This window comes from Paramisgurnus dabryanus, chromosome 11 (assembly GCF_030506205.2).
Source record: "Paramisgurnus dabryanus chromosome 11, PD_genome_1.1, whole genome shotgun sequence".
NCBI classification, from domain to species: domain Eukaryota; kingdom Metazoa; phylum Chordata; class Actinopteri; order Cypriniformes; family Cobitidae; genus Paramisgurnus; species Paramisgurnus dabryanus.
The window spans coordinates 24184046-24328224 of NC_133347.1; the positions used below are offsets into that span (position 1 = coordinate 24184046).

General features: G+C 35.7%; 8 protein-coding genes across 10 annotated transcripts; 3 read left to right on the forward strand and 5 right to left on the reverse strand.

The window, feature by feature from the left end:
* Positions 1 to 2336: 2336 nt before the first annotated feature.
* Positions 2337 to 14445, forward strand: LOC135729714 (uncharacterized). Of its 3 annotated transcripts, none has more exons than XM_073816258.1 (3): positions 2337 to 2466; positions 11865 to 11933; positions 12362 to 14445. In XM_073816258.1, exons 2-3 carry the CDS (start codon positions 11879 to 11881, stop codon positions 14035 to 14037), a joined length of 1731 nt encoding a protein of 576 aa, XP_073672359.1. In that variant the 5' UTR covers positions 2337 to 2466; positions 11865 to 11878; the 3' UTR covers positions 14038 to 14445. The 3 variants fall into 3 exon arrangements, with proteins under 3 accessions (XP_073672359.1, XP_073672361.1, XP_073672360.1); XM_073816259.1 differs by lacking the exon at positions 2337 to 2466 and adding an exon at positions 11536 to 11665; XM_073816260.1 differs by lacking the exon at positions 11865 to 11933 and having other exon boundaries at positions 2401 to 2466.
* On the reverse strand, positions 2425 to 7634 carry LOC135730175 (uncharacterized). The gene is made up of 2 exons (XM_073816263.1): positions 7396 to 7634; positions 2425 to 7092 (listed from the first exon to the last, which is right to left on the reverse strand). Exons 1-2 carry the CDS (start codon positions 7448 to 7450, stop codon positions 5756 to 5758), a joined length of 1392 nt encoding a protein of 463 aa, XP_073672364.1. The 5' UTR covers positions 7451 to 7634; the 3' UTR covers positions 2425 to 5755.
* A 14650-nt stretch (positions 14446 to 29095) lies between the features above and the next one.
* LOC135729728 (E3 ubiquitin-protein ligase NEURL3-like) lies at positions 29096 to 33188 on the reverse strand. Its single transcript, XM_065247562.1, has 4 exons — positions 33057 to 33188; positions 31487 to 31993; positions 30882 to 31043; positions 29096 to 30111 (listed from the first exon to the last, which is right to left on the reverse strand). Exons 1-4 carry the CDS (start codon positions 33100 to 33102, stop codon positions 29939 to 29941), a joined length of 888 nt encoding a protein of 295 aa, XP_065103634.1. The 5' UTR covers positions 33103 to 33188; the 3' UTR covers positions 29096 to 29938.
* Positions 33189 to 38416: 5228 nt separating this feature from the next.
* Positions 38417 to 45261, reverse strand: LOC135729710 (uncharacterized). The gene is made up of 11 exons (XM_065247541.1): positions 45123 to 45261; positions 44190 to 44687; positions 43959 to 44105; positions 43755 to 43877; positions 43420 to 43661; positions 43119 to 43259; positions 41026 to 41240; positions 40094 to 40361; positions 39854 to 40014; positions 39424 to 39662; positions 38417 to 39043 (listed from the first exon to the last, which is right to left on the reverse strand). The coding sequence occupies exons 1-11, from the start codon at positions 45124 to 45126 to the stop codon at positions 38793 to 38795; spliced, it is 2289 nt and encodes a 762-aa protein (XP_065103613.1). The 5' UTR covers positions 45127 to 45261; the 3' UTR covers positions 38417 to 38792.
* A 6882-nt stretch (positions 45262 to 52143) lies between these two features.
* On the forward strand, positions 52144 to 56203 carry nkx6.3 (NK6 homeobox 3). The gene is made up of 3 exons (XM_065247563.1): positions 52144 to 52853; positions 53172 to 53338; positions 54692 to 56203. The coding sequence occupies exons 1-3, from the start codon at positions 52433 to 52435 to the stop codon at positions 54923 to 54925; spliced, it is 822 nt and encodes a 273-aa protein (XP_065103635.1). The 5' UTR covers positions 52144 to 52432; the 3' UTR covers positions 54926 to 56203.
* A 3926-nt stretch (positions 56204 to 60129) lies between these two features.
* Positions 60130 to 100629, reverse strand: inpp5l (inositol polyphosphate-5-phosphatase L). Its single transcript, XM_065247553.2, has 16 exons — positions 100210 to 100629; positions 87090 to 87131; positions 86655 to 86755; positions 86316 to 86403; positions 80849 to 80912; positions 75794 to 75897; positions 74209 to 74261; positions 72903 to 73022; positions 72734 to 72818; positions 72548 to 72643; positions 71829 to 71903; positions 71380 to 71453; positions 69504 to 69615; positions 67665 to 67733; positions 67491 to 67557; positions 60130 to 63369 (listed from the first exon to the last, which is right to left on the reverse strand). The coding sequence occupies exons 1-15, from the start codon at positions 100267 to 100269 to the stop codon at positions 67516 to 67518; spliced, it is 1185 nt and encodes a 394-aa protein (XP_065103625.1). The 5' UTR covers positions 100270 to 100629; the 3' UTR covers positions 60130 to 63369; positions 67491 to 67515.
* Positions 100630 to 105782: 5153 nt separating this feature from the next.
* On the reverse strand, positions 105783 to 134714 carry LOC135729716 (glycerol-3-phosphate acyltransferase 4-like). The gene is made up of 13 exons (XM_065247548.2): positions 134510 to 134714; positions 133559 to 134085; positions 128401 to 128470; positions 122742 to 123075; positions 114676 to 114750; positions 114235 to 114324; positions 113354 to 113447; positions 113130 to 113245; positions 112992 to 113047; positions 111049 to 111134; positions 110736 to 110864; positions 108609 to 108688; positions 105783 to 107062 (listed from the first exon to the last, which is right to left on the reverse strand). The coding sequence occupies exons 2-13, from the start codon at positions 133724 to 133726 to the stop codon at positions 106954 to 106956; spliced, it is 1407 nt and encodes a 468-aa protein (XP_065103620.1). The 5' UTR covers positions 133727 to 134085; positions 134510 to 134714; the 3' UTR covers positions 105783 to 106953.
* A 4515-nt stretch (positions 134715 to 139229) lies between these two features.
* Positions 139230 to 142425, forward strand: LOC135729721 (C2 calcium-dependent domain-containing protein 4C). Its single transcript, XM_065247554.2, has 2 exons — positions 139230 to 139564; positions 141255 to 142425. Exon 2 carries the CDS (start codon positions 141289 to 141291, stop codon positions 142423 to 142425), a length of 1137 nt encoding a protein of 378 aa, XP_065103626.1. The 5' UTR covers positions 139230 to 139564; positions 141255 to 141288.
* The last annotated feature ends 1754 nt before the right edge of the window (positions 142426 to 144179 follow it).

Below are 144179 nucleotides of genomic sequence, written 5' to 3' on the forward strand. Positions count from 1 at the left end.
AAAGGCATATGACATGATTTGGAAAGAGGGACTTTTTAATTAAATGAGAAGATCTTTATATGCAGATGATGGTGCGCTGTGGAAAAGAGGGCGTAATGTTAAATATGTGGAAAGATGTTTGCAGAATGCTGTTAAACTAGTAGAAGATTGGGCAAATGAATGGGGTTTTCGGTTTTCAGTAGACAAAACTCAGGTAATTTGTTTCGCAAAAAAGAAAAGTAACCCTACCATTAGCATTAAATTGTATGGACAAGAAGTGAAGCAAACAGCAGTTGTGCGTTTTATAGGTGTATGGATAGATGTTAAACTGAATTGTATAATACATATCCAGAAGCTTGTGGACAAATGCAAAAAAGCTTTAAATGTCATGAGGTGCTTAGCAGGAGTTGATTGGGGAGCATGTCGTCAGTCCCTTAAGACAGTTTATTGTGCCACAATAAGATCAGCAATAGATTACGGCAGGATGGTATATTGCACTGCATCTAAAGCCCAACTTGTAAAGCTAGAGGCAATTCAGTTGCAAGCTTTGCGAATTTGTTGTGGAGCTTTTAGATCCTCTCCAATACTGGCAGTGCAAGTAGAGATGGGGATATCCCTCAAAAATTTGTAGACTTAAGTTAAAAATTAGATATTGGAAAAGTATTAAGGGACATTTGGATCGTCATCCAATTAAAACGGTGTTGCAGGAATGTTGGGAACATGGACTTAAAAAGATATCAAGTTTTGGATGGACGACCAGTGAGGAGGCTCGGAAAATGGGGTTAAGTGAATTAAATGTTGCACCCACTGTAAATAGTTCAGCAATCCCTCCTTGGCTTTTCCCAATGCCTTTAACAGACACTCAATTCATTAAAGAAATGCAGAATGATGGCTTAAATAGTCTAGATATACAGAAATACATAGATCAAACGTATTATAGTGCAGTACAAATTCTGATGGTTCAAAAGATCCAGAATTCGGGAAAACGGCAGTATATCTATATGATATCAAAGTATCAAAAAGAACCTCAGATCATATTTCTGTATTCACAGCAAGGCAAGACATGATTTATGAAGTAATGCAGAGTCTTTACAGATCAAGACAGTATGGATTATTGGTCAATTTTGTATGGATTCCATCGCATATGGGGGTGGAAGGAAATGAAGAAGCTGGCAATTTTGCCAAGCAGGCATTAAATCATCCACAAAATGATATTGAAGTAGCATTAAGTAAGACAGAAATTAAAGTGATAATAGAGAAAACAAATACAGGAAATTTGGCAGAAGGAATGAAGAAATAAAAGGTAGACATTTTTACTGCATTCAATTAGAAGTTGGTTCAGTGAGAAGAAGATTCGGAAATAGGAAAGAGGACGTTTTAGTCACAAGAATGCATCTAGGACACTGTTTATTAAATAAATGTCTTCAAAGAATTGTTAAACATGACAATGGAAATTGTGAAAAATGTGGGTTAGCTGAAACTGTAGGACTATTCTATGTGCTTATAGAATGTGAACCTTATGAAAGAGAGCGATCCAAGCTAAGACAAGCTTTAAGAAATATTGAGATAAATGAGATGACACTTCAGGTTCTCCTAGGGAAAAGTACTAAGCAATCAAAAATATACCACAAGTTAATTATATTTTTAAAGGAAAGAGGATTAATTTATAGGATGTAAAATTAACTTCTGTGTAAACTCTTAAATATAATGTTTTTTTTTTTTTTTTTTGACAGAGTAGGTTAAGTTTAAATCTTCATTTCAAATATGCGCTTCACGCTCCTTTTCAGTAGGTGGCGGGAATGCACATAGATATGTATATAAAGGCTAGATGGCTCGTCCGCGCTGATGGCCAATTGAGTGGAACGTCCGCATTTTGGCGGCCATCTTAGGACAGGGCGCTCGCTCACTCGTAGCATTGAGTTTTAATGATGCAGGTACTTTTAAATGACCATAATTTTCAAACGGATTGGTTTGTTATAAACGTCAAAGATGTACCTATGACACTTGCTTAATTTTTTACCGATTTTCAAACGGATTGGTTTGTTATAAACGTCAAAGATGTACCTATGACACTGAATACGTATACTAAAAATAAATAAAAATTCATGAAACATGTTAAAGCATCCAGAATTATAGCCACGTTAATAACGTTTGTAAAAAACCAAACCGTTTGTAAATCCGTCAAGAATTCAGCAAGTTACGAGCATTTTAGTTGGCGTATGTCACTCACCTTCCATCCACAGCAGCAGGGAGCAGCACTATGGCAGCACTGACCTAAGATGGCCGCCAAGTGACGACACAGCTGACTCCGCCTTGAGCCATCTAGCCTTTATATACATATCTATGGGAATGCATCTTTTAAGTTGGTTTGCCAACCGCCATTAAACCCTAGAAGAAGAAGACGATGACGTAGTTTGTGTGCGCCCAAGTTCACGTGCGGAGGGAAAACAAGCATGGCGGAAGGCGGACGTGAGGCTGTCTAAGGAGGTACTTGTTGTTTTATTACCATGAATTTACCAGTAAAACAAAATGTGCTGTTCCATCTTTTTACCAGTAAGACATCATTCACACATTAGTATCAAAATACCAGTAAACTCGGAGAAAAAGCGGAAGTTACCTGTGGCGCGCGGCCACTGAGCTCAGTGTCGTATTTGTAAACAATGGCGGGTTATGACTTAATATCCACGGTCCGTATTTTGTTGTTTTCACATCTGTTGCAAACGCTGACGGTCGCGAAGTTGTACACGGGTTGTTTGGAGAAATTCAGCATTACATCACTTACAATTGGATCCTCTGCAGCAAATGGGTGCCGTGAGAATGAGAGTCCAAACTTTCCACCTCTTGTGAAGTGAGAAGATGCATGTTTGGACGGTAGCCCATGTTATGCATATCAGACTGACTGACTGTTTCCTTTGACAGATTAAAGGTCCCGTTTTTCCTGTTTTTTTTAAACTATGATTGTGTTTATGACGTGCAATATAGCGTGTGTTCAAGTTTTGTGTGTAAAAAACACAGTATTTTTCACATAATTACTTATCTCTATAGAGCTGTTTTCACTGTCCTAACAGTGCTGATGTCTTCCTTGTTCTATGAAGTCCCTACTTCAGAAATACGTACCAGTTCTGATTGTGTAGTTTGTTTAGTGTGCTGTGATTCAACAGCCATTTGAGCTTAGCTGGCGACTGACTTATTCCTCTGGCCGGAGGTTAGTAAAAAAACATCTTCTTTGGATTTCATTCAACTGGGAAGTAGAGGGCTGTAGTCCAAACCGTCCATTCACTGTAGTAGGTATGATGACAAAATTTTCAAAAACCCCAAAACTCTAAATTTATCACATGACTAGACAGAGCAGACATTCCCATTTGCAAAGAAACAAGGATTGTAAAAATCTGTTGAGTATTGAGAAAGTTATGATATTTTTAATATTAGAAATCAGGGGAAAAAGTTATATATGGATGTCTATGGAATGTGTGTGACCGAAATGCTGCTTATTCACAAGATTTTGCTTGTAACTTTCTCATTTTATCAGATATTTGCATGAAATTTTAACAGAAGGTAGAATTTTGTTAGTACTTTCAAAATAAATTATAAACATTTACTGTTTTAGTTGGAATGGGCATCAAACTTTAGTTGGAATGTGCATCAGACCCATGGTAACCATTGTTTTTAGAACGATTCCTGCAGTGGACGTTCTGACAGAGCGTTCACTGTAGTCTATTAATAGATACGTGACTACCAAATTTCCGCGGTTTATTTAAATACCTTCTCCACCATAGACTCAGACTACAATGTTTCAGGACCAAGATAAAAGATATTTATTTGGGTCCATCTACCTTTCATTAGAGACCAGAGCTTAGTGGAAGCACACCGTCCGGTTGAAACTGACACAAATGTTTAAACAGTTGCTGTGAATCAAAAACACCTCCGAGTTGAAAGTTAAAAATATCAAACGCTTCCGGTGGTCGGACTTGACCTATTTATTGTCGTATTTAGTAAAAACATACTACAACCTTGAGGCGAAAAGTGGATATTGCATGACACACATTTAAAAGTACTGCGTGGGCTGAAACAGATTCTTCGACCCAGAAATTCGACGCGCGTGCCCGCTATGTCAGCATTGCTAACTGTAGGCTTTGAAAGGGGAATTCTGTTAAAGAAAATATATCGCTTGGCATTGAATTTTGAGCTTTATCATTTTACAGGTATTATTTATGCTCTAACAGAAACATTACACACTAACTAAAGTTAAAAAAATGGGATCAGGAAAAACGGGACCTTTAAACCTTACAGCTAAATCTGCGGAAAGAAGCCCCTGCCTCATATGGCAGAGAAACAAGAAAAACTGATCCAAGACACAAATGTTGCGAGCATGATGTTGTGCTCTTCCATAATAGGAGATGTTTCCAGGTAATCATGGGTCAGTGACAACCATGGGTAACGTGCAGTATCGGAATTTGATCGGTCCTGTAAGTCCGATATCCGATCCAGCAAAAAAGGCCGGATCGGCCCCGATACGATCCAGAATATCGGATCGGTGCATCCCTAGTATTTTTGGTAAATTTCAGTCAAGATATTTGAGAATACTGCATTTATATTTTTTAAGTTTTTAAAACTATAACTATTACTCATTTCAAATTAATATTCTTTGTATTTAACATCAACTTTAAAAAGAAAGAGTAAGTTTACACACAAAACTACTATGTATGAATATAACTAAGGTTAAGTTCTAAGGAATATAACCTAGATTAATCCAAACCCTGTCTGGGAAACTACCCAATAAGTTAAACTCACTAATTGTTACAGGCAATGTTTTTTTTCCCTTTTTTGTATTTATTGAAGAGTTTTCTTTTTGTGTCTTAGCAGAAGGGTTGTGAGTAAATGTTGTTGATTGTACAGACACTGGATCAGGATAGCATATGTGACGACTGTCTTATTGATTATAACAAATGTAATTATGGCTCAATGGTATAAAAGGGGTTTAGGTGTTAGTAAGTTTAAGCTTCTACCTACTCATTTTGAGCATCATTTCTATTTTTTTTTCTTTCTTCCTTTTTTTCTCCTTACTTGTATTGTATTGAAATTTGTTATTATGTTGATTTTTATGTAACTTAGATGCTCAAATAAATAAAAATGATGCTGATGATGATAACTTGTTACAAACCAGTTTGCCTTTATTTCATATGTGTGATGCTTAGATTTTTTATTGAAACAGCTAGTTTAGATTTTAAGCATTATGGCAATTGGTGTTTCCTTTAGCTGATCACTTGTTTTCCTCTGACCTTTAAAACATCACCTTGTTCATACTGTTTAAAAGTAAATAAACGTGGACAACAATACATTTTACAGTGTAATGGTAAATATTTAATGTCTCACAGTACATTACTAGAGGAAAGACCATAAAATTGCTGTTCATATTACAGTTTGAAATGTACAGTAAATGCATTTACAACAAGGTAACAACTAGTGCAGTGTTTCTCAACTCCGGTCCTTGCCTCTGGCCCCCCTCCCAGAATATTTGAAATGTCTCCCTAATTAATATCAGGTGTTTTATATAAGAAGACATCTAAAACATTCTGGGAGGGGGCCCGAGGACTGGAGTAGAGAAACACTGCACTAGATATATTAATACAGTGTTTTACTGTTTATTTGCAGTATTTGATGTTACTATAATTTCAACAAGCATTTTTTACAGTATCACTCGTTCATTAGTGAATTTTCATGTGGTGCTTAAGATTTCCTTTCTGTTTAAAAATCCTTTTCATACTAAGGACAATGTTTATGGATGCTCTCCAGTGTGAATTCTCATGTGAATCCTAAGACTAGGACTCCATCTGAAACTCTCGCCACACTGAAGACATGAGTATGGACGCTCTCCAGTGTGACATCTCATGTGGCTGTCAAGACTTTCTTTGCGTTTGAAACTCTTTCCACACTGAAGACATGCGTATGGACGCTCTCCAGTGTGACATCTCATGTGGCTGTCAAGACTTTCTTTGCGTTTGAAACTCTTTCCACACTGAAGACATGAGTATGGACGCTCTCCAGAGTGAATTCTCTTATGACTTTCAAGTGCCGATTTCTGTTTGAAACTCTTTTCACACTGAAGACATGAGTATGGACGCTCTTCAGAGTGAATTCTCTTATGACCATCAAGTGCCGATTTCTGTTTGAAAGACTTTTCACACTGAAGACATGCGTATGGACGCTCTCCAGAGTGAACTCTCATGTGCACAATAAGCTGTGATTTCTGTATGAAACTCCTCACACACTGTAGACATTGGAATGGACGCTCTCCAGTGTGAATTCTCATGTGTATATCAAAAGTTGTTTTGTTTGTAAAACTCCCCCCACACTGAAGACATATGTATGGATGCTCTCCAGTATGAACGCTCACATGTTTTTTAAGTGCCGATTTCTGCTTGAAACCCTTTTTACAATGAGGACATGCAAATGGATGCTCTCCAGTGTGAACTCTCATGTGCAGATTAAGCCCTGATTTCTGGATGAAACTCTTTCCACACTCAAGACATGAATATGGACGCTCTCCAGTGTGAATTCTCATGTGCATTTTAAGACTTTTTTTCTCTGTGAAACTCTTTCCACACTGAAGACATGTATATGGACGCTCTCCAGTGTGAGTTCTCATGTGGCTGTCAAGATATGATTTCTGTGCGAAACTCCTGTCACACTGAAGACATGTATATGGACGCTCTCCAGTGTGAGTTCTCACATGTTTTTCAAGTGTTGATTTCTGTTTGAAATCCTTTTTACAATAAGGACATGCATATGGATGCTCTCCAGTGTGAACTGTCATGTGCATATCAAGATGTGATTTCTGGATAAAACTCCACCCACACTGCAGACATGTGTATGGGCGCTCTCCAATGTGAATTTTCACGTTTTCCACAGAATGTCTTTTAAGTGTAAAACTGTTCTCACAGTGAGATGAGGATTTGCCCCCTTCTGTACTTTGCTTTCTTTTTAGAGAGAAAGTATTTTCCATCTGCAAGTTTCTCAATGTTTCTCTCAGTATGAAATGATGAGGTGTCTGATAGTAGTGTTTCTCCTCAACTTCATCCAGTTCATCACTTTCAACTTTCAGGTCCATTAAGTCTAAAATGAAACAAAAGAATTTGGTGTTGATTTTTTTTTGTCATTCTCATGTTAATGTATCTGTATTGTTTTAATTGTTTTTGTACAGCGCTTTGAGATGTACACTTTAAAGGCGCTATAGAAAATAAAGTTTATTATTATTATTATTGTTGTTATTATTAATATCATAAACCCTCAGGAAAATGATATACCTCTATAAGTTAGATATGCTTTTTACTATGATTCAAATCTGATACACCGGCTGAAATTTTACCTTGATGTTCCTCGCCAATTATAAATGCATAAACATAAATAGACACTGACCTTTATATTCCTCTGTGTCGATTTGTTTAATTCGGCATAGGTCTGGATCACTCATGTCTTCAGTCTTCTCTTTAATCAAAACATAAATTAATAAATTTTACCTTAACAACTTTAATAATTTGTTAAAATACTAACTGCTCCAATATACAGAACAAATAATTATGATGTCAACAATAGTGTGTAGATCCAATATTATTTACATTGAATAAAGGAAAATGTAATTAAATTGTATATAATATTATTAAAGATAATTCAATTTGAGAGAAATGCAATTTCCATTGAGAGGAAGAATATAGAAAAATAAAAATTCAGCTTTATCAAGTCTATTACCTCGACTCTTCCAACAATCAATGTCAGTGTTGGAAACTGTTTCCAGTGAAGACCAGGAGTCTTGTATTGTCTTCAGCAGTAGTCTTACTTATTGTAGATAGCGAAGTCTTTAAATCCGAGCGTACTCCTACTGGTGCTGCAGTCATCAAGTCTAACTGATGCTGGAACTACATTGCATTTGTACACATTTTAATGGGCGGTCCTATAACATGGAAACAAAGCACTTAACTTTAAACAAAACATTGAAAGGGAGTAGCACAGCCACTCCTAATCCTGGAATTTCACCAATCCATAATCTCATTAACATAAGTGTCCCATCCAGACCACTTCATTATCATAGAAATGGACTCTTGGCTGATTCATAAGCAAATGGACACAAACTCACAGCATTGGATGGGCCATCAAGAGCCATTACATTCTGCTTTCTATATCCTTAATGACCCAATCCAAATGTATATCTTTTAACATTTAATATAAAGATAGGAGATAGGAGAGCGGTTTTTTAAGCAAAGAGTTTTAAACGGATGCATTTGTTTAAAGCAAAGCATTTAGTTACTTACCAGGCTACATATGAAGCAGCTCTTTACGCCTTCTAACGTCTCATAATTGGTCCTCATTTATGTCCAAGAGACTCAATAATAATCTTTTACATTCAATCCTTTAATCTTTCATATTTAAAAGCATTTTTGTGCTGCTGCGCATTCATGTACGTGATAAGCAAACCCGCGTTGTCCTCCTGCTTATAGGCGTATAATACTAATGCGCTCTTTAAATAACAAAAATCATATTGCGCCATTGACTTTAGACTTTAGAGCAGGTTTTTGTTGGTCAACAACGTAGTCTATTTTAGTTGCCTCAAAATAGAAACGCGCCAACAATAAACCTCGCTTTTTTAAATCTTACTTTGACAGCCAACATATAGTTCGATTACATAACAACTTAGTTAAGGTTAAATAATTAATCTGACCATACAATAACCAGAGGTTAATGGCAAAAGCAATTTAAAAATACCGCTCCATGCTTATGTGCTCTTGTTAAAAAGTACTCATGTAGCCCCCTGCAATCACTTATATACAACTTAATACAAAACTTAAACTATAACCAGGGGTTCAAACTAGCTCCATAGCCAAATATAATTAAATCATAAAACTATATAACAACTCAATTATAGCAGAGATAATTATGACTTCCATCCTGATAGCCCACATATAAATGCAACTGCATAACAACTTTAGAGTTAGAACTTCTGAATGAACCCTGATCAAAGATTTGTGGTAATAACATATCATAGTACTTTATAGTAAATTAGAATAGTCAATAATACATGGCAAATTAGAATGAATACAAACGTAACTGTTATTGACCGGGTAGAAAAATCATAATCCAGATGCCAATTCACAATCTAATTTAAAATATGAAGCATAAATTGAGTCTAAGACTCAAGCTTTAGTATTTGAACTTTATTTTATTTTGCAAATGAAATGAGTTATTTTTAAATGAGTTATTTTATAGTTTTATTCTGTAAAGACAAAGACTTGTTTAATGTTTAATGTTCATTTTTGAATTTTTTTTGCCAGTAAATAACATTAAATCTACAGTAAGTTACTGGCAAACAGCTGCATAACTTCAGCAAATGTTACAGTTTAGGCTTTAGGAATAACTTTAAATGGTAAAGCTCATTGAAATGTTTTTGACACAAAGTCAAAGAAGGTGAAGTGAGACATTTGACCACAGAAAATGGGGATTAAAACATTGAATAGAAACTCATTTCAGTATTTGTTTTTTAATAAAGACAAAAGAATAATAATTAGAGGGCCATAACCTGGCTTTAGAGGTCAATGTGTGCCAGGATGCTGAAACTTGAATGGCGCAGAGCCACAAAAAACAGAGACAATACACTGAATGGCTTAGAAGAGGTGAATAAACAAATGCTAGCATTTTGTTGTTTTCTCTAAATAAATTATCATGTCATGTTTAAGAAAAAACATTTAAATAAAAAATAACACACACTTTTTGTCATCAGGAATCAATACATTTTGACTTTACAAAATATATTTCCAAGTGCTTCAAATGCAACCAAACTTATACTTTTAGTGCAAAGCATTCATAAACTATTTTTGAGTTTGGCTATGACATTTCTTTTTTTTCAAAAGCAGGGTAACAGGTTAAAATGTATTAACAACTTCTTACTGATTTGGTAGTGCTTATTTGTTTTAGATTTATAACATCATATCACACACAATAAGTATCAACTTTTTCTGTTCTGGGAGTCTCTCTTTAAGAAAGATGTGTTCATTTTTTACACATTAGTGTTATACTATTTATGGGGCGGTTCCCCGGACAGGGATTGGACTACTCCTAGACTAAAATAAATGTAAGAGCTGTCCAAAATAAAAACAACTTGCACTGACATATCTTAAAATACATCAGTGCCCTTTGTTTTAGTCAGCCATGTTTGTTAAAACTAGTTATACCACGGGCCTGTTGAATGCTGTATTCTGATTGGCTGAGAAATGTTCCGTGGGTATGCATTCATTTCTGATAACCGCACACCTAACTTGTTAAATGTCTTTAAAATAGGCACCAGAGCAATGTTTGTGGTAACCGTGGTATAAGAGGAATAATTGACTCCGGTCCTTTGAATTATTTGAAAATAATGCAAACCCTCGGTGTAACGGAACAACGCGAATTGCACCTTGGGTGTGCATTATTTTCTTATAATTCAATGGCCCGTCGTCAATTATTCCTTACTTATAACACAGAAAGAAATCTTAAACCACATTAAATGTGTTGTCTGTAACTATACAACATTAACATATTTTTTTTAAGACAAATACACATTTTTCCACTTTTTTCACTGTGAGCACTAGACCTATGCTTTGCCTGTTTCTCGTGTTCCACTTCTAAAATCATTTTGTCTGCCTAAAAGGCTCATTTTTTTACCACATGAAATTTTCCTTATGTAGAATTAGTTGGGTTAAATGACACCCAATTTTCTTGGTCACCATTTTAGAATGATGTTGTGAATTTACTCATAAAACACAATATTTTCATAAACTCTGTATATTAAACACTGTGTAATATGGTGAGCATCAAAATCTAAGGTTACCTAAGCAGTTTTAAACAGTGCTCTCTTTATCTGGAGATATGACAGACTTGTAATTTTTTGCTTATAAATTTGGAAAACGCTTAAAATCATAAAACTGATTTATTTGGATTTTGTGTGTGATTCTGGATTCAGATGATACCCAGTGTTCTTACATTGACCATTTTTTGAATTCGCCTAAAATACTGTAGTTTACAAAAAGTGACAGAAGCCAATTAATAAAAGCAAACAATTAATAAAAGACTACTGTTAATCTCATGAAGTCAATTATGTTGAATGCACAGAGCTTGAAAATACACTTACATGCTTTTAGCAGTGACTGTTGTAGGAAAGGATAAAATAAGAGTCAATTTAACATCATCTGATTTTCTTTTCTCCCCTATCTTTATAATAAATGCTAAGAGAGACACATTTGGATTGGGCCATTAAGGATAAACAAAGCAGAATGTAATGGCTCTTGATGGCCCATGCAATGCTGGGAGTTTGTGGCCATTTGCTTATGATTCAGCCAAGAGTCCATTTCTATGATAATGAAGTGGTCTGGATGGGACATTTATGTTAATGAGATTATGGATTAGTGGAATTCCAGGATTAGGAGTGGCTGTGCTACTTCCTTTCAATGTTTTGTTTAAAGTTAAGTGCTTTGTTTCCATGTTATAGGACCGCCCCTTAAAATGTGTACAAATGCAATGTAGTTCCAGCATCAGTTAGAGTACGCTCTGATTTAAAGACTTCGCTATCTACAATAAAGACTACTGCTGAAAACAATATAAGACTCCTGGTCTTCACTGAAAACAGTTTCCAACACTGACATTGATTGTTGGAAGAGTCGAGGTAATAGGCATGATAAAGCTGAATTATTTATTTTTCTATATTCTCTCTCTCATCGTAAATTATTATTATTTTTAAATGATATTGTTGACCTCATAATTATTTGTTCTGTATATTCACAAACTAAAATCATTTTTTTTTTTTTATACATTTGCTTAAAGTTGTTAATGTGAAAATGTATTAATTTATGTTTTGTTTATAGAGAAGACTGAAGACATGAGTGATCCAGACCTATGCCGAATTAAACAAATCGACACAGAGGAATATAAAGGTTAGTGTCTATTTGTGTTTATGCATTTATAATTGGTGGGGAACATCAAGGTTAAATTTTAGCCGCTTCATGAGATTTGAATCATAGGAGAAAAGCATATCTAACTTATAGGAGCAGTTTCACAAACAGGGCTTACCATAGCCCCGGACTAAAATACATGTTCGGGCTGCCTTAATTTAAAAACACCTTTTACTGACATATCTTAACATAAATCAGTGCTATTGTTTTGTCTCAAGATGCACACCAGTATTGTTTTTAGTAAGGTTTGTTTGCAAAAACTACTTAAATATTCTAACAAAGGCTTTGTCCTGGGTTAATCTAAACCCTGTCTGGTAAACCGCCCCATATAGGTATAGCATTTTCCTGAAGGTTTATGATTTTTTTTTTACATGAAAATGACAGAAAAATTCTCTTTTGTTTAATTTTAGACTTATTGGACCTGAAAGTTGAAACTGATGAACTGGATGAAGTTGAGGAGAAACACTACTATCAGACACCTCATCATTTCATACTGAGAGAAACATTGAGAAACTTGCAGATGGAAAATACTTTCTCTCTAAAAAGAAAGCAAAGTACAGAAGGGGGCAAATCCTCATCTCACTGTGAGAACAGTTTTACACTTAAAAGACATTCTGAGGAACATGTGAAAATTCGAACTGGAGAGCGCCCATACAAATGTCTTCAATGCGGAAAGTGTTTCACACAGAAACCAAATCTTGATATGCACATGAGAATTCACACTGGAGAACGTCCATACACATGTGATCAGTGTGGAAAGAGTTTCAAACAGAAATCACAGCTTAAGGTTCACATGAGAGTTCACTCTGGAGAGCGTCCATATTCATGTCTTAAGTGTGACCGGAGTTTCACACACAAATCACATCTTGATGTGCACATGAAGCTTCACAATGGAGGGCATCCATACTCATGTCCTCAATGTGGAAAGGGTTTCACACAGAAACCAAATCTTGATATACACATGAAAGTTCACAAAGGAGAGCATCCATACTCATGTCTTGAGTGTGAAAAGAGTTACAAACGCAAAAAAGGTCTTGAGAATCACATGTTAATTCACAGTGAAGAGCATTCATACACATGTCCTCATTGTGAAAAGACTTTTAAACAGAAATCGACACTTGACAGCCACATGAGCGTTCACACTGAAGAGCGTCCATACTCATGTCTTCAATGTGGAAAGAGGTTCGTACTGAAATCAAGTCTTGACAGCCACATGAGAATTCACACTGGAGAGCGTCCATACTCATGTCTTCAATGTGGAAGAGGTTTCACACAGAAACCAAATCTTGATAAGCACATGAGAATTCACACTGGAGAGCGTCCATACACATGTCTTAAATGTGGAAGAGGTTTCACACAGAAATCAACTCTTTATGTGCACATGCGAATTCACACTAAAGACCGTTTGTTCGCATGTCTTCAGTGTGACATGAGTTTCACAAAGAAATCAGAGCTTAAGGTGCACGAGAGAATTCACACCAGAGAGCGTCCATGCCATACCTGTCTTCACTGTAAAAAAAGTTTTAAACACAAATCAACATTGGAAAGTCATATGAGAATTCACACTGGGGAGCATCCATACGCCTGTGATCAGTGTGGAAAGAGTTTCAAACAGAAATCAAGTCTTCACACCCACATGAGAATTCACACTGGAGAGTGTCCACACACATGTCTTCAGTGTGGAAAGAGTTTTAGACAGAAATCGGTGCTTCAGACACACATGAGAATTCACACTGGAGAGCGTCCATACACATGTCTTGAGTGTGGAAAGAGTTTCACACAGCATTCAATACTGAAGGACCACATGATAATTCACACTGTAGAGCGTCCATACTCATGTTCTCAGTGTGGAAAGAGTTTCAAACGCAAAGCAGGGCTTGAGATTCACATGAGAGTTCACACTGGAGAGCGTCCATACGCATGTCTTCAGTGTGAAAAGAGTTTCAAACGCAACAAAGATCTTGACCGTCACATGAGGATTCACTCTGGAGAGCGTCTACATATTTGTCCACAGTGTGGAAAGAGTTTTACACAGAAAGAAAATCTTGAAGTTCATATGAAAATTCACTATGGAGAAATGCTGTAAAAAATGTTGTCCAAAAAGTCTAGTGACTTACAGTGGTCTTGCAAGTCAAATACTGTACACTTAAATAACAGTAAAATGTTGTATATGAATTTGCTGTGTATAATTTAGCTTGCTGTAAATGTATTTAAAGAACATTTCATATTATAAAATTTACAGTTGTTTTGGTCTATCCTACACTCATGTACTCTTAAACACTAAATCTATACCATAAAATTGTAAGATTTACTGTAATTGGTTGTCCACCTTCTCCATTTGTTTACTGTAAAACAGTACGTACACGTTGCATAATTACTGCCTTTGATAAACAAACAGTTGGAAAGGCCAAAAACTGACATTGCAATAGCTTTTTGTTATGCAATATACTTTGTGAAATTTAGAAGATTTCTTCAATAAAACAATTGTAAAAGTGTTTAAGCCCTTTTCCACTATATGAGCACTAGACCTACACTCTAAAAATGGTTGGGTTAAAAACAACCCAATTGGCAACTCAACATGTAGTCATTTTAATCATTAATGGGATTCATATTCTGGGTTATTCTTACTGGGTTATCTTTAAATCAAGACCTGTGTAAACACCAAATAAAGGTTCATTTGACTGCAAAATAACTACAAACTCTAATATTACATTTTTACAGTTGGCAGTTGACGGTCAACAAATAGGATGTGACAAAAATGATGATCTGACTACAAAGAATAAAGTGCAGCAGTACTAAAATGTAGCAGATATTTAAGACATTCCCAATGCATTTTAAATAGGAATTATAAATGTTATACTTACTGGGTGAAGTTGTATGAAGGCCTTGCTAGCCTTATCAATGGATGGACGGAAGACCTTTCGACCAACTTTGCAGACTCTAGGAGGAAGATTGGAAAGGACCAAAAAAATCACATCTAATCTCTGCAAAAAACAAAAGATCTCTGATACGTTAGTTGGTCAATATACATTTGAAATCACAGGAGACAACCCAAAAATATTATGAAATTAATATAAAATAGTATCTAAATACCACCCAATAACACATATAAATTCCATGTTTGTTTACTTGTTAACCATCACTTCCATGCAGCCTCTGTTTTAGAGACAAACATACAATTATGTTTTCAAGTTCATGTCCAAACACTTCAATGATTGTTTCATTTTAAGGCAACACTATATAGTTTTTATACCTTTAAATAATGTCTCTAAAATTATTTCAGTTATAGAAAAACTTTTAACTGGATAAATTGTACTGTTGCTGCAACCTGAGCAGCCTCCTAGCTGCTACAAGCACACTCTGAAAGTGGCGGTGGAGGGTAGAGCACACAGCTCCGCCCCTCCCCCTGCCTGCAGAAAAGTGTCTGATAACAGGCACTGTTGCGCTTTTCAACCACATGGGGGAGCTGTAAGTCATTTTTACATGGAAACTACATAGTGTTGCTTTAAAAGAGAAGACCAAGCAACAATCGCATAAGACACTGGTTCTTGGAAATTTTTACTCACTTATCGTCGAGTTACCTGCCGTACCAACTGTGAATTTAATGTGCTGCTTGTCCCTGCTGCTCACTGACAGAGTAAAGTAGACGCGGGAAAGTTAGCTTGTGCTCGCCGTCTGTATTTCCATATCGAATGCCAAGAAAGCCACTTGTTTGTCACTAAATTTGGGAAAAAATGGGAACACTGCGTGTGTGTGACAAAAGCCGAAGTGGGGTGGCAGAGGTCTGACTCAGTACCGGTTTTGACTCACTTTGTTAAAGGCTCACAGAAATGGTCATGGGTTAACGTAATCAACCCTGTGATGGGGATTTTGAAACATCAAAAAAATATTATTAATATCTCACACATCTTAGGATGACTATTCAAGTCAATTTGTGTAAATGGTGATCTGAGTTCGAAATTTTTCTAAATAACACCCGTCGTCTTAGTCTGTATAAGTTAACACATTGCTGTCTTGCAAAATGTTATACGTGGCATTGTCACGTATTTCGAGATAGGACCAACTGCAGAAGCGCAGAACCATACGTCATGACAGTCTGAGACTGACAGCACCAGCTTGACAGTCTGAGGCCAGAAGTGGCAGAGTTCAAATCAAATGCTCAAGCTTTATTTTTTAAGATTTGTTTTAAATGTATTTTTTATGACACATAAAAAAATGGATAATAAACTATACATTTAACTATACAATAAAACTATTAACAATTGTCTATAGAAAAATAACTTTTTTTTTCTTTTTTTCACAATTTTGCAAGTTCTCCCACTTAGAAATCATGAAGGGGTCTGAAATTGTCATCGTTGGTGCATGTCCACTGTGAGAGACATCATCTAAAAAAATCCAGAAATCACAATATATGATTTTTTAACTTCTTCCTGAAATGAATGTAGTAGAGATGGATTTCATTATTATTGCCCTTTCATCATTAAATGTTCTGCAATACTGTATGTGTGACAATGCCACGCAAAACTGAGCAAAATAATGCATGACTATTTCACGGAAATTTGTGAGATCAGGTTGTTCCAGTGGCTCTGTCCTTTGTTGAGGACCGTTGCTGAGCACATTCAAACATCTAAGGGCGCAAAACACATGAGCCTCTTCAAACAACCCAGCATAACCCATCAGGTTTAACCCAACAGCTAGAAAACTGAAACTACCCAAAAGTGTTTAAAATGTGAAAGAATAACCCAACAAAACAATCCAGCAGACTCAACCCAGCATTTTGGATTAAAAAATAACAATTTTTAGAGTGTTTCATCTGAATGATCTGCCGGTCATGAACACGATCTCCTGACTCTATAAGAATCTTCAAGACTCTTTAACATGCCCCAGTGTAAATCTTTTGTGTCCCGGTGTAAATCTCAAGTTAACATTTTTAGCAGTTAACTAGGGTATTCCTTCACAAAGATAATCACGGCAAAAACGGATCTATATGCAGTTACCCAATTTACGCTTGTAAAAGCGACGAAGCAGTCGCATTGACTCATGCACACACGTATACATGTCCGCGCATGTCTTTGCGTTCATCCGCGCACAACCGCATTCAAAAGGTGACGCCACGCGAGTGAGTTAGCTTATGAAAACTTGACCAGACTAAAGTAAGTTTCTAAATGATAATTTTATTTTGACTCTTTTTTGCTTCTTTAGATAAACATGTTTTGTTCAAAGCAGGGAAAGGGAAAGCAGACAAGTGAGATGATGAGTTTGCATCGTCACCCTGTCAGGTCTGAAACATTAGAGGAAAAATCTCAGGAAAACCTCGTCAAGTCTGTAGAATTGCATTGTTGCTGAGAAAATCAACAGATGTATGTGTTATACGGTTCTGTATTTTCAGATATAAAATGAATATTTAGTTTACTAATATTTAACTCTAGGACACTAACTTTCATAAACAGTTAGCAGTAACGATGACTGAGATTATTTATAGCAGTCATAAAATGACGGGTTTCTTAAAATATTATTGTACAAATATTCTTATTAAAGTAAGTTATTAATCATTGCTATCATTGTATAATGTAGAAAATATTTCTCTGCTGTCATTATTTCCAAACTTGTTATTCCAAACATGTTGCAGTTTTTCTTGATTGCTAAAACACTATAACCAGGCTTTTGAGCTATTTTCAAAATTTCAAAGCCATAACGGCATTTTTCAAGAAGCACAATCATTTTGCTGAACTATTAACACTACTCCCCTGCTTTAACACATGAGTCAGATTTGGTGAACTGTTTCTTCAAAACTCTACACACAAATCCCTACATTTCTCAGTGCTTACACCATGTGGTCATATGGAAAGCACTAGCATTCAATACTGTTCACTCAAGTCAGCACAGCTTAGACTCAATTAGCAAACAATTACCTAGGAGGAAACACTATGGGCTCTATTTTAACGATCTGAAACGCAAGTGCGAAGCGCAACGCGCAAGTGAGTTTGTGGGCGGATCTTGGGCGCTGTTGCTATTTTCCCGGCGTGAGAAATAACTCTTGCGCCGGGCGCAAATCAATAAGGGGTTGGTCTGAAGTAGGTTCATTATTCATAGGTGTGGTTTGGGCGTAACGTCAAATAAACCAATCAGAACGCTAGCCAACATTCCCTTTAAACGCAAGGGCGCAAGTTCCATGGCGGGTTGCTATTATTATGACGGATTTACCAGGCGCAAGCCAGGAGCGGTTCACAGCCGAGTAGACCGACGTCCTTGTACGGGGGAATCCCACGCTTGCCAGCATAAATCGGGCACGCCGTGTAACGGGAGGTGGATCTGCCTCAGGACTTGACGCCAGCAGAGGACATCGCTGCGTCCACCCTCACCGCTGAAAGGGTTTGGGGGCTTTGAAATCGGACCCAAGAAACGCAAGCAAGGTCCAACCCCAAAGTACTCTTACAAATCAAGTTCATATACATTAAGGTTTCTTATGAAAACATTTTAACTATTATTTACATAACATAAACGTAATACAGCCACACAACAAAGTTATGAAAATATTTTAATCGTTATTTGCATGAGAATAAATAAAAACGCTACACGCTATACATTATGGTCAAGCATGCGCCCTTAAAATAGCATAATGAACCACGCGCAACGCGCCACTGAGTTTAGACTAGTTTTTTTTGGTTAGTAGCGCAATTGTTTTTTGAAACTGCAAAATAGCATAAGAGATGGTTTGCGCCGCAACACGCCTCCTTTTTGCGCTGAACCGCCCAGGGAGCGCAAGTTAATTCCCTAGTTTGCTGACGTGCATCTGTGGAGGGAAAAACCCCGCTGTGCGCCGGCGCAAAATACGAATGATACATGCGTCACTGACAAAGTCAATTGCGCTGGGTGCAAGATAGGGCCCTAAGAGTCAAAATTAAACACACATCAATCAGATCCTTCAATAGATAGATTAAAGGGCCTATGTATGTATGTATGTATGTGATTTAACAATTTATACTTTCCAAATAAACAACCATAGCATATGCATGAATGTCACGTTTGTCAGTACTCTACTCAGCACCGACTGCTTCAACCAGAATGGAGCATAATGCTTGAGTAGTAAGCTGAGATTCAGGCGCGAGGAGAGGACAGGACACGTAAGAGACACTAGCAACCAGGAGGCTGATAGGTCCTGACCTATGGTCCTCCTAACCCACACTCCTAATCGGTAGATGGCGGTAATGCACCTGAAAGTTGTTTGCTAACCACCAGTAAAACTCGAGAAGGAGACTGATCGTCGGCATGCTTTCAACGCAGGGAAACTTCAAGCTTTAGTACATAGTTTTCAGAGATGGTGCTTTCCAGTTTTGATTGGCCTGTTCTTTTGGCCATTTATTTCTTTGCTTTTCCACGTTCCCAAAGCTCCTTGAAAGTTTGTTTATTATTTATTTATTTATTATTATCTGTGCATTTTGTTAATACATATATTGGTTTTTTTTAACTGTATAACGGCACTGCTGAAAGTTTGAAATAAATAGACATTGGTAATTTAAATTGCTTTACTTAATATTTTGTATATTTTGTTATATGTCACTTGTGCAAAACCTCTTGTGGTTGTAATAGGCTTGTTTTTTTATTTGTATTAATAAAATAATTTTACATAAGATCAAGGCAGACAAACAAAAAAACACAACAGTACAATGAACAGTAAACATACATAAAGCCAGGGGGAGGTAAATGAGGAATTACACAAAAATATTAAAAGATTCACATATTGCATACGTTTTAATTGCTTTCTTATTACTTGAAAAAAATTGTCTTTATATACATTTTAATTTATTTTTCAAGAACCAAAAATAAAGGTTTATCTTTACGGTATTTACATTTATGAATATAAAACTTTGCATAAATTAAAATAAAATTAATTATAAAATGCTCTTTCCTTTTATTGGAGGGAATCTTCATAATACCAAATAAAACATTTTCTAAGTATGGAGAAAAGGTGGGGTCGATATGTTCAATTATAAATCTAGATAAATCTTTCCATAAGTTTCTTACATAAGAGCAGTGCCAAAAGAAATGAAATAAAGTTTCTTCTACTGTATTACAAAAAGAACAGTTTAGATCAATATCTTTTTTGAATTTAATTTTGGATAGTATCTGTGTAATATTTTGAATGTAATTTCCTTTACTTTATTCACTAATAGAAATTTGTTTGGTAAATTCCAAATGGCCTTCCATTCTAGACCTTCCACCAATCTATTCCAGTAAAATACACAATTTGGAATGGTGACAATATCTTGCTGCAGCAAAGAACGAGTAGTTCTATTGACATTAACAATATCAGGCTTAAAGAAAAGTTGTCCTATTGAAGTGTCAAAAACATCAAAAAAGGGAGGGGGCACATTGCTTTTTTGAGAATTAGCTTTAAATAACTTTAGTACTCCTGTAGGAATTGCGTCCATTACAATAGAATATTCCTTCAGTGTCACTGGAGATCTATGAGTAGCAAGAAATTCAGAGTAAGTTAACAACATACCCTCTTGATTGAATAACTGATTTACTTGCAGTATACCTGCTGAGAACCATTTCTCATAGAACAAAGTTTTATTTTTGAATAAAATATTGTAATTGTTCCAGATTTAATACCTATGGGGTGAAAAATTATGTTTGTATAAGAGGGACCAGGCCAGTAACATTTGTTTATGGAAGCAAGATAATTTCAGAGTTATCTTTTAAATCTTATAATTGCAAGCTAAGAGAAATCTAAGGCCACCTACTTCTGAGAAAACAAAGTTTGGTATAAAATTCCATAAAGAATCAGGGTTTAAGAAGAAATGTCTAATCCAATTTATTTTAAAAACATTATGTACGGTAGAAAAATCAAAAAAGAAAAATCAACCTGATTCATAAGCGTTCATTATTATAGATTTCCCAATATAACGTTTCTTGTTTCTCCAAAGAAAATTAAACAAAGCAGTATCAATTGCTTTACATATCTCCTTTGAAACATTAAGTGAAGTGGCAGCATAAACTAATCTAGACAGTCCTTCAGCTTTACTTAAGAGGACTCTACCTTTTAGGGATAAATCTCTCAATAGCCAGTGACTTAACTTTGCTTTAGTCTTCTTGAGAATGGGGTCAAAATTTACATTACATCTGGAATTTTGATCTTTTGAAATAACAATCCCCAAATATGGCACAAATAGTTTCACTGGAATATTAGCCACCAATTGTAAATTACAGTCTTTTATGGGTAATAATTCACATTTACTGTAATAGGCCTGTTTAGCTCTCTACCTCAAATTGGTTTTAGGATTTGTGCCTGATTAAAAGAAAATAAAGGTGGCTTTTGATATATTATCCATTAGTCTGTGTTAATATGTTATATTTAAAATATATTCTACCATATAGTAAACATACATGTGACACTATATCTGTACATATATTGTTAACACATTTTTTGCATATCAATCAGAATACAATATGGTGGATAAATCTAAATATAATATTGAATATATTTTGAGATATATAAACACATATGTTATATTCATGTGCAGTATATTAAAAGCAGCAATTATTTATATTTTTCAATATACTGCATTAAATTACATACATAAAGAATATATGTATCAACATATTACTCCATATATTGCCAATATATACTGCAATATATTACATACATATAGAATATATGTATCAACATATTACTCCATATATTGCCAATATATACTGCAATATATTACATACATATAGAATATATGTATCAACATTTTACTCCATATATTGCCAATATATTACGGGATATATAACATACATTTAGAATATATGTATCAACATATTACTCCATATATTGCCAATATATTACATACATAAAGAATATACGCATCAACATATTACTCCATATATTGCCAATATATACTGCAATATATTACCTACATATAGAATATATGTATTAACATATTACTCCATATATTGCCAAAATATATTGCAATATATTACATACATATAGAATATATGTATCAACATATTACTCCATATATTGCCAATATATACTGCAAAATATTACATACATATAGAATATATGTATCAACATATTACTCCATATATTGCCAATATATTATGGGATATATAACATACATTTAGAATATATGTATCAACATATTACTCCATATATTGCCAATATATTACATACATAAAGAATATACGCATCAACATATTACTCCATATATTGCCAATATATTATGGGATATATAACATACATATAGAATATATGTATCAACATATTACTCCATATATTGCCAAAATATATTGCAATATATTACATACATATAGAATATATGTATCAACATATTCCTCCATATATATTGCCAATATATTACAGACATATAGAATATATGTATCAACATTATACTCCATATATTGCCAATATATTATGGGATATATTACATACATATAGAATATATGTATCAACATATTACTCCATATATTGCCAATATATTACATACATAAAGAATATATGCATCAACATATTACTCCATATATTGCCAATACATTACTGCAGCCGGGTATTTTCATGCGTCCTCTGTTCTTGTGTTCTTGAGAATTGGAATTGAACTTCGACTGTTAATAATGACGTAGAGCCAGGACACAAGGACGCAAGATCGCTGAAGAAACAGCCCATGTGTTGCTCTGGATAGTGTAAAAAATGGATAGAGGTGAAAAATTATATAAATACTGCTTGGTTTTTCACACAAACCGATCGTTTCGAGTCTTAGGACATCGATGTGTCGTCCCGAGTCGCAGGGTTTAATTTGGATTTGTCTGTGCATGTTTTTTTGTCTATCAGAGTTTGTTACCATTCACTTGTATGACTGACCAGCTGACAGACTGAAACGGTTGGACTTAAAAATGTACATTTGTGTTATGTATTAGCACGGTTGCCAGATCAACACAGATAACTGTGAGGTATCTGAAAGTGTTGTCTAATTTTGATTAGTGTTCTTTTTGTATTATTTTTATATTATTTCATTTTATATTATTATTTTTAAATGTTTTAATGTTATGTTTAAATGTAGTGTGTTATGGAAATGTGTTTTTGGCAATGTTTTTGTAAACCAGTGTTTAATAAATAGCTTTTATAAACTCTAGTGAAGGTCTTTAATTATTAATTAAACATTAGCTAATGGTTTGCAAATATATCATTATGTTGTGACTTTACTTGTTGAGGCACATCATTATTAACTCATTATTTAGTAATAGTATTAATTAACACACTACTAATGCTGTAATTAATAATGTATTAATGCATATTAGTTTACCTGTATTATCTGGAAGTTGAAATATAAGGCTTTGGCTCATTGGGGTAATTAACAAATTAATTAACACTATTAGTTAATAAAAGAAGTGATGATGGAATTAATCCACAATTACATATTTAATTAATAACAATTCATATAAGAACTAATATATTAATCAGACAGACTCTTCATTAGTTGCTAATGAGGCAATCATTAATGAATAGCTAATGAATAGCTTAGATAATCATTAGTAATACATTAATTCAGTATTATCTGTGCATTAGTTAAGCATGAATTCATGATTATTAGTGCACCCTTATTGTAAAGTGTTACCGTTTTGTCTCACATGAACTCCATTGGCAGTGCTGCTTATAACATAACAGACAAAAATAAATATTCATTTAAAGAATGTGCAGACAATGGAGAGTTGTTCAGTACATCCGATGCTAATCAGCTACTAGCAGAATAAACAAGAAGTTGGGGCAAGGGCGTAGGTTTGATTCTGGCATTGGTGGGGACATAAAATGGTTGCATTGCAAAAACTGTTTATCACCGTTTACTTGACATAAACAACAGACAACTCAGTATGCACTTTACTCAGTGACATCTGACTCGCCACCCCATGTGCCATCCCAAATGTAATGTACTATAATAAACAATTTGTTATGTCCTAGAGCCTAATAAACAGTAACTGTTTAAGTCTTTGTCAAAAAAAAAGAAAATCACATTGTAACATATATGAATCCATATTTACTTTATAACATTGAAGAATATGCAATTAATATTTAATTCTTAATTTAATTTTGCCAAAAAAATCCCAGTGTTGAAGTAGGTATGTATATCATGCTGTTGTCACGGCTAGTCCTTGTCATGTTTTGTGTTTGTCTCCGATTACGTCACCTGGACAATTCACGGACTGATTCCACATCACACCTGCTCCTTGTTAGTCTCTGTGTATTTATACTGCTGTCTGTGTCACACTAGTCGCCGGATGATTGTCATTGCTACCCTGTCTGTTCCCAGTGTCATGTTTTGGATGTTCCTGTGTTTGCTTACCTGTTCGTCGTTTTACTCCTTGTGTTTTGGTTTCCTATTTTATCATTAAATGTTATTTATTTTCGAACTCTGCATTTGCGTCCTTACTCCACTCCCGTGTCATGACAGAATCATCCGGCCAGCTTGGACGCAGCGAGTTCGGGGAGGGCTGCTTCCCCAAGTATTTCATCGTGGGAGAGTAGTGACATCGGGTCCTGCACGCTGCCAGTCCAGATGTCTCTTGGAGATCACCGCAAGAGATCGCTCGCTCCTGCGGTATGGGGATCAGCCCAGGCGGTCCTCTCCACTGTAGAGTCGTCAACTCTGGTTCCTCAGAGGTCCACCGCTGTGCTCGACCTGGGGCCCGGAACGGACACCACGGCCGATCATTTCCCAGGGGTGGTCGCCACCGTGAGGGAACCCGTTTCCCGAGATGGCGGGACGCGACTTCCGGGGACATCGGATCCCCGGTGATTCCCGGAAGGGGGTAATTCGTCTGCCTCGGTCCTCAAGAGGGTCGCTCCGGTTCTCCCGGCTCACCGCCCTGTTGGCTTTGTCCCGGTGGCTGCCGGCTTCGTCAGGGTCTTCAAGCCCTCCATCCCTCCCCTGGATCCACCCTACCAGACTTTGTTTATTTTTGTCTATCTAAGTGAGTGTCTGGTAGCCACTCCTCGAGGGAGGGGTAATGTCACGGCTAGTCTGTGTCATTGTTTTGTGTTTGTCTCTGATTACGTCACCTGGACAATTCACGGACTAATCCCGCATCACACCTGTTCCTTGTTAGTCTCTGGTTATTTATACTGCTGTCTGTGTCACACTAGTCGCCGGATGATTGTCATTACTATCCTGTCTGTTTCCAGTGTCATGTTTTGGATGTTCCTGTGTTTGCTTACCTGTTTGTTGTTTTACTCCTCGTGTTTTGGTTTCCTATTTTATCATTAAATGTTATTTATTTTCGAACTCTGCGTTTGCGTCCTTACTCCACTCCCGTGTCATGACAGCTGTTTCCTGAACAACGTTTATTAACGTTTCTGTAGTTCACATTATATCTTCTTTTCATTAACAGACAGTTAATCAGTGTGAAAAAAATAGTTTAAGTTTAAAATGCAACCTTACATTATGTCTACATCTGTGCAAGTAATGACCACAGTGCAGTAATGTAAAGTATTCAGCAATCATGACATGAATTCATGTTTTACCATGTTGGGGTTATTTTCTTTCATGGATTAGGGGCCCCCTAAATAACCTTGCCACCCCATTTATAAAAGGTTGACACAAGTTTGCAACTCCTCAGGTTAACATTGGATTGTCGTGTATTGGTGAAAACACTGTCCTTGAATCATTATGTGACACAACTCTTTTTGTGCACGAAACAGTTACAGTGGGTATAATAATATTTTCTTCCTCACTTACCTATAGCCCAGAATAATCACGCGCGTCTTGTTAAGTGACCTTTGGCGTGTTGTACAAAGTGAAACCATCCTATCACACATAGCGAGTAAAGACCATAGACAGTAAAAAAATGGACACAGCGACCCCATTGAATTCAACGGAGACATGTGAAGTCAATTAGAAGCACCCACTTCCTGGGTGTCGCGCGCACTGCGCAGACTCAAACTGGGCTTGATGACGTAGATATCACGTGAGCAACCTGTCTGACAATTGTAAGTCTTCTAATAGCCGTGCCAAGAGAAATCTGAATCACCCGCCGAATCTTGCAGAGACGGCGAGCGTGAACAGGAACACATTTGGGTAAGTATTCTGATTAATAATCTCCCTTGACTTTATGCCTCCACTCCCACCCGATTGCCTCATAGACAGTAAAAGATTGCCTACGAGCTTCTCCTCCTGTCCATACGGTAATTTCTCTACTGTGCGACAGAGAGTCGCAGGTTATGACGCAATCGTTAGCATATTTTTACAAAAACTGCTTCTACTGGGACATAACGTTAGATTAAGGTAATGGAGCCTTTTACACATTTTCGTGTTTCATTAGAAATAATTAAAGGACAATTGGAGTCTTTAAATGCATCAGATGTAAAGTTATTCGCTGTCAAAGTGAAGCCAAAATGAATGGGAGTCAATGGGATGCTAACAGCAGGTGGGTGTTCGCTAAGCAATGGTGGCGCCCGGGGAAGCTTCAGTAAAATATGAAACCCTGCCTCCCTGGTAAGGACAAGCCCATCATAAAGTGATGTAAGTTAGAGAGGCGGGACTCAAGAAATGTTAATCCAATCATATTAGCGATGTGAGTTAGAGAGGCGGGACTCAAGAAATGCTAATCCAATCATATTAGCAATGTGAGTTAGAGAGGCGGGACTAAAGAAATGCAAAGCCAATCACATTAGCGATGTGAGTTACGGAGGCGGGCATTGCAGAGAACGAAAGCTGTTAACCGTTTGTGTACCACATAGAGCGTTATTTTTACAGAACGGGATTGCAAAAGATTTCTAATCTCATTTAAATGATTCCTGAAAAAAATATAACAAGTAAAAAATAGAAAACACAAGAATAAGACGGACATCAGTGGTTATATATAAATACAGATTAATTGTTTGGTCGAAATTATTGCTAGGGACAATTCAGTCTACCCTGAATATTGGTAGGGACCCTAGCGTCCCACCCTAAATCTACGCCCATGATTTTGGGATCAAGTAAGAGTGAAACCATTTTTAAAAACCTAAGTATTTCTTTAAATAAGCAAATCAAGACAAGATGAAGGGAAAAGCTCAGGAGACATTCTGATGAATCAAGAGAACTCAGTCCATCTGAATAACACGACATACCGAATACAAGGAGAAGGTATTACATAAAAAATCTACCGTATAAACACACTTATTACGATAACTGGGCAGAGGTTTGAAACAATAAAGTACAGTCGACAAGGGAGAAAATTAAAGCACACAATAAAGAGCAGAACATAACATAACATTATACTCACTATCACCATCACTTGACTTCATGCTGGATGAACCTGCCTGAGGATCATCTTGATCTTTTTGAGCACTCTGATCCTGGTCGAATGGACCACGTTGAGTATCAGGTGCTTCTTGGCATGCAAATGCATTAAGGGTGTCACGATTTCGATTTAAAAACAAGGGATGTATTGCTACAACTCCTTGAAATGCATATCATAAACAGGATTACTTCCTAATGATCTGACTTCGGACAGAGCGCAGCTCTCTGCACGTGCACAAGATTGAGAGAGGCAATAGTTTGCCTCAGCTTGCATGAAACACATAAAACTGAACAAATACATAAGGATTACTACTTCAGTTTATGTTTAGACTTCAGACAGATGCGAGAGCACGTGCACGTGAGATAAAGAGAAGCGCAGCTGCTTATGATGCCCTGGATTATTTCAGATGCTAGGAGTCCAAGAATAAAGATCAGAACACAATAACACATAAATCAAATGCTTTGGTAAAGTCACACAAATTAAACACTGAAGTCCATGTTGCATAAAAATAAACACCGAAGGTTATAATTACTATGTTGTTGTTTTTTTACAGTGGGTCATAATATATAATTTCTTTTAGTTTGTCAGTGCGTTTTGTGGTGAATTGTTTGCACATTTCCGCACTAACTCAAAACGTGCGTACACCACCTCCTGAGTTGGCATAGGATTTGAGCGTGCCGGACGCCAACGTCCATATAGATAAATCTCAAAGTCACCGTGGTTTTGGGTGTACGTCAGGTGTACGCTGGAAATTTGGTGTACGCACTTTTGATAAATGAGGGCCACTGTGCTGTGCTGGCAATTAAACACTATGCATGCATGGGTCAATGTTGTGTACGAGAGACTTCAAAAGGGTAATATGGGTACCTATACGGATAATATGGTGTCACAGGATGTGATGCTTTTAAAACTTGTCGGTCTAATTCGTTTAAGTTTTCTAATACAATACTTCAATCTAGTGGACATGTTCAGTAGTACTACAAGTACAGACCTTTTGCATTGAGAGGTGGCACACCAGCAGGGCCGTTTCTAGGCATAGGCGAAGATGCGCTCTTTGGCCCACCAGCTGCAGGGGGCGCCAAAGAGCGCATACACATTTTGACTGGGACACTGCAATAAAATAAAAGATAAACTCTGAATGTCGCGTGTTTAACACAAAATGGACATCACAATATTTCACCAACATTAGACAGAAGGTGGTATGTGTGATTTGCTCAAAAGTATTCCAGTTTTTTTTAAGACCACAACCCTCTTTCCCCCACACAATTTTTCATGATAATTTATATGTAATAATTATTTATCAAGCAAGCACTTGTGTGGATTTGCCCTTAAGAAAATGAACCATGATTAAATTATATTATGGTAAACATAGTTTTATTTGTAGTAAGTAACATTAACCACAAATTCACCGTTCTCACCATAATACTTTAATTGTGATGTTTACTTTAGAACTATAAATATGATATGGGCAAGGTAGTGGTAGAGTTTGTTCCTAAAAGCAGCTAGGGTAAAGATAAATGTCCATGTACAGCGAGCGTTGATTTGGAATAGAGCTAAATTTGTCGTTCCTATAGTATGCAGCTCTTCAAATGTATTTTTACAATCTGATGTGACCTTTGAGTCAAAAATATTTGCCTTCCCCAGTACCCTTGGTCTAACGGGCCCAACCTGGGGCTGGGCACAGCCATCTGCCCCCACAGTTCGCCTAGCACCATTAGGGAGTACTGTCAATATGTGGCACTGAGAGGGCTATCAGTTATTGCCTGATTATTAATTACAGGTAAAGTTTGCATTTTCAGCGCTCAACACCACCATTAGATCAAAGGGTTTAAAGTCAATTAAACTAAATTTTCAGTAAAAAGTACACAATTTTTTTTGTTTCTTATAAAACTTTAATAGACAATGAAAAAATGGTACAAAAACTGCATTGTTGAATTGAGTTTTGAGTGTAACATGATCACATGATTTTTACATGATTTGTGTTTTTTGTATGTACAAAAAATGTATTTAATACAAAAGTGTAAAACCAGTGTTGCAAACATATTTACACTGTTATGCTACAATATATATTAATTAACTTTCAATAAACACATTTTTGTAATCCAAACATAGACATCAACATTTTTACATACAATATTTACATTTAGTCTTTATATGTTCATTATGGTATACATAGTATATAGTATTCATATAAACATGTAAACTGTGAAATAATTTGTGCAGATCCCTTTATGCAAAGTGACTTACAAACCAGAGGTAATAATACAGAGGTACAGCATGTGGAGGGTACAATGACAAACCTCTACATAACATAACCACAGCACTGAAACGTGCATGAACCAATCTGCTTGTTAAGTTTGACATCAACTTCTGGGTCCAAATGCTCCATCAGATGCCTTACGCAAATTAAGCAACTGTATAAACACTCACAGTGCACACATAAAAAAAACTTTATCTCATACTGAAATCCTAGATGGACAAAAAGCAATGAATCTTTTATGAATAATTATAGTTTTGTTCTCTGGGACATTCTGAGCTTGGAGAATGTACTGTAGTGTAAACCACACGTTTATATAAAAATATAGCTTAAATGTGTGATATGAATAAATATGGCTCATAAACGGCTGTTGAGATTGTAGTCCCTAATGAAGCGAGTGGAGGCTTGGACCAGGAGATGGTATTTTTACGTCATAACTTAACAAGCGGATAACAAACTGGTGTGGCCACTAGCTAAAATGGATGGAACGTATGCACTGACGACACAAAGGACACGTCTTATACATCTCATAGATCTTCATTGCACATGGAGTACAAACACATTTATGACCGCAGCTCAGAAGAGTGTTTGGCTTTTCACTCCAACACACTACACAGTCTTCAGAGTCAAAGGCTTCAGTACCTGAAAAACAAAATACATGTTGTTTATCTACATATATACATCAGTAAGAAATTAAATTCATAATCATGTGACAATAAGGCATATGCAAAAATTCTGTCTTAGATGTGTTGGGTGGGTTCATCCCTTTTAAATCCAATGCTGGGTTGAAAATAACTTATACTTAAATACATAATTCTGTAAAAGGTGTTTGTTTCTTTAAGTCTTAAACCAATTAAATAGGCATGTATTATATTTGCAGTATATTTCAGCGATAATTTCCCCACTGGTAGGCCCATTTTCATACTGTAAGGTCCAGCAAACTAATGGGCCAGCTTTGCAACTAATATATATATTTACAACCCAGACCTCCTATAAACATTGAGGGAACCCCTATAAAGCACAAAAATATAAATTAGGGGGGTCCCCTGGTTTTTATTTTAACTAAAATATTTTTTTATTCTCATGCTGCCATTATTTGTCCTAATTTGGCAAATAAACGAATCCAAAAGATTTCTGTCTGAAATAAATGTAAACTCTCAAGTGCGCCTCACACTGTTTTCTGGAGGAATTGACAGATTGTTAGATTTAGGATTTGGTTTGGTGCTTTAATTATTATTTTTTTTAAACAGGATCACATCTTACTTTGTAAAATCTTGGCGAATCTATAATGACATGGGAGTGGGCTTAGCTAGGGGACTCCCATAATCTTTGACATAATTTTGCAACACTTTTCCACTCCAAATTGAATCTTTTTAGAGCATTCATTTACACCTGCTATGAGATAATCTTACCTGTGTTATCAGACTCATGGATCTGCATGCTCATTGGTTTCTTCAGTCTTTCCAGTGTTTCTTTATTGATGTTTCCATAGACAGAGTTTTCATCATCAGTGTGTTTGTGTTTCAGAGCGGGGCAAGATCTATAGGTGCCTAGCAGACCTTTCTTTTCGGAACCTAAAACACAAATTAAACCACAATGTTAAGCAATTAAGACGTACAGTATTTATCAAACAATGCTTGAATTTGCTTAAGCTATGCACCTACACACAACCCAAATCCATTGGGTTACATTAACCTAGAACATGTCCATAATTGACCCAACAATGAGGTGAAATGACTCAGCATTTAAAAAAATACCGCCACAGTACTCTCAGAAAAAGATGCAAAAGCTGTCACTGTGGCGGTATATACTTTTTTAAAAGTGCATCCATAGAGTACATAATAATAAAAATACACCTCAAGGGTACATTATTGGTCCCAAAAGTATACATATTTATACCTATGGGACAGCACCTTGAGTATAGGCTTAAATGTTCAAGATAATTACCAATTTCTTTTTAAATATTTTTGTTGGTGCTCTCATTACACACTGCGTTTTAATAACATAAAGCCCTCACCAAGCAGCACCACTGCGGTTGTCTGTCCATAGATGTCAATCATCGCCCAGATGGGCCAGTGGATATTCAGAGCAGTCGGCTGACAGTAGGTGATACCATCAGAACTTCGTATGCAAATTCTGGCATAGCTGTCGATCCAGAACTCCATCTCTGAGCCTGGGTAACACGTGTCCTCGTGAAGTATCGCTGCTGCGTATAGTGAGGAGGAGTTGGTTAAGTCTGGAACAGCCATTGAGGGTAACGTTGTCTCCTCGGGTAAAACATTGGCAAAACCGATCCGAAGCGAGCCGTGCCAATTCCCCGTAGAGCCCTCGACCCGCAGGCGCATCTTCTCTCGGATCCGTACCGGTCGCGCGCTGAACACCAGACCGTGGCGAAATGACGACTCATCTCTGGTCGCCCGTCGCCCACCGTCACTCAGCGTAATCAGAGGACCGTTCACATTTGAGTGGAACGACAGGGGTCCCAAACTGGTGCGCTTGTGACACACGCACCGATGCACTGAATCTGGAGGAAAAAAAGTGTTATTAGAGAATAAAGCAAACTGGATGAAAATCATCTATTTTGCAACGTCTATACAACGTTATAGACGGAAGAGGGCGCAATTGTTTGCTTTCAAAGTCACTTGGAGTTTTCTATAGACCCTTTTACTGTTTGTACACAATGATGACGTGGCAGCGTATGCGCGCGCATTTAGGCAACGGAAGTATCGTAAGAATCAACAGTGAAGCAACACAAACAGTAAGTTATTTTAAAAAATTGACTTTATCAACATTTTCAACACAGCTACCAGATCCGTGTACTATAGTGGAGTGGATAAAAGACGTTAGCAGATGGCCAAAAATAGAGTTGCCAGATACATATATACGTATATTAGTATATTATATTAGTGCAACCAAACGCAACAACTGGACATTTTGATGTTGAGAAACCGTTTTAATAAACTTTCTGAGTTGCTACCACGTTAGAACCAATGGGGAATAACACCACTTCTGTTGCCCAAATGCGCGCGCAGGCTATTTGATCACGTGAGCTGTAAAAGGGTCTATACTATTCTATTTCGGATTCCCAAATATTAACACACGTTACCTATCTCATCGTTAATATTGAATAGTAAATGGTACAATTTATTTACTGTAAATAATTAGCTTATTACTTAATTAGCATAAAATGTATAACAAAAAATAAATATATTTCATCTACACAAAAATTGAGCACACGTGTTAAAGATAATACTACAAACATACAGCATGCATGGCACATAAATTTACATTTATTTTTTGTTTAAATTAACATATTTTGCTTTACCAGACTGTCTGCGTGGAAACTTTCCTTAACTGAATTAAGTTTATTTAACTATTTATTATTATTATTATTAATAATATTTTTTAAGTGCAACAAGCTTGCAAAGAATTATAGCAAAAATATAGCATTTGAAAGTATGAAAGTATAGCATTTGCCCCACAATTTATCATTCAGTATAAAAACATAATTCAATCTCTTTAAATCTATCTATCTCTCAGATAGTTACATATTTCCTTTATACAGAAATATATGAAGAAAAAGTTACCATTTGTCATCATTTGCCTTTGATTCTCCTTCTTTTTCGCTGTCATGCTCTTCACTTGAATGTTTTAGCTTCTTTATTTAAATGAAAGTAAACTTGTGGCTTTTAATGCTGTGTACACGCCATAAGTGTTGTGTTTTCCTTATAGGACGAGGATAGGAAGGGGGCGCGGTTCTGGAAAGTACAACCAAATTACCCCAATCTGTTCAACATGACTGACAACAGTTACTGTTGGGAATTTCTGGATGCGGTAATGCACACATTTTGTCCATACAAGAAAAAGTCGTTGCTATGATTAAAATTTTTATATAAAGAATGCAAAAAACAACAACAAAAAAACGCATTTCATACGGATTGCCACAAATAAGTGAATAAATATGTTACGTGATTTAGGCTAGTTATATTACAGAAAGAAATAGATTTGACTCTGGTTGTGGTAATTACTTAAATTTTAACCTTTCAATTATTCAAAAGTCATAGTTTATAAAGTAACTCTGACTGAGTGGTTATTCTGTATTTATGTTTGTGTTTATGTTCGGTGCGGCGCATGGTTTTACTTTCGGTTTGAGTCAAGGTTTACGCAGTGAGTATAATAGGCTATAGTAAGCCCAAAGGCATAAGGAAAAAATAAACATTTAGTTATGTGAATCATGTGATGAAATTACGAACAATCATGACATCAAGTCATCAAAGCACACAATTAAACAAGCTACCGCAACTACACGCGGGACAAAATGATAAAGGTGGCAACGAGTTAAACAGCCAGCAGCAGTATAATAATACATTTACTAGGACTCATTTTGCACAATTCTTATTTTAAGTCTGTAAACAACTCGTGTGAACAAGAGATTTGAGTTTATTGTTTTGTGATAAATGGCGAAAGCATATAACAGACGTACAGCAACACTAATGCTGTCTAAAAAAGGATAGTTGGTTTCTTACTGTAAATATTATATAATAAATGTGACTTTGATGTTTTAAAAAAATCTAATTGTATATGTTGTAGTTTTATTATACTGTTGTATAAACATAGGCTATTTCATTCAAATACTTCTAAGTAATTTATTCTTAGTAAATGTGTTTTGCTTTCACGCGACACTGACTGGCACGATTTGCTTGAGTCACATGCATAGTGAGTTAATAATCACATCCTTCTTCTGTCACCAGTTTGCAGTGTAGGAGACCAGTCATTTTCCTATAGGAGTCAATGACAAAACAAGCTTCACAAACATATTTCAAAAAAATATATATTTTTAAAATAGATGTCATGCATTTTTGAGTCAGGTATCATGTGTTTTGAAAAGTTATTATCCCAACAGCTATTCGTGATATTTGTGAACTGTGATTATAGAAAAAGGTTTTCAACATAAAACAATACAAAGTATTTTAATTTGACATTTTTATTCATTTAAACACCATTTTTTATTAATAGCCTTAAACTGCTGACAGTTTTTGATACCAAGGAAACTTTATATTTAAATATTGAAAATGTATTTAAACCAACCAAATTGGTTTTATAGAATAAAGTGACATATTTCATACATGTATAAAGTATTTTTTAAAGTAAATAATGGCCCTGGACACAAAAATATAAATTTTATTGTCATTGAACAAGTGCACGTGATGTCACAGCGAGTCAAGGACAATGAGACTGTGCTCTCCTCCTGTATCTGAACGATTGTACAAATAGATGGTTTCCACCAGCTGTGTGCTTATCATCATTTATTAACATTTCTAGGTCTACAGTTCTAAAACAACATGAGGGTGTGTAAATGATGCCAGAATTCTCTTTATTTTTTGGTGGACTATCCAAAAGCAGATAAGATAAAAGTGTTTTGGTTTTTGTACAGCAATTAATGGTGTAAGCATATAGATAAGAACACAAATAAAGACATAACACGTGACATTAAAGAAGCCAAATTTTTAGTTTTGTTTAGTTTACCTCTGAAGTTTATTTACGACATGTTTGACTTTTGTAAGAAAATAAAAATATAATATAAAAAAAGAAATTCTGCAGGTCTAAAACAACATGAGGGTGGGTAAATGATGCCAGAATTTTTTTATTTTTTTGGGTGAACTATTCAAAAGCAGATAAGATAAAAGTGTTTTGGTTTATATTTTACCGCAAATAATGATGTAAGCACATAGATAAGAACACAAATAAAGACAACACGTGACATCAAAGAAGTCAAAATGATAGTTTCATTAGTTTCTTTTGAAGTTTATTTACGACATGTTTGACATTTGTAAGAAAATAAAAATATGCATTTTTTGAAATACAAGTATAGATTTAATATACCAAAATGATGGCATAATGTATGTTTAAATTATAGCATAAACAAGTCACTTTACAGTAATGAATAATAGCTCATTTTTCTATAAATAGATAACATTGTATTTAACATATTTCATCCCGATTAAATGATGCAACTTAAACATGACTGACAACAATTAATGCTACGAATTTTGGCAGACATGTTGTGCAAAACAAAAGGAAAAATGATGCTGACAGAAATCTAAATGTATGATTTCTGACTGAAGTAAATTTTTGTGCCCTCTTTAATATGAACAAAACCACACAGTCAAAAATGTAAACATGTTTTCACTTGCAGTACAAGGTCATGATATGTATCTTTTATCTATAATAAAAAATAAGAAATAAAAGAAATCATAACCCAAACCATAAAAATGCTTATGGATGTAATTACAGTATATTTTATGACAGATATCCTCCATATACTTTTATGTTCTCCCAAATCACCCCCATTTGAGCTTCTGCGGATGCCCCAAACAAGTGAATGTGAATGTGTAACGTGATTTAAGCTTATTATAATACATGTGGTAATGACTTTAATTAAATATTAACTAATCAATTATATTTCAACTGTTTATAAAGTAACTCTGACTGAGTGTTGGCTACTCTGTGTCTATGATTGGACTCTGTGTTTGTTTATGTTCTGCACAGCATGGTTTCGCTTTTGGTTTGAGTCAAAGGTTAGGCAGTGGAATATAAGTTAATCATTAGACTAAAACAAACAAAATTAAGTTTTAAACGTAGGTTCGGGAGGAGCCTAAAACATTCAGTCCTGTCAATCATCCTGAGAGCCTATTTAAGCGAGTTAATCTCCAAGCCTTACATTGACGATTCATCCCGCATCCCTCCTCCTCCCCAATTCTCCTCCTTTATTTTGCCCATTTCTCTCTCTGCACAGTGTTACAATGGGGGTTCTGAACTTGGGCCTCGAGCCGAGTCTCGGGTTCGAGCTCCCTCTGAGGACAGCAAGCCAAATTTTATTTTACCATCATTCAATAGACTGAATGCGCAGGCGAACTAGTGAAACAGCATTAGGATTAAAACAAAACATTTAATTATGTTATTCGAAATTTTATACAATCATGACATCAAGTCATCAATGCATACAATGAAACAAGCTACAGCAACCAATAGGTATGGGACAAAATTAAATAAAAAGGATAGTGGGTTTCTTGCTGTACTGTAAATATTATATGTCTAAATAAATGTGACTTTCATGTCTGTCTTATAAATGTAACTTTTTTAACTAACAGCAGAAGGGTCTTATAGTAAAAAAAAATTGTTTTGGCAAGAAAATAAAAAATATGCACTTTTAAACGACAACTACTCGTCTTCCACAGGCGGTGTGACGCACCAGCACGACCTCACGTAATGCATCATCACATCAAAAGGTCACGGATGATGTTTGCAAAGTACCATTCCAGTGTTTACAAGTGTGGCGTTCCGACGTTGTTTATGTGAAATTATACAAATGAATGTCCTTGTGTCAGTTTATTGTTTAAAATGGTCCGCAAATGTAGGTTTCATCTGCAACACGTGACCTTTCGACGAGCTTACGCAATTATGTGAGTTTGAGCTGGCGCGTCACATGGCTGGTAGAAGACAATAAGTTGTGGTTTAAAAGTGCATCTTTTATTTATTCTTGCCAAAAATGACAATGGTATATCGCTAGATAAGACCCTTGTGCTTTGTTAGAGCCTTTTGAAACTGCATTAAAACTACCAAGTGCTGGGGTCCAATGTAGTTTATTAAATTGAGAAAAATCCTGAAATGAAAAACTTTTGTGTTCATCAGAAGAAGCAATTCATACAGGTCTAAAACAACATTAGGGTGCATAAATGATGCCAGATTTTTTTGGGAAGGGTGAACTATCCAAAAGCAGATAAGATAAAAGTTTTTTGGTTTATATTTTACAGCAAATAATGATGTAAGCACATAGATAAGAACACAAAGACAAAACACGTGACATCAAAGAAGTCAAAAGTTTAGTTTCATTTAGTTTCTTGTAAAGTTTATTTACATGTTGGCAAGTATAGATTTAATATACCAAAATTATGGCATAATGTATGTATATAAAATATAGCATATACAAGTCACTTTACAGAAATGAAATAATAGCTTATTCTATAAATATAACATTGTATTTGATGGATTAACGTATTTCATCCCTTTAGACCTATCAAATAATGCATCTTCAACATGACTGAAACAATTACGGCTACGAATTTTGGCAGACATGCTGTTCAAAATTAAAGGAAAGTGCTCTCTTTAATATGAACAAAACATTCAATCCACCATTGCTATGTAAACCTTTTTTCACTTACACTTGCAATACAAGGTCATGATATGTATCTTGACTTTTATCTATAATAAAAAAGCATATAAAAGTCACTGTACAGTAATAAGAAATCAAACAATAAAAAATCTTATGGATGTAATTACAGTATATTTTATTACAGATATCCTCCATATACTTTTATGTTCTCCCAAACCCCCCATTTAAGCTTCTGCGGATGCCCCAAATAAGTGAATAAATGTGTAACGTGATTTAAGCTTATTATAATACAGAAAGAAATAGATTTGACAGTGGCTGTGGTAATGACTTTACTTAAATTATTCGAACTGTTTATTAAGTTACTCTTTTGCAATCATCAGAAAAAAATAAATGCATACGATGACCTATGGTAACCTTTACAAAAGTGATGTCATGTGGGTTCTTCATATTTAAAGCCTGAACATAAACCTATATTAAGCATGGAGTGAGGGGAAACCAAAACCTATATATACCAGCCATGGCACAGAGAGAGTCAGGCTGATCTTGCAGGATCTTCTCAGGACCTCATTTGGTTCTGGGTTGATTCACTAGGACGAACTCAGCTTTTATTTGTCCGGATAATAAAAGTCTATCTCTTGAAATAAAAACCTAAGACTGAAAACTGTTTCATTCAAGGAAAAGGGAAACCACAACAGCACATAAAGACATAAAACGGGACATCAAAGAAGTCAAAGGGATCATTTTATTAAGTTTCTTTTAAAGTTTATTTGCTTCATGTTTGACATTTTGTAAGAAAATAAAAATATACATTTTTTTAAATACAAGTATAAAATGAATATACCCAAATGATTGCATAATGTATGTATAAAATATAGCATATAAAAGTCACTTTACAGTAATGAAATAATAGCTTATTCAATAAATAGATAACATTGGATGGATAAACATATTTCATCGTTTCAAATGATGAAATGATGCCACTTCAACATGACTGACAACAATTACTGCTACGAATTTTGGCAGACATGTTGTGCAAAACAAAAGGAAAGTTTATCAAAGAAAGGTCACTGTAGAGTAATTAGCTTAAAAACTGAAACCATAAAAAGCTTATAGATGTATTTATGAATGAAAAGATTTCCTCCATAAACTTTTATGTTCTCCCGAAGTCCACTGAGTCTCTGATTGCTCTCGTGAGCATTCGCTGAAGCTCCACCTCATCTTTCACTCCTCTGGGAAGGAACAATTTCATTGTGCACGTGTTAGCATACGGAAAACGACATCCACGCTTCTCTGGCTGGTAGAAGTGAATGCTCGGATTTTGGGGGAACCCCAGTGGCGGGATCTCATCTGCTCCAGTTACGAAAACCAAAAGCTCCTCAAAATGTAACTTTGTTTTTTTGTCTTAAAGAAAAAAGAGAACAAGTCAATCTCCAAATATGATGTCATTTAACTATTGCGCTCTTTTAGAGTATAGGTCAACCCAACATTAGGTCAAAAAGGGATGAAACCAGCCCATTGGGTTAAATTCACTCAGAAAATGTTGATATTTGACCCAACAATGGGATAAAACAACACAGCATGTTTGATTGAAACCTGATTTAGTACAGGTTAGATTACAACCCAACGGGTTGGGTTCGTCCCTTTTTGACCTAATGCTGGGTTGAAAATCACACAGCATTTTTTTGAGTATACATTCACGTTTTATATATGAACATATACACTTATATGAAGTTAGTATGCAGGTTTATGTTTAACAAACTACGTAACAAGAGTAAACTCACCCTCAATCATCTTAAGTACTAATTCCCAGCACTTAATAGTTTCCTCCTCAGCCATCCTCCTGTTGGACGTTAGTTTACTCCATTGGATCTGAAACAGGCTCCTGAAGGTGCTTCTTGATATCGGCTCATGCATGTTGGTAAAGATGGGCAAGAAGTCAGCCCAGTAAGATTTAACCAAATCCCAAAACTGTCCATAAGCATTCAGTCCCTTTGTAAACTGATGAATCATTTTAGAGGTTCTGTGAAAAACAACACAGGAACACATCTTAACACAACTCTGTTATCGTGTTTTTGTTATTAGTCATATCAAGAAAAACTTTATAAGCTTTCCATGTGAAGTGTTACCAAAACAACAAATGGCAGACTGTACAACCTAGGTGAATAATAATTTAAGGATTTTTTGATACATGAAAAACATCTTTTGGCCTACCTAAGATATATGTAGTGCTGAACAGCATAGGAGTAAATTTTTGGTAGATCTCGAATGGAAATATCAGGTCTGTAAATTCCAGGAACGCCACACTCGCAAATCCAGTCTCCCTCCTGTCTCTGCAGCCTATGGAGATCTGCTGTCGTTTTACATGACAAAATCTAAAAAAGAAGAAAGAAAAAAGTTGTTAGATTAAACGTAAGAAAGATCATTTAAACAGAACAAATATTAGATAGATACCTTTTGTAATTTCTTCTGAATGTCAGCATCTGGTATCAGGCACCAGTCGAACTTTTCCAGTGGACACTCCTGGATACACATTAGCTGGTAGAGACAGGGATCAAGCGCCTTAAATCCTGGTCCACCGTGAGCCACAGACCATGCAATAAGCTTTCCAGCTAACTCGTATTTGTGCTGCTCCAGGGCCATCTGGTCATAGGTGAAGAACAATTGTCCTGGTTTGCCCTCGAAGATACCCAGAGAGTTTTGCACCTCTATCATGAGGAGTCTGGAGAAGTGAGAAGATGTGTCAAATGAGAAATCACAACAGTCTGTGTTTCATTTGCATCTTTTGGTTGAATGTGAATCTGTCGGTTATTTTAAATGATATTAAGGATTATGGCTGTGTATAAAATAGCACCCTATACCCTTAAATAGTGCACTATTTGAGGGAACATCCATTTTTAGTGGTGTCCAAATCATAGTGGACATTATTGAGTGTACTATCACCCCACAATGCACTGAAGTAATGAGTTTACAAGCAATACATGTCATGCCGAATTAATTATTGGGTCTTCTGCCCAACTGTCATAGTCCCAGTCTGTATATCCTCTGTTTTCCCTATTTCTCACCCTTATGGACTCAATCTCCCATCATCCTCCACTCCCCCCCACCTGATCGTCATCCTCAATCATCACCACCTGTCAGCTATCACCCTCACCCCTTTAGCCACATATACCATCCTGTGTACCATTGTCTGTGTCCAGTCTACTGTTTATCTAGTTGTGAAGTTAAACTTCCATGATAGGTACTTTGTTGGTTTGGTGCCATCTCATGGCAATTCGTACGTATTTTATGAGGTGGCTAATATATATTATATATATCCTATTTGGCAACAGAAGCTAAAAAATGTGGCATCATGTAGCATCTTTGTTTTTAAGAGTGTGGCATACCTAAAAAACTCCCTCCGTGGACCTCCGCAGTCGAGAGCCTCCTCGCCAATAAATGTCACCAGAGGGGTTTTGGTCCAGGAGAAATTGCTGTTGGATATGGCATCCTTAGCACTCTGCAGTAACTTTTTTCGATGAACCAATATTGAAACCTGCTCTTTGGGGGTAAGATGGCTTTGTTGAAATTCTCTGAGCAAAGATCCAACATCCACATCCTCCTGTTATAGAGATATAGAAACACTGTCTTACATTGCATGGTCAAGGTTATAAGCAAAGCAATAAGAACTTGCACAGTTACTCTCTTAAAAATAGAGGTACATTTCACAAGACTTTTTAAAGATGTAAAATAAATCATTTGTGTCCCTAGAGTATGTATGTGAAATACTAATAAATAGATATTTTATTATAGTATGTTGAAATTGCCACTTGTGACCTACAATGGCCTATTTTTTTAACATTCCTGCAGAGAAACCGAAACTAAGTTACTGTGTTGATCTTTTACACATTTTCTAGGTTGATAGAAGCACTGGGGACCAAATTAAGCACATAAACATGAAAAAAGACAGACTTTCATGATATGTCCTTTTTAAAAGGTTCCCAGCAATGCCATAGAAGAACCATTTTTGGTTCCCTGAATAACCATTCAGTCAGTTATTCAAAGAACCATTTCTTTCTTACCTTTTCATAATATAAAGAATTTTTTAACTACAAAGAAACTTTAGGTTTCAGAAAGTTTCTTTAGATGTTAAAGTACCTATGAATCAGAAGTTGCGATCGATGTGTTATGACGTTTTTCAGAATGAAACCGACTCTCCAAACAAGGAAAATAGTGGGCGTGACTTGTGTTTTACACTGTGCATTGATTGGGTGTATAAAAGTAGGCATTTCTGAATGAAACGGAACTCGCAGCTGACTGACAGTTGGAGGGGGCGGAGTTAATGGATGCTCCCGCCCAAGCCGTCTAGCTGATGTCATCAGAGAATGATCGCCACAAGAGGGCAGAAGTACATTTTCAGATTTTGATTAAAGTTTATGGGGGCACATGAATTAAAAAAAGTAATACCATGGATAAACTGTTCATAATAAACACTGCAATATTACATAAAAAATGTCCATTTTAATTTAAAGGTTCTTGGCATCGTGAAGCACCTTTTATTTTTTAACGGATTAGTCAATAAAAAAAAATTCAGATAATTTACTCACCACAATGTCATTCAAAATGTTAATGTCTTTCTTTGTTCAGTCTAGAAAAAAGTATGTTTTTGAGGAAAACATTCCAGGTTTTTTTATTTTAATGGACTTTAATGGACACCAACACTTAACAGTTTTAATGCAGTTTAAAATTGCAGTTTTTAACGGAGTTTCAAAGGACTCTAAATGACTAGAATTCTAGCAAATCTAGCAAAACGATTGTCATTTTTGACAAGAAAAATAAAAAATATGCACTTTTAACCCACTACTTCTCGTCTATCTCCGGTCCTGTGACGAGCCAGCGCGACCTCACGTAATTGCGTAGTGACGTAGGGAGGTCACGTGTTACATATATAAAACGCACATTTGCGGACCATTTTAAACAATAAACTGACACAAAGACGTTAATTAATATCATTCCACATACAACAACGTCAGAACGGTCCTCTTTCTCCACACTTGTAAACACTGGGGCGTAGTTTCGCATACGTCATCCGTGACCTCTTGACGTGATGACGTATTGCGTGAGGTCGCGCTGGCGCGTAACAGGACCAGAGATAGACGAGAAGTTGTGGTTTAAAAGTGCATATTTTTTATATTTCTTGCCAAAAATGACAATCGTTTCGCTAGATAAGACCCTTATGCCTTCTTTGAGATTGTTAAGTCCTTTGAAACTGCAATTTTAAACTGTTACGTGTTGGGGTCCATTAAAGTCCATTAAAATGAGAAAAATCCTGGAATGTTTTCCTCAAAAAACATACTTTCTTCTCGACTGAACAAAGAAAGACATCAACATTTTGGATGACATGGTGGTGAGTAAATTATCTGGATTTTTTTTAAGAAAATGGACTAATCCTTTAAGAATAATATGTTGTGATTTGAATAATATGTTGAAAGATCTTTACCATTGAAGAGTTTGGGCTTGCATCAGAAAAACAGCTGTCGATTGAAGTCAGTCGGTGTCTGTGTTGAAAATGAAGATGCGGAGCAGAGTCTGATGATGATGAATTTCTATTGATGATTGATGATAATGTGTGTGTGATCATCTGTGAAACAATAGTCATCAAGTTAAATTCATTGGTCACTTTATTTATTATATTTAATATAAATGTCAACAGGCTGACTTGCAAAGCGTGACTTCGAAAAAAACGAATGCCAAATTGACACAGACGAGTATTAAAAAATTCAAGGGAATTCCAACTCTACCTCATTTAAAACAATGTCATTATCAGGTATTATATAAAGCACGCTCTCCCCCAACTGTTTCTTCAGTTTCTTTAGAGTGTTGGCGTGTATTCGGCAAAGTCTCCCGTATTTGTCAGCCTTGGCGGCACTGAAACCGATGGAATCCAGATCGATGGATGGATAACTGGAGCAAATGAAGTGATTCAGCTCTCTCCAGGTCCGGTTTAGATCAACCCCTGTGTCTGATTCATAAACAGGTACTCCTAGAAAGTGTCACATACAGTATATGAACTGTCAGATCCTAAATACTGAATACCTTAATACAAAGTTTTTGTTTGTTTTAAGATGATATGTACCTAAGCCTATTCTTGTGAGTTCGGTACGTTCTGTAGGGCTTGGGACGGTTTTCTGACCGGCGTACGGTAAGAGGAAGAGATTCGGTTGCCAACAAGAAGATGTCGTCTGTATTGTTGCTGTTTCTGTAAATTAGGGGAATATTACTGTAAAATGGTTTATTTAGTAAAGTATAATCAAATGCCACATTAAACCACCATTCTTACCGTTGTTGTGGTTAATTACTGAGAAACTGAGATTGGTATCATCTTGGTTTTTCTTTGAAACTTGATTCTCGCCAATCCAGTTGATGCCAGATGCATGGTCTAACTTAGGACAATCCGGGCACGATGTCCTACTGCCTCTTCTTGAGCCTACACACAGTACAATACAGCAAAAGTTTTTACAAACTGAAGTAATCCATAAGGCCCAAGCTTAAGTTGCACATGCATACTTACCCAAAAGGCGCACTGTGCTGGTGCTCCCATACAGGTCGATGAAAACCCAAAGCGGTTTATTCAGGTTAAGTTTCTTTGCTTCAACGTAAAATCTCTCTCCAGTCATGCCTTGGACGAGAACCAAGCTTGCGTGGTTGATCCAGAACTGAATCTCTGCGCTGCTCCCACATAAGCCCTCAGGCACTGGCAGCACACAATAGCCGGGCGTATCCCTCAGCTCTGGTATGGAAGAAGGTGGCATACTGTGTGTATTTGGACAGATGTTGGTGAATCCTACGCGGAGAGCACCATCCCAACTGGAGGAGCAACGTTCGATTCGTATACACATCTTTTCGTCAACTTTTACGGGGCGGCTCAGAAAAGCCAAACCGTTCATGAAGGAGGAGGCGTCTCTGGATGCAAGTCTCCTTCCTTTGCTGATGGTCACGCATCGGCCTGTCATTTCCATGTGGAAAGTCATCGGACCCAGACATCGGCTGCCGCACATGCGATGGTGGTCTGTTGCCAAACAATTAAATTAGGTGGAAAACGTTAAAGTAACATTAATGGATGACTGTAGGATTATTACATTCTCCAACCTATGTTTGTAAACAATGAAGGTCTATTTGTGTGCCAACAATTTGTTATTGTATGTTAATCATGTAAAAAAAATTCTTTCAAAAACTAGTGAGGGTTAAGTATGCACACTTCTGTCATAAGCAATATATACATTAAAAATACATTTTATTTTTTACAGTGTGTTTGTTACACGTCACATGTATTTACTATAGTAATAACAGTTAATGATGCATTACTTGCAAATAAGCCTAAACCAAGCCCCAACCCTTGAGTAAGTACAAGTTGTTAGTCATTAATAGTTAGTACTTAAATGAATAATTGCACTGTAACAAGGACACCGTGAAATAAAACAAAGCTTTATACCATTGTACTTACTCATTATTGCGTACTCTTTGCTTCATAAAAATGGTTGTGATGCTATTGAAAAACCTTGTAAGAGAAATAACTACAAACCACTCAGGGACTTCAGATTTTACTGCAATAATTTTAAGTCGTTCTGACTCTTATAATAATCAACAGCCTGTTTAACAAGTTTCACTTGCTGTATGAGATCAAGAAAGGTAAATGGGACGGGCTAATAGACAGGTGGAGCCCAGAAAAAATTTACTGACTTTTTGTGCTTTCCCTGAAGGGAATTACATGCGATAAGACATAAGAGACATAACATGCTCTCTTTCAGGAATGTCATTGTGTTTTTTTAGTTTCTAAGAAATCTATTTGAGTAAAATACCTGAGGGGTAACTCTCATTGAGAAGTATATCCAATTTTACCCCCAAATTAAAAGGAAATATAAAGTTATTTTTTGGATAAAGTTAAGATTATTTTAGCATTGCAACATTATTTTAATGACCATTAAGCAAATGTACTCCATCTATTTACATCACTGTTATAAAAAATCTGTCAAATCCAGACAAAGTCTCATAATCTAATAATGAGCATCAAAGTTTGATTTCAGTCATTTCTCAATGATTGAATCTTTGACATGATTTTCACATTGTTCTTCACATTATGATTTCACTGTAAACTCCAATGCTCAATGTAATTAACTCTTTCCCTGCCATTGACGAGATATCTCGAGTTATCTTGTCAATAGACCCTTTTACAGCTCACGTGATCAAATAGCCTGCGCGCGCATTTGGGCAACGGAAGTGGTGTTATTCCCCAGTGGTTCTAACGTGGTAGCAACTCAGAAAGTTTATTAAAACGGTTTCCCAGCATCAAATTGTCTGGTTGTTGCGTTTGGTTGCACAAATATAATATACTAATATACGTATATATGTATCTGGCAACTTTATTTTTGGCCATCTGCTAACGTCTTCTATCCACTCCCCTATAGTACACGGATCTGGTTGCTGTGTTGAAAATGTTCATAAAGTCAACTTTTTAAAAATAACTTACTGTTTGTGTTGCTTCACTTTTGATTCTTACGATACTTCCGTTGCCTAAATGCGCGCGCATACGCTGCCATGTCATCATTGTGTACAAACAGTAAAAGGGTCTGTTGGGAGAAAACATTTCCCTGCCAACGACGCTTCCCTGATGAGTTTTTATGGTAATCTGTAATTCGCTATTATCCACTAGATGGCACTCTTACCCAATTTATAAAAACTGAAGCAAAAACTAATTTAATTAATTTTAAACTCTGTGTTTGTTTTGAACATCGTTCTGAATCTGATCTCTAACAAAAATCTTTTACAAAATTGCAGTTATTTTAGCTTTTTGCTCAAAATTTGGTATTTTATAAGAAACCTACCCATATTTAAGAGGTTATAAAAGAGAACAAATGAAGATAGGATGAAACTTTTTTTGCGTTTTGATTGGTTGTTTTGAGGGTCTTTTCTTTCATTTTAAATATTTGTATGTTTATATACAGTATTTATAGAAGAAAATTTTCCTGGAAGGATTTTGTGAGACTTTTGTGAAAATCGCGGGCAACTTTAAAAAAAAAAAGGCTGGCGGGGAATGAATTAAATATATTAAGACAATTCTACACACTTAAATATTTGGAGTTCCTGTGACTTTTTCTGTCTTTTGAGTTATTTAAATTTATTATTTTTTAACTTGATACATTTTTCAACCAACTTGATTCATTTAAGTTGAGAATACATAAATGATTCTTGTTGTGTTTATTCTTATTCCTTTATTTCTTAACGCCATTCCAGCATCTACGGCTATATTCATGGCGAGAACCAGGTTATTAAGACAAGTTGATTTATACACAAGTTGGGGGAGGGACAATTTGGTATCTCCAATTTGCCTAACTTGCGTGTTTTTGGCCTGTGGGAGGAAACCAGAGTGCCCAGCGTAAACCTACGCTGACACAGGGAGAACATGCAGAAACTCCACACAGAAAGGCCACCTGCCCTGACGGGGCTCAAACCGGGAACCTTCTTGCTGTGAGGCAACAGTGCTACCCACTGAGCCGCCCTCTTGTTGTGTTTAAGCAGCATTAATAGAGCATTGGCAGAGCATTTCCAGTTCCCTTCATGCTTTGCATGGGACTGCATTATAGTAATTTTAAAAAAGTTAGTTTTATTTTATGTATTTTTCAGTAAAGATAGATTTTTAGGAGTGGTTTCCCGAACAGGGTTTATCTTAGTCCCAGACTAAAATGCATGTTTAAGGTGCCTTCATTTACAAACGTCTCAAGATGCACACTAGTATTGTTTTGTAAGGTACACTCCTTACCATGTTTAAAAGACTCAGTCACAACGCAATGCTAACAGGAGTTAATTTACAGGCTGTGAGTCCGAAGAGGGAGGAATTCTGATAATGTCGGTCTGGTCTACATCACCAATCCCAGGAAGTAAACTGTTGCTACAATCCGTGTGTTTGTTGTAATCCAAGAAAATAGATTTACGTTGGAGATAATAACTCACATCATCGTTTACTTTGGGGTTTGTATCTTTTGCATATCGTTAACATGTACTAATACACACACCAAAGGAAATATAAAAACATGAATCGGACAATAGTTGGTCTTTAATAAGCAATAAGTGGGCTAATGCTAGTATGGAAACACCAGTTTCTTTTTTTATTTAACTTATCTTGTTTTGAGTTAACTAAAAGTTTTAAAAGCTGCTTGGCTTTTGTGTGAAAGAAAACCAAAGAAAGAGTGATACACATTGAGTTTAGTCAGTTTTTTTTGTGTGCACTTATTCTGTCAACTTAATGCACTGGGAAGGTTAAGATTTTAAGTCTTGCTCTGGTTTAAAGTAATTGCAATTTAATAAACATAAAAGCAACTTTTTTAAAAAGTGACCCAAACACATTTCCTTTGTTTTAATAACTTTTATTTCTCAGAATAACTAAACAATTTAATATGACCAAATATTTTTAAGTTGATATAGAGTTTGCCTACTTAATTTTTTAAAAGCCACTATTTCCACTATTTTATGTAAAGTCATCTAATCACTTAGGGTATAGAAAGCAATACATCACAAAAAGACTTAAGCTGGTTTTTCCCAGAGTGACTCACATTTTATGTGTCTTTCTTATGGATATGTGTGAAATATGAGTCAAGCATGCTCCCGAGATTTGAAAAATTCCTACCCGGCGGACTGGCATTTAGACTAAAAACCTGTATTGTTTAGCTTTGAAGTATTTAATAATTTATTTATCAAGAGGTCTTATTTACGTCTCAAAATGTTTATTTTTTAATCCCTTTTTAAAAAGGGATATTTTGTAAATACATGTGCACATTATTCTGTCACTATTGTGTGTCTAAACAACACAGTGCACATCAAAGTGTCTTAGGTCATAACATCCACTCTTTACCTGAAAGCATACATTTAGCTGTTTGTGTCTATAGACTTGGCTGGAAAGTACCTTTATTCTTCTTGACAGCGAAACTGAAAGTTCAGTGTATACTTTAAAAAACAGGTATACAGGCATGTGACTCTTTCTGTGAAATCCATTCTTATAATCTAATGAAGAGATTAAGAGCATCAAAGTTTGATTTCAGTCATTGATTTCATTATGATTTCAATCTTTGACATGATTTTACTCATGATATTAAATATATCAAGGTTATATTTTCACAAAATGTTCTTTACATTATGTATGATGATTTATGTAACAATACATCACACAAAATATGTACATTTTTACAACATTTTTAAAACATATAACAATGATGATAAAAGTGATGATATGTTGAAAATGTGTTTGTCAGTTTGCCAGTGTATTATGTGTTTGTTACTGTAGGTCACGTGCTTGACAAACACAACAATGTTGCTTATCATCATGCGCTTTACACCTGATAAAATGTTTCTGTGAATCACATTAAAAAAGAGTTTAGCTATAAAAGAAAGCGAAGGTTACTTTAGTCCGTTGAAATACAGGTACAACAAGGTATGTGGTAAATACTGCCATGTCAAGAAGAGTAAAAACAAAACACAACACCTTGAAAGAAGCGAAACAAATCTGAGGTTGAGATTACAGCATTTTGAAAACAACATGCAAACAAGCATCACAAGTCAGGTATTTGGAAAGCCAAAGGTGGGGTTTTACATGTTGCAAAACCTTGGGCATATGATAAACTGCTTCTGCACAGATATGGTTGTGTCATAACGAAAGCTAAACTTGACAGACTAACAACAGAGTTATTTCAAACTAAATGAAGATTTTCAGGAACTGTTCCCTGAATATTTGACTGATTACTATAAATCAAGCACTCACAGATATTTGTTATATGTTGGATATAAAAGCAGAAAACGTTTTAGCATGACAGTAAAAACAAATAAGGTGAAAGAAAGAAAGAAAGAAATATAAATAAAAACTAATACATTTAGGTCTTTGGGTTAAAAAAAAATCTGCTTTGGAATTTCCTTTATTCAAATCTGAACTTGTCATTTATTATTTGTGTGTTGCATTGCTAACAATAGGAATGATGAAATATGAAGCAACTGAGTAAGTAAACAATCGGAAATCTAACAGGAGAGAGGAGATGAGTCACCGCACATGACTTCAAGTATAAAATCATTATAAAACTTGGACATATTACTTTCCCTTTAGGAAAGAAAACATAACAGGATTAAACAGAAAGTAATGTTTTTCTAATGTTACTCAATTCTGTTGTCTCTGTGTTTTAGAAGAGATTTCAACAAATTTGTCTTTCACAGTGCTCAGATTTGCCAAGAACCCCAGGTCTACAAAAGACAAAATACACATTTCTGACTCTTTGCCAAAACTAGTCTGTTCAGTATTACTGCAGATACTGGGTGTCAACAAACTATTATTGTTTATTGCTTCTAAGGAAATTTAATAGAAACATTTAGATGGAAAAAACCATAACTGAGAATTTATTTATTATTGCAAACAATCAATAACAAGTTTTGCAACTTCTGTTTCCTGTGTGGTGCCAGATTGCAGGTATTATAAAAGATAAGAGCCATTGGGCAAGGACATTGTCAAAACAATTCAGAGATGTAAGGGAACAGAGCAATAAGCTCAGTTTTAGGTGGCAAATAATTAACAATGGTTTGTTGACAATGTGGTTAGCATAACATTAATTTTAAGTACATATTTTTTATAGTCATTTAAGCATTTAGTCAACATGCTTTCAATGATTTGCATTAATGTTTCATGAATGTTAATGTTTCTTTTCACGTTCACAGATGCACAGAATTTTTTTTTTTTTTTTGAGTGGACTTACTTAAGAAAAGCTTGTAAAAGCTAGAAAATTTTATCACAGGTACATTTCAAAGAAGGTAACATGTAAACGCTAAACACAATTATCGGTGTAGGTCTTACCTTTACATAAAATTTCTCATGTAGGCTATTGCGTGGTTTTTTTTTTCATTCCAGTTAATCTGTTATCACACTTCATTTATAAGCCAGATAACAGTCAATGTCATTTTTTTCAAAAACAATTATTGTTAATGTTTTATCAGAATCATCCATTATGGTGATTAATGTTGGCCTTTTTTATATACGGTTTGGCTGTCATCTGTCGCCCCCTACAGACAATATCATGTAATGCAGTCCAAATAACAAAGAAATATGTGCAGAAACTTCCATATAATATTAAGTTTAGTCTACTTGCATAATGAAATGATATAAAAAATATATACTTTCTTATGTGGAACAGAAAACGATATATTCTGAAGACTGTCCTGGACATTGTAGATTTAATAATTAAAGACAAAACAGAATTTGTGGAGGAGAGAATATGAAACAGTTTTTCTTTTTCTTTTTTTTTTTTACAGTTTTTCACCAGCCAGCCAGTCTAAAGTCAAACCTTTGCTTACAAAATGTCCTCTTGTCAAATGCTTTAAAGATATCTGAATTTTCAAAGTAAAGATAAAATGTCCAAACATGGTAAATAGATGGTGTCTAAAGTCTAAGTGCATAAGTCACAAATTATTTATTTTTAAGAAGCCTTTACCAAACTGGGAAACTTGATAGAGTAACTCTATTTCATTAACATTAGTTAAAGCATTAGCCTTATATAAACAATATATTTTATTGCACTTATTCATATGTTAATGTTACTTAATACAAATACAACTGCTTAGTGTGCATTTATGTTAGTTTATTGTGCATTAACTACAGATAGGCCTACGCTAAAAATAAAGGTGCTTCACAATTTGCTATACAAATTTTTACATTTTTGTGTTTCACAAAAGCTTTTTTTAGATTACAAAAAGGTATGAAATAAATTGAGCTTTGAGTGAATGGTTCTTTTAGGAACCTAAAATGGTACTTCTATGACATCGCTGTTAAGAACCTTTTAAGCACCATTATTTTTAAGATTTCTCAATATTGCAAACATTTATGAAAAAGTCTTGATATCTGATATTATAGAGTGGTCTAACAAAGCTTTCAAAAGCTAACTGTGACCTTTCTACAGTATTTAATCTACTTTCAAGGCCTGTTCTTAGTGCATTTTGATGATGTGCATATGTTTTAAAATGTATATTTTTAAAATTTAATTAGATTTAACTATATATTTATTTTTAGGCATATATGTATTTAACAGATTCTCAGCTGTGTTGAAATATCAGAATTGTTTTTAAATATCCATCACACATATTTTTCTTTCACAATGCTGCAATACAAATGAAACAAAGCGAAAGGCCGATTTAAATGCATTCCAAATGAGCAAGAAAAATGACCAAAAATCCCATTTCGTTACGCTCTCTAGCCGCCCCTCTGCAGCCAAGCCAGTCACCCCATCAAAAATCAACTTATCCTCACCGAGACTTTTTAAAAAACTATTAATCTGTTGTCAGCCAACCAAAGGCTGTCCTCCTGCGAACAGACCAATGAGGGGTTCAGGCACGTTGAGCGCTTAACCAGTCAGGGCACAGCATTTTAATTCTGCCCATCAGAATTATCAAAAAAGTGCCACACCAGTGTAAGGTGCATCATATTTATGACCTGCAAACAGAGAGCCAGTCGTGGGACATTTATTTGTAAGCGCAAGGGTGACACTGGAATAAAGTTGACCTGTTGACTTTGGAGTATTATGGAATAGTTGAAGATCTGAGAAGAGGAAATAAAAGACATTTCGTAACCTGGGGTGATGTGAGGACCACAGCATTCTGGAACAAAACATTTATACAGTATAAAGGTTACCAGACTAGGACTAATACAGGACTAAACCTTTTGGAGTACTTGATGTCAGAGACTTGCTAAGAAATTACCACCTTCATCACTGGAAACAGAAGAGGCGTGCACACATGGAGTCCAATATTTCAGGGTCCTTCCTCTTCAACAACACCTTGAATCAGTTCCCCACAGACATCAAGGCCCAAGTATGCCAGTACTCTATTCCTAACTCTTTCTACAAACTCGGTCACACCAACATCAACACCCAGCTGGCGGCGGCTGGCACTCCGCATGGCATCAGCGACATCCTGAGTCGATCCATGGTGGGTGGTCCGGGAACCCCAGCTCTGTTATCAGGGTACCCCACCATGGGCAGTTTTGGGACGACCGTGCCCAGCCCAGGGATGTATTATAATCGGGATTACGCCCCATCAGGACTGGGCAGTTTTCCTAAAGCCAGTGTAGAATGCCCAGGAATGAAAAGCAAAGCGGGCAGCTGCTGGGTGGATGGAGGGTACGAGTGGAGAGGACCGAGACAGCAGTGTGCCAATAGTAAGGTTTTTCTGTATGATTTAAGCTCATAATGTTAAAAAAGAAACATGTATGACTTATATTCCTAAGACAGGTCATTAATGTAAATACTGAAGTGTAAAAAGAAATAAAGAGCAACAGCCAAAAATGGATATAATGCAAATTGAATTTTATTGGCTGTAGGTGATATTTCAGATGAACATTTTTCTAAATGTTTCAGAATAGTTTAAACAAAAACACTTCTTTATTTGCATTGCCTTTAGGTCTCAAGGTTAAATAAAACACAAAATTGAGTCAGAAGATATAGAAATATCACAATACTGTTTTTGTCTACTGCAGATATGCATCACTCAGAAGCTGCAGGAAAAAAGAAGCACACGAGACCAACCTTCAGTGGACACCAGATCTTCGCCCTGGAGAAAACTTTCGAGCAGACCAAGTACCTGGCAGGACCAGAGAGAGCGAGACTTGCATACTCACTGGGAATGACCGAATCTCAAGTCAAAGTAAGAAAACATGTTAATAATAGCTAAAGATTTGATATTAAACCCTGTCACAGTGGGGAAACCCCTAAAAAATGAACCATGGTTTTATTAGTAAAATTGTAGTAACTATGTTTTTTTTGGCAGATTCATTATCATGTGTAAAACCATGGTGTAAAATACCATGGTAAACTTTGGTTAATGAAGCAAACCCATGGTTAAGTTGTTTGACTATCATGGTTTTATATAGCAGCCATGTTTTTAGCTTAAGGTTAATATTTGTAAGTGATATATGAATATATTATATTAGGAATACTGACATTACAGAAAGCTCAATGTATTTCTTAAAAAGTTTGTTTGCATACACTGTAAAAAAATCATTGTTGAACTTAAATGTTTAAGTTTAATCAACTTGAATTTAAAATTAATTTCTTTTTTTACTAGTGAGAAGTTGCTAGAAATGAAATAAAAAAAGGTTAAATAACTTAAGATAATTCAACCTGCTTTTTTATAATTTATAGCATCTCGTCACTAAGAAAGTTGAAATTTATTGTAAATTCAAGTTGATTAAACTTAAATTTAAGTGCAACGAGGAATTTTTTACAGTAAGTCCTCTATTCAAATGAAGATGTCATTATTTATGTTATTATTTCAATGCACAACAACAATATATACAATGATTCATACAAAAAATATATAATACATAATAAATAAATTGCAACACTAAACACTTTAACAGAAAGCTACAATAATATACAACGATATAATAATACACACATAGTATACATTGATTGATTGCATTTACATGTGTTGAATGGTGTATATGAAATCTTGTAAAGAAGACAGAGGTAGGTCCTGCGTGAACCTTGCAGAGATTTATACTACTTAAGTATTTTTACTTTTTACATAAAAGTACATTTTCATGTTTTCGTATTTTATTAGTGTTTTTCTTTGGAAAAATCATATCATAATTTTTACTCCACTACATTTCATGATTTCAAGTTTTTGGTTTATATTTAATATTTAAGTATATTAAACATCTAGTATTTTTTTTACTTTTACTATTAGTACTTTTTACTCAAGAAAGTAAAAGTACACAATTTTTATGTAATTAGGTATTTAATCAATTTTAATATGCAATATTAAAGGAATACACAGTATGATTCTATGCTTTATAATGTAATGAACATTTTTTATTAAAGTAAAAAAAATTTTTTTTTTGCTCTAATAGAGCAAAGATGCTTGGAAAATGTAATTAAAATACTTAAGCAGTATACACCTCAATCCCTTTTTGGATACAAATGTTAATGTTTGAGGCTTTCTTTGACTTTATTTTTATAGGACTATATTAATACACTGTCGTTTTGTTTCTCCAAGGTGTGGTTTCAAAACAGACGCACGAAATGGCGCAAGAAAAGCGCGTCTGAACCGAGCTCCACGCAAGCGTCGCGGAGCGAGAGCGCAGGAGACGCGTCTGAAAATGAGGTGGAGGATGAAGAATACAACAGACCACTGGACCCCGATACTGATGATGAGAAGATCCGACAATTACTGCGCAAACACCGCAGAGCTTTCTCTGTACTGCGCCTACAGGGACCACATCAGATCTGAAAGCACTCGGAGACAGACAAACACACAAGAATATAAAGACCATATACGCACACATACACCTGTTCTTGGTAACACTTTCTATTAAAGCTGAATATGAATGCTAATATATAGGCTACATTATTTTACTTTTGGTCTCCACAAATATATATATATTTTATTGTCAACACTTTATAATAAGGTTGTATTTGTTTTAATAATCAAAGTACAGTTCATGTTAATTTCAGCATTTAAAGTTATAACTGTTTACATTAGTTAATACACACTGAATTAACATGAGCAACTGTAAATACATTTCTGTAGAAATTACAGTGTTAGTAGCTGCCAGTAACTTACTGTAGATTTTACATTTATGTTTATTATTGGCAACAGTTTGTTTAATGTTAAATAAACATGAAACATTATTAGTCTTTATCTTCTACAGTAAGTTACCGGCAACCAGCTGCATAATTACAGCTAAATTTTTTTCAGTGAAATAAAACCTTATTGTAAAGTGTAACCATTTTATTTTTAGGGTATAAGGTGTAACTAAAAAATTATAATGTAGATAGATACTATAACCATGTTTACAAATATTGTACAACATGATACTTTAAAATACATTTAGAAGTAGCCTAAAGGCTTTATAGAAAGTGTTACCCAGTTGTCTTTTCTTTGTTTATTTGTATGTGTTGATCAAAATATTCAGATGGAAAAACCACAGTACAGTACATAGTTAATATATTTAAATGCTCATAAGGTTGTAAAATAAGGTAACAGCAAGTACATTTATTTAACAATGTGAGCAACAGTGTCTGGCTCGGTGTAATGTATGTAGTCTTATTTTTTTGACCGACTAAGAAATTATATTTAAGTTAATTCATATAATAATAGCACAAATTGAAAATCAAATGAGGTTAGCTGTTATCTTCATATCATCTTTAATGGCTTACTAATGCAGTCCTTTAAGTTCACAAATCACACTGGCAATGTTACAGGACTCAGCATGGGTTGCATTATGTCATGTTAGCACTGTGAATGTGAAGAGATTTTTATTGCACACATGAAAAGAACTGTAGTATACTATAGTATTTACTATAGTAAAATGTAGTACATTATGGTAATTACTACACTGTTAATGTATGCTACAGTACAGTTCAGTAGTATTTACAATAGTAAATTGATCATTTTTTGTAAATACAGTAGTATACTGTAGCACAACTGAAATATGTTTATTTTGACATCGAGATCCCCTAAAAATCTGATCACAGTTAAATAAAATAATCAAAAACAAATACACTGGCAGGCTGGCATATGATGTTATGTGTATGATCTGTACATGAATTATGATAATGAAAGTGAACAATAAATAAATGTAATTTCAATGTCAAGTGTATCCTGTTAAAACATGATCTCTTTTTACTATTATAACAACAGATTTTTAAAATCTGATGCAGTTTTAAAGCGATTGGTTACATATTTTTAAGGTTAGGTCGTAATCTAACCTGTTGAAGAATTCATTAGCGAAGGCCGTCAAACTGCAAACGAATGTAAAAGCGACTCGAATCATTTGAAAGCAAATCAGCATGCGCTCAATATAAAGTGGCCAATGTCAGTTTGATGAATCTTATTTAACTAATGGCTCCTATGAGACCTCCAGTCTACAGGGACACATTAGTATGATCTAAAGCTCTTTTAATCTAAATGAGACTCCAGATGGTAAGAGGGGTGTGTGATGCAACAACACAAATCAATTAACAAGACTTAACACGTGGCATATATTAATAATGATAGTCACTTTGGATCGATCAGTTGGGGCGTATCAGTGTTAAACAAAAACAATAATAATCATGTTCTCAGTGATGCTAATTTTAACATTTGCCTCAAAGGGAGCGATACTCCAGCAAAATATTAAAATTACCCCATATGATTTACTAACTAATGACTTGCACTCCAAAATATACACTCACCCAGGCACGTGCACACATAGACATCAAAGGGGGCTTGAGCACCTGCCCTTTTTATCCCTGGAGAGAAAGTGCCCTTTTTTTCTGGGGTGCTTTTCAAAAAAAAAAAAAAAAAGATCTTTATTCATATAACAACTGATGTCTGTCTGGTTACTTGTTGCTTATTTAATTTAACATGAATTTATTCAGAAATCATTTAAATGAGATTTAAACTCTTATATAAAGAAAAATAGCGCTATTTGTGGCACACAAACGGTTAACAGATGAGTCCCGCCTCCAAAATTCAAATCGCTAATATGATTGGCTTTACCTTTCCTTAGTCCCGCCTCTCTAACTTACTTCGCTTTATGATTGGTTTGTCTACACTCGTGCTGCATCATTCGCGCTTCAAGCGCCAAAGCTCAGCCCGAAGAACGAGACGCGATCATGTGCATGATTATGCAGGCAGGCTAACGGTAAGTGTGTGGAAGAAAGCATTCTTATATTAACAGTTTTATGCACAAAATATGGGACACGTTGTTACACATAACGATTCAGGGACATTGTTTTCCATGGCAATCCCATATTAACCTGAAGAGTTGCAAACTTGTAACAATGTAGTGTATGTAGTTTAAACAGACTGCTCATAAAATAATAAAGCACAAACAATAAAATAATTGCTAACTGCAGTAGTAAGCTTTTTTGTTTGCGTTTTTTTGTAATGGCTGTTAAATAAGTATAATGTGTTATATACTGGAGTGCTGTAGTAGATTGGGAAGAAATCTGATGGTTCAGTATTTTACTTGCCCAGTCTGAATTTTCACGGACATCACAAAAAAGTAAAATATAAAATACAAATAAAATAGGCCTAATCTATATTTGTTGTTTCTGACATGTGTAACCCTAATAAATATGAAACCTAAGATTAAAGGTGCCATAGGATGTGTTGCCATAATATGTTAAATTGTTCTTTGACAATTACATAGAAGGTATGTTGCTTTATTAAGTGCAAAAATTATCCAGAAACGTCTTTACATGTCTATTTACAACTCTAGAATTTGTCATTTTAATTAAATGGTCTATTTTTGCCCTATTTGAAAGGGTCATGAATAATAATGTTGAGCTCTGCTCTGATTGGCTCTGCTCTGAGAGGCTCATGCCAGAAGCTCACATTAGTAAACAGACCTTATATTTTGAGCCCTTATCAGACAAAAATACATTTTGAGTAACAACTAACAACTAATCAGCTAAACGCTAGCATATGATATAGCATTTATTGGCATGTAGCGCTAACTCAGCAGTCACAACTTTGTTTTTAGCATTTTAACAAATTTGTAATTAATGTTATTGTAATGTAATTTAATGTTTTCAAAACATGCACATTGTGTAATGGCTTCCTTTGCTGCTCTATAAACCTAGACTACTAAGGAGACCATGGTGTCTGTGTGAACAACTGATTATTTTGTAGACATCTTTTGAAAAGTAAACAATTGCATGAGTTTGAGGAAGATAAAATTAATAAAAAATTTTAATATTTTTTTTTAAAAAGGAAGTCAGAATTGCGTTAATATATATACTTTTTGTTAAAAAAAAAGAAAAAAAATATACATAATTATGAGAAGTGCCCTTTATTTCACTTGAGCCCCTGCCCCTCAAAATGTCTGTGCACGTCCCTGCACTCACCTAAAGGGTTATTAGGAACACCATACTAATTCTGTGTTTGAACCCCTTTTGCCTTCAGAATTGCCTTAATTCTACGTGGCATTGATTCAACAAGGTGCTGAAAGCATTCTTTAGAAATGTTGGCCCATGTTGATAGGATAGCATCTTGCAGTTGATGAAGATTTGTGGGATGCACATCCAGGGCACGAAGCTCCTGTTCCACCACATCCCAAAGATGCTCTACTGGGTTGAGATCTGTGACTGTGGAGACCATTTAAGTACAGTGAACTCATTGTCATGTTCAAGAAACCAATTTGACAGAAATCGAGACTTATCAGTCCACTTTTGAGTCCACTTTTGGTGAGCTCGTGCAAATTGTAGCCTCTTTTTCCTATTTGTAGTGGAGATGAGTGGTACCCGGTGGGGTCTTCTGCTGTTGTAGCCCATCTGCCTCAAGGTTGTGCATGTTGTGGCTTCACAAATGCTTTGCTGCATACCTGTTGTACCTACCGGTTGTAACGAGTGGTTATTTCAGTCAAAGTTGCTCTTCTATCAGCTTGAATCAGTCAGCCCATTCTCCTCTGACCTCTGGCATAATACAAGGCATTTTCGCCCACAGGACTGCCGCATACTGGATGTTTTTACCTTTTCACTCCATTCTTTGTAAACCCTAGAAATGGTTGTGCGTGAAAATCCCAGTAAATGAGCAGATTGTGAAATACTCAGAACGGCCCGTCTGGCACCAACAACCATGCCACGCTCAAAATTGCTTAAATCACCTTTCTTTCTCATTCTGACGTTCAGTTTGGAGTTCAGGAGATTGACTTGACCAGGACCACACCCCTAAATACATTGAAGCAACTGCCATGTGATTGGTTGATTAGATAATTGCATTAATGAGAAATTGAACAGGTGTTCCTAATAATCCTTAAGGTGAGTGTGTGTGTGTATATTATATATATATTCATTATCTTTCAGACAAACACATCTGGAGTTATTTTAGTAAATGTCCTTGCTTTTCCAAGCTTATAATGGGAGAAAACAGGGATCAGGGAACAACTTCTTACTTTGTACTGAAGCCCAAATAAGTGCATTCACCCTTCACAGAAGTAATCCACACGGTTTCAAGGGGTTAATAAAGGTCTTCTAATTGATGCCATATTGTAAGAACAATATCCATATTTTAAACATCCGGTAACGACACCATCTTGGACTGCCGCCATTACAGGAAACGAGTTATTACAGTTTAAAAAGTTTGAAATATGATTTTTTTTTCCTAAAATCAAGACTCAATAGTCAAGGATGTGTTTCAAGTTATTATAATAAACAACATGCAAACACATTCATCACTGCAAAGTCTGACTCAACCACTGAAAACAGTTTTATTCACAGCAGTGTTAACTTGCAATTACCATAAGGATTTACTGTATGTACATATGGCAAGCTGTTTTAGCATTTATTCATTCTCAAGATAGGGCATTTTCATATCAAAAATAAAAAATTGTACTAGTTAAAATTCTTGATTTTACAAATGCTATTTCTACAAGTAAGAATTATTCTAGTCCAATAAATGACTTTCATTGGCATAACCAAACAAGCAATGGAGTCGAGTCGATTCAATCATATTAAATTATATGTATACATTTTATTAGAAAATCAAACAATAACATATTTATGACATTCATTCATTCATGCTGCCAAAAGTAGAGTAAGGGAGAATTTGGACCATTTTATTACAGCATTCAGATGCACATGATGCTAAATAAATGCATTGCAGCTCTTATTGTATCATTTAATGAATTTATCCATCAAACACTGCCTGAAGTGTTCTGTTTAAAGTCATAAAATGGAAACATTGGGAAACAAAGAATAAAAAAACATTTTTGGCACCGAATTTCTTAATCTTCCATCACTTCAATAAACATTTTTCTCCTTAGCAAAATTAAATTGTACAAATATTAAAACATACTATAAAATAAGGTTCATCCTGAAGGGTGGGGCATAGACATTCATCACGTTACCCCTGTATTACAAGGCGACGGCCAATGGTTTTATTATTTTAAACAATGTATGGACCCTGCTACAACTTTTTAAATATAAATGTGACTGTTCATGTAATATTTCAACATTTTCTAACACACTGTTATTGTCCAGTGCTGCCCAGTCCCCTTAGCCCAACATTAAAAAAATAATCCTAAAAATGTCACACCACACAACTAACTATTCTCTCAATACATTGATAGACAGATATACAATATATATTACTAAATTTTATTTATATGATGTATTGTATGTCTAATTCCTTTAAAAATATAAAGAAGAAAGAAGCAGAAAACAGAAAGCAGAAATAACGACATATATCAAAATAAAATATTTCCCCAAAACAAGTGCAAACATATACGGCTACATACAAATTTTACTTGGCATGCTGAAAACAGTGCTCCAAATGACACATAAATGAAATGTTAAATGATTGTAGTGTTTGTTTATTTGTAAATTCGCAAATGCTTAATTACACCTAAACCTATAACTCTATGGCCTCCTATTGAAACACAAGTCTGAAGTGATGCCCTTGAGAACAGTAAATTATCTTGACCATACCATGAATCAACTACAACAAGTCTATTATTGACAGATGGGTCGTACGATTTAACCCCTTACATGTAAATTATGCGTAGATTTCATCAATAAATTCTTGTTGAGATAGGAAATGACAGAATTGTCCTATACTGTAACCACTTGTGGTTGACTTTTAGACATTTTTATCATCGAGATTAAATCTTTGTCATATATAAAAATAAGTCTTGACTAACATTTCCTCCGTTTCATAAACAATTACGTGAGGCTATCAAGCATTGATTTTAAAAGGGAACATTGCGCTTGAAGCAATATTGAAGACGTATATTACCAGAACCAGTAAAAAATGAACTAGGGACATCTCGACGACTATGTTTAAATAATTACAATGGATTTTACTCTAAAGTCCAATGAAACATCAATGTAAACCAACAACTACGTACAACTGTTAAACATTCCCGATTACATTAATATTAAATAATAAAATAACAACACAGATGCAGCAAATATCAGTAAATCAAAAAAAACACAACTCAAATTTTCAACCAATTTACGTGTTTGGATTCTGTGCCACAGACTATCAGACTCACTTTGATTATTGGTGCATCTGAAACTTATATAATGTCTATATGTATGCTGCATATACACTACACTAGCATATAGTCTTTAAAATGAGATGGACTAAAACAACCTCCAGATTTGATTTCATGGCCTTTTTAAAAGAATGGTTCACCCAAAAATAAAAAATTTGTTATTATTTACTTATCCTAATGTATCATTTATTTTTCAGAACCCTAACACAGATTTTTAAAAAGTGTCGTTTTGGGTTTTGTTGTTTGAGACCGAGCGGTCACCATCCACTCCCACTGTAAGCAGAAAATAATGTGAAGCTTTAAAATGACCCAAAAGTGAAATAAATAACTCAAGTTGTGTTATATATTTTAAGTGTCCTGAAGACATTTACTTCTTTACTTTCTTGCTTTAGGATATCGCTATTGTTTAGTTGGTTAACATCCTAAAACTGCCTAAACAACAGTTAAGACACCGAGAATGTGCACTGAAAGCAAGGCACAGGTCAAGATTTTCATTAAAAAAAAATATTATATTTTAGTTTGTTTTACACCAAACCCTTTTGTATGCCTTCAGGACATTAAAAATATATACTGCACGAGTCGAGTGGAGTTATTATTTTAACATTTTCAGTGCCTTTAAAGCTTGAGTTTTTGGGTCACCATCTGCTCCTATAATAACCAGAAAACCCAAAACAAAAATCTGCCTTTGGGTTTTGAAGAACAAAGAATAACCTTTGGGGATCAAATGACATGAAGGTGAGTAAATAATGACAAAGTTTTTGGGTGAGCTTTGTAATCCAACCACTTTACTGCACCTGATCAAATCTGAGCACAGTACCTAACACAAAAACAACAACTAAACTAAAATATCACAGATTTGTTGTGGAAACAAACAGCATCTCCGATGGCTACACTTCACATTAGCATTCTCCATTGCACTAGTGCTATAATTAAAAGTCAAGGGGGCTTCCAGGCCAAGGCCCTCAGTGTGGGATTTCCATAATTCACAAGTGCTAATGGCTTTTTAACTCGTCCCTCGCTGTCCTGTACATATTATATTGATCCGCGAGTTTGACTAACAACCCCACAGACACAATGACTGAAGCTCAAGAGAGGCTGACAGCTATAACTGCTGAGGTGAGTGTAAATGCAAAAATACATGCTTAATATTTCAAATATAAAACCAAACACAAAGCATAAGAGCCAAGAAGCGACTGTTAAAACTAATAGCTGAGGAGTGTTTTACCAGATTGTTTCACGTTTGGGACAACTGCGTTAACCCAACAACACGAATGCCAATTAAAACGGAAAGCTTGTGCGTAGCAGCAGCCTGCGTTTGGATATGGTGTCTGCATACCTGTATTCATGTCACTGTACGAAGTTTTCATAAAAATCGTGTTTGTAGTTACACAAAGCTTATTTTCTTATAAAAAAAAGTCTTTTAGAGGTGCCTTGAGAACTTCTCTGTTTTTTCTTGGTTCTGTCCATTCCATGCTATTTTCTTTGTTCTGCTATTTCTGAAGACGACACTTCTTTAAAATACGCACAAACCGTCTGAAAATGAATATGAATAGTTCTTGTGTTTTACGGCATCTGCAGTGTTCGGTGAAGATTTCAGTGGTCCTGTGTGCTGAATGGGTCGTGTCTCTGTTCACTGACTATTCGCGATTGGTTCATCTATCCATTGAATGATCTCTGGGTGCAGCAAAACCTAAAAACAGAGAAAGACAACCACAAATAAATGAGCATGGAAGTATATACAGCAAACCCACATGGCAACTGCTTAGATGACTACAGGTTATTACTGTAATGTTACTCCCGTTTATAAATTAGTTAAGTGAAAGAAGCGAACGTTACTTAACTTTAGAGCTTATTACTCAAGAATAAGAACTTATGAAATAAAGAAATATCACTGAAGCATTTTTCCAATGGTAAAATATTTGCACATGCAACTGTATGCGAGTCATTCAAAGTTTAATGGTAAATTTTGTAGAAAACTGTAAACATCTCACTGTAAAAAAATGATATCAAATCAACATGTTTTTTATATTTATTGTTACTTTAACTTAACAAATTAAAGCCCGAGATACACTGCATGACTTTTGGCTATCCCAGATGAAAGATTGCCATCGTGAAACAATCGTCGCGATTTCTGTTATCGTAGCTTTTTATCACTGCGTCAAAAACTGCGTTACGTGCACTGTAAAAAATATACTTTGGCCTTATGCTGCGTTTAGACCAGCCGCGGTAGAGGCGTCAAGCTCGAGTGATTTCAATGTTAAGTAAATGTGAAGACGCGTTGAGGTGCGTCTGGAGGTCTCGTGGCGCGAATGATGCGTTTAGTGCGGCTCGTCAGACGCGATTGTGCCTCATTCGTGCATCTAGTTTGCGAAAATGGCGTGAATTGAGCGTTGCCGCGGAAACGCGCGAGTTGAACATTTTTTACTTTGGCGGAAAAACGTGTCGCGTTAACCAATTAGGAGCTTGCTCTAGTAGAGACGTGATTACAGAGAGCGAGCGGAGTCGCAGAAGCCCCTCCCATGACGCAAATTTTCGTGTGAATGTCACGATGACTAGAATTTCACGCACGAATGAAGCGAGTAAACTCAAAATGTTCAAGCGGCAAACTAGATGTGGCAGACGAATTTGACGGTTAGGGTTAGCTTTTTATTTCTTGTAAACGCATTGTAAACCACAAAATGCAGGACAACAGCATTTACAGAAACTTTGCATAGTGTACATAACCAAACTATACATAACCAAAGTATTTAAACATGCATCTTGGACATGTTAGGTATCTCTTCTGAAAAAAAAATGCCTAGAAGAGGAAAAATAAATCTTCTGTATGCGTGGTGCGGGCACGAGTGTTTGATGACTAGTGTTGCCAGATCTTGCATGAAAAATACAGCAAACAAAAATCCAATAATAAATTCAAAGAAATCCAAATGCTTTACCCCAAAGATCAAAATATTGGGACCGGGAGCTTTTCACTTTAATAACACCAAAAACTTGATCGCTTCATGAAACAAAAGCCATACACGGTTAAGCTGAATTCAGACTAGCAGTAGCAGACCGACGCAATCTCATTGATTTCAATGGAAGCTAAGCAAATTGTAGCGACACGAGCGACAGTCACAGTTGGCGACTGGATGGGCATGTCCAGTCACGCGGCAAAGTTGAGAAATGTTTAACTTTATGCAAATTATGAGTGATTTTCGGGAGTAACTACCAATGACAACAAAGCAAAGGAGTTCACGTCATCCGTCTATCGTCAGTTGCTGGAGTGGACGTTACTCATTTGTTTATGACAACCAGGTATAGAAACGCCTCTTTTGAAAGAGATGAGCGACACACAGCGACAAAGTCACTTATAATGTGAATGTACCTTTAAGCACCACAACGGTATATCATACAAAAAAGATGAGGAACTGGCAACACTGCATAATAAATTCGTACAACACATAACACCAAGATGGAGGTTTATTGCAAAACATAAAGCTGTTAAATTATTTTGGTCAAAGCTGTGCCACCCGAGATGGCAAAATGTTGCTATGGTTACCTCAGTGTCAATCATTGCACTTTCGGGAGTGACCCTTATTCCGTAAACACATGAAACGATCATTTAGGGGATTCACTCACGCATTTAAAGGCGGTTGTCACTCCTGAAAGTTTGCAGTGTGTACAGAGCCTTACTTGATGAACAAAACGTGCCATAAACACAGAGCTTATTTTTTGAATAGACTAGAACGCCTTTATTATCATTACACATCTGTACTACGAAATTGTATTGGTCATTTAATGACCTACTTTAAATCTTAAAAGCTGTTTGTTTCCGAGCAATAAAATAAAAAGCAAACTTATTATTTCCAGGACAAAAACCTAATCAGACTCCAAATTCTCTTAAATGTCTTTGATATAAATCGCATCATAATTTGTCTACAACTCAAGCCTAATTGAACCCAATGATGGATCTGCTGCAGTAGTAAAGCCATCTAAACCCTCAACAAGCATTACCTATAAAACACACATAAAACTGGCAGCAAAACAAACTTACGGCCCTAAAAATGTCAATATGGGACAACAATGCAGGATAGATCTGTGTTCTGTGTATCTGTAATTAATGAACACTGCCGCTGGTACGGTGCAATGCTGAGAAGCGCTGGCGAAGGTTTAAGGACACAGCAGAGGATCCAGCAGACATAGGCTGCGTTTACATTTTGCATTAACATGCGATCTCGGTGATCCGTTCACGCAGATCCGATCATCCGTATATCAGGACACGGCGCGTTTACATTTGTCACATAAATGTGGCTTCTGTATCTGGATGTGTGATCGGATCCCGTTCAGCGAGACGCGCGCTGGGTGGATAGCTGTCAATCACAGATGGCTACAGCTGTCTTTCGCCACATGATTTAGGGTTGTCGCGGTAACCGCAATCCCGTATTGTACAGTGTTACTGATAAGCAAACAGCAGAGAATAATAGCAAACCCAAAAACCCTGATGTTCACATTTTAAGCTTTATTTTTTTTTAGCTTTAAAGGCTTTATCTTTGTTTATCTGCAACGTCCGCGCCAGGATGCACGTTTCAGCCAACGTTACCTAAACTTGACTTTCACCCGCATGCTTTTCATCAACAACAAAATCCGTGTGAAACATGACCTTTTTAGTCTGTCTGAATTCATACGTTTTTGATTTATGATTTACGAATATGATTGAACTAAAACAGCTAACAATTTCCTGTTCATGTCTCCCTCTATCGTATAGTAATGTAATTTACAAACACATTTATAAGTAACTTACTTTGTATAAAACCAACATTGAATAAATGTATTTGGTTAATGTTATTATGGTTTGTAAGTGTTTTCAAGTAACTTAAAATGTGTTAAATGAGATAGAAACTGACCAGAAAGAAGCGCAACATTCACGTTAATATGTCGCCATGGAAACTCAAACATTATAACGATTTATTCAATTCTGCCATTAAATTTTAAATCCCTCCATAAATAGTGGAAACATGTTAAACATATGCCTGAATAGCCTAAGTTAAATACAGTCAACAGTGTTAACATGCTTTTGTATATCGATTTATTTCAAGATACGTTCAAGCTAGCTAGCATTTCTCCACAAATATAAATTTGTGCGTCTCTCACCTGCGCTCCATGACCTAACGTCCTTTATTTTTGACAGCTGTCATTGAGATGAGATGATAGTGGGCGGGGTTTTGTGTGACGTTGGCCTGCAAATGCAGATACGATGGCTGGATTGCGTTTACATTACAATGAGATCCGATCACAAAGCGTCCTCGACTACCTCTGCATCAGGACACACAGATCGGATAACATTCCGATCACAGACGCGTTTACACTTGTCTTTTCAATGTGTATGTGGACAACATCCAGATACAGGTTGCATGTTAATGCCAAGTGTAAACGCAGCCTTAGATCATGGGAGGGACCTGTCCTTTATCACGCACCACTGAGTCACAGTAAATGAAGGCAGAGAGGATGCTAATGATCCCTTAGGGAAATGAAACAAAATCCTTAAACAGAAGTAGGAAGTCTAAGGCCACCATTACATTTGTTTTTGCAATGGTATAGTAACCGTATAAAATTATTGTTTAGACACTTTATTAAAATACAACCAGAATTTGAATGTCAGTGACATGTATATTTACCCCTGTGATCCTGATGAGATATATTTAAACACTGACCAATGACTTACAGTAAATACATTAAAGGTGAACTGCCTACTTGTAGTCTGACAAAAACCCAAACTAGTTTATCAAAGTCAAAATAGATGCAACAAAAACAGCAGGCACAAAAAAGTCTCACCTTATGAATTTCCCAGTACTGTGTGTCAATGTGCAGTCGTCTTCAGTGTAAAAAAGAGGAAAACGGGCTGAAAAAAATTATAATAATACGGCTATCAGATATTATCATTTACTGACCATATTGTGTAAACATGTTTTATTATGGATGGAATATTTTTAAAAGAGATAAAATCACCTTGTGGTCCCCCATGCAGACATTGGAGCCCAGTGTGTTATAAACAACATCAGTTTCACCATCTTCCCTCTGCATACAAACAAACAAACAAACAACATACGCACACTCACAAACAAGACTCTGTTCATGCTTGTATTGTCAAGTCGAAACCTGATTAGAAAAATTGCATATTTTAACATTTTTCTGTATATAAACTAGGGGTGTCCTCGACTAAGGATTTACATATTCGAATCAGAATTTTCGAATCTTTCCATAGTCGACCGATAGTCGAATCATCTATGTTTGTATGCATGGGTTGGGAAGGGGCCAGACCAGGTACAAATTGGTAACTTTTATTTTCTTTCACAAGCAGCACACATAAACAACTGTCTGATAAAGTGACCAAAACTGTCTTTCAAGTAATAAACGAAGACAAAACTGACGATGCATTTATATATATATATATATATATATATTTAAGGTAAAATGTAAGGCAACATTTGTTTAATTATTCCTCATAACATTTTAAAGCCACGATCTACAGAACATCACACAAAAATACATTTTGATAACTAAACCTAAAAAAATAACAAAGGTAATCCTGCCTTGGAAACTCCGGCTACAATTACGTGTTTTTATTTAATTTGGAGATAGCGCGTCAAAGCAGTCATGACCAAAAAAAAACGACAAATGAGAAATGACAAATAATTTGTGATTGTGACTGTAAATGATAAAAACTAATCTTTATATACAATTCATTAAACTTTAATTTATAACAAGAAAAACACTGAAATTAATGATTTTATAGACACTACGCGTTATTATTTAGCACAGAAATACCTGCTTGCTTGCTTTGACTTTGATCATCTCTGTATTCACTTTAGATACAGAAAGACCGGATGATATTATTTATTTCAGGAATCTCTTTGCTATCATTTGAAAGTGAACACCGACTGACCATAATATTAAATCACAAGAAAGACATTCGTGTCAGGCAGAAATAGGTTCGGTGCAGATACTAGTTTCCGTTTCATCACCGAAATAAAAAAAACAGCTTACCTGTTTTGTAGTTTAACTTTAAGATAGACAATATATGTTTTAAATACATTTTAAAAACTTATACTCGTCGAAAAACATCAGTTTTTTAATGTTTAGTTGGATGAACTCCTAAATATGAGACGTAGAGCACCTAACCCGTTCGGCTAAATTACATGCGCAAGCATGGCCAGCACGCAATAGCGCAACATCGATACAACGAAAAGCTATCCAAAATTTACATACTTAAATAAGATCGGAATTTACGTTTATAATAAATACAATTTTTTAAATAAAATAAGGTCAGAAGTAACAAAGTGCAGAACAAATATGCAAAATGCCTCAAGTGCACGGAAAACAAGCCAAATAGTTAAATCAGATAGCCTAACCCAAAGTGATTTATAAATAAAATAAAATATAGAAATTATTAAAAGAACGAAAGACATAGTTTAATTTGCCAGCTTTTTCTTTTAAATGTCGAAACAAAGAGGCAAGGCTTTAATAACATAGAGACATCTTATGGACGTGAAGCCCGGTCACAGGGGTTGTTGGATTTATTAACGCATTCTAAAAATATTTATTGAAAGCTGCTACTTCACATATTATTTGCAGCATTATCATAATATGCAGTATATTAATATATTGTGAGAAAGCTGTTATATGTGAAATCAGATAATGTGTGCACCCATACGGCCAAAATTAAATGATCCTCATTTCATAACACATCTGCGACGATTCGACTATGAGATTGGTAGTCGAATCAGGCTTCTCCTATCGATGCATCGAATCTTCGACTATTCGGGGTCACCCCTAATATAAACGTACCCGATTGATGATGTCTCTTGCACTATGGGACATCAAGATGCGATCACACCATGCGGGGCATCGTGTATTCATGTATTGTGTGGGTTTAGTGTAGTCTTCACTGTATGGGTAACTGAAAAACAAGATTGCGATCAATTACTAAAGGATTACTCCACCCTGCCAAATTTTTCCTGATTATTTGTTCATATTCATGTCATCCAAGATGTTCATGATTTTCTTTTTTTACTCGAAAAAAAAAAATATACACATTTAGGGCCAGATTTACTAACATCTTTCACCAGCAAAAAACTTAATTTTGTTGTTAAATACGCCGTGGATCATTACCGTTGAAAAGGTGTGGTTTGCGACTGATCTTATTGCATATGCATTTCTAGAAGTTTCCCTTTCAGACGCAAAATTTATGAGAGGAGATTATTTAAATGATTCACGCAACGTAATTTACTAATGTTTGCACGTGTGATATTACTGGGATTTGTGGTATTATTTAAAGCAACACTATGTAGTTTCCATGTAAAAATGACTTACAGCTCCCCCATGTGGTTGAAAAGCGCAACAGTGCCTGGTATCAGACACTCTTCTGCAGGCAGGGGGAGGGGTGGGGCTGTGTTTCCTACCCTCCACCGCCACTTTCAGAGTGTGCTTGTAGCAGCTAGGAGGCTGCTCAGGTTGCAGCAACAGTACAATTTGTCCAGTTAAAAGTTGTTCTATCACTGAAATAATTTTAGAGACATTATTTAAAGGTAAAAAAACTACATAGTGTTGCTTTAACGCCAAAAAAGCATGTCTTAAATAATTTTGTGCTTGAATTGGCTGCAATTGTTGCTGATAGGACAGACATCAGAGAGCGTGTGGTGCAAGGCAGGGGATTGTTTTAACACATAAGAGTTTATTTTGTAAGTAAAAAGTAAATAAAAGAGGAGTCACTAGAAGTCATCACACAACGCCATGTGTTTCAAAACTTCTTGTAAACCTTCATTTTCACACCCCACATTTTAGCTGAGATGTTCGTGGTGCTGAACTCAAGCACATCAGGCGTTAGTAGATCACCCGCACCTGAGGGGCATAAGCTCTGCTTATTGCGAACCTGAACTAATTTGTGCTGCTCCTAGTAGATTGTGTTGGTCATTATGGAAATTAGCTGTTAATTTGCATATATTTCGTAAACAACGTGCAGATATTACCACTCACATCGGCGCTTTTTTGGAATTGCGTCATCACGCTTATTTGCCCCGTTTAGTAAATCTGGCCCTTAATGCGATTCAATTGGGATTGTTAAAATGACTCCACACGATCCCAGTGGTTTGTCCAGTCATGTCCAGTGTGACCTTACCAAAGTCATTAGAAAGGTAGACCAAGGAGTGCATAGTTTACAATGCAGTTAAAAGGTAAATAAATTTGTAAAAAAGTAGACAAAAAGTATATGAAGTAGTAAGTAGTAAAAAGTATATACATTTTTTACTTTTTTAGTAAATGACTGATGATTTTGCTGGACAAGATGATCATTCAGTTGCTGGGAATATGAAGCTGCACTGAAACTTTATTTTGGACCTTTAAAAAATTATTCCTGTTTAACATCTTGGATGACACTGACATGTGTAAATAATAAGAACATTTTTATTTATGGCTGGATTAATCCTTGATGCATTTCAAAGTGTTTCCGAGATTTGATTGGACCGTGAAAAGTGATGTAATGATATTATTGGTAAATATTATTTTATCGTGCTCAATTAGGCCTTGGTTACATCAAAAGGTTGTCATTGTAAAAAAAAATTTAAATTTAGTTTTTTTTATTTGAAAATTATTCAAGACTAGACTAGAGTCATTTATTTAAAAAAGTAAAATAGTGTTTTTTTAATTGGATATTAAAGTTGCTCACCTAGGAGGAAAATGAATATCCTCCTCTGTGATGATGTCATGGAATGCACTGATCTCCTTATCATACTTCAGAAGCTACAGCACAGAAACATACATAAGCACAAACTTCATAGATATTTGTTAATCATATTATATTTGTTCAGATTACAGAGTCTAGCCTCTATTTAGAAAATATGTTTAGATTTAACATTCACAGCTATAGGAATATTCCTGGAATCAGCATAGTCTGAATAGACTAAAAGAAAAAAATATTTTATTATAAAAATATTCTGCACATTAATTTAATCTTCTTTAAGAAAATCTTATTAATACAGTTGCGCTTTTCAGATTTCAATACACTGTTATAGTGGCTTGACTTTTACCATGACACATAATCGGATTATAACCAAAATCCAGTTACTGTAGGAATATTCATCTTTGAATACACGTGTTATTAAATAAAGTCCAAACCTCTTTTCCGTTGTTTTCCCGGAACGCAGCCTGATGCAAGTAAGCAAATAACTTGGTCTCTATGTGAAGGAGGACCTAATGATGACCAGAAGGACAGAAAGAAAAAATCAAGTATTGAAGGGAAAATGGGCAAAGAAAACAAAGAGACAAACAAACACAAAAAGACAAAGAGTTAAAAGACGAGAGGTGGACAGCGAAGGACGAAAGACAGAGGTTAATGCCGGGCGAATAAAAACTAACAAAGAACAAGGTGCAACTCCAGGAAAAATGAATCGCATGTCGGCAGGAGTGATCGAAATGCAAGCTCGCATTTTCTGGGCTGGCAAAAAGTCAATATCAACCCTCCAAAAACCATAAATCTGGCTAGACAGTGTACTGGATATGTCTGAGTGCACACAAAAAGACAAAATTTATCATCTCCTGGTGCTCGAGTCAGAACCTTTAACATCAAAGAGAACAAAATCTCTGTAAGAGGAGTGTCAGGGTAGATTTGCTGGGTTGATCTGTAATTTTGCATGTTTGTGTATATGCGTTATCAGACTACATAATAAGATTGCAAAAAAGTTTAACGGCCAATGATGTATATCTAAATCATATTTAAAAATACCAACATCAAAAATGTGATTTATTGTAATGAAATGAATAACATGACATGTAATCAAAATGTTTTTATAAATTAGTTGTAACCTATCATTTTTGTTGCTTTCCATTGTAGTCACCTTGTGGTCATTATCTTTTTCCTCATAGATGATCTTTTCCACCTCGTTGTTACTGTTTCTTTTCTCTCTGGGGTTTTCAGCAGACACAGAGAGGTTCTTTACACAAACAAAAACAAGCATTGGTTTAAATGTGAATTATGTGAATGATACAACACAATGCTGCATGAAAAAAATTTCCGAGTCTACCTGTACTAAACTGAGCGTGTCAAGACGGAAATTGAAATCACCGAATACGAAGAAGGGGGGCGAACTGTAGCTGTTATCTGATATCCTGTAACACAAGCACAGAGTTTCATTTGGGACCACCATAATTTTGTGTCATACATTGTACATGATTCAAAGAACACAGACAAACCTGTTGATGACATATCTGAGAGCTGCGTGGCGGTTTGCAGAGTACACTGAAGGACTCGATTTGCAGGCTATGAGGTTGGAGGCGTCGTGAAACAGGTGAACATTCACCAAGTCTAAAGCCCTGCACACACACACAATACAAAATTAACTTGTGAAACTATAGTAGGGGAGAGCGGGGTAAGTTGTCACACTTTTCACCATACATCACAATGATATAAATCTCATACCAAATGAAAGAATTAAGTATTGGGCACATATGTTGTGTTCATTACATTTTCATATCTTATCTTATTACGGAGTTGTAGACTGTTTCCTATTATTGGAGGCACACCAACACTGCACATTCCTATTCAAATACACCTTATCAGCTCATTAATAGAGACTCTGAGATGGGAAACAATGAAATCAGATGAGGGATACATCCAAAACATGTACTGTTGGTGTGCCTCCAGGAACAGGGTTGGGAAACGATATTTATGCATGAAAAAAGTTCAATTCCCGTACATTTTTTTTGTGTTCCATGTAATAAAGAGTGAGTCAGTGATACATTTTTATTTCTGGGTGCACTATTGCTTTAACCAGAATAAACGGTCTAAAGTTGGCCTAGTCATAAATTGCAGTCTAAACTATGTAACCCTGCCTGTGAAAACCCAAGTAGTTTTAGGATTTACTGTTTTCTATAGGACATAAAACATAAAGAACATTCTGTGAAAATATAATCTTGGTATCTTTTATATAGACTGAGTAATGTCAAAAACTGAAATTAAAATGAAATCAAAACTTTGATGCTCCTAATCTCATAATTAGATTATAAACCTTTAACCTGGATTTCACAGACAGGGTCACATATTATTTTTTAACATTGAATGTAAAAGTCGCAATAATTAGTGCACCATTAATTGTCACGTGTATTTCTGTAAGAGTGTGTATTGATTTTATTTACATTATGATATCTTCCATTTGTGTGTCTGTGTGTGTGTGTAGGTCTATCAGTACTGTCAGTATCTCTGACTGATGTGAGACATTAGCTGATAAGAGTGAGTGCAGATCTGCTAAATCTGAACTCTTTCATGAGCTCCATTCATTTATCATTCAGCCTTCAGGTTCCTGTACTGCTCTATTGTACAGCTGCCATGCAGCAGCTATTAATGTGCTTCTGATGGGCCGTGACTACGCTCACACACGACTCCACTAACACAACATGTTTGCTTTGAGACGAGGCCAAAAACATCCACAAAGGAGAATTATAAGGGTTATCTTAAAATGTTTGTGCATAATAAAATGTGTGTGTGTGTATCTGAACATACTGGTTGTGAATGATCCATCGTGTCCTCATAAAGCCTTTTCTAGACCACTTGAACTGTAATTAAACACACACACACACACACACACACACACACACATACACTTTCGCATTAAATGGTGATATAATTAAATAGACTTAAAAATGAAATGTAAAATCGAATGTAAACTTCTACCTGAGAAAACGTATTTAACTTATAACACAACACACTAGTTAGCTATCAGTTACTTTTGAACTTGAAACAAATTCATTATTATTATTATAAGTAGTAATAGTAGTAGTATTTTAGATTTTTTATTACCAGAATGAATTGAGACTGAATTATTACTCTTCAGGGAAAACAAGTTCTTGACATAATGATAGTGACACCAGTATTGGGTAAAGCAATTTGTTTTACCCAAGATAAAAAAAAACACCACCAAGTAGAAATTTCCTGATTATTTCGGTCCAAAGTCTGGATATAATCATATTTAAGTATATAACATTAACATATATGAAGAGCTTAGATGCAAAACCCTCTAAGTGCATCTGATGTTTTCTTGTAAATGAGCATTTTTATCTGGCTCATATTTAGTTTGAGTAATTTCACTTTATTGGCAATAAAAATGTTATTATTTACAAATGTCACTTTAGTCATTTTATCGGTATTTAACAAATTTGACTGACTTTCACTGCAAAAACCTCTAAGTGCATGCAATTTTTTTGGCAAAACCCTCTACTTCTAAAAAAAAATGTAAAAAAAAAGTAAGATAGTAAACGATTGCAAAATCACTAAGGATGCAACTAGAAACATTGCAAATGTCAAAAGTCAGATGGAAAAATTAAGAAACTGAACTACACATTAGGGGGCGCTGTGATGCATGTCACATTCAGGTCATATTCAGGTCCAAGTACTGTACACACAATGGGTCTCATTCACTAACGTTTTAACTTCCCAAGCATTAATCAACAAAAACTTTCATAATAAAATTTCTTCTAAATGTATGCAAAAACGTAAGAGTACGCAATAATCATGAACAAGGAAAAAGAACCCTATAATATATATCTGTGTTATATATTTTATATATTTTTCCTTGTTCATGATTACTGTGTACGTGTGGCCTAAGTTGTTCTTAGGTTTTTGCATACATTTAAAAAAAATGTAAGTATAAAAGTTTTTTTTGAATCATGATTTGTTCGTTCAAATCCCCAAAGTGAATGAGACCCAATGATCCATGGTCATTTCACATTCGTCTTCTGTGCACTTAGAGGACTTTGCTGAAAAATGTCATGGTGTTTAATGAATTCTGCCAACAAAACGGTATTGCTAAATGGCCTGAGGCCGGAAATAAACGGATATGATGCTAAATTACTTGATAAACATGTAATATGTGCTGAGAGCATTTGGTTAGTATCATTATCTCATTTTTGAGAGAGGAGTGTTAACAGCGTTTGCATCTGACCTCCTCATATCTACTTTAAAACTACACTGATTGGTTAAAAGGAAAAGGAATATTTTAAACCACCATTCTATGCACATAAATAAACAAAAATTTTGTTAAAGTCCGGTATAAGTTGAAATGCAAAAAAACAAGATGCTTCACACTCACATCAGGCCAGAAGTTCTTTGGGAATTTCTCTTTTTCCACCATTGACACTCCGTCCAGCGAGTCCGTGTACTTGCTGCAGCCCAAGACGGCTTTAAACTCCTTCACTACAGGAGGAGGAATATACAAACAAGACATATTGAAAGAAAAACATGCAAATGCAAAATCGATATCCTAATGTTGGGCTTGTCCCGTGGCTGTAGGCTCTGAGAGCAGGATCTATGGTACACTGATTTGATAGGGCACTAAATTCATTGGTCCACTGATCTTAATGGCTCTTCTATTAGTGCTCTTCTAGAGAGCTTATTCATGAGATGCTGTGACCAGAATAGATGAAGACAAGCAGAAAACAGCTCATCTGGTTAAATCCTGTTTTATCAGAGACACTAACCGAATGAGTCTCTCTTCTCATGTCGAAGGGGAACATTTATTTATGTTGTGTAGGTTGGAAATTTATCTTGTAGCTAACGTGACGTTTACTTGACCCTTGAGACTATTTTCCAGTGAAATTCACAATTTAATTACTATTGTTTTAAATTGTTGTCCTGATATATAATTCAACAACTTCTAACATTTGGCAGATAATGGATATAAACAGTAAACAGGAAATACAAATCTACAGGACTTTCATGCCGTTCAGTAAGTGTGATTAAAATACAAAACAATGTAAAGAACATGATAAACATCTCATTGTGCTGGGGGATCTTGGCTCAGTGATAAAGTTGTAAAGAAAATATAATTACAATTTATAGCTGTTTGCTTTGCCAAGGGGGAGACATGGTGTAGCGGCAACACTTTAAGTAAAAAAGGTACAAAAGCTGTCACTGGGGCAGTATCTATTCAAAAAAGTACAGTTTTGGAGACGGTTTAAACTGATGACAGAATCGAGTGAGGCACACAGTAGCTGAAACAACTTTCAAAATGTGTTTCTTAGTACAATTCCAGCAAGTTATCAAGGCTGTGAACCAGTTCACGGAACGAAAACCAGTAACTTTTGATGTTTTGCAAGGAACAGAAACGAAACTAGAAACTTTAAAAAATATATATGCACGGAAAATAATCGTTTATTTAAAATAACGGTAACCGGTTAATACTGTTATTTTCTTCATTCTTTGACAAGATTTCTGTGCAATATGACTCAGTGAAGTTCACTTCCGGTCGTTGTTGACTCATCTGAGAAATGAGAAGCTTGCCACCAGCAAGTAGCCTACTCAAGCCCAAGTCTCTAATGCTCAATCATAAGAGGGAAATATTGTATGCTACCAAGTATATCAAGATGTTTTTTTTTACTAATTAGTGGTAAAACGGATCACAGTTTTTTTTTTTTCAATATGTTTTATTGTCATTTTCTCATTTTATAACCCCAGAACAAGTACACTTGCTTACACCTCTTCACATATACATCTTCCATTAATACTTCTTAAAAAAAAAAAAAAATTAATAAATAATAATAATAATAATATTAATAACTAACAAAAAAAAAAAAAAAAAATTAAAGAAATCGTTAATAAAAATAATAATAATAATAATAATAATAATTACATTGTCTGTAACAAATGTATATACTATATTGTCAAAAAAAAAAAAAAAAAAAAAAAAAAAATTCCTTTCTATAGTCTGCAGTCCCAATTTACATGATATTTATGTATGGCTCCCACAGCCGATCAAAGTCATTCCTCTTACATTTAGCGATATATGTTAGCCTTTCCAATCCGATACAATTTGATATCTCCTTAATCCACATTTTCATGGATGGAGCGTCCATACTCTTCCAGCATAGTGCAATAACTCTTCTGGCTTGAAGCAGACCAAAGTCTATAAGGTTAGTCTGTCTTGATGTTTGTATAAAGTCCACTGGATATATTCCAAGAATGCAAAGTTTTACATTCATAGGAATTTTAATACTAAACATATTGGACATACATGTTAAAACCTCCTTCCAGAAGTTTTGTATTTTTAGACATTCCCAGAGGCAATGGTATAATGTACCTTTGTTATCCAAGCATTTAGAACACACATCTGGAATATTACAGGACATTTGATGAAGTTTAACAGGTGTTATATAGGTTCGCATTAACCATTTATATTGAAGTAATTTAAACCTGGTATTTATTGTCTGTGTTTGTGCTTTAAGACATGCGTATTTCCAATCTACCTCATCTATATCTTCCTTTATATCAATTTTCCAAGCATTCAATTTGTCCAATGTTGATTCAGTACTGTGTTTGACCATTAAGTTATAGTACACCGATACATGACCCTTGCCTTCTAAATTCCCAAGAGTTGTTTCTTCTAATCTTGATAAAGATGGCATACAGAGTATCTGTTTTTCTTTTGATAACATGTAACTTTTCAACTGCAAGTACTTGAAAAAATGCTTTTTGGGGATTTCATATTTCTGGCACAACTGATCAAATGAAAGTAAAACACCATCTTCATATAAATCCATAATTTTCTGAATGCCTCTTATATTCCAAAACTTAAATCCACCATCTTTATTACCAGGTATAAATTGTTCATTGCCCCAAATAGGAGTAAACTGTGATAATCTCGGCATATCACCAATATGCTTATGTACATCGTGCCAGATGGAAACAGTATTTTTAAGAAAAGGATTTTTTGTTGATCTGTGATCCGTATAGATCACGACCCACGGTTCGGCTCACATGCGATTCGCGGATAAATACGCAAATTAAATAGGGTGAAAGTTGAACATTTGCACGTGTTTCAAAGGCTTGTAAATGTTAACACTTAAGTGATTTTAAACAATTTAACTGCAAAGGGCGCTAAAGTGAGCAATTTTTTGTATGCACAGACGCACATGCGATTGAATGTGTCCGGTCCAACTCCAATCAAATGTGATTATCCCTATGCCCTTCAAAGATAAGATCTTGATGTATAAACTTGAGAGAGAGTTGCGCTACTATGTCTCATACTGTAGTGCATTAAAATACATTTGCTGAATAAAGCACTGAAAAACAACGTAATTTTCACTTTATGTGGAGCGACTGTTTATGTTATTCTTCCCGAAGCGCCATTTGGAATTCGTCCTCTGTCTGTGTGTGTACACAAGTTTAAGTGCACTCAAAAGTGCATACACGGAGACGCGTTTCAAATAGCAAGCGAACAATCTTTCTGTTCTTGACAGGACACAAACAAACAAATATTCTTGAAATACCAAATTTTTCTTAAAAAAAAAGTTGTTTGCCAATAAACGACATGGCAGAAATTGTCCTTTTCTTAATTCATGTATAATATTGAAACAAATGTAGGCATGTCAGAATTACAGTTATGCCGCTTACACTTCCTTGAACAACCGCCTGAAGCACAGCCTCACCCAGGTGCTGGGTGCGAGTCACATTAACAGGGAGTTTAACACCTTCAAATTATACAGAATAAATATTCATAATTAATAACGTATATGAGATTGTATTTACATTGATTAAACCGAATGTTCGTCTTTTGACTTTAAACTTGTTTTAACGCGTCTGGCTTTCACCCATTATGAAACGTACGTGTTCCCAGAAGGTTTGTATTTCTTAAAAATAAGCTAATAAAAGACATAAAATCTAAATGTCTATATATTTACTCGTATAGCAACTAGCCGTGAAATAAGCGGGATTATTACAGCCGGCCAATTTGTTGTCGCAAATAAATCCCTCACTATAGTAAAACCATAACTTATCATGACGCTAAAGTGCAAGACTGAAAAACTCACGCAAATCATAAAGACCAGTACATAACCAAATAACAGCAAAAGAAAACAATGTCACTGACATATCTAACACCAGAATGAACTATGCATTTTACCTTTAGAAGAGTTGCAGGCAACGAGAGGACTTTAAAAAACTTTTTAAGAGGGTCCTTTTAAAATTTCTTCGTCTTGCTCAAATGCCGAGACTTAGCCTACAAGTGTACATTATTTAGATAGAGAATGAGTTCTCACGCATGGCGATTAAGACCCCGAACGTGACTTTCAGTGCAGACAAAACACTGGAGATAGCTTTAAGAATTTGTGTTGTTCAAATGTAGTGGCTGCGTGTATGTAACTGGCTGACTATGTTAGCATTGCATTGTGGGTTAGTATTTTAATTATTAATTTTTTATTAATTACACTCCTAATTTTAATCAGTATCCATTGTATAACCAAATTTATTTGCAGCACATTTTTTTAATTATTAAGTTCATTATTATTTTGAGAAGTAAGGGGGCACAGTGACTCAAGTGGCCGGGCCATGCCCCCTAGGGCCCGCTCGTGGCGCCGACACTGTTTAAATTACTAATAATTTAAGTTTAATGTCCTAATGATCCGGCCTAAGGAACATCAATTTTAGGGTTGAACCAAAAAAAACGGAAACATTTAAATACTGTTTCTGTTCGGAACAAACCAATTGGGAAAAATCTGGTTCAAAGCCCTGCAAGTTATGGTGCAGTTGATGTCAGGATAAATTGTTGGTCAGAAATGTGTTGTTTAATTGTTATTTAGCACATGAATTTAGAGATATCAGTCTTTCCCCATTAAAAGAGATAAGACTTTAGTCTTACATGACTAAAATAACTGCCCATGAGGTGTTGCAAACATGACTCCCTAGTGGGGCGACATTTTCCTAAAGGGACTTTGTAGTAATTGCATTTTAGGGTTACAGTTAGGTTACTGTAAAATACAGCAACCAAAAGTGGTACTGTAACTTTCAGCATAAAGGATGGCACCTAAATAATTTTTTAAGAAATGTCATGTTTAATAAAAAATGTGCCTTTATCATTTTTATATAAATTATACAATTTTTAAAAGCAATAAGGCATTTGAGATCATCCTATATTGAGAATATAGCCATGGCAAAGCACTGCCTAATGACACTCTTTAGCTATAACTATAATGCAAGGCCTTTTACTTATTTAATGTAGACAAAAAAAAATACAGAAACTGCTAAAAAAGTAAAATACAAATGCTATAATATTTTTCTTTCAACCAGAATGATTTAAATGCAGTACAAAAAATATTACCACTACAAAGCTTAGATTCTTTAAGCAAACTCTATTATTATTTTATTTTCTTACCATTGAAGTCATATTGTAGGATATTTTTCAGTGATTTGTGGATGAAATACATGCTTCCCAGAGCCTAAAATCAAATAAACAAACAAACAAACAAACATGATTTTAACAGAGGTTTTGAGTGGATGCTGAGCTATGATGACCCACCATCTTTAAAGTCTTTCCCACACAAAGGTTAATGAAGATCTCCGCTGTCTCAAGTGCTGCTATCATTTTGGATGATGATGTACTCACATCATAATCATTAAACCTCGAGCTTTAACAATCTGCCAAAGTCAATATCCTTCTGTCTCTGAGACAAAACCGTCCAATCAGAGACCTGCCTATAGTTTCGTAACCCAAACATAAACACAACATTCACACAACTAAACTCTAAAGCATTGGCAAATTAATCCTTTCAATAAATGGCCATGCAACACAAACAAACTCTGCGCACACGCACGCTGTCTGTTTCTTGGCAGGAGTGTGAATGGATTTAATGTAGTGGCTGTTTGCTCGAGTGAGCGCTCATCAATCCAGCTCCACAGAGATCAATACAGACAGAAAATTAAAACAATCACACAGAGATTAAACACACGGGTCCGCTGCTGGCCCACCACGAGCCCCGATGCAGGGCAGAGAAAAATCACCCGCCGTTCTGGGAGCTTCGGACATGAAGCAAACGCGACAGCCATTGCATAAACACACACTTATGCTATCTTTGAATTTAAACATCCCAAGAGAAAGATATAAATCTTGCTTGTTTAATATTTTTCATATATCTTCAAAGACTGCACATTAACACAGACACATGCACTACCAACAGTGACGCAGGCTGAATTCAGATCTCCATCTACGGCCCGAGCACCACAGCTCAGATTTGACGATATGAAGACGTGTTGCTTATGCACATCAGCTTACATCATCTATAAAGCTCATGTCAGCTAGAGGTGTAGACTATTAGATCGTGAGCAATTAAAATGTTAAAAAATCATGCTCTGTTGTATACCGTAGTTGTCAGACACCTGTAGTAACGTTCTCTTTTACATCTTACTGTGTTTAAATTGTCAAATACATATGGTTACGTCAACTTACATGAATATCAGTATATAGCCCTTTTCACACACAAATTACGGAAAATACACAAGAAAAGTTCTCCAGGATTTGTCCGGGGATCGTTTAATTTTGGCTCATTCACACTGCTAATGATGTCACGTGCATTGTATTTGCAATCGTGCACTTGGTGGATTTAACCCGCAGCAGCTTAAATTAGCTTATTATCCGTCATTTCTCTCTCGAAAATGACTTTTGATTTAATTTATTTATCTTAAACTATACTGTAAAAAGTGAAAGTTGGATCTACTTAAAAAATTACTTTAATTGGTAAATATCTTTAAGTTTAAGTGATAAATTTATGTTGAAAAAACTTTTAAAAATTACTTGGTAACACACAAATTTAGCTTTTTCAATTTAAAATTTTCATTCAAAAAATGCTATTTTTATGTTACCAAATGAAGTATTTTTTTAAGTTAATTCAACTTTCACGTTTTACAATGTAGCGCATGCTGTGCTGTTCTATTATGATGGCAATCGATTTCTGCTTCTGAGTGGATAGTACGAATCTCTCTGATATCTGCTTCATTCCAGTTTGCAGATATTTTCTGTTGTTAATGTTGATAAGCATTTAAAACTCCCTTGTCAAAGAGCTGAATGATAACTTCTTGTTGCGATGACACACTTGTCCTCACTACGACATGCTTGTTACGGCATTGTTTCTGCCTTTTGTTCACACAAGACACGTTACGTAAATGTTACGGCAATGTTACTAGGTCCACTTTACAGAAGTGATTATGGGACGTATTTGCGTTCACACAGATAGCGCGCTGGGAATTTTCTGGAACTTTTTCTGTGGTCAATATAGAGGCGTCATGCCCATTCAAACTGAGGGGGCACGTGCCCCCTTGTTTTATTTGTTTGAGCCAAATGGATTTTGCATGCAACCTCAAAATCAAAGAAGCATCTATTAATCTGTTATTTGACTTTTAATCTGTTTAATATGCACAATATTATCAATTCTGTGCAACATCCTTGTCACTTTTTGGAGATTTTCGCCGTTTTGATCGTGTTTTGATCGATCAGTCTGCAGTCAGCGCAGTCGCAGATGTCATCATCGTCTGAGCGCGCTCACGAGCTTTGCTGTTGCTGCTGCATTTTGCTATCTAAGGAATTAAAACTTGTAAGAAACGCTCAAATTTCCAAACCCCAGTACGGTAATGTGCAGTTAACCTCCTCTGTATAGAAAATGTATGGTTTAAAATGTGACAGTCTCGACGTTATATTAGTAGATTTCTAGATTCATCTTCTTGGTACAACGCCAAAGTTCGCCTAAGTTCACGGGGGCGCATAATCACACATGCTAACAGGTAAAATTTGATGCAATAATGCTTTTCTCTAATAATTTTATCTATTTTTTTATTAAAATCAGTCACGTGGCTATTTCTTTTTCATTGTTTATATACTTTATGGATTTAAATATACATTCATTTTATAGGATATTGCAGTTGTTGTGCAAAATGCATTAATGACACAATTAAACAAGTCATTTATTAAAACTTAAATAAATAAAACATGCAATTTCAGATGTAAATATGATACCAATATGTCATTATTCCGATTGATAAGTTAGTCAACACTTTTATTTTGGAGGTTTTTGCATGAAAGCAGGGGTGTTCAGATTGTTATGCCGTGTATGCACAAATTTCTGTGAGCTGTGCACACTGTGCCCCCTTAAAAAAATTGATAATAAAAGCCAATATATTGTAACACAATAAAGTCTTGTTAAATACCTTTGACAAAAATCTATTATATTTGAAGGAACAGTTAAGCATGGGAAACATCTAATCTGTTTAATAGCCAACTCTTCAACGTTTCATTCCATAAAATAATCAAATCTTACTTCAATTTTGCATCTTTTTAGGATGATGGTTTTAGGTTTTAATTGCTCTCTCTTTCTTTCTCTCTTTCTCTCTCTGTCTCTCTCTCTCTCTCTCACACACACATACACACAAACACCAGCACTGTTAACACCCATCTCTGTTCTCATTTCTCTCACATCATCTGTATTGATTTGTAATTAGTTTTCAGAGGGCTGCAAATCATCGCTTTGCTGGCAAGTGTGCGTGTGCGTAAACCCAGAGATCATCTGGCACACTCACCGTACAAATGGTATTTTGATAAAAAATCACTTTTAAGTCAATACATTTTTATTAAACGTTGCACTAGCCTGATTGATGAAGATAGGTGTGAGTCTTAAAGTGTGTTGATCTCCGTTTAAATGTGTGTGTGTGTTAAAACTGACTCCAGTGATGAGGAAAATTAAGGATTTGGTTTAACAAAGACGTTTTGTATCTATTATATTTTTCTATATTTATACATACATTAATAAATAGTACAAAATATTATACTTGGTAAAATTAACAACTGGACAGGGGGTGGCACAAGGTCCATGGTAAAAAAGAAATCAGTCCCTCAGTCACCAACAAAACAAATACACCCTCACTCGCTCACACCGGTGGACACGTAAACCTGCAGTTTATTTATCATGTTCAGATGTGAGGGGTCTAATCAATAGTTTTAATCTGGAGTTAAACGTATTGACTCGGTCCACTGGCTGGCCACTCCTGCACATTAACCCAGTCAATCAAGGTGAAGACCAAACACCTAAAATATATACACACACACACAGCACCCCTCACCTGGGTGGGCTGAGGGTTAATATCCTGACACTTTCACAAACACCAGCAACTTCTCTTCTTTCTGGATTTTCACACATTTTACTGTGTAATGAAAGGGATGCTAGCTTGTTGTTGGACAGCCAATGGCCAATAAGATCAAAGAGGAAAGGTTTGGCCTGATAGCATTTGTTGTTATATGGCATATCTGAATTGTATATGTTTGTCTTTTGAGGGACTTTAAATGTATGTATGCACTGCAAATGTTTTTAAGACATTAATAATAATAATAATAACAAATTTAATCATAAAAACTATTTCATACAAATGAAAGAAGATCTCTGCACACAGCAAGGGAATGAATCACATACAGTGGTGGCCAACTTTGTTTTTAATGCCTCTCAGAGGTAGATTAAATTATAAAAATATCAGGTGTATGATACAAAATGACAAAACACAAGATGCATTAATCCAGGACTGGGCTTTAGTTATATTAGGACATTTAAAGGAACTCCACTTTTTTGAAAAAAAGCTCATTTTCCAGCTCCCCTAGAGTTAAACATTTGATTTTTATTATTTTGGTATTCATTCAGCTGATCTCCGGGTCTGGCTGTACCATTTTTAGCATAGCTTAGCATAATTCATTGAATCTGATTAGACCATTAGCATCAAGCTAATTTCGAAAGTTTCGAAATGTTTTCTCTTTAAAAAAGCTCACATGTAATGAATTTAAGCATACATTGAATACAGTTTTAATTGTTCTACCTTATTTTGGTATTTGGTAGTCTTTGGTAGTCATTGTCCTGGGTTATGTTTTTATTAACTTTGCATGTGTTGTGCCTCCTTAAATTCCTCTCAAACCTGAGCTTCAGTTTATACTCCAAGCATAACAAAAAAAATTTTGTTCAATTTGACCACTCCTGTATATAATAAAATCAATGGCTACCGACCGAGAATAAAAAATATGAATGTAAAAAATCTTTATCACACTGTCAGACAAAATGGTCAAAAAATGGTCCCTAGCTATCACCGGTCCCTATCAAAAAGTACACATTTATACCTAAAGAGTTAATTTTAGTACCTCAGAGAAACATATTACCAAAGGGTGCATACTGAATGGTACATATTAGGACCTTTTTAAAGGGTACTGCCTCAGTGACAGCTTCAGACAATTTATTGACATATTTTTCTGACAGTGTACAAATATATTAGATTTTGAATAGCTTTAAAATGTTAAAATATAGCAATATGATGGGCTTGAATCAACTTGACAATTTACTGAAAGTGTCTGTGGCCTACTGGATACAGATTTGGGCTTGTAACTAAATGGTTGATGATCTACAGTAGGTCTTTCCTCCTGTAATAACTGTGTTTATTGCTTATTTATAGTCTACTTGTTGGGCCTGAGAAAGGGAGGGGCTCACCCATTAAACATTTTCTCACTGGCCCTGTAAATAAAAAAGCGACTCTGATGTACTAAGGTACATAAAAAGTATTTGCAACTGTGCATTAAAATAATATTAACTTTGAAGCCCTGCAGCAAGTAGAGACAAGGTAGCACTAGATTAAAATAACTGGAATTAGAGCCAAGCTTTCAGAAGGTTTAAGTGCGCCATCTAGTGGAAATACAAGTCAACCACAACAGAGAGGGAGCAAGAAGGGCAAATGATTGCGTAACATTTATATGCTTTTTCCAACTAAGTCAATAAGGAACAAAAGATTTACATCGTGTAAAATATTGCAACAGATGTATTACTCACCGTAAAACTGTCTACTGTTTTAAAATTGCTGTCTACATAGACACATGCTCTGTCAAAGTCTGCCATCTCAGAGCTGGACTCTATGGTCCTATAATCAAAAGACATTAATTAAAAGCCTTATTAAAAGTAAGAATAAAAACTATGTCATTCATTTAAAATACATTCAAACATTTGTAATTTTTTTATTCACTCATGTAGTATCCTTTAAGTACCATGTAAATACCATGGTGTATAAATGCAGTGGTTGTCAAACTACAGTGGTTTTATCAATGGTCCATATTGTTGTTTTTAGTAATGGTATGAAACTTATTTTTCATTTACAAATATGAAAAAGCCCACCCAAAAAACTTATCAACGTAGCCCATGTTCGACATATAGTCCTTTCCACCAACTTCTTGAAAGTGCAGGGCAATAAAGCGTGGCTTGTACATGTGCACCGTCTAGAAGACACAAAAAAATCAGTTGTCATACTAATAGTATACACTTCACTAGACTAAAATTGTATTTGATGGACAAAAAAGTTTTTTTATACAAAATGATTTAGCTTAAAAGTTAGCGTGATTTTTTTTTAGGACTACTACAAGCAACAAATCTGTTCAACTTCTTGCTGCTCAAAATGTGAGACCAGCAGATAGCATAACATGATTTATTAGGTTTACAGTTGTCACTTAACTGGGTAAAGTTCACTTTATATAGAAATAGACTCTATAGAGGTTTATTGTGTGTGTGTGTTTGAATAAGAGCTTTCTGAGAAACGAATGACATCAAACTTACCATAAAGAACTCTCGTAGCCAATCTCTTTCAATCTCACCCACCTGAGAACAAAAACCAGATTACCCAGTTAGGGCAGATTTAACCTCAGATTAGTTTTAACATGATTTTGTCTCATTTTACTGGTGTTTTAACTGCAGTGTGCCATCTTATTTTATATTATAATGCATTTCTTTGATGTATTTAATAATTATCAAAATTTCCTTGCAATTGATATTATGGACTTCTACAAGTTTTTATCAAACCCTTCAAATATGTTTGGTCATTATCAAAATGACATTTTACTGGAGTAATATATTTCACTCAAGAACTTAGAAAAATTTACAAAAGCTGTTACTGGGTTAGTAGTACCCTTTTAAAAAGTACACTTTTGGACCTGAAATGTGCATATTAGTATAAGGTACGTATCTATATACATAAATGATAAATATTAGTTCCTTTAAAATGTTAAAATCCCTGCTTTTGTACCTTAATTTTCTGAGTGGGGTTATTAAAGGTCACTTTCTTTCTGATCCCATTTTTTAAACTTTAGTTAGTGTGTAATGTTGATAGCATATACTGAACATGTAACAGAATTCACCTTTCAAAGCCTACAGCGAACAGCCAGGGACTAAAGCTCTCTACTTCTCGGTTGAATGACGTCAATATAAGAGTTTTTGACTAAACTCCGCCCACATGAATACATTAGTTGCCAGCTTTGACTCAAATGCACTGCTAAGCTAAGCTGCTGTCGAATCACAACACACTAAACAAACTACACTATCAGAACTGGTTACGTATTTTTGAAGGAGGGACTTCATAGAACAAGTAAGACATCAGACCGTTTTTAAGACAACGAGAACAACGCTATGATAAGTAAATTGTGTGGAAAATAGAGCGTTTTTTACACGTGAAACATGAACACATGTCATATTGCGCACTGTAAACACAATCAAAGCTTCGAAAACAGAAAGAACGGGACCTTTAAGAATGTAAAATCAATGCAATGTTAAAACACATGGTTAAACGAACATATAAAGGGTTAAACACAGTAAGGCTTCAGTCACACCAAAAGCGCTTTAAACGCTTGCAAACGCAAGGCGCGACGCACTGCCTTTTTTTAAAAAAAGAGCAGTGCGACGCGGCTTTTCATATTGCTAAGCAACCACCGAGTCAGCTGTCTTGTCAATCAAATATTGAAGCGTGAGCGCTCTTTTGCTGTTAACTGTCATATCAGCAGAAACTTTAAAAAGAGGACGCTTGCTCTGACCTTGTTTGAGGATGAGAGGTGCACAAACACGCAGGAGAGAGTGAGCGAGTGGAGTCCGGTTCTTCAAAGCAATTGTAAACTTCCCTCACCACAACGTAAGGCCCGCCTCTCCCCTCATTCGATTGGACAATGGAAAGACACGAATGACGTCGGGCGCTTCTCCGCTCTCAGCGCTCCTTCAAAAACGCGTGCGCGGCAGGCGGCAAAAAACCGCAAGGCGCTCGGCGCGCATAAACAGCGCGCAAACGCGCCCTGCCCATAGAATATCATTCAAAAAAGGCGCCTGCAACTGCCATAAACGCTATTGGTGTGACTCGCCCCTAAGTATATAACACAAAAAGAGAAAACTGATATGGACTGTATTTAAAAATAATACCACCTACTGTTGTATGCTTGATCCAACCAAAGCAAAGATCTAAACAACCGCAAAATACCGCACATACTTTAAGTGGTTTAAACATAATACGATTTAAAAACAAATAAAATTTCCCCCATATCATATCATCATAATCATCTGTCACTCTCGAATTGAAATTATTTTTACCCTAGAGGAGTATTTACAGACAACTACTGACAAAAAAGTATTTTTGTGTTGTAGTTCTACTGAATTTCATGTGAAACACATCATGTGGCAACACATGTGGAGCATGGCCCATATAAATATTGTAACACGGTGTGTTGCCTCCATCCACAGCTACATGAGCCACGCAAGCCATTCTGCAGGTTACAATTTGCATTGGTACATTTTCAGATGCAAGAGCATCTTGATATGCCAAGTCTTGTACTGTTAATGTACGATAATATTTTAAATTAAAGAGGACATTTCATAAGACTTTTTAAGATGTAAAAGAAATCTTCGGTGTCCCCATAGTGTGTAAAGTTTTAACTATACTTCACAGATAATTTATTATAACATGTTAAAATTGCAACTTTGTAGTAAGCAAAAATGTTTGGGTGTGTTCTATAATGCAAATGAGCTGATCTCTGCACTTAATGGCAGTGCCATGGTTGGATTTTGCGGATTTAAGGGTCGATATTATCCCCTTCTGACATCACAAGATGAGCCAAATGTCAATGACCTATTTTTACACACTTGCAGAGAGTGGTTTACCAAAACTAAGTTAGTGGGTTGATCTTTTTCATTTTTTGCTAGGTTATGTTTAATTGCAATCTGTAGCTCCGCTTTTATCCACTGGGTGGCGCTCTTTCCCCACTTATAAAACACGTAACCATCCACTGATTCATAAACAGTAAAAACTCTGTGTATGTTTTGATCAGCATTCTGAATCTGATCGCTAACAAAGATCCTTTCCAAAAATGCTATTATCTCAGCTTTTTGCACAAAATTTATGAAGAAACCTACCCATATTTGAGAGATGATAAAAAGGGAACAAATTAAAATCGGATTAAACAATTTTCACAGATTTTTTTTAAGCAGTTAGAAGAAAAATTTCTGGAACTTTTGTGAAAATCATAAAAAATGCTGGCGCTGACTGGAAACTTTTTTTAAACGCTGACAGGGATTGGAAAGAGTTAAATATATCACATTGTGCAGGTAGTTTTTGGATATTTTATTACAAAAAACGTACATATCGTGGTTGTAAGTAAATTTTTTATGTATATTCAGGCTTTTACCGGAGAAAATCAAGACCAAAGTATACATGGGTTTTAAGGTGCATCTACTGTGTGCAAAGTATGCAAGCAAACTATGGAAGCATATATTTGCATGGCTAAGGATCTGCATTCAGCCATATCAGGCCTTGCATGGCAGAAATGCACTGCAATCAAAAACGCAAATCTCCTCCCCTCCTCAAAACGATCTCTCTTTACTTCCAGTCATATGGTATGGCGTGTGGGCGGGGTCCAGGAAAAGATCAAAGCGACTAGCAAATAGCAACATAACCCACACTCTAAAAAAACAAACGGTGCTATATAGCACCAAAACTGTTGCTTTGGATCGTAACCATAGAAGAACCATTTTTAGTGCCATATAGCACCGGTGAAGCACCAGTGAAGCACCAGTAAAGCACCAGTGTAGAACCATATGTGGTGCTATAGTGGTGCTATATGGCCCCTATATGGTTCTACACAGGTGCTTCACCGGTGCTATATGGCACTAAAAATGGTTCTTCTATGATTACGATCCAAAGCAACAGTTTTGGTGCTATAGCACCGTTTGTTTTTTTAGAGTGGAACCTCAACTGATCCAATCAGTTCTCAATGGACGAATTCAAGTCCCGCCCTACTCGTTTCAGAAGTCATTTTACTCATATATACACTCACCTAAAGGATTATTAGGAACACTTTACTAATACTGTGTTTGACCCCCTTTCGCCTTCAGAACTGCCTTAATTCTACGTGGCATTGATGGTGCTCAAAGCATTCTTTAGAAACGTTGGCCCATATTGATAGGATAGCATCTTGCAGTTAATGGAGATTTGTGGGATGCACATCCAGGGCACGAAGCTCCCATTCCACCACATCCCAAAGATGCTCTATTGGGTTGAGATCCGGTGACTGTGGGGGCCATTTTGGTACAGTGAACTCATTATCATGTTCAAGAAACCAATCTGAAATGATTCGAGCTTTGTGACATGGTGCATTATCCTGCTGGAAGTAGCCATCAGAGAAGGGGTACATGGTGGTCATAAAGGGATGGACATGGTCAGAAACAATGCTCAGGTAGGCCCTGGCATTTAAACGATGCCCAATTGGCACTAAGGGGCCTAAAATGTGCCAAGTAAACATCCCCCACACCATTACACCACCAGCCTGCACAGTGGTAAAAAGGCATGATGGATCCATGTTTTCATTCTGTTTACGCCAAATTCTGACTCTACCATCTGAATGCTGGCGACCGTATGGGCGTGTCCAGCGACGTGAGAAAGTTAAGAAAAGTTTAACTTTATGCAAATCTCGAGCGACTTTCGGGAGCGACTACCAATGAGAACAAAGCAGTGGAGTTCACGTCATCCTTCTCTCGTCAGTTACTGGCGTGGATGGTACTCATTTGTTTATGACAAGCAGATTTAGAAACGCCTCATTGAAAGAGACGGGCGACACACAGCGATAACGTCGCTGGCTGTCTGAATGAGGGGTAACAAGTGGTTTGTATCAGTCGGCCCATTTCTTCTGACCTTAAGCATCAACAAGGCATTTTGGCCCACAGGACTGCCGCATACTGGATGTTTTTCCCTTTTCACACCATTCTTTGTAAACCCTAGAAATGGTTGTGCGTGAAAATCCCAGTAACTGAGTAGACTGTGAAATACTCCGACCGCCCCGTCAGGAACCAACAACCATGCCATCCTCAAAATTGCTTAAATCACCTTTCTTTCCATTCTGACATTCAGTTTGAAGTTCAGGAGATTGTCTTGACCAGGGCCATGCCCCTAAATGCATTGTAGCAACTGCCATGTGATTGGTTGATTAGATAATTGCATTAATGAGAAATTGAACAGGTGTTCCTAATAATCCTTTAGGTGAGTGTACGACACCACAGGGAAAATAAGACAATCGCTACATCTGTTTTATGGCGACTTTAATAGACAAACCCAACATTGTAGCTTGCAAAACAATTATTTGTGACTAATCGTTTGCAGAATAAAAGGTTTTGTTTACATAATATATGTGTGTGTCTTGTGCATAATAATTATGTATATATAAATACACACACATGCAAGTATACATTTAAGAAATATTTATATATATTTATAAATACATAATATTTACTTTTTTCTGTAAATTATACATGCATGTGTGTGTTTTTATATATACATAATTATATACACAGTACCAGTGTTTCCTCTAGGATTTTTTCCAGCTGTGGCGGCAGGGGGCGCCCATGATGATTATAAATGTACATTATTTTTTTAATGTAAAAAATAGGCTACAGTAAACTAACATGTATTTTTTTATCATTTTCATGCTGTCATTTACTTTTCTTATATATATAGCATATTGCTTTTCTATGTTTGATCTAAACTGTATTTTCTTAAAAAATACGTAAGTTTTATAGCTTCATACGGATCTTTCATTGTAGTTTTAATGTAGTGTGCAAGTTCGTGCTCGTGTTTAGCGTTACAGAGCGGTTGCAAAGTCACGCACAGTCCTATTTGATAATCCGCACCGCTGTGACTGACAGAACACCCGACCACTTAGCCATCCGACATCAGCAGCAATTTTATTCCACAACCAGCCTGTTTGACATAAAGACCCCGACCTGGTCACACCGCAAATCGCGCAGTTAAATAGAAACCTTTAATGCTCTTCGCAGACAGATCTTAAACGCAAAACACGGTGCCATTTAAAAACTGCTACCTATCGGAATCCAGTCGAATTTTGGTCTTGGATATTAGACCCGCAGTTTACTCTCGCCTATTGAGTCCCGACCTGGATCTACAACGCATATAACACGTTAATATTATTACACCCGTTACATCAAATATTAGGAGTTTCACCCGCGGGTACCCCGACCCCGTTGTTTCGTTTGAAAACAGATGAAACAGGCTCATCGTCTGCCTCAAGTTTTTATTACCAACGTCCTTCTCTTTCACGGGAATAATGTAAGTTACAAACAGATTCGACTATTAATGTCTTGCAGTCCCATTTAAGTAGTATTCAGTGTTTAGCCTTTTGTTTTTGGACAAATATCTTATCATTTAATGTGAAACTTTGTGAGGCTCGATCTAAAGCACAGAAGATTGACTGACAGCTGAGGGGTCAGCAGCGCGCTGCGCTTATAGCCTATATTCTGAATAACTAATGTCCAGATAAGTTGATAATATGAGTACAGTGATTACAAATGAATGTCCAAAAAACTCGTAATATGTTAAATCGAAAGTTTAATCATGTCATTTCTCGCAGCCCCGCGCTGCATCCGTGTATATGCGCCTGTGAAAAGCATACGCGTGATGACCTTGTAACTTAAATTACCTTTAATTTATTGCCATACAAATAAAAGTAAAATAACATTCGAAACTGTAAATTGTGTATTTTTTATTTGTGTAAACTTACAATAAAGAGAAAACCTTGTGCTTATTTAAAATCATTAAAAACACAACGTGTTTTCTGCTGCTTTGGTTTAACAGCGCGTCACAAAAAAGAACAGAAACTCAAATACTTTTTTAATTCGTTTTGTCAATCTGATAATAATAACATATTTCGTGTAGGCTTATTTATTTTATTATTATTGCTCAAAACAGAGACGTAGCCTAATCATCATCTGTTGATTTAAATCTATTTGTGCATGAAACTAAACCCATGGAGGAAATTATGATATTTTAGGAGATTTATTTATAAATGAGTGAACAACGCGCAATCCACAAATTTATTTCTTTTAAGACAGCCAGTCTGGCAGGGCGGACATTTCGGTAGCTTTATTTATTTTGCGAGCTGCCGCCGTGGGTTTTGTCTAGAAGGGATACAGAAAATGCCGAAAAGTTTAGTATTAGATTTGGAGGTAGGATTTTTAGGATGAAAACAACGGCTCTGGCTAAATGAGATACAAATACATCCTACAATCCTGTGAAATTTTATGTTTAGGGTTGGGTTTGGGTGAAGGATTAGGATAAAACAGTGCTCATCCGGGGAGATTTTGTTTGCTCTATCCCTTCTATTCACAACCACAGGCGTGGCGGGGATGTTTTAGGCGTGGCGTGCCGCCACGGTTGAATGTATATAGCGGAAACACTGCAGTACACACATGTATGATGTAAAACGATAAGTAGCAATCAATCGTTTTACAGCCCTAATAAACAGCTTAGGATGTTTACATTATAAAGAAATATGCAAGTTTCTATGAGATTCTTAAAGTTGTCCTTTTTGGGACACAAGCAGATCCACTGGCAGATTTTCTCCATATTTTGTGAGCTGGTTTCTGGAAAAAAATGAGGGATTTTGCTGATAGTACTACATTACTGCTAATGATAGTTGTAAACATGATCAAATGAGTAAAAATTTGTAATAAACAGGAAAGGGGCATGACATGTCTAGAAATGTTATGAATGACAGGCATTTGAGTTCTGTGGAATTCATGCAGGTCTGGTCATACAGTGAATATACAAACTGGTGAAAGGTACAACATTTCTCTACACTCTTAGAAAGGATGTGTTCATTTTTACACATCTTTGTGTGTTAAGCTTTTAACACATTGTGTGTAATTTTAACACATTATGTGTCATTTTGTGTTGATTTTGTGTTAAAATATAACACAAGTTGTGTTAAAAGTAACACAAAATGTAAGGTTTCAATAATAACACAATGCATTCAGTGTATTATCCCAAAATCAACACTAATGTGTTGTTTTTAACACATTTGTTCTAGTAAGTAGCATTTTTTTAAAAACTATTAAATGAATAAAAAAATTCAACATTAGACGAGCCACAGAATGATTACATGTTACACAATATATCTGACAGATATCTGTATCTACATTCTAACTAAAGATGGTTACTACAAAACTAACAGGATGGTTTCCTTAGCGCCGAAGACGTCTGTGTCTGTGGTTGGCATTACTATAACCACAAGTGTGAAATTTGGTTTATCTCTACATCTCGTAGTCTAAAGAACAGGAAGTTATGAAAGAAAAGGGGCAGACCAGCACTGATTGGTCAGCAGATTAAGTCAAATCTATCTTGCCGGAAAGCTCATGGTATTTTTATTAAGACCGTTCCTTTTGGTTTAATATTACTTTTAAGACCAAAGAAAAATGCACCTGTGTGCAACAGCAAACACCAAAGCACCCTGACCACTCCCTGCCTTAACCTGTCAAGCATGCAGCAAAACCAGGTCAAGAAAATTTGACTACACGCAGACAGATGCATTATGGTCACTGGTTTGCACTTATTTTGATGACTGATGCATTTCAATCTGCATAATGTAGCATCATATACTGGCACACATTTTGCATCATTGCCTTATGCGAACTGTTTATGTTAATTCTACTGAATTTGTTGGGTGGAGGAGTCAATGGAAACTTCCTTTATCTTCGGTCTCAAGAGGATTTCCCAAATTTGCAATGCATAATTTCCTGTTGCCTGGCTACGAGCTGACATTTGAACTTTAAACAGCATAGAAGAACCGAGTTTAGAGTCTTGAAAACTATTTTAGACAGAATGTAAACATTGCATGGCCTCACAAGAAGTGTCTGAAGGGAATGCTGTATCAGAAACAACAGTATGAGATATTTAACCAACCACAACTAATTATTGGTAAGATTTACAAAGCTCATACAGACAGCATAAATGTATGATTTTGACTTAAAATGCATGCAGCAGGTCAAAATATACATTAAATGCAGGACAAGTCTTATTATTAGAAACCCTCATTGCATAGGTGCTGACACAAGAGATGGTAATGAATGATTTAAATTTTTAAAAACATGGTGGACAACAGCTAGACACACAAGAAACTCCAACATCGCGAAGGTCTGGTAAACCTAGAAAAGGGTCTCTATTTTTGAAAGTATGCTAAAACATTAGCACTGACCTTTTCAAAAAAATAAAGCAAGGAAAGGTTAAAGCCCTTTGGGAAGTGATATACATCTGTTTACAGTCACAATGGACTGCGGCATGTGCTTTTTCTCTACTAAACACAGCCTGAGGAAACTGGGTTTTAAGCCAAATTTCCACTCATGTGGCGTCAGTCCTCAACATGCACAAAATAAACTCTAACAAATACAAACCTCTGTAAAATCTGGATTGAACATAGATGGAAAAAGCTGAAATCTAGCAACTACATTTTTACAATTTCTAAATGAAGTGCTTCTTGACCATGCAAAGATTGGCATCACAATGCTATATTTTGTTGGTAACTGGTTCCTAAAGTGTTGTGTTTCAAGCATGGTCCTGCTTTACAGGATGTTTTGGGTGGTTGCAAAGTGTAACTTTACTGACCCAAATAAGAGCCAATAAATCTTTATGATATTCTTGTCAGTTATCTTAAGATAAATGCTCTCCTAGCTTAAAGTTTTTTTTCAAAATTAGCTCGGTGTTAGAGCATTGCATTAGAAGTGATTATGGGTTTAAACACAGGGATACATACTGATGTAAATATCAGTAATTTTGGCTCCATGTTGTGGACTTACTTTAAACTTTTCATTGCTTCAATGTTTCTCAGAAAGTGAAGTTTATTTGTAATATAAAACATTGCTTTCATGCTGCAACCCTAAATGTTTCCAGTGCAGTCTGCTGACCTCATTATGATTTGAATGAAACAAGAATATAATAAAATATTCACCAAAGACCTAGATGTCAACACTTAAGTAATGCATGACAAACTATTGAAAGTAAGAACAAACACAACAACAGTAGAAGCAGCTAACAACATAAAAACAGCATGCATAATTTATCCATTTAGCCACAGTGATAGTGCACTATCTGGACACGCAAAAGTTAAGTTAAAACCACTTGTTTTTGCAAGTCAATTCAACCAACTATTTTAGGATTTGACTTAAAAAGTTGACATAACTTAAAAAACAAGTTGAAATTGTTTACAGTAATTCGTTAAGTTAAAGTAACATAAAAATATATGTTGATTTGACAAAAAGCTGGATTTTTACAGTGAAACAGCATTAATTAAATTACTGTCATTTAGTTCATTACACTTAATTCAACTCCTCGACATGCACTTGTAATCAAACAAATAAAGGAAAATATCTGTAAATATCACCCTTAAAATAATAAGGCTGCAAAAGCAAAAAGTTAAATACAGAAATAAATAAAGTACATTATTACATCAAGTGATATTCATGTAGAATTGCCAGACTTATTGTGATTAAAACCTTGTTGTGATAATGAAATATTAAAGATTTTGGAACATTTTGAAAGAAAAACACCACACTAACTATTCAAAAGTTTAAGGTTACCATACACTGTAAAAAATAGCAGCATTTTTGTCACCTGAACTTAAAAAAAAATAAGTTTATAAGTTATGTCAACTTTTTTAAGCCAAAACTTAAAATAATAGGTTGAACTAACTTCGCACTGCATTTTTTTTTTACAGTGAACATGTTTAAACCTAAAAAATGAAATAAAGAAAAAGGCCAATAATAGCCCAGGATAGATGGGAACTCTTTTTAATACTGTTTACGCATCTCAGAGTGAGACCTCAAGAAGCTGATGATAAAATGTCGAATGGATATTTATAATCCGCTCCTTTATAATCTTATCATAAACAAAAATGCACACGCATGGTTTCGGGGAGAGAAGTGATAGCTAAAGGAAACTTCAGACGCTGCAAACAACGACAAAGTGCAGGACTTTAAACACATCACGTGTCTTTACGGGATCTTTAAGGTACAGTATATGTGTGAAAGCACACACAGATTCCGGGAAAATCATTGCCAGTGTGAATGAACCAAAAATCAAACAACCATGGACAAATAACGGATGCATTTACGTGTATTTTCCATAATGTCTGTGTGAAAATAGCTTAAGGGACCATGTCAGGGCTCAACGCAAAGATTTTTTTTTCATTGGCCAAGTCGGGCCAGTGGTTCAGGTTTTCACTTGCTCTGCCAAAATACATATACATTTTATTTATCATTTGTTAAGACAATTGGCAATTTTAAATGTAAACTCTAATTCTGAAATTTCACAATAACACGCAAAAGTGTCCACAACAACCAATAAGGTTAATCTCATGACATTGCTAAGAAGTTAACATTTGCTACACTTAAAATGTATCTCGATTTGTAACACTGCATAAGAATAAATACAGACAAATGGCGACAGGCAGAAAATATATATTAATGACTGAGGGTGAAGCAGGCCAGTGACAATACTCACGTTGGCCCCGGGTCATCGGGCTGTCCTTTATGTTGAGCCCTGAGTGTACATTGAAAATGCTAAATTCATAAAACAATTAAAGTTTTGGATGATTTTTAAGTATTTTAAAATGTGGGGGGAAATATTTAATGATATAAACATATATTTTATATATAAAAGCACCTGCTGTCCGATTCTTAAATTTTCTTTGGTGTGTAAGTGTGTATTAGTACATGTTAACGATATGCAAAAGGTACAAACCCCAAAGTAAACATGGCGTGAGTTATCGTAAATCTCCAACGTAAATCTCTTTTCTTGGACTACAACAAACACACGGATTTTTAACAGTTTACTTCCAGGGATTGGTGATGTAGACAAGACCGACATTATCATAATTCCTCCCGCTTTGGACTCACAGCCTGTAAGTTGACTCCTGTTTGCAACGAATCTTTCAAACACGGTAAGAAGCGTCACGTTTCCGGTTGACGTCAGAGGTATTCAGGCCAATCATAACGTAAAGATTAGCTGGCCATTCAGGGACACAGAGCTTTTCAAATCCGTGCGGTTTAGGATTTAAATCTGGAGCAACAAAAATTTATGGTATGCGTAAAATAATGTGTTTTTTAACCATAAACCACACAAAAACATTGTATTATACCAAATACACAAAATAACATTGTTTTTAGCAATGAAATAGGTGCACTGTAAAATGAAGTTAAAGAATTTCAGCTGGTTATGTCAACTTTTCACAAGCCAAAACTTAACATAATAGGTTGAATTGACTTGCCAAACCAAGTTGTTTTAACTCCATGCTGCATTTTTTTTTACAGTGTGTGTAAATATACATTTTGTGTAGTACTTTGTATAACGTTGCTTCATGTATAAGCTTGCTTTCTAAGTTGCACTGTTTGGAGTATGGACTAAGGACTTTAACCCACCACTACAGTTTTGATGGTGTGATGATTAAGATAAATTCTTTTGACAAATGTATTCAAATGTAGTCAATTTTTTAATATTTTTTCAACAATTTTATTTTAGTTTTAAACTTTTGACCAGTGGTAGTAGCGTTAGCCTATATGGTGACATGAAACCTGCAATAAAACGCTTTCAACAAAACACTCTTTAACATAATTTGTGTACAACTTTAGTTTTAGTGTTGCGTGCCTTCTATGTCGATTAAGCGCATAAAAATAATGCAATTTAGCATTTACTCTCTTTCTTGAGAATCGTGATGCTCAGTGTATTGAACAGTATCGTATTTCACCGCGATTTCGCGGCAGCGCTTTTAAATGTCTCACAACAACTGTGTGTCAGTTTCCTGTTTGATTTGAATACATACACAGGTTTGTGTGCTGGGTGATGATAGGTCGCCGCCAGACCTTTGGGGAGGTGCTGTCAGACAGCTCACAGTAAACGGGAGACGAGATTACTTTAGACTGGGGACTCTGCTGCTAGAATGGCCCAGTGGATCGAATAAACCGTTAAGTGCAGAACCAATGAGGAAATCTGCCGCTAGTTAGCGTCCATGGCGAATACCAATCGGCGTTATGGCGCCCTTGAATGGCACTGCGGGAAGAGCACGCCACACGTAGGGTCTTCCCAGATAAAGACAAAATGACGTTGTTTCTCTTTATCGCAAAGTGTCTTGCATACGGCCACATTGTGAGGCGCATTTTCCACACTTTTCCCCGAGTTCCCACCTTTTAGGGGTTCCTGCTCGGAGTGAGAATGGATATGGAGATAGGGAAGTTCACTTCCGATTGGAATTCGCCCCCGGTTGTATCGTCGATGAGTAGCGACGCGCCGTTGCGTTTATTAGTACCGAACATAACAGTTATTATAAATCACACGCGGTGTATTATGAGTATCGAGTATATAAAACCCCATTTCGTATGAACATGCTGCTATTTAGGTGGGGTTGTGGCCTACCTATTTAGTTATTTTTAAAAATGACCAAAAACCACAGGTATTGCATTTATCGTCAGGTTACTTTTCAACTCTGTGCGGTTGTCAAACAACGAATGTCTGCATTCGCTGCGTTACCCATTTACAACGCCAAAACCTTTTATCCTCGCATGGTTAGGGTTTTAAACAGATGAGACTTACATTGTCAAACAGAGATCCAACATTTGCGGTGACCAGTAACACGTCCGTGTGCGACTCCATGGTAAGAAGGACAGTCCGAGGAAAGCGTAATCCCGCTTTATTGGAGGAATAACAAACAAACGGCTTACAGACACGATGAGAAAACTCTGCCTTGCGATGAAGACCTGAAGGCACACGAGCGCGTCGCGCGCATCTCTGTTCGTGCTGTCAGTCTCCCGGTTCACGAGGACACATTCACGTTTAGGCTGTTTCTTTTGGGTTGGTTGGTCAGCGGTGAAGAGTGAAGTCTCCTCCTGTCTTCATGGTAATTGGACTAGGTTTGTAAGCTTATTTAACCCAGCATCAGTAGCTTTGAGTTCATGCGGTGCCAAACTACACACACTACTAGTTGCGCTGCCAGTCTTGATGTTAATGTTATGCTGCACGACTCGCGAAGCTCCGCCCACTTCGTGCGCTGTTGGCCACTGTAATGACGCGTCAAAGTTTCCATCTACTGTATCACAGTTGAGCAATAGTGTATCACAGAGATCCGATCAATACTCACACCCAAATTATACAACTATACGTTAAATTAGTTTGCAGGAGCAAACAGATATAACCAGATAGACTTTATAGTTAACATGCACAACGTGTGTTAATGTGGTTAGAAAAAACTGAAATGTGGAAATAATATGCGTGGCTCACTCAATGTATTGCACATCTGCTCTTTAACTGTAAGCTTTACACTGATGTGCTGTGTACTACTTATTTACCTTTACTTAAACATTCATGCTTAGTTCCCCCACTTATTGAATAATTGATTGACGTAATGTATACTGTACATATGTTTCGCACACTTTTTTTGGCCAAACTTCTTATAACATGATCTGAGAATCTGCAGAGTATCATTATTGTGTGTATTTGATCAGTGACCTAGATAGAGTTAAGCACCATCAGTATCTTTATTATGTGTCAGATTTTGTGTCAGATAACACTTTACTTAAAGGGGTCATCATGACACCTTCTGAAAAGACTGAAATGACACCTTCATCATCATGACATGTGTCATGAACATGAAGGAGATTTTATGACAACAGTCATTAAGTGTCATTTGTTCAATCATGTCATTTTTAATGCAAAGATGAAATTGTTTGTTTAACCAATACATTATAACTTGTCATAAATCTGTCATAAATATGACATAGCAGAATAATTATCAAACTTAAATAGGTTAACATTACATTAAACTGTCATTTAAACGTCATTAAGTGTTAATACTACGTCAAATAATTTTAAATATATCTTAACAAAATGCGACACATCAAAAGACTATACTTTATGTGTGCACAATACATTAAAAACTGACAAATAACAAAGCTCGTTCTTCCTCACACAGAGGGCTCTCTGACATAGAAGAAAAACGAACAAAACATTTAATTAATTAATTTAATGTAATTAACTGTTTTGCCAGCAATATGGACCCAATGCTGCATTGCTTAACCCACTATTGACCTGTTTTTATTTAATTTTAGGTGAATCTGTCTCTAAATGCAATAAAATATAATTTTATCAATTGTAATTATTTTTTTGTTATTATTATTGTTGTTGGATGATTGATTTTATTTACTTCCCCCATTTACTTCCATAGTATTATTTTTTCCTACTATGGAAGTAAATGGGGTCCATGAAAAGTTTGGTACAACCATTTCTCAAAATATCTTCTTTTGTGTTCATCAGAAGAAAGAAATGTATGCGAGTTTGTAACAACATGAGAGTGAGTAAATGATGACAGAATTTTCATTTTTGGGTGAACTATCCCTTTAAACACATGGAGGAAACGTAATGAACTGAAGAATATTCATGACGCTGTTATAAAACTATTTGACAGAGTATTAACACTTATTGACATTTTAATGACAAATTATATTTGTATCACTGTAAAAGTGGTCAGTTATGTTGTCTTGGTAATGTCAAGTTGTCATGACAAGTTATGATGTATTGGTTAATGTCAAGTTGTCATAACAAAGACATCTCAAACAATGTCATCTTTTCATTAAAAATGACATAATTGAATTAATGACACATCGTTCAAAACTGTCTTAAATTAGATTTTTTTAGACTTTGCTCAAAAGCTAATACTTTTCAATTTGCTAGCATTAGTTAACATAAATGTAAACTAACAGCATTTAGGATGTCTTAGTTAATCTAAACTTCATCATTTACTAATTCTAAACATTTTATTTTAAAACATCCGTCAGTGCAGAAGGAACTAACATTCGAACAATTGTAGAGTAGAGTATACTTTATTGTCCTTTACAGGAAATTTGTTTTGGACTCACAGCTGCAGTAGTATACAAACATACACACAGAACACAATAGACAATAATTACAATATAGGAATAAATAAATACAAAAAATAATTAATAAAAATAGAAAAAATAACTACATTTTATCATTTAAAATATTAATAGATACCGGTAAAAATGACTTTTTAAAACGGTTGCTCTTACATAGTGGGACTCTATAACGTTTCCCTGATGGCAGAAGTTGGTACATTGGGAATAAAGCATGATTAGGATCATTCACTATAGATTGTGCATTCTTGAGAACTAATGATTCATAAATTATTTGAAGTGATGTATACTCTCGAACACCAATGATTTTCATTGCAGTTTTAACAAGACGAGCAAGCTGTGACTTCAATTGGACTGAGAGATTACCATACCACGCTTGCATCCCATAATTTAAAAGACTACCCAAGACTGCATAATAAAATAATTGCATAATTCTCTGATTATTAACTAACATATACCAAACAATAATAGATGCTGCAAAAAATATTGTTTGTTGTAAGTTCGTGTAAGCTAATGGGTTAAATAATGTTCATGAATATAACCTTATTGTTTGTTTATTTATTCTTAACTTCATTCCAGCATCTATGGCAATATTCATGGCGACAACTGGTTAATCCATTCACAAGTTAATACATACACATATTGAGGGAGGGGCAATTTGGCATCTCCAATTTACCTAACCTGCATGTTTTTGGCTTGTGGGAGGAAAGCGGAGTATCCGGAGTAAACCCATGCAGACACAGGGTGGACATGCAAACTCCACGCCGAATGGCCACCTGACCAATCCTGGGGCTTGAACCTAGGACAGTGCTACTTACTGGGCAACTGTGTTGCCGCAAGCTTAAGTGTTAAATAGAGCAATGATAGTCTCAGGGTTTCAGGTCAGGGTGAAGCCCGGACTGTCAGCCTGCATGAATGAATGTTTATAATTCATGTTCAGTAAAAGATACTCTGGCAGAACAGCTTGTCTTTTTGGTCCAGCAGTGCTCACATTTCTCCAGTCAAAGACCAATAAGGTCGCAAGATATATAAAAAATACCCAAACAGTCAATAACTGAATGATTTTAATACTTCAAAAAGTTACATATCGACAAAGTTTTAGGTTGATGCAGAAAGAATGGCAAGAAAACAAATGTGTTGCTTTCTCTTTCCCAGAAAGAATGTGAAACCTGTATGCTAGTTATAGCTATAATTGTATGTTTTTTATTATTTACATTTAATTCGATTTACAAATTTAAACCATTATAATATCGTATATTGTATTTTAGCAAGTTATCACATATCATATTTCCTTCAATATCATGCAGCCCTACAGATCAGTGTACAAGTTTTAGATCATACAAGCCTTTAGTCTTTCATTTAATTCAAAACATGCTCCAATATTCTTGTTGAAGTTAGTTTTTCTTTTTGCAAATGTATGTGCAAAACATTGTCATAAACTTGCAGACTGACAGGGAGTGGTTTTTATTTACATATATCACATTTATATGTTTGTACACTCATTGATAATTAAAGCATACCAATGTTAGCCTGGGTTTCCCTATGCTGTGTTAGCCAGGCCAGTGAGCTAACCAGCCCATTCTCATGAAATGCGTATAAATAGCAAAAGTTGTTAATAGTAAAACTGAAAAGTCATGCAATACATATGCCAAATTCCAATTTTGCGTGCATATGATACCCAGACCTTCTTGTCACTTATATGAATCTTTTCGTGTCTTTTTTATTGGTTTCTCTTATTTTTTTAGCATTGTCGCTTTGGTTTGGGGTTAGAGCAAGTTTTTGTTACATAAAATTACATCCTAACCCAAACCCCAATTCTAAAAACATGAAGAAACCTATATGTTAAATTACATCTTAAAGCAAATCCCAAATCTAACCCCAAACCCAAGCGACAATGGTTTAAAAAACAAACGAGAAACCAATAAATAAAGACACTAAAAATGCACCATATAAGTGAATGGGAAGGACTGGCATATCATATGCGTGCAAAATTGGAATTTGGCGCATGTATTGCACGACTTTTCAACTGCCATCAGAAAGGGTTGTTTAGCACACTGGTATACTTTGATTATCAATAAATACTGTACTTAACTTCAGGGTAGTGCACTATATGAACATATTAGGTATTTTGCCCATGTAGTTCATCACAATAATATCACATTTTAATTTTTGATTGTTAAGGACATATTTGTTTACTTTCCCAAAATAAACAATTCAATTTCGGTATTCGGTATGTTAGGTTTCAAGTTGATGTCTAATCGAAAATCAGGAACCTGAAGCAAATCAAGATGAGAAAATGTACACAGCAACAGTATGATGTGGAACAAGTTTATTTATTCTCTCTTGAAGTATCTATATTCATACACACTCAGTAACTGTTTAAAATGTACATTATAGTGGACAACAATTCCCATATGTTGTGTTAAAATTTTTGCATAGTCTTGCAGCTGTATTTCATCTGTTTAGAAAAGACTTGACTTAAAAAAATGATTTGGATCAATACACAACTTCCTATCAAAAGTATATAAATGATCAACAAGGTATTGTCATACTTTATCTCGTATAAAAACTGCACTGAAAACTTTGATTCCTATATTGCTATCTATGAAAAAAAAAAAGTTTTACTTAGCATTCATTCAAGCCTTATTGAGATCATCATATTTGAAAGATTTCAAATCAATTTGGTGTTAGGCTCTTTTCCATTCCATCAATCCTCACAGAAAGGTAACTAAGGTGCTAAAAATAGGAAGCATACAGTATCAACCAACGTCATTGTCATTAATCCCTTAGTGTCAAAGTTTCATAGTTTTAGATCTAGTTAGTTGTATGTATGCAATGCATACATATTCATGCTGCATAGTGTTGTTTAAACATTGAATTCTATGATTTTTATTTGAATTTCCACAACATTTGAAGGACATGACTGTGTTAAGAGATTTCAATCAGCCATCAATCAGCCAATATCATAAGACTCTTATGTGGGGATTTGAGATCTGATAGCAAGGATTAGTGGATGACAAATAAACCTTGTTTACAGTCACAAAAGTTTGAGACGAAAATGATCTATTTCACTATAAAAGGTGTGATTGTTTGTAAAGAGGTATTCTGAATAATTACAGTAGGATTCCCATCTGCAAAGGTCAGTATAACCAATCAAGTCTTTCAAATTAAATTGTATTTTTTTGCAGAAATCCTTCTGCTTTTTTCTCCTGTTAAAAGTATTAAAGTATTAAAAATAAATCATGTTTAAGTGCCATAATTGGGTCCCCAGTGCTTCTATCTATCTAGAAAATGTGAAAAAGATGAACCCAGTGACTCATTCTCTGCAAGCAGGTGAAAAAATAGGTCATTGAAATTTGGCCCCCCTTGTGATGTCAGAAGGGGATCTTAATATAATAATTATAATACCGCCCCTTAATCTGCACTATGCAACCACGCCACTACCATTTAGCGCAGAGAGAGAGAAAATAAATAATTGACAGCACAATTAAGTTTCAATTCTAACAAACCACCACTAAGGCGATCAATGTTTGCATTTCATCAGCTCATTTGCATTTAAAAGGACACACCCAAAAATACCTTTTTTGCACACACCTATAAAGTGGCAATTTTAATATGTTAGAATAAATGATCTACATGGTACTTTGAGCTTAAACTTCACATACATACATACATACATACATACTCTGGGGAAACCAAAGATTTTACATCTTAAAAAAAGTCTTGTGAAATGTCCCCTTTAAAATGACCCTCGCAGTAAATTTATGGAGAAATCTCTGACACCTGCTTTCAGTCTTTACAAACAGCATTGCCATCACATTTCAGGTGAACACACTAAAGAACTGCACAACATTTGCATGCTGTATATCATCGCTTAGCCCTGTGTTTTGTTTCACTAACCGCTAGTACTTTAGTTTTCCATTTTCTTTGGACTGCACAACTGTGATCAGCACAGATTTTGTCAAGTACACAGTGCTATCCAAAGGCACAATTCATCCTTAGTGAAATCCCCCAAATTGGTCATCTGGCCATACTGATTACTGCCATCTGCATTTAAAGTAACTGATAAAATAAATAACAACAAAGCACGCACATAAACAATTGTAAACAAACCAAGTAACAAATGAAAAAAGATGATACTACTATTTCTGAGCAACAGCTGAACTGTTGCAATGCATCTCCAGGACCCTTTGGCGGCAAGCACCCACAGTGCTTTAGACTGAACACAGCGACAGGGTGTACATTACACATCAAAACTTTTGCATGTCAGTGGTGCAAACACAAAACCTGACCTACCAAGCGTTGGCAAACAAGACGTGAATTTAATCTGGGATCAGGATCACAACATCATCTTCCAGGTCTCTAAAACGTCTTGGGCTCTCTCGTCCTCACCTGATTCATCTTTATCCTATCAAGAGCGACTGCGGTCTTCTTGCGTTCCAACCAAAATTTTGCTGTAGAGTTTCTGTTGTTCTTCTTTAAAAGTATCTTTCACTTTTGCACGTTTTAGCCCACCATCCCTAAAGTCACCAAAAACACAGTTTTTAGCACAAAAATTTACAATCTACGGCACAGATAAGTACTGTGCAAAAGTCTTAGGCCATAACCACCAGACCTGTTGTTTTAGAAGTTTTAATATCCATCCTTATTTATTTTTCAATCTATTTTATTAAGATACAAACAGAAAAGACAGGAAATATGTACAAAAAAATTAAAAACTAAATTTTCAGGACTAAATGTCTTCCTTAAAAGACTAATTTCTTTAAAAGTAGAAATTAGGATTTAATTTTATTTAGGTTTAAGAAATCCTGCAGTTTCCTGCTATTGCTCTCGTGGAAGGGGAGTTTACCCTAAAAACTTGACACATCAGTTTACTTTTTTTTTACAGTGTTTAATACTATATACACATTTCCTGTATTTTCTGGATGTATTCTATTAAAGAGACTGAGAAACAAGTATATATGATTACTATAACATTGCAAAAACAACAAATCTAATTGTGGCATGGTGGCCTAATACTTTAGCACAGTAATGTATATGTGACCCTGGTCCACAAAACCAGTCATAATAATAAATAAATAAGCTGAATAAATAAGCTTTCAATTGATGTATGTTTTGTTAGTATATAGGACAATAATTGGCTGAGATGCAACAAATTGAATCTGGGATCTGATGGTGCAAAATATAGAGAAAATCGGCTTTAAAGTTGTCCAAATGAAGTCCTTAGCAACAAATATTTTTTAAAATAAATAAATAAATAAATAAATATATACACACACACACACATACACACACACACACACACACACACACACATATACATATATATATATATTTAAGCTCTGGAATTTAAAACATATCTTGAACATAATATTTACTCCATATCCTAATGACTTTTGACATAAAAATTATAATTTTGACCCATACAATGTATTGTTGGCTATTGTTACATATATACCCGTGCTACTTGACTGGTTTTGCTGTCTGTAGTCACATATACACAATTTAAAGTTATATTGTGAGAAATAACAACGAACTATTGTCACAATTGAATGATGAATAATAGTTCAAAACAGGAAAATGTGCCTCGTCAAATATTATGAAACTGCTTCCATTTAACTAACTAGTTGTTGAGTCTACGTCTTAAATTGTGCAGGAACTTTATATTTGGTGAGCAACAGTTGAATCAGATAAACATCACGCAACAATGTTGCAAAACTCTTAACAGATTCACACTTAAGTGAAGCCAAAAAAGACTTGTTACAAAACATCAGTAAAGTTAATTTCGGTTTCATCAGAGGGTTACAGCGCTCCTATAGCTCAGCTTCTAGAATATGACAGTTTGTTATGTCCAGGATAAAATCTGTACTACTGTAAATATATAAACTGATATTAAGTTTTTTTTGCTGAAGCAACTGATATAAACTGCTATTCAAACTTCATAATTAAAAATTTATTTAATTCACGTTTTATTTTAAAGCTATATTATTAAAAGCCAACGGGAACATTTCTCAGATGTATTTACATGCACATTTATATACTGAATCCAATTTAGGACCCACTTACCACAGCAGGTCCACCAGACCACCCTGCCTGGCAATAGCTGCTTTTACTCTGTTAGCAAACTGCACTGCATCCTCATCTTCCTGCAGACAGAAGAGATGCTTATAGGACTTTAAACATTATGGGAAAGTTAAAGAGATGTTGTGTGTGTTTTATTTATGAGCTTTTAACCTTAAGCTAACAGTAAAGGCTAGAGAGTGACACATCACAGGCTGGACTCGAACCCATATCCTTGCGAGGATCTACATGCACACATTTGCATTTGGTGAACACTTTAATCTAAAGTGACATTTTTAATGCATTTGCTGTATACATTTATATCAGCCCATGGGCCCTATCTTGCACCCAGCGCAATTGACTTTGTCAGTGACGCATGTATCATTTGTATTTTGCACCGGCGCACAGCGGGTTTTTCCCTCCACAGACGCACATCGGCAAACTAGGGAATGAACTTGCGCTCCCTGTGCGGTTCAGCGCAAAAAAGGAGGCGTGTTCCGGCGCAAACCATCCCTGATGCTGCAGTTTCAAAAAACAATTGCACCACTGACCAAAAAAAAACTAGTCTAAAGTCAGTGGCACGTTGCGCGTTGTTCATTATGCTATTTTAAAAGGGTGCATGCTTGACCATAATGTATAGCGTGCACAACGCGCACACACTTTGCGTTTCTAATCTACACAGATGCAACAGTTATTTTTGCAAATCATAAATTGTTACAATAAAAAATATTAACACATGAGATAAGGGAAATCATTGTGTTGAGCATTGTGGTGATAGTTTTTATTTATTGTGTGGCTGCGTTAAAAAATTCTCATGCAAATAACGATTAAAATATTTTCATAAGTTTGTTGTGTGGCTGTATTATGTTTATTTTATGTAAATAATAATTAAAATGTTTTCATAAGAAACCTTAATGTATATGAACTTGATTTGTAAGTGTACTTTGGGGTTGGACCTTGCTTGCGTTTCTTGGGTCTGATTTCAAAGCCCCCAAACCGCCTTCAACACTTTCAGCAGTGAGGGTGGACGCAGCAATGTCCTCTGCTGACGTCATGTGTGTAGGCAGATCCACCTCCCGTTACACGGCGTGCCCGATTTATGCTGGCAAGCTTGGTATTCCCCCGTCTCCTGACATCATTGTAGCGCTTGGCGCAACGTCCTGGGAATGCCAGCTGATGAGACAATTGTGGCTATTTTCTCTCACACCTGTTTAACCGACGCTGATTTGGGCAGGTTTCTCCTATCCCCATAGAAAACAACTTCTCTGTCTTTGACTGCTCTTACAAGAACGTCGGTGAACCGCTCCTGGCGTGCGCCTGGTAAATCCATCATAATAATAGCAACCCGCCATGGAACTTGCGCCCTTGTGTTTAAAGGGAATGTTGGATGACGTTCTGATTGGTTTATTTGACGTTACGCCCAAACCACACCTATGAATAATGAACCTACTTCAGACCAACCCCTTATTAATTTGCGCCTGGCGCAAGAGTTATTTCTCACGCCGGGAAAATAGCAACAGCGCCCAAGATCCACCCACAAAGTCACTTGCGTTTTGCGCTTCACACTTTCAGATCGTTAAAATAGGGACCCTTGTGTTTTATAGAAATTGAACCAGTTGAGCCAAACAACCAATCATATCACAATTGGGGTAAAATATAAAAATTTGCACACAGCATTTTCTTATCAAGCATTTAACATTTCTAGATAGTAAGAAATGCATTTGAATTGTAATAAATAAAGCACTATTTCTAGATTAGTGATTTTCGGTTAAATATTTCTGTGCCATTTAATTATGGAGTGACTCATGATGACACAATGATTTACCTGTGGTAAATTACCTATGGCCGTTTGAGTTTGGGGAGCCAGGTGCCTGGACAAGCATGGAAAGCAATGACCTATTTGTTTATTTGCATGCCCATATGCAAACGCAGATGTTCATTTCCAATCTGTGGCGGGTCGACGAATAGCATTGAGAAATCTAGCCCACAAAGGGCAAATTTGTGCCCGATTTGTCTACTAAACGCAGCGATGCAAAAATAGTAAAAGCAAGGCAAGTCATTTATGCCACAGAGATTTTACTTCAGTCATAGTATATTCAGAGATTAAAGAAGTTTTGTGTGTGTTGGCTTTACCCGACGGGTCATGGGAGGCAGGTACCACACGCTGCAGACGATTGCCCAGCTACTCATCATACAGAGCAGATATTTCACCATCCCGAACTTACTGCTGTTCCAGAAGGCATCGCCAAACCTTGGGTCATACTGAAAACACAATGGACAAATAAAAATTCAGAGGAAATTCAGAAAAATTCATTTAAATCTTTTAAATTAAGATTTTAAAGAGAATCTGGTGCCATGGGGCAAAGTAATTGTTTGTAGTTGCCAAAGTGTTGCAGTCTATGCTAATACTTTATAAAGAACTATGAATATTATCAATATTGCTGACCTTAATGGCAACAGGGTAGACAGTAGAGCCAATTTCAAAGCTTCCTTTCTTAAACATCATTACTGATGTGTTGTTAATGCAGGTACCTGGAGAAAAATTACACACTTAGCATATACAAAAACATAATAAAGTAACACAACACTTAAAACCACATCACATATTAAACACATGCTTTATAATAATCATTATGCAATTATAAACTTAGTATAAAATATATTTCTCTCTTTTATTTGACCAGTGACCACAAAACCAATCGTATGTAGAACAGCTATATATTTATAGCAATGCCCAAAAAACACTATATGGGTCAAAATTTTAGATTTTTAAAATACCAAACATCATTAGGCTATAAGTACAGATCTTGTTCCATAAAGATATTTTGTAAATTTCTCCTGTAAATATATCAAAAATGTATTTATCATCATGAGTAATACGTTTTCCTAAGACTATATTTTGGACAACATGTGAAAGGCAAAAGTGATTTTCTCAATATTTTAATTCTTTGCACCCTCAGATTCCAGATTTTCAAAAAGTTGCCAAATATTGTCCTATCCTAACTAACATACAATACATCAATTGAAAGCTTATATATTCAGCTTTCAGATGATGCATAATTTAAATAAAATAATGTAGATCTCCCTAACGATTATTAGCAACTAATCATTTGCAGAATAAAAGTTTTCTTAATAATAATTCTGTATATATAAATGCACACACATGCATGTATATATTTAAAAAATATTTGCATGTGTAGAAACATTTGTAGATTTACATACAATTTATTTCATATATAAATATTTATTAAATGAATATATTTTGCCTTAAAATTATACATACATGTGTTTGTATTTATATATATATATATATATATATATATATATATATATATATATATATATATAAATAAATAAATATATATATCTATAATATATATAAATATAAATAAATAAATAAATATATGTATATATATAGTTTTATGACATTTTATAAAATACATTTATTTATCATGAATTTTGTGCAATTAAACCTAAAAAATAAGACTACTAACCCACAGCACTACTTTGTATCATTTAATATGTTTTGTTTAACTAAAAGTTGAGTTTTAGAACAGTTTCTTCTCATAAATTTTCTTTGGGGGGGCCGCGAAGGCATGCACCATACACAAGGGGGGCCGCGCGCTTAAAAAGTTTGAGAAACACTGGTATAATAATTATGTAAACAAAAAGTTTTATTCTGCAAACGAATAAACGTGACTAATCATTAGGCAGCCCCATTATAATGTAGATCACACTTTAAATTTTATTGATGAGCTTTGGACACATTTACATTTAAGCATTAGGGAGATGCTTTTATTAAAAGTGACTTGCAGTGCATTTAAGTTACACATTTTTATCAGTATTTCTGATCCTACCAATTGAGCCACAGAAACCCGGATACATTTTACATTTAAAGTAATAGTACCTCTTAAAATCTGTTCAGTAATAATAATAAATATTAAATAAATGCTTTTAACCCCCTAAGCCCTGAGCTTTGGTTTGTCTTTTTTTCAGATTTCTTCCAGCTATTTGGGGATAGGAAGAACCAATAAATATAATAACCAAATATCTTTCTTTGAACATGAAGCAGTTAATTGTCCACGTTTGTGTACAACAGCTACACAGAATTAAGTATTATGGTGCAAATAACAAAAAATGTGATTAGGAGTTTGAGAATAAAAGGGCAATTGTAACATTCTGACGTCTTACTGTATTCAAAACTATCAAATCTTTCTCAGTAGAAATATATTAATGGTACTACTACAGATGCCTCATAAATGTTTGAAAACCAAAACACAGCATGTAGGTTTAATGCAGTCTGTGATTTACAGTATGAAAAATGATAAAATTTTCTTATTCCTCCTTGGCACATGAAGTTTGATTTCTAAAAAACGAGATGAATCTTACCCTCAGGGAAAATGAGGATGGGCAGTTTGGTTTTGTCTTTGACATGATCACTCAATCTGAAATAAAACTCATTTCATCAATAACAAAGATGGCACTTCTGTTTAAAAGCCATTAAAATGAGCAGTCATGTTGTGTTACCTTTTAGTCACTAGATGGCGATCTTTGACTTCAGAGCGCTCAAACCAAATGTGCGGACAAGCTTTCACCATGGACCTCTGAATGACCCCTATCAGCCCACCGTGAATCTGACCGACCTATAATACACAAACAAACAGCCTACATTAACCCTTTACGTACACAGACATCATAATTAACCCTTCACACAGTGGATGCCAGTGCAGTGAGAACACACAAACACTAACCATTGCATAGCATCCATCGCTGGCCAGTATAATGACATCAATGGGTGACGTGTGGTTGGCGACACAGATACCTCCATTCTTGGGTTTATTTTCACTGTCTCAGAGAAAAACACAGAGGCCATTGTTAGCAATGAGTGTAAATAAGATGTATCTTGGGTTGCTTTTAAAACTTTTAAACAGTTCTTGAATGACTTCCTTTGTATGATGGACACTTACTGGCCATCACTGTTCACTTTAGCTTTTCATGTTATAAAAAGCACTCAACTGCAGTCTACTTTTAATACTTTATTACATTTTGATTCTGACATTACAAGCTTGTATCTGTGGACGTCATATAGGACATACATAGATAATGAATGTAAAAATCACACACAGACCAAAGCAACATCTAATAGTGTTCAGTAATATCTCAATTATTGTTATGATGCTAGAACGTTCTGAATGACTATTAAAAGAACCGGTTTGACATAAAAAAATTATTTCCCTGTTAAAGGGAACGGTCGTAAAAAGGAGAGACTGTTTATCACATTCTGAATATAGATAGTGAAGTCAGTTTATCAAACCATGTTAGCTCACAAGGTCATGATTTCTGACACCACTCTGTTTGCATACGAGATAACAGTAAATGTCAACCGAGAAGATGCCTGGGAAGTCAACACTCCCACCATTAGAGATAAAAACCTGCTTGGACTGAATTCCAATCCTTATGACACCGGATTCAGGTTTTGGCTCTATTATATGAAACATGTGGGCTTCTTCTGCCCAGTTTTACCTTAATTCTTTACCTGATCTAACAAACATTGTACTGTATCATCAGCACTTGCATATTTCTGATATTTCTTCTCCTGCTAAATTACCATCTGTGGGCCGTGTGCTCCTACCTGTGATGGTATGTGATGATAGCAGTCAGCGCTCTTACACAGATACGATAACACATCAGGTGCACTTTCTCACTGAGAAAACGTTTCATCCTGTAAACACATGGACATCTGTATCATTGGATTACACCATATAATCGAATTTGAACTAAATATTTAGTTAAAGGTGCTGTGTGTAGATTTTAGCGCATCTAGTGGTGAGACTGTGAATTGCAACCAGTAGTTTGACCATTTAGGGTGAATTCCATGTTAGGGGACTTGCGGTGTATGTCGATAAACTTAATTATTTTAAGGTAATAAAAACAATACAGTTCATACACCAGAGTTATGTATATTATATTGCATTTCTGTCAAGAGATCCTCCTAAAAGTTACACAGTGCACCTTTAAGGGTGGATGGTCAACATAATGCTGATATCATGAATTAAAAAAAATTGTTTCCTACCTCCCATTGGGCAAAAGACCAATCATGGTGGTGAAGACGACCAGCAGACTGACTCCTGTGAATGCTAATGTTAACCTGATAATGGAAAACACAAGACATTTCAGCTCTTAACACTGAAGGAAACAAACTTAAATTTTGCCTTTGATTTTATTACTCTTTACTTTAATTAAAGGTGGGGTGCATGATCTCTGAAAGCCAATGTTGACATTTGAAATCATCTAAACAAACACGCCCCTACCCCAACAAAATCTGGACCTTCTTTTGATAGACCTGCCCCACCCATACGCAACCCAGGAAAGGATGTCCGTTCGTAGACACGCCCCTTAATTCTGATTGGCTACATGTGTGTTTTGGTACTCGGCCAGACTCCCTATTCCAAAGTATTTTTCAACATTCATGCACCCCGCCTTTAATGAGGGGATAAAAATACTAGTACATGTTGCAGGACAGACTTAAATTAGCATTTTCTTTTCAAACACCACAGGTCCAACAAGGCAAGAGCACATGTAGCTTAAAGGGATAGTTCACCTCAAAATGATATTTTATTATAAAACACTTACCCCTGTGTCGTTCTAAACCACTAAGTATTCCGATTTTCTCCTGAACACATTCTGAGATATTTTTGATAAAAACCCGGACGTTTTTGTCTGTCCTATTGACTTCAGTTAGGTTTCCCAGAAAAGAATAAAAGACGTCGCCAATTAAAAGTTCATGTGCCATCATTCTGTTAATAATAATATTATGAAACGACGAGAACACTTTTGTGCACAAAGAAAATGAAACAAACTATTTTATTCAACATTGTATTCTCCTCCTTGGTCCTTCAGTGCGCGTTCACGAGCAGACTACGGTGCCTGCTGCTAACGTCACTTGCTGACGTCTTTGCCAACATTTTTTTTCCTTTTTTATTTAATCCATTATGCAAACATTTTAAACATTACTTAAACAGCCTGTCTAAATTCACAAATTACTTGCCAACGTATTCTGTGTCTGTACGCAGGCAACTACGTCAGCAGGTGATGTTAGCAGCAGCATGCGCTGTAGTATGCTTGTGACGCGCACTGAAAGACTAAGGAGATCAAATTGTTGAACAAAATCGTTTGTTTTGTTTGTGCACAAAAGTGTACTTGGCGCTTCATAATATTATTATTGAACTACTGATGAACTTGTTTTCATCAAAAATATCTAAAAATGTTTTCTGAAGACAATCTGAGGACTTGGTGGCTTAGAACGACACAGGGGTAAGTGACTTATGATAAAATTGTCATTTTGGGGTGAACTAACCCTTTAAAACATGTCAAAGTTACATGCCAAAAAACATTTGAGAGCTAACATGGAGCATTTGGATTCAATTAACCCCACAATACCCAGATGGGGACAGCTGATTAAACAGAGCTCAGAGCACACTTCTTTATCTCAAACATGCACACGGGATAGTAAGGAGTTTCTATAAAGGAATGTGGGTTGAGGTCATTGCCCTGACTGACATTAATCCTACACAAGCACCATATGGCCCGGAGGGACGGCAGAATTAGCCTGTATTTTAAGACGCTAAATTCAGACCTGTGTGCTATAACAGGGCAAAAGAGACTGCATTTAGAAATGGACCATATTTAAGCAAAATCAGAGTTTTAAAATATGTTCATCACTCTCCTGTCATCACAGATATCTACAACTTTCGTTTTTTTTTTAAGCTAAACACAAAATATTTTTATTAAAATGCAGTCATTGTTTGTTATGTTGCACTCAAAATGTGAAGAGAAAATTAAATGATGCAGAAACCAAAACAAACAAATATAAGCACCAAATTCAAATATGGCAGCATGTCACCTGGTACCTGGGGTTTTCGTGACTTTTAACATGATATTTTGGCACATAAGAAATAGGGATGCTAAACAATTAATCGCGATTAATCATTAGCAGAATAAAAGTTTTTGTTTACATCACATATGTGTGTAAACTGTGTATAATAAATATGTATATATAAATATGAACACATTCATGTATAATTTTAAGAAAAAAAAATGAATATATTAAGTATTTATATTTATAGATAATATAAATTATACATAAATATACAAATGTATATACACATGTAAACATTTCTAAAACATATACATGCATGTGTGTACATTTATTTATACAAATTTATTATACACAGTTCACACACATATATGATGCAAACAAATACTTTTATTCTGCTAACGATTAATCGCGATTAATTGTTTAGCATCCCTAATAAGAAACATTATGATTTGAAGTTACTGACATGCCGAACATTTTGAGTTATAAGCTTATTTATTTTATTATTAAATTATCCATTTGTGTTCAACTAAAGATGAAGAATTTCCATTTTTTTTGTAAACTATTTCTTTAAATATAAAAATATGGCAAATACGGCCACTGCAAGGTTATTTAATATCCAAACAACAGGCTTTTGCTAGAACAGCGTTTTCCAACCCTGTTCCTGAAAGCAAACCAACGGTGCACATTTTGGATATCTGACTCCACATCTGACTCCATTATTTCCCATGAGCTGATGAGCGGTGGAAAATCTGGTGGCTTGGTGTGATGCAAATAAACTGCAGATTAATATAAATAAGACGGTGGAAATGCTGGTAAATCCTGGTCCAGGGGGTTATTATGGACCATTCATGGCCATGAGATTAAGACATGTGCTTTAACCTGAATATAGGTTGATGAATTCAGGGAGGAGATTTAGGGGTCAATCACACCAAACGCGTTTATGGCTGGTGCAGGCACCTTTTTTGAATGATATTCTATGGACAGGGAGCGTTTGCTCGCTGTTTATGCACGCCGAGCGCCTTGCGGTTTTTGCCGCCCGTCGCAGCACGTGTTTTTGAAGAAGCGCTGAGGGCGGAAAAGCCATTGACGTCATTCGCGTCTTTCCATTGTCCAATCGAATGAGGGGAGAGGCAGGCCTTACGTTGTGGTGAGGGAAGATTACAGTTGCTTTGAAGAACCGGACCCCATTTGCTCACTCTCTCCTGCGTGTTTGGGCACCTCTCGCCCTCAAACAAGGTCAGAGCAAGTGCGCTCTTTTTAAAGTTTCTGCTAATATGACAGTTAACAGTAAAAGAGCGCTCACGCTTCAATATTTGATTGACAAGACAGCTGACTCAGTGGTTGCTTAGCAATATAAAAAAGATGCGTCGCACTGCTCTTTTTTAAAAAAGGCAGTGCGTCGTGCCTTGTGTTTCCAAGCGTTTAAAGCGCGATTGGTGTGATTAGCCCCCTAGGGTTCCTTTGTGTAAGTACAACAGGTACAAATTCTCTTTTATCCTATTGTCAGTTAAATATTTAAACAATAAAAGGTGAATGTATTTTGTGGGTGGGTGTGCTTGTGTGTGTGAGTTGTATTCGTATAGGTTTATTTGGATAAATTGTAAGCCACTTTAAACATTGTTCACACGTATGTAAATGTCTTTCATATGTTATGTAGTGTGCAGTAGACTCTGTCCAAACCAAATTTCTCCCAAGTGAGACAACTAAACTAAACTAAACTAAACTAATGAGTAGATACAGGTGTGTTTGAATAAGAAAATTTGAATGTTTAGTGATGTTGGCGTGTGCCTCCAGGAACAGGTTTGGGGAACAGTGTGCTAGAACATGCTTCTCAGAACTGCACAATCCTTTAATTGTTGTTTTTTAACAAGATGGTCCTGCAGTAATTATTATTGGTTGCTTGAAGTCAGGTTCCCTCAGGTTTGAACAGGTGTGAAATGTTGTTAATCTCTAAACAACGGTATGTTTTGATAGCAACACTGAGCCATTTGTAAGGAACCGTGCCACTTTGTTGTCTCTGGATATTAAACTGGAATAGAAGAATTTCACAACTAACATCTGTTTGCCAGATTCTATATTATCCACAACTTTGACCATATGTTAATTTTTGAAATACAACAATATATAATTAGGGGTTTGACGATTCTCCAAATTCTCGATTCGAATACATTTTCGATTCTAAGGTCACGATTCGATCCGATTCTCGATTTTTACAGATTTTTTTGAAGACAAAAATGATATGCCATTATTTATTATTATTACTATAGTTTAACATAACATGCACATTGCACAACTCGCATGAGGGTTTGTGGGCTTCACTTAACGCGAGAGCTTGTAGAGAGAAGATTCCTTCTTGCACGCACATGGACTTAATGCTTGTGTCTTGGACTCATAGCATCTGAAATAAATCCAGCGTCATAAGCAGCTGCGCTTCTCTCTGTCTCACATGCACGTGCACGCGCTCTCGCATATGTCCGAAGTCTAAACATAAACTAAAGTAGTAATCCTTATGTATTTGTTCAGTTTAATGTGTTTCATGCGAGCTGAGGCCAACTATCCCTTTTGTTTCAAATATAATCCGCTGCATCTTTGCGCCTCTCTCACTCTCGCGCACGTGCAGAGAGCTGCGCTCTGTCCAAAGGCAGATCACTAGGTAGCAATCCTGTTTATGATATGCATTTCAAGGAGTTGTAGCATCCCTCGTGTTTAATATATATATATATGATTGCGTTCCGCTGGACAGATGTTTTTAAAGGCATCTCTGAGAGTTTTTTTTTCCTTGGCAAGCCTTCTGGACGTGACATGGGGGCGTGGCAGCATCGACGATCCCATTTTTTTATTCGAAGTTCAAAGCTATGACTTAATTTCGATCGATTTCGATTTAAAATTGAAATCGTGACAGCCTTATATATAATATAAAATAATATGTGCCAAATAATGCATTAATAGCCCAGTGTTGTAGTCGAGTCACCAACTGTCAAATCCGAGTCGAGTCTCGAGTCCCAGTGTTCGAGTCCAAGTCCGATTCACCGAAGAAGAGTCAGAGTCGAGCCCAAGTCGAGTCACCATTACCAGAGTTCGAGTCCGAGTCGAGTCTCAAGTCCCCAGTGTTCGAGTCCGAGTCGAGTCTCGAGTCCCCGGTGTTCGAGTCCAAGACGAGTCTCGAGTCCCGTATTCGAGTCTGAGAGTGCCTACATGTCTCCACTCTGGGACCTTCAAAAAACTGATAAAATGTATTAAAGAGGTTTTACATTTAACAAAAATGACACCTCTGCCACAATTGCAAAGGAAGATTGTGTGAACTAATCCTTTAACACTGTATTACAGAAATACACTCAGCGAAAAAAAGAAAACTGCATTTTACAGGACACTGTATTTTAAAGATACTTAAAATGTAAAAATAAGGTCTGTTGCAAATAGGCTTGGGCGGTAATACGGTAATATGGTATACCGCGGGATCTAAAAATAGCAAAGGTATCAATTTCTATACCGCCATACCGGCCTTTAAAAAAAAAACAATGAACTTATATAGCAGACAAGGATTAAATATTAAATTAGGGATGGCGAAAACTAAACATTTTCTTCAACGACCACCGAGCCATTAACTGATTAGTTTAAAACAAGTTACGCTGTTTGAAATAACAGCCATTTCGAGCCGCGCCTGCAATTTCGCAACTCTGTCGCATCTCTCTGCTGCTCTGCCTCCGGCTCATGCGAAACATGATTCCCGCAAACGTGTCGCCGAGGAGCTTGTATGCTGCTTGTATGTAATCAGAGGACAAATGACTCCTTAGTTTCAAAATGGTTTTGGTAAGGTGATCGCGTGGAAAATAAAGGCGTTTGTCTTATTAGAAGCTCATTTGAAACACTGCCACGGCTTATTTAAGAAAATGACAGCTCCGGAGAGACGGCGCTTAAGTTTGAGGTAGTGCTAAAAATAATAAAGAAAGATGATGATCATCATCACCTTATCAGTTAGCACTAAAATGTAGATGTAATGTAATTCCAAATCTAAACCCATCTTATGCGGAATGTTGCCTAATAGACTGCAAAACGATAAAACAGGCACCTTCAGAATGCATTAAAGACGCACCGCCAAGGCAGGTCTAACTGCTTTCTAATAACGACTAGAACAACTCTTTTGTATAATTATTATTACTTTTTTATTTTTCAAAAAGACAAGTGTTAACTTCTGTTAAGTGCAACATGGACGATGCAATGCTTTGCTGATGCAAGCCGCGAGAAAGCCCTTGTCTGTTTTAGAAAAATGCAGCAAAGATATTAAATGCTGATGTATGAGTTTCATTTATTTATGATGAGGTCCGTGCGTTCTAGTTAACAATGCAATGCAAGCGAACGCGCCGTGTCGGCGCCTCCATGTCATGGTTATTATATTGTCTACTATATTTGCTTTTAATTTATTAAATACGTGCAATTGGTTGATAAAACATTTATTAAAATTAAGACACAATTTATACAAAACGAAATTCACTTTAAAGAAAGGCTTTCTACAAAGCAAAACCTAATTAAGTGGTAAAAATGTCTAATGATTTACAAAAAAAAAACTTAATCTGCACTTTACTGTTAAAAGACGTGAATGTTAATAATTCTGAATACAACCAGGAAAGACTTTCGTTTTAAATATTTTATTGCTGGATTTTACAAAAAATATTTTTATTTTATTTGCTGGAATATGCAGAAATTAAAGTTAACAGAAAGAGGACTTTATTTCATTAAAATATGGTGGAATGTGCAGAAAATAGGTTTAAATGTTCAGCAATTTTCTTCAAGTCTGAGACTGTTGCTTTGATTAAATTTTAGCTTGATGCAACGCGAGTGCACGAAACGCCGTGACCTTGCGCCAGAACCCAAATGCCGTGACCTTGCGCCAAATGTTTTTATTGGTTTATAAGTACAAACAGGCAAGTTGTGAAAAATTGAGTGTGAGGGATTTGTTCACTTCACACAAAAATATCCTGGAAATTGGAATGAGATGGCTAACTGTAGTCGCGTTTAGTCCACTGTCTATAATAGCCTAATTTAGAGATCACTTTTTTAACCGACAACTGGTTAATTCTGTTTGAGCTTAGTATTTAACTTTTTTCATAAACTGCTAGTTGTTGCTAATAAAAGTTGTTAATATTGTTGTGCAGGTTATTTTGTTATTGTTTCAGTATTAGTGTTTGGTATTCAGTTTCTAAAGGGTTTAGGCACAAGCCAACATTATAGTGAAGCCGTCTGATTACGTCATAATTTTTTAATTATTATATACGGTAATACCGTATACCGGGGTAAAATAGGGAGGCGGTTTGATGGTATCAAAATTTGGATACCGCCCAAGCCTAGTTGCAAACAGACCTTATGTTTCAGCCTGTATGGTTGAGTGGTAAGTTTGTGTTTTTGCACTAGGAGACTGCAAAACTTAACTATAACGTCAATAGTAGAACTTCAGCCTTAAAGTGCATTAACTAGCATATAGCGCTAACTCTGCAGCAATCACAAATTTGTTTTAGCATTGTAACAACATTATGTTATGTACGAGGTTTACATAAGAAGGAGGAAACAATCGTCTTTGAGGCTAACGATATGTCTTTACCATGTCCAGAACTCTTATTATTAGGGATGTCCCAATCCGATATTCTGGATCAGTATCCAGTAAATTTAAAATTTAAATTTATACTAGATGTAGCAGAAAGCACTATACACATTTAATTACAGTAGTATCGGGCAGGTATCGGCTGATATTCTGGATTCTGGTATCGGAAATAAAAAAGTGGTATCGGGACATCCCTACTTGTTATTCATCTATGCCTACATAAATACAGTTTTACATTCTATAGCACCTTATATGCATATATGCATAACGCTTTATGTTCGATATTTCAATTGTTTCGGTGTAATAAAACTGGGACTACACCAGAAACATTTTGGTTTTGAGACCAGAGTGTGAAAAAATAATGTTATGCTATTGATTGACAGCACCTCATAGCATATTTTCATATGGACAAAGATTTCTTTTAAACAAAATAAGGAAAATACCCATGTGCATGTGTACTAGGCCTAAGATTAACACAGTAACACTCTCAGGTCAAAAATGAACTGCTTCTTTCTTTATAAAGCAACAGTTTTCAAAATATGCATGTAAAAAATGTGAGCGTCTCTTTAATCATAAACCTTTTCGACGCATGTGCAGCAGGCACGTATTTTGACATGACGCATGAAGTACATAGGTGAAACCCAGCAGATGTTTTCATGCTTACCTGAGAGGTAGAAGAAATCCATAACGAATGAGAACTCCAAGACCCCACAATACAGTCACTCTGGTGCTAATGTGTTGGAAGGTATTGTTGCTTCTGGTCAATAAGTTCCAAGACTCCAGCTCTTCTGCCGTGAAACGTTTGGTAACTTCATCGTCTACGATGCTTTCAATCCCACGACGGCAAAAGTAGAAGATATCTGACACTTCGTACTCTGAGGAGGAAGGGGCATGGCCTGTGTTGGTGGAGGCGGACCCTTCCGACTCTCGGTTGCAGCCGTTTCGTCGAATCTCTTTGAGCTCTTCTTCCAGTGACGTAGGCCCTTTAGCAATAATTCCTGAATAAAAATAACAATGCAAACATAAATAAACATATGACGAGCTCAAATGCAAAACTGTAAGTGCGCCTAACATGTTTTCTTGTAAATTAGCATTTTTTAAATCAGATTCTTAATGGATTTTGCAAACAAACTGGTATTTCTGAATGGCGGATTTGAAGTGAAAGTATTTGATAAATGTATAAAACGTGCCAAGAGCATTCAGTTTATATCATTAACTCATTTGTGATTGAGGTGGCGTTTAGAGGCTTTTGCATCTGAGCTCCTCATATATACTTACTGTATTATGTACATACTGTATAAAAATACTGTGTATATTGTTGACTGTTATGGCAAACTACTTGTGATGTTTCTTATATGCAGGTGGCTTTGGATATAAGTGTCTGCTAAATGTACCAATGCTTGAAGAGATTATTTGCAAAACCCTACAGGGTTCCCACACCTTAGTTAACTTCAAATTCAAGGACCTTTCAAGGACTTTCCAGGTCCAATACCCTCAAATTCAAGGACTAAATGTGGGGACATATTTAAAGTGAGAGCAAGGTTACCTTTTAAGATAAATTGTTACAGTTTCCTTTCGAGGGAACTCGTGCTGTGGCACTGCGGTGACACTTTGCAAACGCCTCCAAGGGTAAGTGCGTCTGAATGTGTATATCAAATTCAACCAATGGTGAGGCCTAACGACAAAGACAATGACGCGGGAGCCAGGAAGTATATGGCTATCTGAAATATTGTCAGAGACAGCATTACAGGGACGCAAGAAGTATGGCAAGGGAGACACAGCGCCTCGTTCCCTTATCAGGGAACAACAGTTACATACGTAACCCGAGACGTTTTCATTTGTCAAACACAACTATGCAAAAAAGGATTTTGGAATGAATCACCATTCGCATTTATATAAGCATTTAAAGCGAACAGTTAAGCATGTGTGCTTAAAAGGATAGATATTTTATGATATTATCCTACACTTTCCAGAAAACTTCTCGCATAAAATAGATTTAAGCACTTTCAATGGCCTGTATCTATGTATGTTTATTTTTAAAAACTTCCCAGGGCCTTGAGTTATTTCCCCCAGATTCACAAACTTTCAAGGATTTCAAGGACCCGTGGGAACCGTGAACCCTCTAAGTGTGCCTAACATGTTTTCTTGTAAATTAACATTTTATTATCAGGCTCTTATGTTTAGGTTCAGTAATTTCACTTTAATGAAATGGTTATAAGTCCAGGCCTTGAGACTAACTTTTTTCACTGGTTGCACTGGTGCACCTAATTATGCGAACAAAAGTTAGGTGCACCCAAATTTTTGACCACATCGCATTTAACGCCGCAGTTTGACAAGCACCCAATCCCTGTTAACCCCAAATTGGTTGCACGTTCGAGCCCTGTAGTCAGTAACTTAAATGAGCCTTTTTTCACAAATTACTTTAGTCACTTTTAGTTACTTTTTTTTTCACTTTAGTCATTTCACTGGAATTTAACAAATTTTACTGGAAAACCCTCTAAATGCATGTCCTTTCTGAATAAAGATAAAAGTTGGGCAGATATTTCCTATAATACACAAACTGTCCTTATGCGAAAAAACACGTTAACTGTGACTTTCTTTATTAACTAAAACACTGGACTTTGTATCCCATTTTTATATGAGTGGTTAGTTTCATCTTATGATGTCTCTCCTGCAGGTTTGGAAAAATATAGGTCAATAAATAATCACAAATGTAATGTTCAGTGAACTATCCCTTAACTTTGTCTTATCTTTCATTAGGCAGGTTTAACTGACAAAAACAAAAAACCTCCACCGCATGTCTCAGGAGATCAAAAGCACTCTAGAGACGCTCCAAAACAAGCAACATCACTATGAAGGTATATTTGGTGCAAAACAACTCCACACCTGTGACAGTGGAATTTGTATTTGTAGAGATTATCCACACATGTGTATCAGTAAACTTGAAGTCGCAGAGGACGTGATGCAAACTTGTAGATTTTTTATCTTTCCCTCAAATACAACACAACAGTTACACATTCACAAATCCTTCAGTGCAGCTGCACAAATCCCATTTTACAAATCACAGATTAAGAAACTCACAAGTTCACATTTTTTGCTACAATTGATGCAGTAAATATGGTGCATAACCTACTTGAACGCCTGCATCAAATAATGTGAAGTCACACACAAATTTTGTACATTTGCAAAATCAGTTTGTGCATCTGTGCGATGAGACTTGCATGTGTGTACAATTTATTTTTCACAAATATTTTTTTATTTTTTTTATATTTTCCAGCCCAAACACAAGTACATAAATACAACTGCTTGAATCTGCTGCTACGAGTTTCAAATACTCTTTTTCATGTGCTTTCTCTTCTGCACCAAATATCTCGAGATAAATGGTGCGAAAGTGATTTGTATACCTGTAGGCTTTGGCGAGCACTGTTCAGCACTGCCCACCAGGTGGCGCCCCAGACACTCACTGAAGCAGAGTTTATTAATTACCACCAATGTTTCAGCAAGGTAAATCGCCTTTTTCAAGGTATTATTTTCACCAAGTGGAGAACAATATAAATGGGAGTGCTAATTATACACACATGAAGGTAATTACATACAATATTCCAATGATTCATTAGTAAACAAAATATAAGTTTCATAAATTTCAAACCATCAATATAAGTAGATTAAAAAATACAAGCAGCAAATACACACATAGGCCTACATTTAAATAAGATACCAAATGATGTAAGTCCCATTCATTTTTAATATCATAAAACAAATTATTTTATTTTTCAGACTAATTTTTAATTCAAACAGGAAGTGGGGCCATGGAAAGAACGTTTGTGATTTCTTTTGCAAAATAACCTTTTTTTGAAGAAAAATATGTGTATTTAAATCATGCTTTTTCTTCTAATATACTAATTTGGATGATTATTTCTGTCTTTTTGAATCGGGTTACTGAACAACTAAATTATTTTTATTATTATATAAACAGTTGTTCTGATTTCTTAACATTTACTTTGGATGCTAACCCAAATCAAATCAGCTTTTTAGACTTGTGGATAGCTCGTAATTGTTTATATAGGGATCCGATTAAAAAACCTACAGCTCGTAATACACTATTGAGAGTGGATTCTTATTGTCGTGAGCAGGGCCGTACGCAGGATTTTATAAATACCAAGGTCCATATGTATTTTTCTAGGGCATGCACCCCAGGAAAAAAATTCTTATTTCTCTGCTCTACATATATGACTTCTAACACATCAGAAAAAAAACAATCAAATAAATATAGATTTCAAACCATGTCAGTATGCGCAAGACTTGTGTTGTTTATTAGTAAGACATTGAAATAATTATGTTACCATCCTGGGCACTGTCAGTTAAGTAAACATAGGCTAACTGAATATAGGATCAGTTTAGTGAATTAACCAAAGGCTATCAAGAATTTGTTTATTAAATTCATTCACAATATGCACACACTTATTATACATTTAATATGCTGAAATACAACATCAATATTGCAGTGGCAGAACTAGAATTTTATAAATGGGGTGGCCAAGGCTACTTTAGGGGGTCCATATCCCATGAAAGAAAACGATATGTAATTATTATAATACTTCACATTACCCCATATTAGATCAATATTCTTCTTGCCCTGAATTCATTACATGCATTATACTAACTGTAAGATACAAACATAATGCAAGGCTGAACTTGCATAATAAACCAATAATAAACCAACTTACTTCAAAGAGCAGAGCTCAACATTAAGGATTGTTGGCAAAAAAAGATATTTATTTAAAATTGAATATGGATTAATCTTTTTTTACGAAGTTACAGTCAGGACCAATGAGTGATTTTCTCTTCTTTTGTTATTTAAGTAACTTTAATGACTTCAACAGGTACTGTTTTTTAGACTTTAAGAGAGAATGTAATAAAATGTTTACATTCGGAAGACATATTAAGACATAATCAGTAGTTTACTATGATACTCACTAAAACAGTCCGGACCTCAATGGTGGGTACGGCCAAGGTCAAGAGTCCTGTCTGTGTCTGCCCTATTTCCCTCTTGTTCCTTTGTTGCCCCGCCCCCTTTTTTGTTGACATGGACATTAATTCATACTCCACCCACTGCCCATCTGTTTCCATAGCACTGCATTTTGTTGAACTTAATCATCCTATTACTTCATTATTGTATCTAGGAATTGAGAGGGAATTTCCATCTAGAAGGTGAGGTGAGTTTGACCAATTTTTCCTTAGACAGAAGGCCTTTTAGGTAAATTAAATGTGAACATTGGCACACATGGTTTAAAAGTAGATTTTGATTTGGGTTGTTTTTATAGGTATTATGATATTAAAAATGAATGGGACTTACATCATTTGGTATCTTATTTAAAGTTAAAATGTGTGTATTTGCTGCTTGTATTTTTTAATCTACTTATATTGATGGTTTGAAATTTATGGAACTTATATTTTGTTTACTAATGAATCATTGGAATATTGTATGTAATTACCTTCATGTGTGTATAATTAGCACTCCCATTTATATTGTTCTCCACTTGGTGAAAATAATACCTTGATAAAGGCGATTTACTTTGCTGAAACATTGGTGGTAATTAATAAACTCTGCTTCAGTGAGTGTCTGGGGCGCCACCTGGTGGGCAGTGCTGAACAGTGCTCGCCAAAGCCTACAGGTATACAAATCACTTTCGCACCATTTATCTCGAGATATTTGGTGCAGAAGAGAGAGCACATGAAAAAGAGTATTTGAAACTCGTAGCAGCAGATTCAAGCAGTTGTATTTATGTACTTGTGTTTGGGCTGGAAAATATAAAAAAATAAAAAAATATTTGTGAAAAATAAATTGTACACACATGCAAGTCTCATCGCACAGATGCACAAACTGATTTTGCAAATGTACAAAATTTGTGTGTGACTTCACACTATTTGATGCAGGCGTTCAAGTAGGTTATGCACCATATTTACTGCATCAATTGTAGCAAAAAATGTGAACTTGTGAGTTTCTTAATCTGTGATTTGTAAAATGGGATTTGTGCAGCTGCACTGAAGGATTTGTGAATGTGTAACTGTTGTGTTGTATTTGAGGGAAAGAAAAAAAATCTACAAGTTTGCATCACGTCCTCTGCGACTTCAAGTTTACTGATACACATGTGTGGATAATCTCTACAAATACAAATTCCACTGTCACAGGTGTGCAGTTGTTTTGCACCAAATATACCTTCATACATCACTGACGCTTAACAAACAGATAAGCACACACCACAAGTGTACAGTATTATATTTTTTTAATAGAAAAAGCGTTGTGCTGTGTTTACACATACCATTAGCGTTAGTCTTGTACAGAAGATGGTTATTCTCTTTGGCTCCTCTTTCCATCCTCATTGTGGCCCACTGGAAAACAAATGAAGCAAAATCAACTCTTTTTAAATGTGATGTTATTTACTCTTAATAAATTGACAATTTTCAGTGTGTAGAAACAATGCTAAGATTAAAGGAAAATGTTGTGCAACCCACAATGACCAAAAAATAGCACTAGTACAGATATAACCTTATCGAATGCAGTGTTATTGTAGCTAAACTGGTAGAGCATTGCATTAGATAACAGCAGCACAAAACGTTGAGGGTTCCATTCCCAGGAAACACACACACACTGATAAAAATTTATAGCTTGAATGCACTGTAAGCGTCTGCCGAATGTATAAATACAAATTTAAAGTTAACACGTACTGTAGCTGTCACGTACTCTACTACTACTACTACTATTACTAACTACAATGATGATGACGACGACGAGGAGATTAGATTCTTCATATTTACACTCAGGAGCTTTATTCAAACATACAACAACGATTACAAGGAACTTCTTAACATAACATACATTCATTCAACGACTGACAAGCGAAAGACACATGAGGGCAGAATATAAAGGGTGAGCAAACTAATTAAACACAGGTGTAAGAACTTAACTAATAATCAAACAGGTGAGACTAATAATGATGAAATGAGATAACAAATGAACTAAACAAGATGATTAACAATGAACAGAACTAAATACAACACAAAACCCTGACAGTAGCAGTTAACCCTAATAAATATTAAATGCTGTTTTATAGTTCTTGAGACACTGTAAGTCCTTCTATAATGGATTTTTCATAACAAACAATAAAATTAAACTTGCTATTTAATGATTCATTTGAGAAAATATTTAGATGGATTGTAGCAAACACACATTCAGTACAGACAGAAACCTACACGCATGCTGAGAAAGAAACATTTCCCCAGGGAACAACAAGCGCTTTATTGAAAAGATGTGGGAGGAGGAATAATGCCAGTATGGTAATTCAGCAACAGCATGTTCAGCACACAATGGACACAATTGACTTGCTGCACTAAAACACAACTCAAAGTCTAAGCATTGATATCTTGGCAACGTTTGCCAGGTTCCTTTTAAAGGGCACATAGTATGCCCATTTTTACCAGATGAAACATACGTCTCAGCTGTGCCAATGAGGAATTTGTTATAGCATGTCCAAAATCCTCCTATTTCAACCCTGTATCATGAAATTATGTACCTATAGTCTTGTCAATTTGTGATTCTTTTCCGTGATACTGTCACGTTTTTCTGCATTTTCCGTGACCGTATCACGTATTTCTGTTTACGTGTCATTGTCACGTATTGGTTACTCAACTGCTTTTTCCTATTTTCAAACCATTGTCGGTTCGGTTAAGGTTAGAGTTGGGTTTGGGTAAGGATGTCATTTTAAGTTAATCTAACCCTAAACGGAAGTGACAATGGTAAGAAAATAGGACAAAACAGTTGAGTAACCAATTTGTGACAATGACACGAAACAGAAATACAAGATACGGTCGCTGAAAACGTGAAATAAAAAATTACAAATTTACGTGACTATAGGTTAATTTCTAGTAATTACTAGTAGGCTAATTTCGTGATACTGGGTTGCCATTTGGGCGGGAGCAAAATGGTGCTGTTTTCATGTCTGTACCTTTAAAGTGTACCTAAACCCCTGGTCAGAGCCTGACTCCGCCCACTGGCAATATTTGAAAAATGCAAGAAAAGTAGGAAGATCCCAACGGAGATAGAGGGGACGAACTAAGTGTGTGGTGAGATCGTAACAAGGGCGTGGTGAGCTTGAACCTGCTTACGTCACGAGTCATTTTTTGGACCCAACTTCCAATAGGAAAATTCAACTGCAGTAGCCACCGTTCAACCTGAAGAGGGCAGCACTCAGACGTTTTTACACCATATATTGTAGTATTGAAACACTTTACATCCAAATGTCAAAAAAGTTACTAAAATCAATGAACAGCACTAATAAAGCATCATTCTTACAGATCATTAACTAAAAAAAGTTGGTTTAGGGTTTAGTTACTCTTTAAATGCAAACAAGCTACTGCTTTCAGTTAAAAACGACCTGATTCCTGTGAATACAGTCTGGGACAATAGTATCCTTAGCCGCATTAGCGCTACAAAAGTGCTAGCAAACACATTTAGAAAAGCTTGTAGTTAAAATTAACCAGTCAGTCAGTGGCTGTGGGCGGGGCATTGTTAGTGTGACATCACATTAACAAGAGAATCAAAACAGCATGGGAATTTAAAAAAGGAGGAGTGGGTGGATTTTTTTGTACAGTTGTTGTGTTCACACACTGCCAACAGAAATGTATGTTTAAACCACTTGTAAAAGTGGATTTTGCCCTTTTAAATTCACTGTTGACTTTAAAAACATATCTTAAGAGAACAGTATATGTTATAATAACCATGACCATCAGATCAGGAATTCTAAAAAACAGTTTGTAATAATGCTAAGCCAAACTAATGACTATGAATGACCATTTGTAAACAATTGGAGAATTTGTGGAGCACTTTAACTAGTCAAGCATGGGACAATCTGTATAAACCTAAAATTCCTAAACAGTTATTATGTGATGTATATCAATGTTTGATTTGTTTCCACCCTGACCCTGTTTTTGCTCCTGTGCCTTTAAGACACCCTGTATCATATAACACCCTGTTCGCATATGAAAATTGAAACGTCTCTCTGGTGTGCTCACATGCAAGCTATAGGTTTTACTGTTAGGAATATTTTTTCCATGCGCAATCCTTTAACAAAAGCCTCCTTGCAAACCCTTTCAAAACATTATGACATGTTAAAAATCTCTTAAATCTGCCCTTTGTTACAGTGAGTAACAAATTCTGATCAATGTAGAAAACTGCTTTCCCATTATATGATCCCATTAAACTTAATAAACAGTTAAATACACTGGGATGCATGTGCATGTCTGCGCGCGCAATAAGAATGTTCAGTTGTGTAACAGATTCAGTGTTGGGTAATGAATCAGACACAGCTGCAGTAAAAAAAAAACTCAAATCCTCACTCCGATTTCTCATAATGTGGAAAAATACTGTAAGTGTCTGTGAGGAAAGAAAATTATTTCATGAAATATTAACCAGATGTGCAATGGAGCAACACATCCTCCTAATGCAGATCTCATCTCTGGCATCTGGTCTTTTATACACATTACCTTGTATGTTAACTAAATATTACTTACATAGTAACTAAGCTCTTTTTATATTTCAGTAGGTTAGGGACTGACGAAAAATTCTCATCACTCAACAAACTTTTTATCAGATGACCATAAAACAATATGAGCATGAAAATTTAAATAATTTTCAATAGCTTACAGGAGACATTCCACAAGACGAGTTTTTAGTGTTCCCACAGTAGTTTTAGCTCAAAATACCATATATATCATTTATTGTAACATTTTAAAATTGCCACTTTGTAGGCACTGTTTTTATGTGTGTACTTTTAAATGCAAATAAGCGATATGATAGTGGTCTGTTGAAATTAACACTTAATTGTGGGTCAATTATTTTCTCTCTGCACTAAATGGCAGTGTCGTGATAGGATAGTGCAGATTAAGGGGTGGTATTATTATAATAAGATCCCCTCTTGACATCACAAGGGGAGCCAAATTTCAATGACCTAACTGTACCATAGTAATGCAACAGTACTATTTTTGTAAAGGTAAACATAACTAGATCAGACAGGACAGCTGCTCTGCAAATCTGCTCTATTTACAGTATATATGGTATTTATGACAATTTTGGGGTACTCACTATTCGAAATTATTTCGATTGCATACAAGACCGAATATTATAAATCAAAAAAAGTCTTGGTTTACATTTTAAGGAGCGTTGCTTTAAAGGACTGCATTTCAGAGCTATCAGGTGCAGTGGGTTCTGCACATGGATGTGACTCATAAGAGCTGTTGTTTTGCTGGGATCTGTGTTTGATCCAAGTCATATACCATAGTATCTTGATCCCATTCTGTCTCTCCAAAATTCACTTAAAGAGCACCCATTACGTTGCTAAAAACGACATTATTGTGTGTATATGGTGTAATACAATGAGTTTGCTTGGTTTACAGTTTAAAAAACACATTATTTTCCAAATACTGTACATTATTGTTGCTGTACATAAGTGTCCTCCGATTGGCCAGCTAACCAGAACGTTGTGATTTCCTGAATACCTCTGATGTGATGCTCCTTACTATGTTTGGAAGATTGGCCCACAATGCAATGCTTACAGGAGTTAATATCGTTTTACTACCTTATCAATACACTGTAAAAAAATTCCGTAGAAATTACAATGTTATTGCAGCTGGGTTGCCGGTAATTTACCGTAGATTTAAATGTATGTTATTTACTGGCAAGAGTTTGTTCAAAGTTAAATAAATTTGAAATATTAACAAGTCTCTATCTTTACAGAATAAAACTATACAATAACAGCCTCATGCAAAGCATTCTGGGAACCAGAAATCATCATCAACCTTTTTCTGTTTTTTTGCTTCAGATTTTGTTTCCCAGAATGTTTTTCTTGATGCTGTTTTTTTAGTTTTACTCTGTAAAGACAAAGACTTGTAAATGTTTAATGTTCATTTAACTTTGAACAAAATGTTGCCAGTAAAAACATAAATTTAAATCTACGGTAAGTTACCGGCAACCCAGCTGCAATTTCAACTGAATTTTTTTACAGTGTACGAGCCGCATCTGATCCAGAAAATGCAGATGACCAAGCTGATCGATCAACTTTGCCAGCGTGGCTTGAACAGAACGTAATATATAGATAAGGTAAGGATACTAAAACATAAAACCATGTCTGCATTTGTGATCGTAGAAATCTCTACTCTACACTGCACAAAACTCGTGCCTGGCTCATGGTTTAGTCAGTAGTAAATTCTTTAAATATGAAAACATAGACTACTTACAGGCTGTATTTCAGAAGCAGACAGAATTATGATAATGACCGTCGTGTCCACGTCCACAGGCTTGCGTCATTGTTTAATTTGGGATTTGTACCTTTTGCATATCTTTAACATGTACTAATACACACCAAAAGAAATGTAAAATCGTGAATTGGATAATTGGTGCTCTTTAACTTTTTTACCCCAGCTTACCTTAAACACCTTGAGCAGCATCTTCATGTAGAGGGTGCGGAAGCCAAAGGACAGGCCAAAAACGGCAGGAACGATGATGAAGACCAAAAGTAGTGTGAACCAGACAGTGAAAGAGATGCCCAATAGCATGCACAGCAGGTTATTAAATGGAAACACAAAGAGAGCCATTTTTGCTTATAAAAACACTGGCTTTCTTTTAGAGAAAACTGGGTATTATCTCTGTTAAGCTGTTTATGGCCAAATTCTCCAAAGCATGATGTTAAATGGCTGCATAACGCAGACAGATGAAATGATAAAGTTCTTCATATCTGTCGATCTGTGATTACAAGAACACCCATCGTTCTGTGCATGCCGGTGCCTATCCTCAAACTTTTGTAATTTTAGCTTCAGATGCCTTTAGTGTTGCACCACGAAGGACGTCCAGTACTGCTTCTCATATTCCACACGCTTCAGATCTGAAGAACATATGGCCATTCATTCACAGCCATTCACTTTTCTTTCAAGGAAAACTTTGAAATGTAGAAATCCTGCAGAATGTGAAGAAACAGAAGAGGGTTACAGTTCATTAACAGTTTACACACCATTTATACCGCCCTGTCCACAAGAATAGCCCTTCTCAAACAAAACACCTTATATCAACAGGTTGATCGAGTATTTAAAGTAGCCTGTATGCATCGTCAAAGACGATGAGTCCTCAAACAAGCAGAAATTTAAGTCATACAATACAAGTTACAGTGTACCGTGGTGGGAGATACAGTAGACAACTCTAGCCAATCTTTCACATACAAATCACACTAAACACGTGTTTGCCCTTGTATGACCAAATTATAAGCCTGTTGTATTGCTATTAAGATATTAAGATATTTAATCAGATAGATTACTTTATAAGTACTTAATCTCTGTCAGCGACAGCTTTTTAGATAGCGGGTTAAAGAAGAAGAATATACTTACATGAACAGTTTATCGGCTAAATTGATGCTCGTGTATTAGTCCATCACATACTGCTGCTACATTGAAACAATTACTAGCTCTTTTTACTTTGAAACTAACGGTACATCGTTATTTTCCGACACCGGCAGAGCAGACTTTCACGAGATGGGTGCCGCTACAAAGATCCGCATGTCGTGAGTGACGTACAACCCCTGACGTGTGTCTGTATCACACCACTGGGCGGAGGATGACACTAGTTAAGAGTTTTCATGCTGCGCAAACCGAGCAATGTATGACATCAGAGTATCGCAAGAGTTACGTGTCGACTCGCTCTCGCGATACTTCGATATCATACGCCAATCGGTCTGCGCAGCGTCGCACGAAGTCATGAGGGCCACACTGCGTCATCAAGCCTGGTTTATTAGAGTTAACTGAGGATTACATTCAATGTGAGGATGTACGTAATTTCTGGTTGATGTTATCTAATCACCTTTGTTTTCTTTATAATTCTTACAATTTTACAAAAAGAGATATTGTTTTTTATTTTACACACAAACAGAAATGTATTGAAATTGTTACCAATTTTTTTTATACTTGTATCCAAACGTTACATTCACAAACAGAAATTAAAAAAAGATAAACCTATATAAAAAATGTTTCTCATTGAATTTCAGTACCCACGCTTCGAAGAATTAACAAGAAAAACATGATGCTTCTTTCTTTCTATGATGAACTCTTTACTACATAAACTTCATATGAACTGACTTATTGATACCACCTCCTTTCCCTCGTATGTTCCTGTGACAAATTTAATGTTGTATTAATATGTATGTACAATAAATGTTCATTAATAAAATAAAAAAAATAATTTAAAAAAAACCTGAGGATTACATTCGCAAGTCATACGCATATTACAACAATTTAGGATTAACTAAGAATAATAGTCAACTTTATAATTGTCAATAGGCTTGTTCGACTTTTTTATTGCAATTAAAAACAGATATAAGATACAGCAACAATAAACCGTTTTCCAAGTAATAAAGCAAAGAGTGGTTCAGTAATTTACACAAGATAACAAACATAATAAACCGTCATGTAAAAGTACATGGAATATAAATGGAAGTCACATTAAGATCATAAAAGAAAATAAAACATGCAAAGAAAGACTTGTTTGAAGACATTAAAATCACGTTTATTTTTATACGGATATGAAACTTTCCAGTGAATAAAAGAAGATTTATACAAAAGTTTGCATTGATTAAATTCTTGTCATAAACATAAAATCCAAAAAGAATGTTTCTATAAGTTAAAGAAAAAATTTGAAGAATATTTTGGACAATTAATAATTTTACATCACTCCTGAAAGACTTGGCCAGTCCCAAACTTGTTCGATTTCATGTGGCGAGTCAAGAACCTACAAGCGGATGACATCAAAATACCGCGAGAGCGATAAGAATTTATACGGATGGGTCTGCTGTCGAATCGTTCTCGCGGTATTTTGATGTAATCTGCCTTTCGGTTTTTGAAGCTCCAAATGAAGTCGGACAAGCTTATGGACAATTATAAAGCTGACTATTATTCTTAGTTAATCTAAGAATAATCTAAGATTGTTAGTTAATCTAAGAATAATCGGATTATTTGTCTATCCTGATTCACAAAATATTTAAGATAACTTCTTACAGTGCTTTAATTCACCCCATGAAATGTGGCGCCCCTCTGCACCACTGGATGGCAGCACCTCCAAACATCTTAAAGTGCGTGTTGCAGGTTAACCACCACTGTCGATTAATGGGTACATAAATCACTCAAGATATGTGTATAATTTTTAAAATGTCTCAAAAATGGTCTTAAAGACCACTTTTTTTACGTTTTTGGTATTAACGGTTATTTTAACGCAATTCTGCGATGACGTCACGTTGGGGAGAAGTGGAGAAAGACTCAGCCAGAGCCATAGAGATAGATGAGACATTTATTGCTGTTTAATACTTACGTATATAATTTAGAAATCATATATACATCGTAGGAAATATATAATGTGTTATACTGCAAAGTTACCATGCTAATTATTATTTATGATATATGTGGAGATAAATAAAACTTCGCAAATCTGCTGATTTGATCCATTCATGTCCTGACCACCAGGCTAGAGATTTTTAAACATCCTTAATCCACACTTACTAGTCTATCAAATAATATCTCAAATATATTGTTTTGTGAAATAAAAGGATGCTTTGTTATATTGTTTATGTGATTATAACGAATCACACGATCATTTTATACGCAGCAGCAGTCAGCAGCACACTCGGATCCGACCGCATACATACTGTAATAAACAGGCGTTCGGCGGCTTTTTACATCACGACAGACTATGCCATTTGAGGAGGAGGAACCGCTCATTGATCACCGTATTTTTACAAATCCTGTACATGTTTGGACCTGCCGAACAGGTTGAGCACTTTCATATACTTTGTTGAGCAGAGAGGCTGCACTTTGACCAGCGGGCTGCGGGAACCGGCGCACATCACGCCGCCAGACGGTGTTGTTAACTCGAAACGTATAACTATTATCAGATCGACCCACCGGGAAAGTCCCGACTCTCTCGATTGCCATTCCGCTACTGGCTGTAAGAAAGTGAGTGCGTTTGGGTCGCTGGTCCCCGCGAACAGATGTGACGTGCTTCACTCACCTTCCAGGATTAGAGACATGCTGCCAAAACCGTTTGTGCTGAAGATCGCATAAAAGTTACACCCACTTCAGGCAGGATCATGGACCCCCTCAAGCCAGCATGCACGAGTATGTTAATTGTTTGTTTACTTTCTACACGAAGATAATATGCTAACGTTATGCTATCTGGCTGTCTGCCTATCTCTCTGTACTAGCCTATCCATCTGTCTGTCTATCTATCTATCTGTCTATCTGTCTATCTATCTGTCTATCTGTCTGTCTATCTATCTATCTATCTATCTATCTATCTATCTATCTATCTATCTATCTATCTATCTATCTATCTATCTATCTATCTATGTAAATAATCTGCGCTATCAGAACTGTACTTTACTCGTCTTTCTATAGTCATTCTCAATGCTCTCAAGGCTGCTTTGGTAAATTCTCTCCCCAGCGTGACGTCATACAGTGCGTTGTGGGGGAAAGGGGAATCATTGCAAACCGCTGTACTTTTTCATACTTTTTCGGGTTTTGTGATACTCAACAACATAAAATACAATGGATAACAGTTTAAATGTTTATTATTAACAAGCAAATTGCACAAATTCGTTGAAAAATTTTACCTGCAAAACGCCCTTTAAGTTAAGCTCCTGCTGGACATTCAGGTAGGTTCACCAGACGATAAGACAATCCAGTTTTGTTGAGTCCCTGTTTTACAGCACCTCCAAATCAGTCTAGAAATACACTGCAGAGATCTGTCCCGAATGGCGTACTTCGTGTGGTCTCGTGTCCTTAAATTCCTATCTATTGAATGCGATATAGAAGGCCACGAGACCGTCTTTTGGGACAAGGACCAAAACAGCACAATTATGGGACAGTGCCCAAAACAACCCGACCAATATAACCTGCTGTAACAATACAGTCGTTTAGTGTTTATGTTTCACCACCAGAGGGCTCTGCAGGCTACATTGACCGCGTGCAGCTACCATAGACTTATCTCTGAGGAACTTCAGTTGAGCGAGAGCAGAGCTGCTTCTCTCTCAGGTAAAGAAAACTGCACTAAAATACACTTTATTTATGTACACTTACTCGTTTTATACTTAATATACAAAAAAATTGTCTTTAGGATACACTTAAGAACATCAAAGTGTAGCTACTTAACTTATCTTTTTTTGAGACACCATTTATTTCAATACACTAAATATCAATTTAAGTAGCCGGGTTTAGTATACTTTTTAAAGTAAAAACTGTATTGGTAGTGTATAACTTTTGCACTTTTATTTAGCACAAAAAAGTAACAATGTGGCCTTATAAAAAAATCTTGACATTAAGTCCACCAAGTGGCGCAGCAGGGCCAATTCAGTCCATATTATTATTACTGACCCTTTGTTATTCCCCACCTTATTTGCTAAAACAAGTCACAAATGCTTTTAAAACTAGTTACTGTAAATATGTCGTAAAACAGTAAAATTTTAGGGATGCACCGATACAAAAATTATGTGCAAATACCAATATTTGATTACTTAGAATGACATATATGTATGTGAGATATATGAAAGTGAAGATTGTGACTGCAATTCTGTTGTCATTGTGACTCAGTTCAAAATAATCTCACAGTATAAGTTCTGAGCTTCTGTACCTTTTGACTGCCAGGATATAATCTTTCCTGATCATTGGCTGTTTTTAAACAATCAACCCTTTTATCTGCTGATACAGATTATAGGCCGATATATTGGTGCATACCTAAAAATCTTTAACTTAACTGGTGGAAATTTGACTTGCTGCTTTCAGTGACTAACCGTAAACACATAACCGGGTTCACTGTAGAAAACAGCATTCAGTGAATAAAAATGATTGTCATGTAACACCTATCTTTGATTTGTGTGATGTCAATAAAAGTAATAAAAAATCTAAATTAAAGGAAACACTTCTTAGTTAATTTATATAGATGCAGTAGAGTTGATTCTTTTTTATTGTACAAAACGTACCTTGAGTACATCTGACACTTTTTAAATGTTTTTATGTTTGTTTAATTATTTTTTAATAAATACATTCAGTGGAGTGTCTAACCGCACAACATGGCAAGGCCATTTTCTAAGGAAAGGTCTCCCTTTGAAGCGACACCATTGAGGTCACTGTTGACCTTTAGTAGTGAGTCATAGCCACATCTATATGACCTGAGACTAGTTTGGCATACATAACAGTTTTGGGGTTGACAGGACGCTTTATATAAGATCAAAAGAAAGCAGACTACATGTAGAGTAAAAGAGAAGCAGCACGCGGGGCTGTAAAATGACCTGTGATTGGCTACTGTGCCATGAAGCGGTGAAAGCAATGATGGACCAACATTAAAACATCCACACGTATAACACAGAGCTGCCAACAGAACTCAACCACAAGTCATCTAAACAGGTAAGGAAAAAAACATCAACCTATACAACTCACAATGTAAAATTTTTCTCATAATAAGGATTATATGTTTTTTTTAAAAGAAGTCATTTGGGTTCATGTGAATATCATTGGGAATATCAAGGATCAATTGTCACATACTAAACTTCAATTTCAATTGATTTTGTAAAATCCTGGTACTTTTTTAAATGTATTTTTTACTGTTCTTGAAATTACACACTTACAAACTATTAAATTAATTTGAACTAATTAAACGAATTTAATGTTCGGAAAGAAAATAGCTAAATATCTTTGTTACAGCGTACATTTACATTTATGCTTGTGGTAAACACTTCAAATTAAGATCAATTAAAAGCAACTTCAATTTACTGTAACACACTTTGATTTTATGATCTGCTCTTTGTGTTACTGAGTATTAATACAGCTCCAAACATATAAGACCACTATTAAAAAGGCTTCTGCTTTGCATTTATATAATTAAGTGCAAATTCTATTATTTCTAAATCTATTATTACAGTGCTGTATAATGAAAAAGTGTTTTTTAAAGAAACACTTTAAAGTCAAAGGGGATTTTAAAAATGAAAATGGATGTTTTTGTATTTGGTTTGTAGTGACAGCATGCATTCAAGCTGGCATGAACTCTACAAGTTTGTGCTGAACCTGATGATCCATGATATCCCAGCATGATTTGACAACGTTCCAAAGAACATCTTGCGTGCCTCAATGGAATCAGGATAATCTGACCTTTTATACAGAGCACTTAACATGGTTGATGTTAAAAATGTGCTTATTTGATAAGAAAACGAAATAGTTCAGATTCCTATACTTCTACATTTTATGGCATAATGTTTACCACTACATTACATTTATGCATTTGGAAGATGCTTTTATCCATGGCGACCTATTATATATATATATATATATATATATATATATATATATTTATATATAGTTGGTCGCCATGGATAAAAGCATCTTCCAAATGCATAAATGTAATGTAGTAATATATATATTCAATCTATATTTTGTATAGATTTTTTTCAGTATGTTTTCTCCTTTTGGAGAAAGTGCTGCAAATATTAGTGCGGCTAGGAACAGTAAAATCCAATAATTATTTTACGTTCCAGCATCCAAGATTTGCAATCTTGACTAAAGACGTTTGAACTGTTACATCTTTTTGTTCCAAATAAAACAAGTAAAAATCTGAAAATGTAAAAAGAAAGAAAAGTTACAATGTCCCCGGTGTCCTTAGATTCATATTTATGCACACTGTTCAGTGCACAAATAAGCTCAGATGCAAAAGTCGCTAAACGCCTTTTCCATCAAAAATGAGATGATGATATTAAGCGAATGCTCTTGGCACGTATTAAACATTCATCAAATACTTTCACTTCAAATCTGCTTAATCCCACCATCAGGTCATTCAAAAATACCAGTTTGTTGGCAGAATCCATTAAGAGTTTAATAAAAAAAATGTCAGAAAACATGTCAGACGCACTTAAAGAGCTTTTGTATGTATAAAATTTAGAAAGATGTTTTTTTCACATCATTTTAAGGGATTATTACAAAAATATGTTATTTTGTTAAATACACACAGATTCTCATTAACTCAAATACACAAAATTGATTACTATTTTACTTTATAAAACCTTGTAATTTTTATTTGTTTATGACTTAATGTATTTGTTTTAAGTGTATTGCAGAATTGACTGGCATTATCTGACACAATGTGGATCATTCAGCGACTGCAGGAGGGTGCAGAAAATCTTCCACTTCAGATCAGTCACCTGATCAGCAAGAATAAAAAAGAGATTTCTGCGAAGACCAACATCTTCAATAAACTACCCAACAACGTGCTCACGCCTGATAAAATTCCTGACTTCTTTCTGCCTCCGAAGCTGACCAAGCGCTGCCTTATGGCAGATGCAGAAAAAATTACACAGTGCCTAAATGAAGAAATTAGGTCTGGAAAAATATCTAGACCTGATGCAAGTCAGCCAAGTTTCAACAAACCTACAGTAGCCTTGAACAAACTTAAGTCAATCCCCTATTCACTAAAATGCTACGAGTCTGGTTTGTTCGAGAGTCCGAACACCCGACGCAAAGAGTCTTTGTTTCATTCTGCGTTTACGGGTTATACGCTGGAGCGAATGAACGTCAAGGCTCCAAAGCTTTCAAACAGATCACTGCTTAAGGCAGGCAGCACTGAGAGTGACACACCTTCTGCTGACTCCACCCCTCATTCATCACCACCGCCAATGAGAAGAGAGAACTGCACGAAGCCACATTCAATCCCAGGATATCCACCCGAGCAAGATGTTCTGCACACTTTCAGAGAAGACAAAAATAAAGCTTACTGCAATCCAGACAAAAAGGCCCCTCAATGCGCCAAGGTCATCCAGGCTCCTCCCTCCACTAAACTAGCCCCACCCATTCAGTTCCCGATGGACATGCTACACTGCCAGGAACGCTTTCATCAGGAGCATGTCCTTCCTCTTCCACAGAGAGGTCGCGTGCGCCTCTCTGCCTTCCGGTCCAGTGCCACCGCGTGTTCGGCAACGATTCGCATCCGCGTAGTCTCCGTAGAAGGCCTGAGAGATCCCGGTGACCTTCGACCTCTGACCTGCAGCTTGACCCTAAGCCTCAGTCCTGGCAAGCTGCAGCGCCAGCACAGCGCAATCATCAGAAACTGCCATAACCCTGTGTTCAATGAAGATTTTTTCTTCACTGAGACTGAGGAGCAGGAAGGAGGCTTGAGAGATTTAGCGCTCAGACTGAAGGTGCTGGATAAGGCCTCAGGTCTGGGGAGAGGGGTTGTGTTGGGAATTGTCCTTAAACCTTTGTGCCAGCTACTGTCACTATAAGTTGTATGTGCACACCAAAAGCGAATAAAAGGTTCCATTCTTCCTGTTTTTGAAGCTTTGATTGTGTTTACAGTGCGCAATATAACGTGTTCATGTTTAAGGTGTAAAAAACGCGGTATTTTTCACACAATTTACTTATCTGTATAGCGCTGTTTTCACTGTCCTCAAAACGTGTTGATGGCTTCCTTGCTCTATGAAGTCCCTCCTTTAGAAATACATATCGAGTTCTGATTGTGTAGTTTGTTTAGTGTGTTCTGATTCGACAGCAGCTTAGCTTGCCATTAGCTTAGCTTGCAACTGATTTATTCCTGTGGGCGGAGTTTAGTCAAAAACTCTTATATTGACATTCAATCAGGAAGGAGAGGGCTGTAGTCCAAACCCGCCTTTAGGCTTTGAAAGGAGAATTCTGTTAAAGAAAATATATCGCCTGGCTGTGAACTTTGAGCTTTATCATTTTACAGGTATTATTTATGCTATTATTACACACTAACTAAAGTTTAATAAATGAGATCAGGAAAAACGTGACCTTTAAATTATTTGTGCGTGTAGATTACAAAGTCACGCAAGTTTAAGCTTTGAAACCAAGTGTAGTGTTTAATGTAATATTTATTACTGGGCTTTGTAAGTATTTATGTATGTGTAATCATTATGTATGTATGTTTCAAAATGTGTTTTTCCACGTTTCTGTATCTTTAAAGGGGACATTTCACAAGATTTTTTTAAGATGTAAAATAAATCTTTGATTTCCCCAGAGTATGTACGTGAAGTTTAAGCTGAAAATACAATATAGATAATTTATTATGGCATGTTAAAGGATTAGTCAATTTTCTAAAAAAAAAATCCAGATAATTTACTCACCACCAAAATGTTGATGTCTTTCTTTGTTCAGTCGAGAAAAAAAGTATGTTTTTTGAGGAAAACATTCCAGGATTTTTCTCATTTTAATGGACTTTAATGGACCCCAACACGTAACAGTTTTAATGCAGTTTAAAATTGCAGTTTCAAAGGACTCTAAAAACTATCTCAAACGAGGCATAAGGGTCTTATCTAGCGAAACGATTGTCATTTTTGGCAACAACAAAAAAATTCACTTTTAAACCACAACTTCTTGTCTTCCTCTGGTCCTGTGACGCGCCAGTGCGACTTCGTCATCACGTCAAGAGGTCATGGATGACGTATCGAAACTACGCCCCATTTTTTACAAGTGTGTCGAATGATACAAATTGTTAGGTGTGTTCGACATCGGCTGTGGCTGGATGTAACCGATCGGCGAGATTAGCCGCGTGCAGGCGGGGAGGAGCTGAAAACGGAGACGTGAAGTCGGACGCGCTGTGGTTCCCGTAGCTTGCTGCATTTACGTCAGGCATGGCTGATCACGTGCCGTTTGCTTGCTTAATCGCATTAAACATGATTTGTAAGATGTAAACTACATAAAAAGTGAATTATACTGTTTTGAATGTCCGTGTATGAGCATGAGTGGAACTGAAGAGGCTTACAGCATCTGTTTTTACAAGAATAAAGTTTAACAGAAGCATAAATTATTTAAATACCAATGTAGTGGGGTCTACGTTTTTGTATCCATTTTATTTTGATGAAGATGACACAATATAACATCGCGACTACATGAAAAGAGCTTTAACTGTTATAAAAATACAGATTTGTGAGCATTTGTGGAACTGAGGGCGTGAAAATACACACGAAACACACGTGATTGTTGTCATGTGGTGAATCCGACCAATCTTGAAACAGCTGTG

Excerpts from the sequence above, each read along its gene's own strand:
- LOC135729714 (XM_073816258.1), top strand. The coding sequence starts at position 11,879 with ATGAGTGATCCAGACCTATGCCGAATTAAACAAATCGACACAGAGGAA. Across the intron at positions 11,934-12,361 it reads CGACACAGAGGAATATAAAG|ACTTATTGGACCTGAAAGTT; the intron begins GTTAGTGTCTAT and ends GTTTAATTTTAG.
- LOC135730175 (XM_073816263.1), bottom strand. The coding sequence starts at position 7,450 with ATGAGTGATCCAGACCTATGCCGAATTAAACAAATCGACACAGAGGAA. Across the intron at positions 7,093-7,395 it reads CGACACAGAGGAATATAAAG|ACTTAATGGACCTGAAAGTT; the intron begins GTCAGTGTCTAT and ends GTTTCATTTTAG.
- LOC135729721 (XM_065247554.2), top strand. The coding sequence starts at position 141,289 with ATGTGGATCATTCAGCGACTGCAGGAGGGTGCAGAAAATCTTCCACTT.
- LOC135729710 (XM_065247541.1), bottom strand. Across the intron at positions 44,106-44,189 it reads CAGCACAGTGCGCCTTTTGG|GCTCAAGAAGAGGCAGTAGG; the intron begins GTAAGTATGCAT and ends TACTGTGTGTAG. Across the intron at positions 40,015-40,093 it reads TTCAGAAGAAATTACAAAAG|ATTTTGTCATGTAAAACGAC; the intron begins GTATCTATCTAA and ends CTTCTTTTTTAG.
- LOC135729716 (XM_065247548.2), bottom strand. The coding sequence starts at position 133,726 with ATGGCTCTCTTTGTGTTTCCATTTAATAACCTGCTGTGCATGCTATTG. Across the intron at positions 123,076-128,400 it reads GTACAAGACTAACGCTAATG|GAATTATTGCTAAAGGGCCT; the intron begins GTATGTGTAAAC and ends ATTTTTATTCAG. Across the intron at positions 114,325-114,675 it reads GGTCTTTTGCCCAATGGGAG|GATGAAACGTTTTCTCAGTG; the intron begins GTAGGAAACAAT and ends ATGTGTTTACAG.
- inpp5l (XM_065247553.2), bottom strand. The coding sequence starts at position 100,269 with ATGGAGTCGCACACGGACGTGTTACTGGTCACCGCAAATGTTGGATCT. Across the intron at positions 71,454-71,828 it reads GGGAAAACAACGGAAAAGAG|CTTCTGAAGTATGATAAGGA; the intron begins GTTTGGACTTTA and ends TCTGTGCTGTAG. Across the intron at positions 69,616-71,379 it reads GATATTCATTTTCCTCCTAG|TTACCCATACAGTGAAGACT; the intron begins GTGAGCAACTTT and ends CTTGTTTTTCAG.
- LOC135729728 (XM_065247562.1), bottom strand. The coding sequence starts at position 33,102 with ATGACAGCGAAAAAGAAGGAGAATCAAAGGCAAATGATGACAAATG. Across the intron at positions 31,994-33,056 it reads AAGGCAAATGATGACAAATG|ATTCAGTGCATCGGTGCGTG; the intron begins GTAACTTTTTCT and ends TTTTTCCTCCAG. Across the intron at positions 30,112-30,881 it reads CCATGAGTCTGATAACACAG|GTACTGAAGCCTTTGACTCT; the intron begins GTAAGATTATCT and ends TTTGTTTTTCAG.
- nkx6.3 (XM_065247563.1), top strand. The coding sequence starts at position 52,433 with ATGGAGTCCAATATTTCAGGGTCCTTCCTCTTCAACAACACCTTGAAT. Across the intron at positions 52,854-53,171 it reads GAGACAGCAGTGTGCCAATA|ATATGCATCACTCAGAAGCT; the intron begins GTAAGGTTTTTC and ends TGTCTACTGCAG. Across the intron at positions 53,339-54,691 it reads TGACCGAATCTCAAGTCAAA|GTGTGGTTTCAAAACAGACG; the intron begins GTAAGAAAACAT and ends TGTTTCTCCAAG.